At 33.6% G+C, this 144179-nt stretch overlaps 8 protein-coding genes and 3 long non-coding RNA genes across 26 annotated transcripts; 5 read left to right on the top strand and 6 right to left on the bottom strand.

Moving 5' to 3' along the window:
- The first annotated feature begins 29253 nt into the window (after positions 1-29253).
- LOC103501114 (uncharacterized) lies at positions 29254-34023 on the top strand. Its single transcript, XM_008464615.3, has 3 exons — positions 29254-29893; positions 30074-30180; positions 33068-34023. The coding sequence occupies exons 1-3, from the start codon at positions 29450-29452 to the stop codon at positions 33795-33797; spliced, it is 1281 nt and encodes a 426-aa protein (XP_008462837.1). The 5' UTR covers positions 29254-29449; the 3' UTR covers positions 33798-34023.
- Positions 34024-36071: 2048 nt separating this feature from the next.
- On the bottom strand, positions 36072-40601 carry LOC103501113 (probable 2-oxoglutarate-dependent dioxygenase At3g50210). Its single transcript, XM_008464612.3, has 12 exons — positions 40300-40601; positions 40000-40115; positions 38379-38497; positions 38212-38275; positions 38019-38086; positions 37379-37437; positions 37118-37283; positions 36970-36989; positions 36819-36865; positions 36619-36699; positions 36455-36544; positions 36072-36352 (listed from the first exon to the last, which is right to left on the bottom strand). The coding sequence occupies exons 1-12, from the start codon at positions 40331-40333 to the stop codon at positions 36227-36229; spliced, it is 990 nt and encodes a 329-aa protein (XP_008462834.1). The 5' UTR covers positions 40334-40601; the 3' UTR covers positions 36072-36226.
- Positions 40602-42711: 2110 nt separating this feature from the next.
- LOC103501112 (SUMO-conjugating enzyme SCE1) lies at positions 42712-47872 on the top strand. Of its 2 annotated transcripts, XM_008464611.3 has the most exons (5): positions 42712-43236; positions 43323-43406; positions 45775-45927; positions 46013-46126; positions 47473-47872. In XM_008464611.3, the coding sequence occupies exons 1-5, from the start codon at positions 43168-43170 to the stop codon at positions 47533-47535; spliced, it is 483 nt and encodes a 160-aa protein (XP_008462833.1). In that variant the 5' UTR covers positions 42712-43167; the 3' UTR covers positions 47536-47872. The 2 variants fall into 2 exon arrangements, with proteins under 2 accessions (XP_008462833.1, XP_050935387.1); XM_051079430.1 differs by having other exon boundaries at positions 42877-43236; positions 46013-47872.
- Positions 47873-52041: 4169 nt separating this feature from the next.
- On the top strand, positions 52042-67349 carry LOC103501136 (ABC transporter B family member 14-like). Of its 6 annotated transcripts, XR_007815570.1 has the most exons (11): positions 52053-52420; positions 52509-52684; positions 52847-53047; positions 53891-54150; positions 54804-55123; positions 55207-55430; positions 56153-56496; positions 56578-57008; positions 64138-64248; positions 66819-67151; positions 67233-67349. XR_007815570.1 is itself a non-coding variant. In XM_051079426.1 (10 exons), the coding sequence occupies exons 2-10, from the start codon at positions 52387-52389 to the stop codon at positions 59108-59110; spliced, it is 3456 nt and encodes a 1151-aa protein (XP_050935383.1). In that variant the 5' UTR covers positions 52042-52250; positions 52366-52386; the 3' UTR covers positions 59111-59249. The 6 variants fall into 6 exon arrangements, 5 of the variants coding, with proteins under 5 accessions (XP_050935383.1, XP_016902932.2, XP_050935385.1 ...); XM_051079426.1 differs by lacking the exons at positions 64138-64248; positions 66819-67151; positions 67233-67349 and adding an exon at positions 57645-59249 and having other exon boundaries at positions 52042-52250; positions 52366-52420; XM_051079428.1 differs by lacking the exons at positions 66819-67151; positions 67233-67349 and adding an exon at positions 66577-66752 and having other exon boundaries at positions 52051-52420.
- Positions 67350-75921: 8572 nt separating this feature from the next.
- Positions 75922-85585, top strand: LOC103501134 (ABC transporter B family member 19-like). The gene is made up of 10 exons (XM_051079423.1): positions 75922-76179; positions 80492-80546; positions 80639-80814; positions 80943-81143; positions 81694-81953; positions 82142-82455; positions 82534-82757; positions 82996-83339; positions 83422-83849; positions 83967-85585. Exons 1-10 carry the CDS (start codon positions 75934-75936, stop codon positions 85430-85432), a joined length of 3714 nt encoding a protein of 1237 aa, XP_050935380.1. The 5' UTR covers positions 75922-75933; the 3' UTR covers positions 85433-85585.
- Positions 81437-84212, bottom strand: LOC127144023 (uncharacterized). 2 transcript variants are annotated; one of them, XR_007815568.1, is made up of 3 exons: positions 84028-84212; positions 82041-82807; positions 81437-81965 (listed from the first exon to the last, which is right to left on the bottom strand). It is a non-coding gene; the product is annotated as an uncharacterized LOC127144023 (long non-coding RNA). The 2 variants fall into 2 exon arrangements; XR_007815569.1 differs by having other exon boundaries at positions 81437-81941.
- Positions 85503-89351, bottom strand: LOC103501111 (uncharacterized). 8 transcript variants are annotated; one of them, XM_008464605.3, is made up of 8 exons: positions 89279-89351; positions 89009-89070; positions 88518-88624; positions 88234-88345; positions 87224-88113; positions 86638-86749; positions 85822-85917; positions 85503-85718 (listed from the first exon to the last, which is right to left on the bottom strand). In XM_008464605.3, the coding sequence occupies exons 3-8, from the start codon at positions 88574-88576 to the stop codon at positions 85635-85637; spliced, it is 1353 nt and encodes a 450-aa protein (XP_008462827.1). In that variant the 5' UTR covers positions 88577-88624; positions 89009-89070; positions 89279-89351; the 3' UTR covers positions 85503-85634. The 8 variants fall into 8 exon arrangements, with proteins under 8 accessions (XP_008462827.1, XP_008462828.1, XP_008462826.1 ...); XM_008464606.3 differs by having other exon boundaries at positions 88518-88619; positions 89279-89342; XM_008464604.3 differs by lacking the exon at positions 89279-89351 and having other exon boundaries at positions 89009-89175.
- Positions 89352-104166: 14815 nt separating this feature from the next.
- On the top strand, positions 104167-113318 carry LOC103501110 (uncharacterized). Of its 2 annotated transcripts, none has more exons than XM_008464600.3 (10): positions 104167-104470; positions 104912-104974; positions 109169-109387; positions 109478-110375; positions 111453-111517; positions 111604-111665; positions 111796-111899; positions 112209-112281; positions 112363-112543; positions 113079-113318. In XM_008464600.3, the coding sequence occupies exons 3-10, from the start codon at positions 109183-109185 to the stop codon at positions 113162-113164; spliced, it is 1674 nt and encodes a 557-aa protein (XP_008462822.1). In that variant the 5' UTR covers positions 104167-104470; positions 104912-104974; positions 109169-109182; the 3' UTR covers positions 113165-113318. The 2 variants fall into 2 exon arrangements, with proteins under 2 accessions (XP_008462822.1, XP_050935379.1); XM_051079422.1 differs by having other exon boundaries at positions 104195-104470; positions 109162-109387.
- A 3980-nt stretch (positions 113319-117298) lies between these two features.
- LOC107991932 (uncharacterized) lies at positions 117299-121606 on the bottom strand. The gene is made up of 2 exons (XR_007815567.1): positions 121132-121606; positions 117299-117464 (listed from the first exon to the last, which is right to left on the bottom strand). It is a non-coding gene; the product is annotated as an uncharacterized LOC107991932 (long non-coding RNA).
- A 9544-nt stretch (positions 121607-131150) lies between these two features.
- On the bottom strand, positions 131151-135544 carry LOC127144021 (uncharacterized). The gene is made up of 5 exons (XM_051079421.1): positions 135468-135544; positions 135261-135359; positions 134441-134541; positions 134144-134202; positions 131151-131368 (listed from the first exon to the last, which is right to left on the bottom strand). Exons 1-5 carry the CDS (start codon positions 135507-135509, stop codon positions 131364-131366), a joined length of 306 nt encoding a protein of 101 aa, XP_050935378.1. The 5' UTR covers positions 135510-135544; the 3' UTR covers positions 131151-131363.
- On the bottom strand, positions 131450-133766 carry LOC127144022 (uncharacterized). Its single transcript, XR_007815566.1, has 4 exons — positions 133524-133766; positions 133333-133417; positions 133147-133246; positions 131450-132900 (listed from the first exon to the last, which is right to left on the bottom strand). It is a non-coding gene; the product is annotated as an uncharacterized LOC127144022 (long non-coding RNA).
- Positions 135545-144179: the final 8635 nt, after the last annotated feature.

Here is a 144179-nt window from a genome sequence, read left to right as displayed (position 1 = left end):
TCTCAAGTACACAGTTAACCAGTCATACCAAGCTCTCGAAGCTTGCTTTAGTCCATATAAGGCTTTATTGAACTTATACATATGCTTCGGGTGCTCGGAATCTACAAAACCTTTTGGTTGAGCAACATAAACCTCCTCATTCAAGTACCCATTTAAGAAGGTACTCTTTACATCCATCTGATACAATTTAAATTTCTGTATGCATGATATGCCCAGTAAAAGTCGAATGGCTTCAAGTCAAGCAACGGGAGCAAACGTTTCATCAAAGTTAACACCTTCAACTTGAGTATACCCTTGAGCTACTAATCTGGCTTCATTTTTCGTCACACATCCAGTTTCATCAGTCTTATTTTTAAATATCCATTTGGTGCCAATAACGTTTACACCTTCTGGCTTTGAGACTAACGTCCAGACATTGTTTCGTCTAAATTTCAGTAGCTCCTCTTGCATAGCATTTAACCAATACTCATCCTTGAGAGCAGAGTCAACAGTCGAAGGTTCAATGGTGGAAATATAGCACAAGTCAGCAAGCATCTTTAAATAGTCAATCTATCTTTCCTTCTGGTCTGCATCCCAGCTGATGGATCACCTATGATAGAGCTTGCTGGATGATTTTTCTTTACATGAGCTGACGAAATTAGTTCATATTTTTTATTGATAATTTCTTCTGATGATTTTTTCAAGCTTTTGCCTGGACCGTCGGGTGAATTATCAGCTTTGGACTCTTCCACAGTACTCGTAGTTCTAACTTAAGACATGTTTGGAGTCTCATCTTCCTCATCATTCATTTGTTTGATATCATAATCGAGATCATTTATAACTACATTGTTTGTTTCCATAACACTGCTGGATCTGTTATTGTAGACTCTATAGGCTCGACTGTTTTGAGAATACCCGAGAAAGATTCCTTGTTCCGATCTTGCATCCCATTTTAGATGGTATTCTCGGTCTGCTAAGATATAACATGTACTTTCAAACACATGGAAGTATTTGACATTTGGTTTTCTCTCTTTCCAAAGTTCATAAAGAGTACCAGTCGTTCCAGTTCTAATAGTTACTCAGTTATGAATGTGACATGCAGTACTTACGGCTTCTGCCCAAAAACATAAAGGTAAATTTTTGGCATGTATCATAACACGAGCCATTTCTTGTAATATCCTATTTTTTCTTTCTACTACACCATTTTGTTGAGGAGTTATTGGTGCAGAAAACTCATGGTGTATTCCTTCTAACAGACAAAAACTGTTAAAGCCTTCATTATCGAATTCTTTGCCATGATCACTTCGGATTCTTGTTATCTTCTTCCCTTTTTTACGTTGTAGCTTCAAACACAGATTTTTGCATATTTCAACCGTATCTATTTTTTCTTTGAGAAAACAAACCCAAGTGTATCTTGAGTAATCATCAACAACAACCAGCACATACCTCTTACCTCCAAGACTTTTTGTTTGCATTAGACCCATGAGATCCACATGTAACAGTTCCAAGACTCTATTGGTATAACATTCTTTCAAACTTTTATGAGTAGACCTTGTCTGCTTGCCAATTTGACAGTCTCCACAGAAAAAGTTTCCATTTACGTCTAAATCAGGAATTCCCACAACTGCTTTATTTTTAATAACTTTTTCCAATTCTCTCATGCTGATATGCTCCATCTTTTTGTGCCATAGCCATGTTTGATCGGATCTTATCAACTGATAAGTGTCAAACATATTTGAATTCCAATGGTAACAATTATCAGCTTGTCGTTTACCACTTATGCAAATTTGATTTTCTTTATTCATGACAACACAACCAATATCATTTGATTTTCTTTATTCATGACAACACAACCAATATCATCAAAACTAACTTTGTAACCTTGATCATACAGTTGACTTATACTGGTCAAGTTTGCTTTTAGACCATCCACATACCTAACATCGTTCAGTCGTGGTAGATCATCCTTGTCTATGTTTTCTTTTAGCAATAATTTTTCCTTTTGCACCACCTCCAAAGGTAATATGTCCGGTGACACAGTCGTTTAAGTTCGTAAAGTAGGATCTGTTTCCAGTCATGTGTCTGGAGCACCCACTATCAAAATACCACGCATCATCTGCGATCTGAACGGGTGTAAAGGCAATCTTACATCTTTCAGCAGATTTAATTCTCCAAACCAGGCGAGGTTGGCCACGGCTTCTATTCCAGTGTTTCTGTTGACATAACTGATCTCGCCTTAATATATAACAAATTGACCTGATATGACCTTTTCGACCACAATAGTAACAAATTCTCCCAAGAAATTTAACTGGAGTCATGATGCTAGTCTCTGTATGAATCGTGTCATATTCAACTCTCACTGAGGCAGGGACAAACTTGATTTCTGATGTAGCTTTAGAACTACTTGTAGAGGCCACAAATCCCAACCCATATCTATGAGAGCCATTATATCCAGCTTTTAGTATTGAATCTAGATTCTCCGTTCCTGAATTTAGCATTTTAACGAATTTTAAAATCTGATCATTCTCATTTTGAACCTCTCTCAATTTTGACTTTAGAGAAGATATTACAGACATCAATCGTTCATTTTCTTTTAAAAGATCTTGGATCCTTTCCTTTTGTATTGCCCTAGCTTCACAATCTTCTTTCCATAGAGTTTCAAGCTTCTCAATTGACAATTCATCATTTTTACTTTCTATCGAACATTCACTATCATCATCAGTGTTCTCATCAGTAATTCGTATTGTGAAAGCATTTATGTTGCGATCATCATCTCTACTATCAACAGATTCTTCATCTGACAGTGAGACACGAAAGTTTTTCTTCTGTTTTCTCAGGAATGTGGGACATTCTGCCTGATAATGACTAACTCCTTCACATTCCTTTTTCTTAAGATAACCATCAATTTGTTTATCAGAATTTTCATTGTTTCTCCTGGTAGGATCATTATCATTTCTTCTTCGATACTGATTAGAAGTTTGAACATTCACACCTGTGACATTCGAATTTTTTAAATTCCGAAGGACGTTTGTGAATTGTTTGGTTAATAAAGCTATTGACTCATCCATGTTTGCTTCAATATCACAGTCAACCTCCTCACTTACATTTACGGATTTAAAAGCAATTCCCTTGCCTTTCTTACTTTCTCTATCAGTAGTGGTCATCTCAAACGTAAGCAACGAGCCAAACAATTCATCAAGTTTCAGCGTTGTAATATCATGATCTTCCTCAATCGCAGTAACTTTCATATCAAATTTTTTGGGCAAGGATCGAAGTACTTTCCGAACTATCTTAGAATCAGGTATCTCTTCACCGAGCAGCAAGGATTCATTTACGATTTCAAGAACTCTCTTATTATAATCAGACACTGATTCATCCTCGGTCATTCTCAATGCCTTCAACTTAGATGTTATCAACTGTAGTCTTGAGATCTTTACTTTGGAGGTACCTTCATATGATACCTCCAAGGTTTTTCAAGCTTCTTTAGCTGTGCTGCAGGAATTTATTAACTTGAAAACGTTCAGGTCAACACCATTAAATATCGCGTTAAGAGCTCGAGCATTCCTAACAGAAGCTTGCTCTTCTTCATCGGTCTAATCAACTTCAGGCTTTAGAACTAAGACACCATTCACGGTAATCATAGGAGGATCATAACCGGCCACAAGAGCTTTCCAAGCTTTTCCATCTAACGTCTTAATGAAGAAGATCATCCGAGGTTTCCAATATGAGTAGTTTTTACCATCTAAAACAGGAGGGCGAGATGCAGATGGTCCTTCTTTGATTATCTCCATGATCTTTCTACCCGCTCTGATAACAAATGAAAAACAGTAAAAGATGATCAAGGACCCTTCAGTTACGACTGCAGCTAATAATATAAGTAATAACTAGTGAGACAGCAGAAGAGAATAACACATAAGACTTTGGTAACCCAGTTCGGCCAATATTGCCTACGTCTGGGGAGCTGTGCCCAGCTCAGATGAGTAATTTTATTAATAGTCACCATAAACATCAATATAGCTTATGTATACAACTCAATACTAAAACTATATGACTTGTGAATTAACATCAGACTCCAAGCTCCCCTGGAACAAAGAAGACTCCCGTCGACAGCGTCTGATGATCATACTCCCCCTGAATGTATGCGTGACTCAATCATTAATCAGACTAACCATAGTCTCATTCTGTATGTTACTCATCCGCAAACCTCAACGTTAGATAATCATGTTGCTTCCGAAGTCATAAGGTCAACCTACCTTTTGTAGAGGGCGCTTCAATGATAAATCAGAAGTTACTTCTTCGTATCAGCAACGAAAACTTTTCTCTCTATTTTCTGCGTTTGTCCGCCGATCTTCAAGACCCCAATATATACATATATCTTCAGCTATGTATATGCCTTGTATCTTTTATGAGATCCCTCTCGAATAGAAACTTATTATAATATTGGAGATAATTAGAGAGATTCCATAAATATAGGAGAATCAAATATTCATTAATTATCTTCTCTCAAATATATCTTCTCTTTTAATTTAAAAGATATTCTTTTAAACAAACTACACTTCAACAGAGTTGCTTAAATGAAAGCAAAGGAAGAACGAAAAATATTGAATATTTTATAATGAACTATGAATTGAGAGAAAAAGTTGAGTTGGATGGAGAATGAAGAATGAAGAAGTCAGGAGAGAAGGAAAGGAGAGATGAATAAGAGAATAAAAAAGCTTGCCTTAGTTATTTGAGTAACTTTACAATGTGATGATGTAAGTAAAAGGTCAAACAACTTGGACTCTAGACTGAAACCAAATTTCATCTTAATGCTAAATTTAGGTCATCGATTAAAAAACTAATTAGATTGCATGCACTTCTCGACCACCATATACACCTGCAAAAGAAGTAGCAACTTTTCTTTGGAATGGGGATGATCAAGAATACTTGGATAGTCAAGTTTGTTTGTTAGATGTATTAGTCTAACAATATCATTTTGTTTTAAGATAATATATATATATATATATATATATATATTAAATTAGTAACTTAACATAATTAGATTAAGCAACATTTTAGTGTCTTTAATAATTTGATATTTTATTGATTTTTCAAAAGAAAATTTTAGGGTTATGAGTTTTATTTATATTATTTTAAACATTTTTTTAAATTTTAAAACAATTTAAATTACTACAAGAATTTTGGTTTCTATTGACAGTTTTTTTTGTCAATGCAAAAAAAATGGTCAAAGATATGATGTGCCGACGTAGTTTTCATTGCGTGGGCACATTTTAGTTTTTTTCGACAAAAATATATACGTGGGCAAAAGTTGCGTATTGCATGGGCATATGATACATTTTTGCCGACGAAAATATACACGTGGCCAAAAAGTTGTGTGTTTTAAAGAAAATTTTTAAATTGGATTTCTACCCACGTTTATTTTAGTTTATGGCCACGAATCGTGTGTGGACAGATATTTGAAATATTTGCGGACGTAATTTTCATGGCGAAAACCTCACATTTTTTTATTGATGCAAGATTTAGATATATGGCAATGCAAATAACGTGGCATAAGTTCTATAAAAAAACTTCCCTAACTTATTTAGTTTTCCCCCCTTTTTACTTTTTCCCTTCCTTTCTCGCACACAACTTTTTCCTCCCTCCCTTTCTCAACGTGGTCGCTCGTCTCTTCCGTCTTCCATCCGCGTCGAACAACCAACACCCAAGCTTTTGATCCTGATTTACAACCTCAGCGTCTCTGTCATTCTCCCAGCCAGTCCGATTCAAGCACTGATGTTTCCCTCATTCGCATGCATTGCCAATTGATTCGACGCCGACGAACATCTCCAATGTTGGTGACTCCATTTATCCCTCAACTGATTGATTTTGCTAACTCAAACATCAATTTCACTACGAAGGACACCTATTTCACTTTTAGGTGTCAAACCCTAACTCCTTTGAAGGTATGAATCTTACTCATTCTATATAAACATGTCTTCATCTTCATCATTTATACTTTATAATCTTCAATTTTTCTGATGTGTTTTGAATATTTGATTTGTGTTCGATCATTTCTATTGTTGATTTGAAGCAAAGATATTCAATGTTATCCATTAATGTGTTTTTTATTTTTAGTTCTATTTTGAGTAGTTTGGTCAAGTCGAGTTCAATATTAGGTTATGGGCAATTCATAGGTTCTGTAGTTCCCATTGCAATGGATAAAGTTGTGAAAAAGATTGTTTCTGGTAGTTTGCAACTTAATGTCTATGTAGCTACGCAAACAACAAAGGAGCTGGTTTTGAAGGTCTTCTCGATAAGCTAACTTGATTGACATGTTCTTTTTAAAATGATCCCACCTCATTATGCAATTTCACATTTCTACTGAGCTTATGCACCATTTTGGATTATGTCTAGTTTTTATTTAAAACTGAGGAAGTTCTTTGGACGAATGAATAATTTTTATATTGTTACTTCCATCTGGTTCGTTTCATTGGTTTTGGCTATTTAACTGCCTGGCTTATGAAGTTATTATTGATTGGATGAGAAAGCACTAGCTGTCTTTCAAGATATCTGTTAAAACTGATGACTTTACTCTTCGTTCCTAATTTTGTATTTTTTAAAGTACCTTTTTAGAGTATGTGTATCTTTTTATCAAATCTTTCAGAGTATGTGTATCTTTTAATTAAATCTTTCACGTAGTATTTATTTAAAGCGAGACCAAGTTTTTTTCAGATGCAAAACGTGTCTGGGTCTTCCATTGTTATGTTGTGTGAAATGTGAAGTTCCCCAAATCTAAGAGATGGTGTTAAAAAAAAAACAAATTTTAAGATTGTGTATAAAGAATCTTAAAAAAAAAATCGTTTAGATTGGAGTAACCAAATATAAACGATCATGTAAAAAAAAAAAAAACGATCTTGTACCAAAATAATTTTTAAAAAAATCATATAGTCAAATCTAAACGATCATGTACCAAAAATCTTGAAAAAATAAACGATCCTGTAAACAAATCTAAACGATCGTGTTCCAAAAGAATATTGAAAAAATTCGTTTACCCAAATCTAAATGATTGTGTACCAAATTTTGAAAAAAAATCGTATCAAAATCTAAACGATCGAATCTAAACGATCGTGTAACTAAATTTAAACTATCGTGTAACCAAATTAAACGATCGTGTAACCAAATTAAATGATATAGTTGAAAAATAAATCGTTTAGATTTGGCTATTCAAATCTAAAAGATCGTGTACCAAATATATTACGCGTGTTGTTGAAGGGGCATTTATGGTATTTTCCATTGTAGGCCTGTGGGTTTTTCTTGTTTTCGAAATTGTTCTATACAGTGTAAATATTTTGCCGCTTTGTTATATTTTTGAAAAGGACCATTTATTATTTGTATTAAAATTAACTTACAAATTTGTACTATTAATTATTTGATTGATTTCTTTTCATTTAATGTAGTTGTAATCATCTATTATTGATTCTATGTAAATATGGTATATATTGAATACAATTATTGTAATAATTTCAATCATCTTTCTCTCCCCCCCCATTTCTTATCCTTTTGGTGAATTAACGTATGTTAATAGTTCCAATCATCTCTCTCTTTGCCCATTTTTTATTCTCTCGGTAAAATTTTTCCTGTGAGTGCATATTTCTCTCCAATCATCCAACTAATTTCTCTCCGTCTATTCTTTCTTATTTCGTTTAACTTCTTCAAATTTTCCAGTGATTGCATATTTGTTTCATCATATTCATGTTTTTCCGGTGAAGTAAATTATAGTGTGCCGGTGAAGTAAATTTGTTTCATGTTATTCATATTTGTTTCTATGTATTTCAATTTTGTTTCTTACATTTTAGTAATCAATATATTTTAAATTTTAGAGAAATGTATTTTGAATTGAAATTCTTTTTACAATATATGAAGTTGGTTTTAGTTTACATTTTTGTTCATTATATACCAAGGACATATTGTGTATAATACGTTACGGTATATATATATATATACCAATATTGGACTTTATTTTAGTCTATGAACCGATGTTGTTTCAAGAGTTACACAATAGTTCATAAAAAATCTGTTTTCTAAATCCACCATATATATTGTTCATAATTTTTGTTGAATTGCAACTGAATATATTATATTCATTCGATAGTATTATTCTTATATTTAGAGTTTTATTTCTAAACTAACACATTATATTTTTCATATTGTTCGTTGAAGTCAATTTGAAACTAGACATTCAATAGACGTTAGCATATGAAAATCTCGATATGTAGAGCATGTGAAACAAATATATTACAATCATTAACAACTAATTTTATTGCATGTTATATTATTGGATCGGATTAATTAGGTCTTCAAGATATACCAGGTTTTATATACAACATTGTTACAGTTGTTTATTATATAATATGAGGTATATATATGGGAATAATTAAATATACATACGTATATATGAGAAAGTATGTTATATATATCATACTATTATTTAACTTACTAAAAATCTATAATTGTTATAATTATATTTGATATAAAGATAGTATATATTTGAAATTAATAACTAAACCACATAAGGGCATAAAAATAACAAAATACAATATATCATCTTATATACCAAATAATTTATGAGATGTATATTTTCATTTTTCAATATGTTTATCACACAAAAAACTCGAGCTATATAAAAACATAGGAATGAAAAAAAGAAACAAATATGTAAAAAACCATATAACAATGACAATAAAAAAAAACAAATAGAATTTATATGAGAAGAAAAAATAAACCAAATATTTAAAATTAAAAAAATAAATATGTAATATCTTACATTAAATAATTGAAACTCACACAATTAAATATATATATATATATATATATATATATATATATATATATATATTGTTGGAATTTATGTCCTAGAACTCGTAGTTTGTAGTTTAAATTATATTCTATTAAATAAAGTGGTTATTGAGGATTTATTAGTAAAACTAGAATACTATAATCTTGAATTCAATAAACTAAGGTCCCGAGGCTATATAGTGTAGACATGAACTTTATATAGAGACATAAACGTAGATCAAGTTCGAGTATATAACCAAAGAGTCTATAGTGTATGGATAAGGTTGGGCGCCTTATTTTAGGAACATTATGGATGTGACCCGCTTTGTAGTTAGTATAAACGATGTGATCTTCAATCTTTCTTGTAGAGACATAGAAGTAAGAGCATCCTATGTAAACAGTTTACATAAAGACAAACTATGAAATAGTCACTTTTAAGTTATAACACCGTTGACTATATAAAACTGATTATTTTGATTATTGATGACTTAGGTAACTTAATCTTAATCCTGAGCTAACTATGCACTTTTGTTCAAATGAAATTTTCCTTAGATCTTCATAGGTGAGGGTAGCTCATCAGCGCTGACCCAATAAGCCTCCCGTTTCAGGGATAAGACCAGGTGGATAGTTAGGGACATAAGGTGTAAGACGAAATTTGCTCCTACCCGCTTTAAAGTTAATACATATGTTTTTCCCTTAAAGGCTGAATCCAAGTCTTGAATAAGGGGTCCCACCCTCTCATTGGCCTAGAGATATTCGGTTTGTAGGTTGGACCTTAAACTAATTGTTCAATAGTGGATCGGTGAGACTAAGGATTAAAACGTAATCTCAGAGGTAAAACGATATTTTGATTCAGCTAACGTTATAAAACACCTGTGAAGGATTAACTTACTGATCATAGTTATATCAGATGGACAGAAATATATCTATAGTGATGGGAGTGCAACTATAGAATTTTAGTGGAATGACTCGTTAGTTAACAAATGTCGATTAGCTCGGTCTAAAAGGGTTTAGATAGTTAATCTCGAATCATTGGAGCCTATGATCTATAGGTCCATTAGGTTCCCCTGCTAACTCATATGGAATTAACTTAGAACAATATGCTAAAATAATTCGAATAATTCAAATTATTCAAATTAAGTAAAGAGAGAGAAATCAACAAATATATGTGATATAATTGTTAGTTATTAATTTGAGATAGAGTTTTATGTTTAAATATTAAAAATATGACTACATATTCATATTCGGAAGCTCGGAATTGATGAAAACGTCAAAGTTGAAAAAAGTCAAAACATTGACTTTTGACTTTGAAATGCCAAACTTTGACCAATTTTATATTCAAATGTGATTTGAATTTAAAAAAAATGAATGTGGATTCATGCTCGAGAGGTCAGAATTGGCCAAGATAGAAAAAATGGTAAAAAGTAAAAATGTTGACTTTTGACTTGAAAATGTTAAAGTTTGACTTTGATTTAAATGAACAAATAACCATATTGCCTTTGGACTAAGTGGGAAAATTCAACATTTTGTTGGATAATCTCACTGACACTTAGTGGGATAAGTGGCTACATGAGATGTAGACACCTAGTCCACTAAGTTCCACTAGTAGTTAGTGGAAGATTAGGTTTTAAGATTTAATAAACTAATTACATGCAATTTTGCATGTAATTAGCTTATTTAAAGGTTATTTTCCAAAATTTTGAAGACTTTTTGGCCAAATTTGTTTGTTTGTTTTTTACAAAATTTTACCAAATTATTCTCTCTATCTCAATCCTAATTTTCTACCTCCAAATTCCATCTATCTCTCCCTTTATTCCTTCAGTTAACAGGTTCTTTCATTTGTTTTAGTAATATTAATCCTAATGATGGTTAGTGTTGTCATTTGGACCTTACTATTATGTAAATTTGAAGTTCAATGTGTCTTAATTTGATCCAAAATAAATAATTTGATCTAACGGTCATAATAAAAACGTGTGACATCATTAGAATTGACAAATTTATGTCTTCAATTTCAATTTGGGACATCTGTCAACTTTTAATTATCTCAAATTCAATTATTTGTATTTTTTCGTCATTAATTTGGTAAATGACGGGCAATTTATGATAGGTAAAAAATTTCTCAATCAACAATGAATGTAAAGCACGAGGAAAAGGATTGTGCTCCAACTGACTTTCTTATAAACACAAGGCTCATCTTCATTTTTTATAAACCCAAACTCTTTGACTGTTTCATCAAAACGAAGATTCCGGCTCCATTCTCAATCCATAAATAGATCTTTGAACTTTGCACACTTTATTAGCATTCTTTGGATCGACAAAACCCTCAGGTTGTGTCAGGTACCCATCCTCCATGAGATTTCTGTTAAGAAATATTGTTTTAACACCTATTTGTCATATCCAATAATCACATTATGCAGCAATGGCAAAAAGAATTCTAATAGACTTAAGTCTTGCGACTGGTGAAAAAGTCTCATTATAGTCCATACCATGAGATTTTCGGAAACCTTTTGCAACCAAGCATGCTTTGTAAGAGTGCACATTTCCATCCATGTCGATTTTCTTCTTGAAAACCCATTTGCATCTGATGGTTTTTATACCTTCGAACGCATCAATCAAGGACCATATTTGACTATCATACCTGGATTGCATTTCAGACTTGTCATGCCCCGTTCCAAAGTTTCTTCTCGCAACTAAGTGGAGGCGTGCCGCCTAAACCTTCAAAACTTACCACACCGCATAGTAAACGTCGAACACCTAGTGAGCAGAACGACTTCTCTTTTATAAGCTCAACACAAGGCTTATACACCAAGCTTTATTAGCACATCAACAAAATACGACTTAAATTTCAGTAATCTTAGCCTTATTGTTGAGCCTTTAAATCTTATCTTATCAAAACCTTTTTGCTATTTACTGATAGGCACAAGATAATACAACGGAATGAATACAAAATTTTCTTTATTGACTGAACACTTTTACAAAGTTTCAACATAGCTTAAATTTTTACTTACAACAAAACTTAAAACATAATCTTACGGCCTCCTTTATTTAGCACAAGTTTTCAAACTTTACGTCTTGTTTACTTGCCTCATCGTGTAACAATGCACCTTACTTCCTTTTCGCCATCAATGTGTAGCTTTTTGCACCACGGTAGGAGAAGCTTGGTTCAACTCTCTTGGCACTACTACTCAGCCTCTGATCTAATCATTGCCCATTTTTCTTCTTCGCCTCTTCAGTTGCTTCCCAAAGATACCCGTTTCCTCGTCCACCACCTAATGTTGTTTCTTGAGACGGGGTACTTAGAGGTGTGAAACCTTCCTTCCCGTAGCTCGAATCTTCAACTATTTTGCTCTCTGGCTCATCATGTTAGGCTTCGTTAACTTAGGTATTCCTCTCACCTTCCTCCAAGTCGAGTCATTTGCAATAAGGAGCAATCCGCCCATCAGTTGACTCCTCAGGCGTAATAGCAATTTCCATGGCCAACGTGCCATGTAAGGCTACCGAATAATTTTGCTTTCCCTCCTTAACTATGCTATAACGCCTAAAATATATCTTTCATTTGACTTCAACGTCTGACAATCCAGGAAGGAAAAACTTTAAATCGTAAGTCAAACAGACTTAGTGAATGATGGGTTGAGAAATACCTTTATGAGAAAAAACAATAATATTCATATAACAAATATTAACAAGATTACATTGTGGACAAATAATTTTCATTACATCAAACCACAATAATAATCATTATAAAGACAGATAATTTCCACAGGTTCAACCATCACACGTTCGTATCAACCACAACAATCGTCACCATACACATAATTAACTTCCACATGTTCAAGCCATCACTCATTCGTACCAACCACAACAATCGTCACCATAAGCATAATCAATTTTTGCGCATTCAAGCCATCATTAGAACCTGGAATTCTCCCCTCACCTAGACCTGGGATTCATATTTAACCAGCGTCATGCAAGTTATCTGGGATTTTCACTAGTGTCTTGTTGTAACTTACCTAAACTTGGGATTCTCTCCTCACCTAGACCTGGAATTTGCACTCAACCAATGTCGTGCGAGTTACCTGGGATTTTCACTAGCGCCTCGTTGTAATTTACTTAGATCTGGGATTCTCCCCTCGCCTAAACCTGGTATTTCGCACTTAACCTGCATCGCGCGAGTTACCTAGGATCCCTACTAGTGTCTAGTGATAGATCTTATCTTCCCTTGGTAATTACCCATTACAAACAGTACATAGAAAGGTTAGCACACTTACTTACTTTCCTTGCATAGTATTTCAGCAGTCACCAAAATTACACAATAAGAATCAACGTTACAATATTATCGTCAATAAAATACACTTCTCACATATCATGTTTATAACCACGTCACTAACTAATTATGGAAGACATTTGCAAACATTTCTTCCATTGTCGAAAGATTCACAAATACTAACTATTTATGGAAGATATTCTGCTCACAATAGCTACTCAAAGACAACAAAGGTTACAGAGATACTCAATTGGATTAGGAAGAATCGCCCACATACATTTATTCATAACTCATATACAAACAAAGAAAGGATTTAAACATAAATGGCAAATTTTAGAAATTGCGTTGGAATCTTGTTTGTCACTCACAAATATACTTAGCCTCCACTCCTTCCCTTCTTTGCTTTTGGATTCCTCTTCTCGCCTAGCGATTCCCTCGATCAGCTACTTAGCATTCAGGATCTCCTTCCTTCACCTCAATCCAAAAATCTACCTCTTCCGGACAAAAAAATCTCTTTTCTTTTTCTGCCTTTGGTCCTTTTTATAGTGATCTTCCATATCCAAGGGTCGTTTCAAAACTTTACACATGTCTCCTTAACGACTTGTCGCTCCATGCCACCAACCCAAACTTGACATGCAGGCTATCCATCGATGATTGGACTTTCCCTCAAGACACACACTTTATCTCTTTGGAAAGCCAAACTCTTTAATCATCTGACCTTTCTATCTTCTCTAGAAGCAACAGACATTTACTTCCTCTCAACGAGTGATCAAGTCATCTTGACAAGACACTTCCTCTCCTCCTTCGTTAGGCATAGGCATTTCTTCTCGCATTACTATTCTAATCGCCTAACTTTTGGCATCCAACGCATGTTTCTTCCTCGTCAGCTTATTCTTATAGCATTGCTTGCCTTCTCACGATGGGACTTAGACTTAAGCACTTCTTTCTACATCGCCTTCTTCCCTTTTGTACGTTCCTCACAAAATGTCCTATACTCCTATCTGAAATGTCTTCCCAACAAGAATTCTCTCCACCTAAGACTTCCTTTCTTCAAGTTAGAGCCTCACACATTATCCTTTCGTAAAATATATTATACGATTAAGAATTTCTTCGCTTAGTATCCTTATCGCAGGGTTTTTATCATGTTGGCTTTAAGCCACTTTTCAGAATCTGAACTCGCTATGGCCCCTTGATATGGCGTGAGTTCATCATCATGAATAACCATCACATCATTATTAGCTGTCACGAGAAATCCATATCTTTGAGCTTCATAACGAGATCTAGTAGATCTTCGAATCTCTTATGTTTCCTATTCTGGTTTCGATTCATTCATGATAATCGGTTGTAAGGTTGGTTGAACTTCTTCAAGAATCTCACTTAATTCAGCATTTATTTACGAGTCTTGAATTTCTTTAAGTTCAACTTTACTTCTACTAGCTTTCTTAGAAATAAATTCTCTTTCTGAGAAAGTGTCATTTTGAGCAATAAACACTTTGTTTTCAAAAGGGAGATAAGATTAATATCCTTGATTCTCCTTAGAATATCCCACATATACATATTTGTTAGATTTTGGTGCTAGCTTATTAGAAATCTAACATATCACATAAGCTTCATAACCTCGAATTTTCAGAAAATACAATTTGGGACACCTCATAGTTCATAAGTCGTATGGTGTCTTTTGAATTGACTTTGTCGAAGTCTGGTTCAGTATGAACGTTGCAGTCTCTAATGCATAAGGCCAAAAGGAAATTGGAAGGTCCACATGAATCATCATAGATCAAACCATATCTAATAAAGTTTGATGCCTCTTTTCAGATGCATTCCACTGCAGCGTACTTAGTGGAGTTAATTGTAAGACAATCTTACATTCTCTAAGATAGTTAGTAAACTTTTTACTTAAATACTCACCCCTCGATCAGATCGAAGTGTTTTAATATTCTTGCCAGGTTGATTTTGTACTTCATTTTTGAAAGTTTTGAACAATTCAAAAGTTTTAAATTTATGTTTCATTAAGTAAACATCACCATATCTAATGAAATTATCAGTAACTGTCACAAAGTACTGCTAACCTTCCATATCAAGTGAACTCATCGGTCCACATACATCACTATGTATAAGACTTAACAACTTAGTGACCCTTTCACTCTTTCAAGAAAAATGACTCTTTGTCATTTTTCCTACAAACAAGATTCACATGATTCAATTGATTCAAAATCAAAAGAGTCTAAAAGTCCATTCTTATGGAGCCTAGAAGTGTGTTTCTCATTTATATGCCCTAAATGACAATGTCAAAAATAGGTAGGATTCAAATCATTTGATTTAAATTTCTTAGTATTAATGTTATAGATAGACCTATAATCAAATGATTCAATGTTCAGAATATAAAGATCATTCATTAAACAACCATTGTCATAAAAAAATGTTTCCTCTGAATATAGAAAGGTTGTTATTCTCACTAACAAACCTAAAACAATCCAAACCCAAACATGAAATAGAAATAATATTTTCTGCTTATAGCAGGTACAAGATAACAATTATTTAATTCTAAAACAAGTCCAAAAGGTAAAGTTAAATCATAAGTCTCAATAGCTAATGTATATTCCCGACTCGTAGATCCACTTCACCTTTAACCAACGTCTTGCTGCTTCTAAGTCCCTGTAAATTTCCACAAATGTGAGCACCACATCTAGTTTCTAACATCCAAGATGTAGGGCCAGAAGTAGATAGATTGACTTCTATAACAAAAATACCTAAAGTCAAAGAGACACTTCCCTTATTCTTTTTCAGTTCTTCTAGATAAATAGGCCAGTTCCTTGTAGTGATAACATTATCCTTCCTTGGGTGGCTTAGGCTCTTTAGGTTTGGGTATCAGCCTTGGTGCAGTAGAAGCATCAACTCTTGATGCCTTGACAACAACTTTCCCCTTACCATTTCCTTGATCTCGTTCCCTTTTCTTGGGATTCTTCCCTTTTTGCACCATTAAAACCTCATAACTGGACTTGATGTTCAATTCAGCGATCTTCAGCATCTCATGCAGCTCAGTCAAACTCCTCTCCATCCCATGCATATTGTGATTCATTACAAATTGATCAAAAGTATTAGGTATGAATTGGAGAACCAAATCAATTGCAAGCTTGTGACTGATCTCAAGTCCTAACCTTTAGAGTTACTCAAGATAACTCTTCATCTTGAGAACATGCGGGCTAACTGGACTACCCTTAGCTAGTTTGCAGTTGACAAAAGCTTTGATGGTGTTGAACCTCTCTTATCTTGCCTGCTCTTGAAACATTGCCTTCAGTTGACCAATGATCGCAAAGGCATCCATTTCCTCGAATTGCTTCTGAAACTCTAAGTTCATGGATGCAAGCATGAGGCATGTGACATCAATGTAGTCATTGTAATGCTTACTATAAGCATCCTTCTGAGCATTAGTTGCTCCTGCCTCAGGTTCCTCATTAGAGAGAGCCTCATCTAAGACATACAACTTCCTTTTTTTTTTTTTTTTTGAGAACAATCCTCAAATAATGATGCCAGTGTAGAAAGTTAGTCCCGGTAGGTTTATCCTTCTCAAGGATAGATCTCATCGACAGACTAGGTACCGCAGGATTAGTATTAACCACAATATTCTACATGAAAGAATATGCATAACAGATATTAATAATTTTATAAACACACTTCCATTAAAAATCATACCCTCAAATGAGCATCCATAATAATGAATTTAATTTAGTGGACTAAGATTCATATTTCACAAAATTTCAAGTTAGCTTTGGCAAGACACTCAAAATCAAGTTATTTAGGTAGACAACAAATTTGTCAATTACATGATATGTAACTAGCTCTTAGAACGTTTATGAGACAAGATATCACATATCAATGCATGTTAAAAACAATCACATGTTATACCATTAAGCCCAAAACCATTTTGATAACCTAATTAAGTCTAACCATGTTTAAGCATATAAGTATCGGCATTACATCATTTTATCTAACTCAGATAACCAAATACACTTCCACTTTGGTGAAACCTATATCAAGTGATCCAAGTTTTGACAAGTGCTAACACATGCATATGACTTAAATTATAAATAGAGTTATATATTATGTTTTAATGTGAAAAATAAGTATATGAAAATTATCCTATAGTTACATATGATAACACAAATAAAACATAACATATAAAATGCATTTCATCAAACGCAATTTATAGATAATATCTTATATTGAAGCAAATCAAATATGTTATTCATGACATATTTCAAATTTTCATCTAAACATGTCAACAAAAAAAAAGGTATAATCATTCAATCGGACACGTGCAATTTATATATCTCATGTAAAATCCGAATTCAAATATCTCATTCAATAAACACAAAAAGAATTAACATCATATATTAACCACTCAATTCGGTTTCATACATAACAGACTAATCAAATCTAAAATAGACTTTAGCATTGATTCAAGAAATTCACAAATCCTAATTTTTTCAAACAAAACTGATTATGGCAGATTGAGAAAACAAAAGAATAAACAACTAAAGGAATATAAAATTCTCAGTTCAATATCACATGTCAATCCCTAATTGTAATAAACATAATCAAATTTAATTGTTTATTCAAAGCAACTTGGCTCTAATACCACTGTTGGAAAACAAACTAGAGTTAAATGCAGCGGAGCTAGCATAAAAAAATTTCTTTAACCTTTAGAAAGTAAACATACTGTGCATAAACAATTAAATCATGAATAAATATACCTTTGTGCCAACGTGAGTAACTCTCCAAGTTCAAATTACCTCTGTACTGATAAGGATGATCTTTCAAAATCGTATCACCAAAACGCTTCAAAATCACTAGCATTCTCTAACAGTATCTATACACGAACTGGGAATTCGACTCCTAAAATTTGGGTCTGTTAGAACCTCACAAAGTAGGACTTTTGACTCTCAAAATTCTCTCTCTATGACAAACAAATTTTTGCCTTTTTGCTGTCTGTAGAAAATAAGACATCTATGGTCTTATTTATAGGCTTCTGAGGCTTTCCTAATAACTTAGGATTTCCTAAGAAGTTTCCAATTCTCCAATTGGACTTATTAATTACCCATCCCAAAGACAAATTCGACCTAGTTCTTTTATGTGTGACCCGTTGGGTCAATTTCATATGGCAATGGATCCATAATTTATTTTATGGCCCAAAAGTCATAATTTTTCTCTAGCAAGACATGATGGCTACCCATATTAAATTAAGTCGATGATCCAACATAACCTAATATAATTATTGCTTTAATCCTTTTATCACGTGATATCTATAACTGAATATAGGACATGAATAAATTTACCTTATCTAATTCAATTGCTTTCTTGATCAATAAGCATACTAAAATAATAAATGAAATTAATACCCTTATTAATTTAGCATGACCATGTATTTCCATAATCACGCTTAATTGAGGGTCCTAGAGATATCTCTCCATAACAAAAGGGATAAATTTCATCTTGATTAATCATTGTCCACTACACAATTCATAGCGTATCCGAGTACAACCTTTATAATTATCCGATTAAAGATAACATTTGATTACATCAAAATAGATTAATTCTTACGTTTGGCACTATGATAGTCTTATATCTAAGGATCAAAACAATCAATTATTTGAGATTATTTATGACACATATCCATGTAATAATCTTAAAAGAGGTCAGTCCAATTCTTATTCTGTAATAAGAAAATATGATTATAACTTATGTCTCTACATATATAATCATCCTATGATTATCAATTATAACTCATACTAATCTCAATTTATTATTGTTCCCACAATAATAATCGATTAGGGACATTTAGAATATAATAACATATTCATGGAGATTATTATACGATAACATGAAATTTAATAATAACATATTTTGTATGGCTGCATTTGTGGTCTGAACTAGCTCAGAGCTTTACATTCTCTGTTCACCAACCTTACCCCAACAAACAGGAGATCTACAACACCTACCATAAAGAGCTTCAAATGGTGTCATGTCAATGGTAGCCTAATAGCTGTTATTATAGGCGAACTCCATCAATTGCAAATGAGAGTCTCAACTCCCTGAAAACTCCAGCACACAAGCTCGCAGCATATCCTCTAAGTTTTGGTTCAAGCGCTCTGTTTAACCATCGATCTGAGGGTGAAATGTTATGCTGAGATCAAACCTCGTGCCTAGGGCAATCTGAAGTCCTTTCCAAAACTTTGAATTAAAATGATAGATACAGGCACTACAAGAAATCGAACTTTTCTCGACGTCAAAAAAGGCGTCGGCATAAAAGATGTCGGGAATAAAGGGTTCTCCCGACGCATAAAGTAAGACGTCGGGAGAAAAAGCTATTCTCGATGCATAAAGTAAGACGTCAGGAATAAGAGGTTTTTCCGATGCACAATTCATGCGTCGGGCACAAGACGTTTGGAAATAAGGGGTATTCCCGACGCCATAAGTAGTGCATCAAGAAAAGCCTCATGTGGGAAATAAGGGGGATTCCCAAGGCCTAGGTTTTCCCAACGCCGTAAGTGTGCGTCGGGAAAGGTCTAGGTTTTCTTGACGCCGTAAGTAGTGCGTCGGGAGATCCCCTGAATATTTATTTCGTTTCTGTTTTACATAGAACTGAAAACGAAAGGGAAAGGGTTCAGAGAAGAGAGAAATATTTGTCGTCGTTCGTAGCTCGCCGTCGTCCGTTCCATCGCCGTTGCCGTTCGTCGCCGCGCCCGCAACTTCAGCTTCAACCTTCCTCCGTCCGTAGCTTACTGCCAACCTTCTCTTTACTGTCTTTCAAGTTCTTCTCTCTCCATTCTCACTTTTTCAGGATCCCGTTTGTCACCCTGTAGCTAAGTCAGTCAATGACTTTCAAAACAAATATATCTTAAATGAATATTTTTTTTTATTGAAACAACTTTCATTTAATGAATATGTGTGCGTCTGTGCATCATAGAGTTGGCCTAACATTGGACAAACAAGAAAAATCTCAAGTTTAACGAACCTTTTCAAGTGAAAGGCTTTCCCGACGCAATACATGGCGTCGAGAAAGCATACGAGGCTTTCCCGACGCCGTGGATTACATCGGGAAAGACGGCATCAGGAGAGGCTTTCCCGACGCGTGACCAACACAGCGTCGGGAAAGCCTATCCCGACTCACTTCCCCCGACATTTATCCCAACACCAAGGACTACGTCGGAAGATCCTTTCCCGACGTATTTTTCACTTCCCCCGACGTTTTTCAGCGTTGGGAAAATCCCAATTTCTTGTAGTGAGGCTCTTTATGTTATTATCTCAGTTATATATAACTGTCCCCACTTACGAGAGAAGTCTTCCACGAACCTTCTATAATAACCTGCTAAACGTAGAAAGCTACAAACTTCACTGACAGTAGAAGGTCGAGGTCAACTGGTAACAGCTTCAATTTTTGCTGGGTCTACAGAAACTTCCTCACTAGATACTACATGGCCAAGAAAAGACACCTTCTTTAGCCATAACTCACACTTAGAAAACTTAGCATATGGCTTATTGGCTCGAAGAGTCTCCAACACCTCATGTAAATGCTCCTTATGCTCAACCTCTGTCTTGAAGTAAACCAAGATATCGTCAATAAAAACTATAATAAAAGTGTCTAAGAAATCCTTAAACACCCTATTCATCTGGTTCATAAATATAGCAGGAGCATTCATCGAGCCAAAAGACATTACAATGAACTCGTAATGCCTATATCTGGAATGAAAAGCAGTCTTAAGAATATCATTGTCTCTAATCCTCAACTGGTGATAGCCTGAACATAACTCAATCTTAGAGAATACAATGGCTCCTTGTAACAGATCAAACAAGTCATCAATTCTAGGTAATGGATATCTATTCTTAACTGTCACCTTATTCAACTTTCTGTAATCAATGCAAAGGCGCATCGATTGATCCTTCTTCTTCACAAACAGTATTGGTGCTCCTCAAGATGACACACTAGGTCAAATAAAACCCTTGTCCAGCAATTCCTGCAACTGGACCTTCAACTCTTTCAGCTCAACTAGGCCATTCTATAAGAAGCTCTAGATATGGGAGCAGTGTCTAGCTCTAACTCAATATCAAAATCGATCTCACTGGAAGGTGAGTCCTGAAAGTTCATCAGGGAAAATGTTAGGGTATTCTCTCACCACCGGTTCAGATGACAAGGAAACTTCAGACTCTCTGTTGTCTACTATGCTAGCCAAGATACTCCAAGTACCCTGGTTGAGTAGCTTACTGGCTTTCATAGTTGAGTTAACTTTGGGTAGGACCACAATCCCCGCCCCCTTAAACTTAAAACTAGCCACTGACTGAGGGTTAAAAACTATCTACTTGCGAGAACAATCTATACTTGCATGGTTAGCAGATAGTCAATCCATGCCTAAAATTACATCAAAATCTCGCATGTCTAAAACTAGCAAAGTTACATCTAACACATGGTTTGCTATCTCTATTTGACATACTCTTACCTTTTCTCTGGATAACATAACTTCTCTAGAGGGAGTAGAAATAGATAATATACTACTCAATGGTTCTACCTCTAAACACGTATGTTGAACAAATAATGAGGATATAAAAAAATGAGAAGACCTAGAGTCAAACAACACAAATGTGAAGTGCCCCAAGATTGGGAGCGTACCTGTCACCATAGTACCAGCTTGCTCGGCCTCTTGACAAGTAGTGACAAAATCTCTTCCCTGCTGGGAAGAGGAAGTCTGGTTCGAGGTAGTCCCAAACATTTTCTGAGGACAAAAGTCAGCTATATGCCCTGGTTGCTTGCACTTATAGCAAACTCCACTTCCTACTAAGCAACGTCATCCATGAGATCTCCCACAGCTACGACAAGCAGATAGTTCTCTCAAGGTCTTTCCTGCTACAACAATCTCCTGATGATGCCACTGAAAAACACCACCAGATCTCAGATTCCTCTACGGTACTATAGTAGGCTGCAACTCAGCCTTCCTCTTCTGACATGGGTTTAACCCTTTCCCTACAGCCTTAGAAGAATCAGCTCTCTCATGAAGACTCATATCCACCACCAGACCCAGTGCATCAGCATGGGTGGTTGGCTTGAAGGCTTGAACTAAACCTTGGAGGTCTAATCTAAAACCGCTGACAAACTTGTCGGTCCTAGCGGCCTCATTCGCTACTACCTCAAGAGTAAAGTGGGACAACATATCAAACTCTACATCGTACTACTCCACAGTCATATTGTCTTGCTCCAGGTTTAGAAACTCTTGCTGCTTAGCATACCTCAAGCTGGCAAAGAAGAATTTTGCATAGAAACTCTCCTTGAACTGCTCTCAGGTTATTTGGTTGACGTAACAGTAGTTTCGACCAGTAAGGAAGTTCGAAAAAATACTTCTCTTCGTCCAATTAAGAGCTCTCTTTCTTTTCTTATCCTGTATTGAAGGATGTTTACTCATAACTGGAAACTCCAACTGATCTAGTTGTTCTAATATTTCATGCTCATTCATCACCACTAGAGGAGCCCTACGCTCTACCTTTCCGTCGTGTAGCCTACTTTTACGCCACACATGATTCTCTGGAAGATAGCGTCTATGTCCCATGAAAGATATTCTACCTCGTATCCCGAAGGACGATCTATCACCCATGCATATAGGACATACCTGATACCCCTTTGTACTCCACTCTGATAGATCACCATATGCCGAAAAGTCATTAATTGTTCACAACAATGCTACATATAACTGAAAAAACTGACATGTAAGAGAGTCATACGTACGCACCCTAAAAGTCCATAACTCTTTCAATTCCTCGATCAATGGTTGGAGATACACATCAATTTTTCTACTAGGAGACCTAGGACCGGGTATGAGCAGTGACATGAAGAAATTTATCTCTTTCATGCATTTTCATGGTGGAAAATTGTAAGGAAATAACAGAACAGACCAAATACTGTACGAGGTACTCATTTGACCAAATGGGTTAAATCCATCTGAAGCCAAGCCCAAACACACGTTCTGTGGATCAGAAGCAAAATCAGGATATTCAGAATCAAAGTGCTTCCACCCTTCTACATCAGCTGGATGTCTCAATACATCATCTGTTTTAACACGTTTATCCATATGACATCTCATGTCACCAAACTCTTCCTGTGATACAAACAAGCATTGTAATCTCGGTACCAAAGGAAAGTGGCACAATACCTTATGCGAATTTTTTTTCCTCTATTATGATTAACCTTGTACCTAGCCTCACCACATGTAGGACAATGTTGCAAATCAGAAAACTTTTTCCAATACAATACACAGTCATACTTGCACGCGTGAATAGTCTCATATCCCAAGCCCAAGTTACGAAGTTTTCGTTTTGCTTCATAAATGAATTAGGGATAGTAGTATTACACATTGGAAACGATGCTCTTAAGAGTTCTAACAACATGTTGAACGACTTGTTACTCCAACCATTTAGAACCTTCACATGCATCAACTTAACCAAAAAATTCAATGATGAAAATTCAGAATAACCAGGGTACAACTCATTACATGCTTTATTCAATAAGTTCTTAAATATGTTTGATCTATCTTCATCTATATCTACCCCAACATTCATTGGTATTTCATCTTCCAAACGACGTTCCTCTATTTCTTCTTCATGTTCAATCGGGACTTGTAAATCATTTAGCATACCAAACATATCATCTTCTTCATTAAATTGCCTACTACTAGTTCCTTCATCAAAAGGATTATTACTACTAGTTCCTTCCTCAAAGTTTTCTATACCTCTAAAACTTAATGACTCTCCATGATACACCCCTGTGTAGTAGGGGGATATTCCAATAGTCAGTAGATGTTGTTTCACACCCTCTAATGAGCCCTAATTTAAATTCAAACATCTCTTGCATGGATACCTTAATCGTCCGTAGGCATCAACATGAAACTTGGCAAATTCTAAAACTTGGATCACTCCCTATCTATACTCAAGGTAGAACTTATTTCTAATTTTCATCCAACCCTTGTCCATCATTTAAGTCCCTAAAACATAAGTAGGTTTGATTAGAAACATATATCTCTCCCTCTCTCACATCCATAACTTACTCCCCTGAATTTTCACTATTTTTCAGTAATATACAATCTCTCAAAATTTTCACTAAAACTAACTTCAAACTACAAAGGCTACTATAACTGCAAGGATAGCCAACACAACGTAATTATCAATAACAAAATATTGTATCTTCGCATCCTACCCACCTCTTCCAACAACGCTACCTTAACAAGCTATCCTACTACCACCCCTTGAAACCATCCCAAACATAGACAATTCAAAACAAAAAAAAACTACCATAGCTACAGGATAACCATCATAAATAGAAACAAATTCAAAACAAAAAAGTCTACCATAAGTATTGGATAGCCATCCCAAATCAACAACAAAGTTATTCAACACAAACAGGCTACCATAATTGCAAGATAGTCAAAACAAATATTAACACATATTAAAGAGAGAGCTTTAATGTCAGTTTCAAACCGACATTAAAGGTATAGTTAATTTTTTTTTTAATTTTTTAAAAACTTAAAGTATCTTCTCTCTTACTTTACTCTTTTCTTTCTCACGATGCCCACATGATTTCTTCCCTCTCCATATCAATTTCTTCCATCTCTTCTCAATCTCACTTTCAACCCTCTCTTCTCTGGCGAATAGTCACCGCGCGCACAGTTGTCGTCGTCCCTCGTGCCCAGCCACCGTTGCGTCTGTCACTGTTGTGCTCGTTCGTCGTTCGTTTGCCGTCCTCGTTCCTTATGTTTGCGCGTTTGTGTCCAACCTTCATTACCACCGTGCCCAGCCCTTTCGTCGACCATTAGCCGCTAAATAGCTTTTCCTACTCTTTCACGACTTTATCGGCATTCTTTCTTCTTGTTCTTGCTGTGAAATCTCATTTTCTATACTTTAGTTCTTTTTCCATACGAAATTGGAGAGCATAGTTTCATTCGAGGTTAGGGATTTTCTTTTGTGTTAAAGCATTTATGTGTGGTTTTATCCTTTTAGGTTTAATATATACATATGTTCCATTAACTCTGGAAATTGAAAATTTGATATTCAGATGTTCTTCAACTTGGCGTCGAATTGTTTACGATCAAGGAAGCTTTATAAATCTTCTAGCGAAGCTTAGAAAATGGTTAGTAACTTTCTTACGTTCAGATTTCAACACTTTTCTTTTGTATGCTAGTTTAGTTTAGTTGCTACGTTCGTATGTAAACTCTAGTTGACTTATTTCTTATACTTTCATTAGGCTTTTCGACTTGGTATGGTGCTTCTTGTTTTGAATTCTTCTTAGATATTGTCATTTATCTTGTTTGTTAATTTTCATATTCTTTTCTTGGGTTTGTAGGCTACTTTGGCTGATTCCTTTCTAGCATATCTTGATGAACTCTCTAATGTAAACAAGTTTCAGGTTTCTAAAGGAGGCTGAAGTATACAAGTAGGCTGCCCTTTGCTAGCAGCAGACAAGACAAGGAACAGAAACTCTGTATGATATTTATTTCTGGTAATTGTTCTCTTGATACAAATCAAGGAACCATTTTGTTTGTTTAACCCGTTCTACACTCTTTCTTTTTTAATTTGGTTTTGTTGGCTATTTTTCTCCATTTGTTGGCACACTTGTTATTGAGTTAATTTTTTTAGAATCATCTGTTGCAGGTTATAACCTTGGATATGGGCCTTCTTGTAACTGGCACAAAATATCGTGGGGAGTTTGAAGAAAGATTAAAGAAACTGATGGAGGAAATAAAAAAAAGTGATGAAATAATTCTATTTATTGATGAGGTGCATACATTAATTGGAGCAGGGGCTGCAGAAGGAGCTATTGATGCAGCAAACATATTAAAACCTGCCCTTGCAAGGGGTGAACTGCAGGTATTCTCGAGACAAAATAATTCACATAAAAAAGTCCAAAACAACTAAGAGGTTATGATTGTGGGAAGCTATTGCATAAAGAACTTCCACTCTAGGTTACAGAAAGAAAAAAATAATGTATGGCAACCTAACAATTTTCTGTGATAAGAAACCGAACACTCCCAACAAAATAAGGCCAAAACAATTTAGAGTCCTGGGCAGTGTAAAAACTGAAATTCTTGTAAGTAAATGGATAGTAGTTGAAGACATTATCTTTCTTCCTATGGATTTGTGTAGATTTAATGCTTAATTTCTCTGGTTATTGAATTAGTTAGTTTGTAAGAGGAATAGGTCGATATTCTGAATTCTCCAACAGTTTCTTTAACTGAGGTTAGTTCTTGATGTCAAATGATTTCGTGATATGTTTTCTATTGAAAGCTTTGATCTGAAAAGTAAGTTACAATATATATGTGTGTGTGATATGTTAGAATAAGTCACAACAGTATATGCTGCTGCTGATGATTAGTTCTTAAAAAAAATTCTAAGAATTGAAGCAAGTGATATGAAATCATTTTTTAGTTTCAAATTTATTTTGGTTGGAAGTGTGGGTTTCTTTGCTCTGTTTAGTCGAAGATCGTAATTAAGAGTTATGCCTTCTTGTGTGTTCTCCCATCTACTATGTTTTCTCAACAATAATATCCTGGTATATGATAGTTTCTTAAAAAACATAGCGCACCATGGATTTACTACGTTTCGTTTAGTTTTTCTTACTGTTTTATTTCTTATCCAAATTTGAAAGTTGCTGCAGAATAACAACATTTCCGGTCCAATTCCCATTAAACTTGGAACTGTCCCATTTCTTCAAACATTAGATCTCTCAAACAACTGGTTCTCTTGTCCGATACCAACATCTTTTGCTCAGCTAAACGGTCTACACTATCTATAAGTGTTAGAAAATTTTCGCCGGTCATTTTTTCTGTTTGGGTTTCTGCAATATAGAGGATGTAAAAAACACCTCAAAAATTTCACTTTTTCCAGAGATTTCATCATTTTACATGTATGACTCTAATGAAGTTTCGATTTCTAAAGTTGGATTTTTTTATATTATTTAATGCTCTTTATTCTCAATTTTTCTTAGAGGTCATGTACTTGATGCATAAGTTGCTGCTTGTCTGTTTGCTCCTTTTCTGTTATTTATAAAAGTAACTTGCTTTTTCTTACTTTGTCTTGTAATGAGTAGCAAACTGAACAAATATCTTGACGTTGTCTTTCTAAAGCTGATTGCAACCAAGACAATAAGGTTCATCTCATGATCCCTAATTTCTTGCTGGAAATTAGAAATGTATTTGCAGAATAGTTCATATAAGAAGTAAGAACACTTAAATTGTCTTTATCTGGCAGCCATTGGCAAAGGAACTTGGGATAAAAGTGGTGCCAACTTTCAAAATTCTAAAGGATAAGAAGGTCGTTAAAGAAGTAACTGGAGCAAAGTTCGATGATTTGGTTCATGCCATTGATAATGTAAGATCCAGCTGAAAACTCTCCTCTCTTCTCTTCTTTGTAAATTTAAATAATATGATGCAAGGAAGAGTGTTCAGGGCAGTTATTTAAATAATATGATGCAAGGAATCGACCATGGGAAATGATTCTGTATATAAAAATGTTTGGGAGATAGACATTTGAATGTGTACAACGACAGTTTCGACATATTCCAAAAATTATTTTGATATATACTTTTCTTTATGAGTGGGTTTGAATGTTTTTGTAATTGGGTTTGGGTATGTTTATGGTTTTCTTCTAGTGATAGAACTGCTTACTACTATGCTTGACATGTTTGTTTGTAATAATGGAGATGATAGAAATCAGAAGTTATCAAACTAAATGGTTTATTTTTATGTTGCTTGTAGAATAATTGAAGTCATCAAATTGAAAGCTAAGCGATTGTGTAGATAGCCAGGCGATCGTTGAAGGTTGAAGACTGAGAAGGCGTTTAGAATTTCTTATTTAAGTCTTGTATTAGGATCTTGTTTCATGTACTATTGTAGAATGTATATATAAACACAATATTACGTTTTCATTTTGTGTATACAAATTTAAAAGATAAATATTATAGTTTCTAAAATAATATTAATTTTATTAATTTGTTGGAGCGAGAAAAAAATATTTATCTATATGGATTCAATGTTGGTTTATAAAAAATGGACAATAATACAACAATTAAATAAATATAAAATTCTAAAAATGGACAAAAACAAGCCTTTAATGTCGGTTTTAAACTGACATTATTGATCTCTTTAATGTCGGTTTTAAAATGACATCATAGCCCAGTCGACATTAAAGGGCTTCAATAACACTATCAAAAATGTCGGTTTAAAACCGACATTAAAGCCCAACCGACATTAAAGGGCTTCAATAACACTATCAAAGATGTCGGTTGAAAACTGACATTAAAGGCCTTTAATGTCGTTTTTAAACCGACATTAAAGCCCAACCGACATTAAAGACCTTTAATAACGCTCGCAAAGATGTCGGTTGTCAAGTGACATTAAAGCCCTTTAATGTCGATTTTAAACCGACATTAAAGGTTAGATTTCTTGTAGTGTCTTTCATGTCTTTCTTCTTTTCCTCTTCTTTTTTTACGTCGTTTAAAATCTAAACGATCGTGTATAAAAAATAGCAAAATCTAAAAGATCGTGTATAAAGAATCTTCTTTTTCTCTTTTTTTTACGTCATTTAAATTTGAGTAACCAAATCTAAACGATCGTGTATAAAAAATCTTGAAAAAAATCATTTAGATTGGAGTAGTCAAATGTAAACGATTGTGTAAAAAAAGTAAACGATCGTATACCAAAAGAATTAAAAAAAAATCGTTTAGCCAAATCTAAACGATCGTGTACCAAATTTTTAGCCAAATTTAAACGATCTGTAACCAAATTTAAACGTAACCAAATTAAACGATCGTGTAACAAAATTAAACCATAGAATTGAAAAAATAAATTGTAGTCAAATCTAAACGATCGTGTACTAAACAATAGCTAAATCTAAACGATCGTGTACCAAATATATTATGGGTGTGTTGTTAACAGCATGGTTGACAGAGCATTTTTTACATTTTTCATGGTAGGCTTGTGGGCTTCTTGAAATGGTAGTATATTGCCGCTCAGTTATATTTTCTAAAAGACCTCTTATAATAATTATGTATTTTAAATTAAAATTCAAGTTATATGGATATAATAAAAAACATACAAACGTTATTTTAAGTGTTAATCATAGAATTCAAAAACAAATTTTCATAAGCAGAATTGGGATAGTCTCATCTGATAACATAAAACAAAATTGATGGTTTAAAACCGACTTTCGCTAAGAACCAAAATCTTTGGAGGGAAAGATATGTACGTGAAAAACCTAATCCATAAACCCCGAAAGAATTACATTCCGTTTGCAGCCTAAAAATTCCTCGACGGAACCTGCGGCGGCGATGGGCTGCGTATCCATCGTCATCGTTAGGTTATGAGATCTCTTTCCAATTCTCATCTTTATCTCAAAACTATATTCTCTCTCCGTAATTCTTTCATGGCTTCCTCTTTCACACAAACACTTAAACCAGATTTACCTCCTCAAGACCTAGACGACCTTCTCTGCTCCCATCCACAGAAACAGCGACAAGACGAATCCTCGTCTCTTACCGGTTCCAATTCCAATGACTCAAAACTTCTCTTGGGGTCGCCGACTGGATATTTGAGTGGCGAGTCGCGCATTGAACGAGCCTGGGCTCACTGGACGAAGCTCGGTCGGCCGAAGCTGATTGTAGCTCCCATGGTTGATAATTCGGAGCTGCCATTTCGTTTACTCTGCAGGAAATATGGTGCTGACGCGGCGTATACACCTATGCTCCATTCACGAATCTTTACCGAGAACGAGAAGTATCGGAACATGGAATTCACCACTTGTCAGGTATGTGACATTTTGAAGTCATTTTGTTGTGTTAACAACTTAAATTTTCTGTTTCATTTGGTATTGATGTATGTTTCCGGCTGCTATTTGTGGATCGGTAACTAATTGTAGGTTATAGTCTTGTCTGTACTATTCTTTAAGTTTATTTTTCATTGTTTTTAATTTTTGAATGATTTGTAGGAGGATCGTCCATTATTTGTTCAATTTTGTGCCAATGATCCCGATGTTCTGTTGGAGGCTGCTAGAAGAGTGGAACCATATTGTGATTACGTCGATCTAAACCTTGGGTAATCTTTGTTGCTCTAATTTGTACTCGGTTGATTAATTCGTATGGATGTTTGCGTTCTTTATGGTCGTATGTTCCAAATGCTGACTTCTTATGCTTCTCGTTGGTGGTGGAGTAAGGCTTTGTTCTCCAAAAGACTTTATGTTTGTTAAGATTGTGGATTATTCACCAAGTACATTTTGTGAATAAGAAGTAAGAAAACAAAACTACAAAAGAAGGGAGCCCTCAAAGGAGGATTTACAAGACTTCTCCAATTAGAGAGGAGGGAAGGAAAGCTATAGTAATGAAAAAGAGGGGAGCATTTACGCCAAGTCACACAAACTAACTATTGTCCCAAAAATATCCTTAAAATTCTTCTATTACGCTACTGCCAAGTGATCCAGTAAAGAGGACTCACAAAATGTTCCCACACAAAGCTTCTTTTCCTTTCTGAAGGGATGACCCCTTGAACTTTAACTGTTTAAGCAATGAAGATCTTTGGATCCTCTGGTAGAGCCATATGCTAAAAAAACACGTTCGTAATAGCCAGGAGAATCAAATACTTCATTCCCTAAGGATGATACTATGTCTTGGACCATTTTAAACTATATTATAACTTGACATGTGTGCATGTAAATGTGTTCGAGGGAACTTGACACTGAGGAGTTACCTTCCATTGTGAAAATCCTTGAGGATGTCACTTTATCCCAGACAAAGGTATTTGGAAAATGGAGAAAAAGGAGTCTTTTCAATCAGCTCCTTCTTAAAGATCTCCATTCTAATCTAAAATCTTCTCACTAGAGCAAGACGATAAATTTTACATCAAGCAATAATGATAAAGTGTTGAAACCATTAAGAAAATATATTGCTAAAAGACAATCAATGAATAATCAATTCGTAATAGAAAAATAGTTAAGTCAACATCAATCCAAAAGCTCAATTGATCCCTAGAACTAAAATGTTTAGTTACTTATGATCTCACAATATGTAAGAAGCATTGAGTTCACAAAATCCAGAATTCTAAAAGATCAAGGGAAAAATTAAGAATGTTGGCTAGTGATTCGATCCTGTCGCCATAATAAAACCACATTTTGTGCTCTCAGTCCTTGCACTTAAGCTCCCAAGAACCTTCCATCATGATCGCACACCTCCATCTCTTTGGAAATCAAAGTTATCCACTCTCTCAGCCTCCAAAAATCCCAGTTGAATGATCTACTTAAATCCTAAATGAAGTGGGAGTTATATAGCTGATTTGATGATAGCATTGTGATGCTACACAGCATTGCCCCTATCACCTTGCCAGCTGGTGGGGTCATGGCCTGATTGAACTTAATAGCACTGTGTCAAGCCTAGCATCGCACAGTGCTGCAATGCTTGTTGGAGGCTTTTTTCTTTATGTTTTCCTCTCTAAGGTTGAAATCGAGCCTAGCATTGCACTCCCTAAGGCTTTTTTTTCTTCATATTTTCACCTGAATTAATCCATTCCAGTTCAATTTGTCAGTTCCTACAAATTCAACAAATAAAAGTATCACAAACACTATTAATAACAAAAGTAACCAAATTATAAGCCTCAGAAAGCATTTTTTTAGTGCTTTTCAGTTCCGTCAAACATTGTCCATATATACATGTCAATAGTGGCATGTGGGTCTATCCTTGTGATAGAACTCTACCTTTGGTATAGAATTTTACACTTTATTCAAGTATGAATATGATCTCTTATACAGTGATGAATTGATAAACTCTCAATTCATGAAACATTCTCCTTGTTCTTCTTCTCTCGAAGAGTAACAAGCTAAACTTCTCTCGAAAGATACTAACTACTTGTTCCGCCTAAACCAACCACTATTTATAATCCCCACTAACCGACTTTAAAACTTTCTATTTACACATGTGTTGCACATGGGATTTCTCCTTTTTCCTCCTAATGTAATGAAATCTAATAGGGGGTCTAACACCTTGCTCAGAGAGAGATCAAATTTAAGAGGAAATCTTCTATGAAGAGGTTCATCCCCAGCCCAAACATCCTAAAAGATAAATCCAAAGCATCCCCAACAATATAGTTCATTCTGTCACGGATCTGACTGGTTTCAAATTCAGGCTATTTTGGGTGTAAGAACACCCTTTTAGCAATTATAGTCTCTCCTTTTATTTCAAATTGGAGGTGTTTTCTAACACACCTATAAGTGTGAAGTCTTTTAACTTCATTTATTTCAAGTGTTTCTCTTCTAAAAAAACACATTGAAGACCCTTAAATGATTAGAGTGGCTTTTACATATAACTTCTAACTGTTCTCCTTTTGAGTTGCGTCTAAACACGAGGTAAACGGAAAGAAAGAAAAATATTTTTGTCAGTTTGGGTTGATAACGGTTCAGGTTTTCAAAGAAGAAAAACTGAAAATATTCGGCCGGTGCTGAGTTTGGTCAAATCTATACCCGAATCCAATCAAATATTGAATAGTTTGCAAAGTAACGGAAGTGGTGCACCCTGTTAAAAGTTTGCTTTCATATCCTAGAGGGCTTGAGTTTGATCCTCCGACCTTGAGATTGGATCTTTTTAAAGATATTGCCTGTTTTCCTTCTGTTCAGCCAATTTATTTCAGCCCACATTCCATTTGCAGCTCACAGGCTCTAAGCCCAACCCATGCGCCATGTGCCATTAACCAAATGGTGTACTGCTTCAAAACACTAAACCAACAGTTTGTAGGTTTGGTTTTTATGTGTGACAATTCAGTTGGATTTTTAAAGTTCTTCCTAGATTTAGCAATTTACTTTTTGATACTCCAAACTAACAAAAACAATCTAGGATAATCTAAGTTCCAAATGTGTTGCATACCAAATATGCTGATTGTGTTCATATTTTTCACTCAAGGTTCCTGAACATCTATTGAGTAGTCGAGTAATTTCGTGCAGGTGTCCTCAGCGTATCGCAAGGCGAGGAAATTATGGAGCTTTTTTAATGGATAACTTACCTCTTGTAAAAGCAATAGTAGAGAAACTGGCTTCCAATCTTCAAGTTCCTGTATCATGCAAAATCCGAATCTTCCCAAATCTACAGGATACAATTAATTATGCAAGAATGTTAGAGGATGCTGGATGCTCTCTTTTAGCTGTTCATGGCCGCACAAGAGATGAAAAAGATGGTAAAAAATTCCGAGCTAACTGGAGTGCCATTAGTGCAGTTAAAAACGCTGTACGAATTCCAGTTCTTGCCAATGGGAATATAAGGCACATGGAAGATGTTAACAACTGTTTACAAGAGACGGGAGTCGAGGGTGTGCTCTCAGCAGAAACCCTTCTGGAGAATCCTGCACTTTTTGCTGGGTTTCGAACTGCTGAATGGATAGAGGGTCAGGAAGAAAATACCCGGGATGGTAACCTGGATCAAGCGGATCTGCTTGTAGACTACTTGAAGCTTTGTGAAAAATACCCTGTCCCATGGAGAATGATCCGTTCGCACGTACACAAGTTATTGGGAGATTGGTTCAAGATTCATCCACACATTAGAGAAGACTTCAATGCACAATCTAAGCTCACCTTTGAATTTCTTTACAATATGGTGGAGCGGCTGAGAGAATTGCAGGTAAAAATGCCTCTTTATATCAAAGATTCTCATGTACCTGCAATTTCATCCAATGCTTGATTGCTTCCACACATTATTCATCGATAGCCTTTTTGGTCTTAACTTAAAGATTCTTCGAGGAAATTAGATTGATACTGTTGTTGTACCACTAATATTCACATTAAATTGTCTTTCTTCAATCAGCTTAGGCACACAGTGAAGAAAGAAAAGATTTTGTATTTATTCTTGCGAATTGTAGCCTTATTTGATTTCAATAGGGACGAGAGATGAGACAAACATTACCTTTTGCCTTTGCCCACATTACCTATTCTACCATCTTGTTTAACATTCTTCTAGAAACGTTTTTCATTGAGTTCAAATGTTTTTAGTGATTTTTGTTAAACTCTTGAAAATGTAATTCTTCAACGTGGCTCGTTTTAGTTCAACTAATGTTTGTGGTGGAGATTAAACTATTGACACCTTTGAAATGGTAATTGATACTTTATTTTCGTAGCTATGCTTGAATTGATATGTCTATTGCATAATTGCTCACAATGAAATGCGCACTTATATTTCACATCGACCATTGCATGATTAAGCACTACAGGGTCAAACAATCTTCTTCTTAATTGAATAAGAAAAGTAAAGATTGTACGCTACTCTACCTGATTCTTACCTGTTTGGAGTTTCTTTTGCACTCTTTGGGGTGAACACAATAGTCGACTTCTTCGAGACTGTTCTTTGGATAGATTTTTGGATTTTGTTCCTACGCATGTGTTGAATTCGTGTAATTTATGAGCTTTTTTTTTTTTGTTTTTATATCTTATCTTTTTTTTTCTTTTTCATTCTCATGAGGGAAATTTCTTGTAATCATATATTATCTCATTTCATTTCTATTTTCAGAATAAAGAAAAAAAAAAAAAGAAAATCACGATTGTTGCATGTAATCAAAATTGTAGTCAAGTTAGCTCTAAACAGATTATGGTTGAACTTTGGAAGAGTAAGTATGTGCACATACTTGATCAAACTTTTCACTAATGTTCAATCATGTTCTTCCTAAATAGTTTTTAAGGTGAGTTCAAGCATTAAAAAATTAAAGGTGGTAAGTTATTCTATGGCGTTTTCACTTGGAATATTTTAGGACTGGAATGGGTAAAACCTATTGATGTTGTTTACTTCAAACCTAAAACCTTCAACTTCCAAAATTTTGTAATTTAATTACAAAATATCCTTCAATTTTCAAATATTCTCAAAATTGTAACTCAAATTCTCAGATATGTTTCTCCTTTTGTGTATTTAATTTGAAGTACTAACTTACATCGATTACCAATTTGCAAAATGTCTCTTTTTGTGTATTTAATTTCAAATATTTTCTTTTAAAAAAACAGGTATTTATTTACAAACTCGTCTTTACAATTCTTTATTGGGTTTCATTATTCTTCATTTGCTTTGCTATAATCCATATGCCTTTAAAAGGGTTGCTTTCGTAATTCATGAGTAAGAGTAGTAAAAGGGTCCTGAAAAAGAGTGAAAATAAAGAAATATTAGATTATAGATTGAAGCATTCGGGTTGAATTTCAACAAGGTGAAATAATGACTCATCTTTATACTAGTGGGAAAAGTGTCTTTTCAACTTTTTCTTTTAATTCAAAGAGTGTTGAAGCAACTTTTAAAATTTAGGCAATATTTTGAACTAAATATATTAACAATCATCTGTGTGTGCGTGTGTGTGTGTGTATTTTTTGACATTAAGGACATTTCAAATTAAAAGGTTTATGAAGGGTACTATTGAAGTTCATGAAAGTTCATATGAATTTTCTTGGGCAAATTATTACCGGATTCGCCAAATGCTAATGGTAAAGATATTTTTAAACTATTTTTTAAAAAGTTCAAAGGTGACAATCAAACACTTACTTCAGTAAATGTTTTAATACTAAAAGTGTTGTCTAATGTAATCTCCTCAATACTAATGGACCTTATCATTTTCTTTTAACACAATTTCTAACTATTCAGCGCCGAAGTACAACAGAACTGACTGAATTGATATATAGTTGTGTTTACATCTAAAACATCTGCCGGTGCAAATCTTCCTATCACATTCGACTTCATTGTTTCATCCAACTTTATTGCTTGCATCGCAAAAGTTACAAAAAAAGTTTTGAACAAAAGGAAAAGGAAAGAAAAAGACAATAATAATAAGCAAATACATCTTACATAACATACAAAATCAAAGGTTTTCTTCTTTTTTTAAAAAAGGATCAAAATTGGAAAACATGAGCTCGACTTACCTTCCAAGATAAGAAAAAGTTCAAATAGAATAAATAAATTGTGAACCTTCTCCCATGGGGCCATAAATGGTAAGGAATCAGAAACAAATTTTAATACGTAACTGTAAGTTGACAACAAAAATCAACTACAAGCTTCAGTATTGCACATCCCAACATAATAAACGAACAGAAATACAAATACAAATACAAAGACAGAGATCAAAGGATGGCAGTTTTGAACCCTCAAACAAAATTTGTGAGGACTTTGCTAACCAGATGTTCCCCATAAACAGCTCTCTTGAATTTTGATTCTCCTCCTGTTTTATTCTTGCAAATTTCCAACGGCTCTACAGCTGTGTCAAAATTTGTCTGTTTTTACAGAACAACAGCAAGTTCATACACATTAATGAAAAGCAGAAGGAGAAGGATTAATGTAGTGGACACAAGGAACAGAGAGAAAGAGGAAGAAACCTCATAGAAATATGCTACACAAACTCTATATTTCAAAGATTTGTTGATAACTCGATGTAAAGTCGACTCGTACAGCCCATTCGAGTAGATCTACAAATTCCAAAAGTTTTTCAATCAAAATAACCAATTAATTTGAATTGAGATATTCAAACTTGATCATGTACCTTGAGCATGTCACCAATGTTACAGACAAAACTTCCAGGAATTGGTGGAGCTGATATCCATTCTCCAGATAAGTTTCTCACCTTTCACCAACTTATCGATCAGTTTATGAAGCAAAAACTAAAGAAGGAGAAGATAGGGAGGAAAGAAAATAAGCAACAACAAAATCATTTTGATGATTGTTGATTGTTTCAATATTTACCTGAAGTGCAGTAACATCATCGTCCTGATTAACCAATGTCAACAAACCTATGAAGAACTGATATTTAGTACTATGTAATCAATTAAACAGATTTTTTAAACTCAGTCATGATTTAAAGGGCTTTTTTTTTCTCTCTAAGTATTCTTTTTACCATAGTCGGTGTGAGCCCCACTGGATGTTGCTCAATGATGAGAAGTTGAAAATGAAAGGACGGGAAAAGAACAAGAGCCAAAGAAACACAAAAGCATTAGATCCTGAAGATATATAGGTAGAAAGAAACTACTGAAGCGGCAAATTACCATCCAATGTCATTTTCAGGGACATCAGAGGCCTTCAAAGAGGAGATTCCAGGATAACCAATAAGACGCATAACCCAAAACGAATTTCCAGCTCTATCTCCCTCAAATTCATATGGGGATCCACCCAATGCTAAAGCGATTCCGCGCATAATATTTCTTGAAACATCTGATAACATATTAGATTTGACGAGTAAGAATCTGAATTTTCTTTTTTTTTTTCTTTTTTGGGTTGGGTTGGGGGAGCTAACAAATAAACTTTGCCTGTGCAGAGGTTGATATATTCTTCCATCAGTTGCTTGAAGTTGGGCGGATCAAGTGGCCTGTATCCATACAAAAAGGAACAAGCTCGTCAAGATTGAATCTATCTCAATACTACAAGTGTTTGCCTCACCATCTTCTTAAGTTGGTGTAAGCAAATTAACATTATTGGACTTGCATATTTATCAAATTACACCATTTTCCAATTTTTATACTATTCACGTTTACCAAGGAACTTAGTCTTCCCTTCTACCACTACTTACTTTTTTAATCTACTTTTCACAATTATCAAGGAACTCAATCTTACTGCATCTCAAATACAAATGTACTAACTCCAACATATGAGCCCAAGACTTGTTAACTTCACTCAATGGAAGTGGACTGAATGTCCCCCAAACATTCCCTAAAAAATGAAAGAAATATGTTGATAGTAAAATGGAATCATTAAAAGAGGCATTGAACTGGCAACCAACAACAAATTGATTAAATCTATGTTTTCTTAATCTGTTAGTGTCCGGGCCAACTTACACCCTCCTCGAGTATCATGAGACAACCTACTTGACCCTACAACATTAGGTGTAAATCCGCATAGGTGGCCACCCAGGATTGAATCTACATTTTGAAATCCGTAAATTATGCTTACCATTGGTTACTACCTTCCATAGTTTTGCCAAGAGTTCCATACATTCCTGGTTTAAATTCCCTATAGCACTGTATCCAATTGCAAACGTGATGGCACAAAAGTTCAACAATACAAAATACAGGAATAGATGGTTTCCACTATGACATGGAAAGTTAATATCAGCAACTCGTTCAATAGATGTAGACAAACTCACGTCTATAGCTTCATGCATATCTGGAACTCCTTTGGTTATGTTTTCCCCTACTCTTTGATATCCTCTGCATATAAAATTTTAAATGCGCATTGGCTTCTTGAAATTATCAACAGAAAATTTGGCTGTTTACACGTGTGAAAAATAACATCCTATTCTCTTCAACAAACCTGTATCCACTGTCTGGAGTCAACTTGATCTTAATTTTTTCTTCATAAGGAAGTTGGAAAAACATGCGCGTCACTTTCTTTACCTCACTAAGGAGGGATTCAGGAATACCATGGCCCTTCTGATAAATCACAAGACATTTTTTTGTCAAATTTCATGTCAACATATTTATGTCAAAAGTGAAAAGAAAAGGATGAACAATTTAAAGAAGGGTTATATCATCAATACCAAAAAGTACTAGAATTGGATAGAAAACTTCACGTTTACAATTTCTGGATGTTATTAATTATTCTCATTACAGCTAGCCAAAACCTATTACAATTTCTTTTCTTGAAAATTTTCAAATGGCACAAGTATTTTATTTGTAACTTTGAATGACTATCCTTAAAATAATAAAAATATGTTCCTACACTATTCGAAAATTTAGAAAAAGAATTTTGGAAGTATTAGAACTGGATAGAAAACTTCGTGTAATGAGAAATAAGGGTGTTATTAATTCTTCTCAGTACAGCTATCCTAGATCTTTTTACAGTTTCTTTTCTTGAAAATTTTCTAATGGCACAAGTATTTTACTCATAACTTTAGATGATTGTCCTTAAAATAATAAAAATATTTTCCTACACTATCAATCTCTTCTAAGTTAATAGTTTAATATGGTAGACCAAGTTAACTCAACTTCTAGAAGTGAAAATTTATTCGGGCTTAGAGGGGTAGACCATTCAAAATTGACTCACAAGTCATATCAGGTGATCTTAATGTAATTAAATTTTCCTATGGAAAATCAAATGGTGGTTGACTACCAATTTCATATAGCTGCCTAGAAATTTGATACAGGTTAATGGACCATTTACTTGGGTCTAATTTGAGATCCAACATTATTATTACTTCCAAAAATCAGGTGGCTCTCTACCTAAGCGCTACCCGAGCACTAGAGAAATGGTAGACTTACATTGGATCACTAATCAAACTGGTGCACAGGAAATGTTACTTGGGGATCTTGTCATTATGTGACTTCAACATTCATCTTTTATTTCGTTTTGTGAATAACAAACTTTAGGAGCATTAAAAGTTGGGTCAAGAGTGGAATTTAAAGACATGTTTGGGAGTACTGTTTTTAATTAATCAAAACCAATTTTGTATGAGAATTTCATTTAAAAGCTAAAATTAAATATTAAATTAATTTCAAGTGAATAAATGCATATCTCAAAGTGATTTTCAATCAGAAATAACTGATTAACAATTCCAAAATCACTTCCAAACATGCACTAGATGCCCAAGGAGTCGCAAGTGAAGACCTCATCAACAATGGGAAAGCTTTGCCAGGAGGGAGAGGTAGTCTTAATGGTGGTGGTTGGGAGGAAAGAGACATTAAAATCAAGCAGAAATTGGTTCTTAGGAGTGGGTAGATTAATTATTGGATGTAAAAACCAAGTGCTAAATCAAAGTAATTTCAACAACTTTACATTGTGTGGGCCAATAGATTCCTAATTTGACACATCAAGAAAAGTATTGTGTAGAATAAGTTCCTTAGAACATTAATTGCAAAGAAGAGACCAGTAGCTAATAGCAACATCAAATGATAATTCATCACTTTGAAAGAGAGGAAGAAGACTCTAGAAATACCGCATAAAAGAAGCCAGTCTCTCTACAAGCTTGGTCTAATTGCTTTACAACTTCAATTACATTTGCATCCTCTCCCATTTGGGGATCATCTTTCTTTTCCATAAGAGGGCCAACATCTGAACAAAAAAGGGTTTGAATTAATTAGAAAAAGAACTAAACTTTTTAAATTCCATGGAGGAATTGCAAGTCCCTTTTACTTTCTCGCCATTTTGAATCTTCTTTTACGAAACTAATTCAGAAATTGCAAAAGAACATGAAACTAGAATTGAAAAGGTGAGGAAGTAATTTGGGTGTGATTACCGATTACGGGAAAGGATGTGAAGTCGGTAGCCATGAGTGAGGATTGATGATTTAGTGTTGAATTGAAGAAATATGAAAGAGAAATAGGATGATTTTGCTTGAGGTTCGTAGATAGCTTTATGAACAGATGGACGGTAAAGACGGCAAGGCTGCTTCGTCCAGACAGGGGTCGGAGTTATACAGACATCCGTTGGTGCTCAACCTCCTCACCCGGAAGGGTTAGAACTCAAAATTTTTCTATACAAATTATTCGGAATTAATAGTACCAAAACATCAAATACCATAAATGATGTAAGCCAATGTTTAATCATTCACCTTTGGAATGGGTGTATTTGTAATGTGTGTGAATTTCTTTTGATCTTGTCTATTTAAACATTTTACAAATATGATTTAATTTCAATTGAAATTATTTACTTATCTTCTTACCGTTACTATTATTATATAATCATAATTAATAGTAACATGTCTATCGATAATTGTAGTTGTGACAGATTCATATATAATTTTTCTACTCTTATAGTAGTAGTACTATTAACGATAATGGTAATCCTATTTAAGAATTTTTTTTTTTTTAAAATATCCTTTAAAATGGGAAAAGCTATAATACGCAATTGGATTGATCGCTCCCAGCTCCCCAATTATTGTGTTTGTCGATTACGAATTTAGAGTTGTAGGTCCCACAATTGTTAAACAACAAACGAAATTAAATTGTTGAACAATAAGTGTAGGTCCTTCGAAAGAGCCTTTGCTGGTAGCGAAAAAGAAAACGTCGCCATATACGGGAATTATTGATGGAAGTGAACAAATAAAATTTTGTCAACACTAGAAATTAACCGTTAGCGAAAGGTATATTCACATAAGACAAAAAATGTATCGTGGGCATTTATTATGACAATAGTGTAAAAATGTTGTTAACATATCTGTGTATTGTCGATGATGTAGATCTACTACGCCAATAGTTATAGTTTCCATCGGTATATCTATGAAATGTCAACGCCTTAAAATAGTTGCATGGGCATAGACTTGTTTTTTTTAGAAAAATATGTTTTATATTTGTATTTTTTTCACTAACATCCTTTTGGTTTTGTATCTAAACACAACTCAAAATATATCAAATACTGAAATTCATTTCCTAAAAAAGTTACAATTGTTTCAAATATAAGTCACCTGAATGAAGTTCTTAAAACACAAAGAATTGTTCCTTACAAAATTAACATAAGCAAAATAGTAAGATCGTCCAAAATAACAAACATTACATAAACTTTAGACCAACTTCTAATTTGTTTGCCAGGAAGTGATCTCCATTGAAAGTTTGTCTTAAAAAACAAATAAAAAGAAAATAATAGAAACATATTCAATAAACTAGTACATTTTGCACCTTACATATATATACAAAAACTTTACCTACTTTAATTTCTTGAAAATCTAAATTTTGAATTAAGAACTTTTCTTACAACGCCAAAACAATAATAACTTATAAATCTTAGTGATGGAATAATAAGTTATAATTCATTGGTTGATTGTATCATTAACCATTTCTTTCTTTTGGTGTGAGAAACTTATCCAACTAAAAATATTCACAATAGTAGGGCGGGTTTGTCGTGGCTTTGTCTGAATTTCTACAACATGTGTAAATATTTTCAACTGTTTTATCCTCTAAGACAATTTTCCTAAAAACAATCATGTTGTTCACACGAGATTTCCAAGGAAATTTAATTCAAGGAGTTGAACTTGTATTTATGTTGATTTGATGCCTATGCTTAATTTTAAGATTTGAGAAAGCACGTTATATTTGTAAAGTTGGAGTATTGGAAGAAAAGTTTGTATTTTCAAAAGAACCTCAATATTCGAGATCGACGGTTGGCTTCAAAAGTTAGGAAGTCTTTGACTCATAGGAGAATCCTATCTAGACTTTATGCAATATAAAGAGAGTTCTGTTTTATGGACTTAGTTGGATAAATAATTAATTTGATTCAACGGTCATAATGAAAACATGTGACATCATTATAATTAACCAATTTATATCTTTAATACACATATCAACTTTTAAATAGTTCTAAATTCAATTATTTGTATTTATCATCATTAATTAAATAAATAATGTGACAATTTGTGATTGATCCAAAAATTTCATATTCAATCTATACTATATTAGTTAAGCTTAAAATTTTACTAAATGCTTAAAGTTTTGGATTATCGAGCTTCCTACCAAACAAAAGCCTCTATTGCACATTTAAAATATAGAATAGTAGGTTTATATAATATGAAAGATTGACTCTTAAGACCATACTCTATGACCTAATGAAATCGACATTTATGTAATTGATAATTAATAATTAATAAAAAAAGTGTGACAAAAAAGTGGACATAATAAAAGAAAGGAAATTGTGAAGCATTAGCATCCGAATTTCGAAGAAAACAAAGGGCGCCCTCAGATCAAAGAGGACATACTATAAAGTCTCCACGCTATTTCAAGAATTGGCGTGATTCTCAAGCGACATTTCCGTAATTCACCACAAAAATTAAAAACAAAAAAGAACTCACAGATTCTGATTTGACTTTTGAAACCCCAACCCCCATCATCTCCCAATTTAATTTTCCCTCGATATTTATCCAAATTCAGAAACATAATCTTGACAATTTTATGCTCCATTCTTCCAATCTCAGCCGTACGTTTCATTCAAACTCCAATTCTCCCCCACTGCGCCTTCCACTACCTTTTTCCTTTCTATTAAAGTGTCCTCACAAACTCACCTCCTCTCTCTGTTTCTGTCTGCGGTAGGATCGCCGACTCCGGATTTACATTTCAGGGGTCGAAGATTTGTTCTGGGGTTTCTTTAATTTCTTTATATATATACACACACAATCATGTCCGGGGGTATTGCACGCGGTCGTCTTGCGGAGGAGCGGAAGTCATGGCGAAAGAATCATCCCCATGTGGGTTTTCGTTCTTGTATTGTTTTCCCTTCTGTTTTGGGGAAAGACCCTTGTTTTTGTTTTGATTTTTTTTCTTTTTTGTTTAGGGTTTTGTTGCGAAACCGGAGACGATGCCTGATGGGACTGTGAATTTGATGATTTGGCATTGCATTATTCCTGGGAAAGTTGGGGTAGGTGTTTTTTCCCCCTTTTTTCCTTGCAATTTCGTGGATGTGTTTTGTATTGGGGTTTTGATTTACGGGTTGATTGTTGCTTTGGATGTATTGCAGTTGATGCCTAAATTGCGACATGGACTCTTCCCATGTTCTGAATCTTGCATGCCCTAATTCTTGTTTTTCTCTCTGGAGCTCTGTGTTGGGTTCTTGATGAAGGATGTTATTTCTATGGTTTATTGGGATGGTATTAGTTATTTAAGCTTTTAGACAACTCTTAGTTCAACTATATTTAGAATCTAGATTTGGGAAAATGAAACAAACTTTGTGACACTATCTTCTTTGCTTCTTGTCTTTCTGTGTCTGCGTACTCAAACTTCAATTCACGTTTCTTTGCTTGTTATGGCGTTCGGGGCATCTAGGACTTTTCTTTTCAACTTGGGATTACGAACTGGCCTGTCTTTTGTAGCTCTTATCAGCGCAATCAACTGGTATTATGGCTAAAAGACAACCTTCCTTCCCATAACAAACTATCTTGAATTCAGGCCTCTAAGTTCCTTTTGGCCAACTACTTGAACTTTCTGATCACCAAATGAAGCTTATTGAATACGGGAATTGAAGAAAGGTTTAAAGTAAATTGGGTATTATATTAAAGCCTTTTTTTAAGTAGTATACGGTGACCAGTGTCAAGTTGACACCTTCATGCAGATTCTTATGATAACTATTAAACAAAAAATTCACCCAAAAGCTTAAGCTGGTGGTTGAAGGAAAATTTAATTATATATGACTAACACTCCCCTCACTTGTTGGCTTGAAATATTTGAAAGGCCTAATAAGTGGAAATCAATTTTAATTGGGGAGAAAACGACAATGCAGGGACTTGAACATTGGACCATCTCCTCTGATACCAAGTTTGATAGTATGGGGTTCCATTACAAAACAAATTGTAACGAGAGGAGTAGCCCATTTATCCCATAAGGGGTGTGAGTCTCCTTGATTTTTCCAATGTGGTACTCTCGACATGCCCCTCAAGATGGTGTCTCTTCGGGTTCACATATCTTGGACCGAATATCCGTTTGGGCTTAATGGGCTCTGATACCATATTAAACCACTAATTCACCCAAAAACTTAAGTTGGTGGTTGAAGACAAATTTAATTAAATATCACTAACAATAACAAAACTGAAAATCCTTTCCCCATATTCCAGGTTATTTAATATATAATATAACAATCCCTTTGCTGTTGTACCATGTTAATATAAAAAAAAGTACCATGTTAATATAAAAAAAATGGAATAAGTGAAATTTTGAGTAATTATCTAGGCTGAGAAGTTATTTTGGTGATATAATTCTATCAGAAAATGGAAAGTGATAATTTCCAAATTGCACTACAACTAGGGGAAGGGGGTATGCATTTTATCCTTTGTCAGCTGAAATAGGCCTACAAGTGCACTGTTTTAAGCACAATTTTAGGCTGTAGTATGCTTTTCAACAGTCATTGGGAATTTTCATTGATAGCCTCACTTTGAAGGTTTAATTGTTAATACTTGTTGGGTTCTAGTATCAAGTATGTGAATGGCTTTGTTGAAATAACATCTATTGTCTATATGGATGGATCCTTCCCAACTTGATGTTTACTTGAATTTACTTTCCCCTTTTCTGTATACTTGACCAGACCTATACCTGATCTTTACTTGAAACTCAACGTTTCTGTTTTTCACTGAAACAAGATTCACTCGAGCATAAGTTGGTCTCAGACACTAAATGCATTTTCAGCATATGCATGCACAATACTTTAGTAGGAAAGTCTTTTGTTATTAATCTCTCCTCCTGGTCTACTCTGTTGATTTCCATCCAGTTAAAATTGGTTTTGACCTGTTCAGCCTTTTTATTATTTGTTAATGGTGCAGGAATATCACTAGAGAGAGAAAAATGCAAAAGGGTGATTAGAAGTCAATCCCTTAACCCTCCTGGATTTTTCATAGAAAATGTCTCATTTAACTGATAGAAGAACGTCCCAATTGATATTAGAAATGTTAAATGAAAATCATAACATTCGGTTAAATGGTATTAAACAAATAATTTCTTTTTTTTTTTTGTTTCTTTTTTAATATTGTTATTATTATCCTTTATTATTAGGTTTGCCTCTTCAAAAATCGAAATCTAAGTCCTGATGACTTACACATGACTACACTTCTACTTTCTTAAACTTTGTGCTGTTCTTTAAAATGTTCCCGTCCATATTCCTTCTTTCTATGATGTATATTGATCTGTGGACTTTGTTCTCCAACTTAAGTAGTACTGTGAAGTTTTGTGTGGCATTGAAAGTTGACAAAGCCATTCTTATCAAAAAAACAAAAGTTGACAACGCCATTAATTTTCTACAGACAGACTGGGAGGGTGGTTTCTTCCCCCTTACACTCAATTTCAGTGAGGACTACCCAAGTAAGCCACCAAAGTGTAGATTTCCTCAGGGCTTCTTCCATCCTAACGTGTACCCATCAGGAACAGTCTGTCTATCGATTCTCAATGAAGATAGTGTGAGTAGTAAATGAAAAACTTATGTCTTTATGTTCATTAAAACATCACCTGACCTATCCTTGAATTTCCTTTGTTCATGAGTAGGGGTGGAGACCAGCCATAACAGTTAAACAAATTCTTGTTGGAATCCAGGATTTGCTGGATCAACCAAACCCGGCTGATCCTGCTCAGACAGAGGGGTATCATCTCTTCATCCAGGTATGTCATATTTTGTTTTTAGACAGGGCAGTGAAAAGCTCAATCCTTGGTCATGAGGGTAGGCTAAGTGTATTCTGTAGTGATATATCTGTGCTTGCAGATGTAAAACTAGTGATCTCAAAGATTTTGGGAGTGGTAATGGCGACATTTGGTTCTCAATTTTGTGTGAAGGCATGAGAATCAGAAATCCTTGCATATAGCATGTTCAACTGTAGGCATCTGACCTGCGTACTAATGTGTGGGGTTTTAAGAGGCATATTTGTTGGTCAAGGGTGGGTGCAGTAAATCGAGAAGGGCTAGAAGAAATCAATTAATTATATAATTAACTGTTGTGTCTTTACCCTGATTGTTTTAGGGCTTGTTTGGTAACCCATTAGTTTTCTATTTTTTGTTTTTGAAAATTAATTTTTAAAAAACAGGTGTGTTTTTAAGTAATTCACTTTTATTTTCTTTAACAAGAAACTTGTTCTTAAAATTATGAATGAAGGAAAATTGAAAAAGAAAAAAAGAAACTTTCAAAAAAATACATTTTGTTTTCAAAAACAGAAAACAAAATCAGATATCGAACATATATGTTTTCTTTAGTAAACAAAAATTTTAAAACAGAATTTAGAAAACAAAAACAAAAAATTGAAATGGTTACCAAATAGGCCTTAGTTGTCATTCTTATTTCTATTCCACTATAATTGATGATTCTCCTTGAGTATTACAACCATTGCACATTAATTTTTTTTTTTTGTTTATTTCTAAAAATTAATTTTTCATATGCCTACATGGTCCTTTGATTTTGAACTTTGTGCAAATTCTTTTCAAGGGGGAATATTTTATGTATTCTTTGTATTAATTGTTTCTAGATTAGATACAACAAAAGAGGCATACAATATGCATTTCTAGACTGCATGTGATTCTTGAAAGAGAAATTTTGGGAATTGTTGCTTTCAAAATGGGAAAACCGAAGGAACCTGGATGGATGGCTTTCCCGTTTCCAACTTTCATATGTCCTCATGAGTCATGTGAGTTTCAGTGTCATGTCCCTGGGAAAAGTTGTATAATACTGGTTCTTACCTACAAACCACTTGATTTGGAGGGATTAGTTGAACCATACTCTGTTTGAAGAGATTTCTGACTGCTAGACTGCGTGGTTGGTAGCCGTTAATTTTGTTGAGACACAGAGGTGTATACTTGAACAAGATGTGTTCTATAGGTTGTATGACCATGCCTTTGAGCTGTAAGGCACTGACCGAAGAGTGTAATAACACAGAAGTTTTGTGAATGTGATGGAATTGGATAACTACCTGACTTCTCTGATTTTCTATTGTTAAATGGAAGAATTTATCCTTGTGCAGGATGCCGTTGAGTACAAGAAGAGGGTTCGCCAACAAGCCAAGCAGTATCCACCTTTGGTGTAAGCTGATTGGGTCCCATTATACTTCTTGATACTATGATGATATTAGCAGCCAGTTGCCACTGATTGAATCAACATTTAAAACTGACTCGTTTTATAGATCGTTGGTATGTGGTGCACATTTCAATTGTCATGATAATCTCTGAAACTTTAGTGTTTCCCAGATATGGACCAACTTATGTCGACATTTATATCGGTAGACATGTCAAGCCTGGTGCTGCATTGTGTTCATATTGTGAACTTGTGGTTTCTTGCTCTAAAAAGTGTATGAAAGAAAAGGTTTTTTCTTAACGTATGGATCAACTGCTACTTGCTTTTATAAAGAATGCCATTTTTATGTAGGTCTTCTCTCAGAAGATTGAATAACCTCATCATTGCTCTTGATAACAGGGATTACTTATTTAGATTTTCCTGTCAATGGCTGCAGTGGCAATCAGCGCTTTGAAGTAGAAACATAGAAAATTAAGATGACTTGGAAACATTTTCATGATGATTTTTCTTTTATGGTATTTTACTAGTTTTTAATGTCCAATCATCTGGCTTCGCTAAATTTATGCTGGTCATTAATACGCTTGTGTGCCAGTTGTTGAGTTTTGCTTGCATTGACACATATAAAGCAGTTGATGGACGATGCAAGTGGTTAGCATGAGAATACTTTTGGTCGGTCTTGTTGTCACCGTTCCCTAATGTTATTCTCCTTTTTATCTTTACACTAAGAAATCTTTTATCCTTCTTTTAACATTTACATTTGTCCCACACGCACTGAAATCATCATCTCAACCCTTCCAATGGTTAGTAGTAAGAGTGAGGGAAATGAGATCCGTTTGATGTGGGAGTTTTGGAGCTCAGTGGGATTTGAAAATTAGTCATTCACAAGCACCCTTTGCTTAAGCATAAGCTTGTGGGTTTTGTTGTTTCTGAAATTAAATAAAGGGAACAGATAGGAAAGAACTGATTATATTCAATTCAGATGCAATTTTGAATACAATATATAGGGTAAATTCGAAGATGTCTTTAATTACTAAAATTTATTTCTGTATTATATTTTATACTTTTATAGCTAATTTTGATGAAGATTTTGAATTTTTTTTACAGATACAGATAGTCAAGAAACCAAAAAATAACAATCGTAGATAGGATGAAAAATCAACTATTTAACTAAAACAAACTCATTGATATGTTAGGATATATGGGTAAATAAGACGGCTGGATTAAAATATTAAGGATTAGCAGATGTTTTTGCTTACATAAATAGTAAATAATTAATCGATATTTCTAACAACTTTTATGACAAAAACTTCTATTTGTAGTTTTAAATTGAAATCATATTTTACTCAACTGAGATTAAAGGTCATTGTTGGGTAGAAATGTCTTAACTATTCTTTTGGCTTGGATTAAGATCTTGAAATCAGGTTATAATATTGAAGCCTTGTCGTTATTGTTTGAGAAGCTTCTACACTAGTTTGAGAGTTTAAAACATTGGCAAGTAATGTCTTACTTATTTTAAGAGTTATCATTTGTTCAAGTTTGAAGATAGGCTAAACCTCCGTTCGATTTTGTTTTGTTTGATTTAATTATGTATGCTGCTTTTAATTAATTGAAATGATTTCAATATATGTCGTTTAAGTTAAAGTTCCATGATAGGTTAAATATGTCACGCATTTTTATTATTTTTAATATATGAAAATAATGCAATTATTACATTTCCTACTAACATCAGATCACCCCATAGTTATATATAATTTAATGGAATGAAATATCGAAAATAATTTTTTAATTTTTGTTAAATAGGCTTTAAAAAGCTTAGAGAGGTAATACTATAAGTGAATGGGTTTTCAATAGGATTAAAAACAGAGCTAATAGTTCGCTTAGGTTCATGTATCTTTACCCCCCCCCCCCCCCCCCCCCAAAAAAAAAATGTTCACTTATGTTAATCAGCTTAATAACTAATAATCAATAAATTTTAAAATAGAAATTAAATGTGGAACTTCGTGGAGTTGATATTACAAGCGTTGGTCTTTTCGTTTGGTAATTATATCTTGTTTTTTAAAATAAAGTTTATTTTGACATTTCAATCCTATTTAAAAAATATAAACAAATTTTTAAAAGTTATATTTTTTTTAGTTTTCAAAATTTGGTTTGATTTTTTTAAAAAAATTAGTAAAAAGTAGATAAAAAAAACCAAACAAAATGGTTATCAAACGGAATTTAGTAATTTAAGTTGAAAATCAAAGAAACCAACACAAATAGTATATATCTAAACTAAATAGACGTTGTAAATAGATAGATACTTAATTTGTTTTGATGAATCAGAGAAACCTGATGATGATTCGGTAGCAGAATTTAGTTCATGAACTATAAAGTCATAAAAACATGAAGGTAGAAAGTCAAGTGGTTACACAAAGCCTAACAAAACTATTCTCAAATATCTATGAAATTAAGTTTTTTTTTTTCCTTTCAAAATCTACACCACAATCTGTCTGCTTGTACTGATTATTAGAATTAAATTAACTTTAGAGAAACAGAAAAAATACAGACAAAAGGCAGAGTTAAAGAACAAAACATAAAAGATAAAAATATAAATAAAATAAAATAAGTTGCTTATATCATCAATTATTTAACTTATTTCTCACTTTCTTCAAGTTCTCAATACATGTTCTTGACTCAGTTTTGTGTACTTAGTGTTGTTTGTTAATGAATTTTTTTTCTTAAATAAATATTTCCACTAATTTAATATAACTGTGGAATTTTCACGACCCCTTAAAATATAATTTTAATCTATTTTAGGGTTTTTTTTCTAAAATTTTAATTTTAGTTACGAATGGGATTCTACAACGGTTAAAGTCACTATTAAAATGTTTTGACCATTCAAAATTAATTTTAATAATACAAAAAAATATATTTAATAATATTTTTTAAAAATACAACAAAAATGATTTTAATCATTCCAAAATCGGTCTCTTCCATCCTACGTATATTAATGTAATAAAACAACTTTATTTTTAAGATTTATTCAATTTTGAAAAAAACAATAATAATAAATTTAGAGAGTAACTGAGTCGGAAGTGATACATTATTTAAGTTAATGATTATTATTATTATTATTATTATTATTATATATATATATATATATGTTCATTATCATCACAAAAGAACATTAAGAAAAAATCAAGAAGAAAGGCCACTTAATTCGCACTGCACTTTTCACTTCTTAATTTTATATTTAATTTATTATGAAGAATGATTGTGATTGAGTTATGGAGTAGTATATATAAACTAACGTAAGAAGAGAGACTTAATATTATTAAGTGCAAATTACAAAAGAAGAGATGAGTTATGAAGAGAAAAAGCAATTAGAAGAAAATGGGTCAAGAAGCAATGATGCTTTGCCATTTCATAAGCTTCTTAGCTATGGTGACTCTTTGGATTGGGTTTTAATGGGTTTAGGGACTTTTGGTTCACTTCTTCATGGCATGGCTCAGCCTATTGGCTATCTTTTGCTTGGCAAAGCACTCAATGCATTTGGGAATAATATTAATGACCTTGATGCTATGGTTCATGCCCTCTATCAGGTATATATATACATATATATATACATGTATGTATTATTTCATTTGTTTTAATTTCTATTATTATTTTTCTAAACAAATTGTTAAAACCACCCTTAAATTATAGTGGTTGGTAGCTTCCAGCAATTATATACCTCCAAACTTTTAGGTGTAACTGAACGTTCAAACTCATACAAGTGATAGAACCAAACTTTCAAAACTTACATTATTGTAACAATTGTATGAGTTATTTGTGAGCTCATTTTAAAATAGTAATCACAACCATCCCATTACTTACGCTTAGTTTTTACAAATTTTCCTTAATTTATTAATATTGTTTTTATCCTTGATATATATATATAAACAAGTTTTAATAACCTTTTAGACTATTTCTAAATGTAGCAAAATATAATCGTCTATCTAGGATTGTGAAAGATAATTATAATAGACCGAAATAAACTACTACGTATTGCTATGTTTGTAATTTTAAAAAGATTTATTATTGAAAATAATTTTTCAAAACTTTAATTTATTTTATCAATGTGGATGTAGTTACAAAAGCGTCACCACTCTTAAGACAGTCTAAATTTTTAGTACACCATTTAATGAGATCGTCTTCTAAGACTAGTTTTTACGGCCTGATTAACATTACAAATTTTTAGAGATCGATATAGTTTAAAAATAATATTACTAAGAAAATTTTGTTCATGACATTTAACTCAAATATGTTTGATCTATAATTAGTTTGTGTTTGAGGTTGTTTTGCATGTGTTGTTGAAAAGCAGTTTTAGCATTTAGCTACATCTCAACATGAGGATTTGAAAGTTCCATAGCTAATTGAATGCGTTGGAAGAGTATTAATATTACCCACAAATAAATAAATAAAAAAGGTTACGTAAAAGATTTGGGGAAGATTAAACAATTGGCCTTGGTTTTCATTTTTTGGCTACCATTCTACCCAAAAAGTCCAAATAAAAACACTCTCCCGAACCTTTTCACTATTCACATCTTTTTTTCACTTTCTAACTCGAGAATACAAAAGGAATTCAATTATACATTTGTAAATACAGATGGAATCCTTGGATAAGTTTGGAGTCACCTTCGATTTTAACAATTTCATAACAGTTGATCAGTTTCATATATATAACTTCCAAATCCTTTGATCAACCAGGTCATTTAAACCAACACTCATGTTGTTGTCTGTGTCAGTTTGAGCCCAAAATCGATGTTGATGAACCAATGATCACCTATTGATCTCTAAGTGAAGATTATTTTGTTTTGGGCAGGTGGTTCCATATGTTTGGTACATGTCCATCGCCACTTTGCCAGCAGGAATACTTGGTAAAATCCCCATCTTCCTTATCAACGTTTGAATAAATATCTTCACACACACATATATATATATATCCTTACATTTTTCTCTATCTAGAAATTGGGTGTTGGATGTATGCAAGTGAGAGACAAACAGCTCGTTTACGATTTGCTTTTCTACAATCAGTCTTGTGCCAAGAAATTGGTGCTTTTGACACAGACCTTACCACTGCCAAAATAATCATCGGAATTAGTGGCCACATGAGCATTATACGAGATGCCATTGGAGAAAAGGTAACAAATTTGCTAAATCTCAAGTGTTAGAAGCACCGACAAATGATTAAACTTATCTTAACTCACCAACAGAAATTGAAATTCTATTTTCGATAACTATTGTAACCTAGCTGCTTAAACTTTTAGGTCTAGTGATGACTTTTTATGATTGTTTGGGTGTAGTTGGGACATTTTATATCGTGTGTGACGACTTTCATTTGTGGAGTTGTGATTGCCATTATAAGCTGTTGGGAAGTGTCATTGCTCACTTTGTTGGTTGCACCATTGATTCTAACAATTGGAGCCACTTATAATAAGAGGATGACTGCCATTTCCTCTCTCAAAATGGATTGCCAATCTCAAGCTACATCATTGGTTGAACAGGTAACAATACCAAAACAAATATGAAAAGAAAAACATTATTTCTATTAATTTTAGAAAAGCTTCACTCATCTCTAAATTTTGAATCATAACACATTATCTAAATCGTTAACACTTGTGATGACATTGTGACAAGCATCCTATTTCCGCATGCATTGTCATCCGTACCAAATTAAGACCATAATCCATTGGCCACTTATGGATCTCTAGAAATAATGGACTTTGAAAATTCTTTTTAATTAATAAACTTCGGGAAGTCATTGCTGAACTTCAAGTTTCCACTCTTTTGCACATACTTTATACTCATTCGTTTATCATAAATCAAGCATCTTCATATCTAAAGATTAAGTGGTCGTGCAATAAGCACGTGAAACCACCATTTAACTCATGATATTAATGACAATATTATTCTTACTCGTTTTCATCTACTTCTAATAGTGAAAACGGTCACCACAAACTAACACACCAAGCCATTTCAGCATTTTTTGTCTTCATTCACATGTTTTTTTAAGAAAATATCAAGCAACTCACCTAACTTCAAGCCACTTTAAAGTTTCTATGATCAAATCATAAGAAAAGGTGTATCTTGTCAGTGTGATTGTACCTATCAATTCCTTTAAAGCTTTTCTTAAACATACTTACATCTTTCACATTGTCATGACTCTTTTCATTCAAACATATTCTTAGTTCATAGACCCCTTGAACTCGAGCTTTCCATAATAGTTAGAAACTGTACGTAGAAACAACCAAAACTTATGGAAAACAAAGCAAAGAGATTGTTTGTAAGCAAATTTAATTTGTTTTTGACATATAGATTGATCTTGTTAACTGACATGTATAGAGCAGTCAATATCTCAAATAAGAACAGTATATGCATTTGTGGGAGAGAGAGGCAGCATAAAGGCATTTGAAGAGCAATGTGAGAAACAGGCTGTGATGTGCAAACAAGAGGCACTTGTGAAGGGAGTGGGCATAGGAATGTTTCAAACTGCAACCTTTTGTTGTTGGAGTCTCATTGTATGGATTGGAGCTGTTGTTGTAACTGCAGGAAGGGCCAGTGGAGGGGACGTCATAGCTGCTGTTGTGAGTGTTCTCTTTGGAACAATGTGAGTAACGCGTGAGGCCCGTTTTGATAATCATTTTACTTTTAGTTTTTTAATCTTTTGAAAATTATGCGTGTTCTTTAACCTTTTTTAGTCATGGTATTTTCTTGTTTTTGTATGTAGTATTTAGATTCTTAGCCAAATTTTGAAAAACAACAATAAGATTTTGAAAATTATTTTATAGTTTCCAAATTTTGGCTTGGATTTTAAAAAATATCAAAATAAAGAAACAAAGAGGTGGAGTAGTAGCTAATTTTCAAAACCAAAAACTCAAACCATTTGGTTTGAGAATTTATGCTTATAAACACTATTTTCACTTATAAATTTCTTTATTTGGTTGTTTATTTTTCAATGGTGGTGTAAAAATCAAACCAAGTTTTGAAAAGTAAAAGAAAAAAGTTATCTTTAAAAACTTGCTTTTGTTTTAAAATTTGATTAAGAATTGGATGTTTCTTTTCAATAAATATTCGAAGCGTAGTAAGTTAGGAGAAGGTAAATATAAATTTCAAAAATAGAAAACTAAAAACAAAATCTTTACTAAACACAACTTAGATGATTATCAAAGAGTTCTAAAAGGCTTGAGTATCAACTTAATGAAACTTTATATTATCAAAGATGGCATCAAATGAAAACCACCTTTTTTTGGTGGATTGCAGCACATTGACTTATGCTGCACCAGATATGCAAGCATTCAACCAAGCGAAGGTTGCAGGGAAGGAAGTTTTTCAAGTCATTCAAAGGATCCCAACTACAATTGACAGTTTAGAAGAGAAGAAGAGCACATTAAACCATATTGAAGGACACATTGACATAAGAGAAGTCCATTTTGCTTACCCATCTCGTCCTCAGAAACTCGTTTTTCAAGGCATCTCTTTGTCCATTCCAGCAGGCCAAACCGTCGCCTTAGTCGGTAACAGCGGGTGCGGAAAGAGTACAGTCATCTCCCTTATTACTAGATTCTATGACCCTCTTCAAGGTATGCCTCCACCACCCCCTTTTTGCCTCTTCACTCTCATTTAATTCAATGTTCATATCAATCTTAAGACCATTTTTCTTCAGGTGATATTTTTGTAGATCATCAGAACATCAAGGATCTGAATCTGAAATTCCTCAGGAATAACATTGGAATAGTTTCCCAAGAACCTGCACTTTTTGCTGGAACTATTAAGGATAATATCAAAATGGGAAATATTGATGCAGACGATAAACAGATGGAAAATGCAGCAGTTATGGCCAATGCACACTCTTTTATATCTGACCTTCCAAACCAGTACTCTACAGAGGTAAAACTATGAGTCAAAACAATTTTCCTTACATATCAGTACACTATTTTTTCTGCCAAAATATTAAGTTGCACCTCATCTTAATCATTCAAGATGATTGAAGATTCTACCTTTAGTTAGGAGAACGATATCACTTTTTTATGGGTGTTAGACGGTATAGAATTTCATCTCAAAATCATTTTGGCAAAGGGGCAGTACCCATCTACCTTCCTTGATTTTTCCAACAAGGGTCAGGTCCCTTGATTTTCCAATGTGGGGTTTCTCAGCATGCTCCGCCAAGGTGTTGCCTCTTTTGGGTTCACCATTGTTGGTCGGATCACAAGTTTTTTTATTGGACTAATCGAATATATGTTTGAGTTTTTTGGGCTTTGATACCATATTAGATAATATGTGATTCTATTTCAAAACTAATTGATAATGAGGGAGTATCACATCTATCTCATAACAAGTGTAAGGTCCCTTGACTTTTCCAATGTGGTATTCTCAACAAAAACATAAGACTTCAAAGAGACGTTTGGGCCAAAGAGTGAAGCTGTTTAGTAATGGAGCCTGTAGTCTAAGAGTTAATAAGTCATAAAATTGATGTTATTTGTTAAGTGACCTATGAAGTCTTTGGCTAAACAAGGAGTGAAGTTAACAAGTCCGTGCATTTAAAATATGCATGATCTTTCTAACATCTAGTTCAATAAAAGGAATAATTAGTATATGGGCAAAAATTTCAGGTTGGACAAGGGGGAACTCAACTGTCAGGAGGTCAAAAGCAAAGAATAGCTATAGCAAGAGCAATTCTCAAGAATCCAAGAATTCTCTTATTAGATGAGGCCACAAGTGCATTAGATTCAGAGGCTGAGAGGTTGGTTCAAGATGCCCTTGAAAAGGCTATAATTGGAAGGACAACCATTTTGATTGTCCACAGAATATCAACCATTGTTGGTGCTGATATGATTGCTATCATAGAAGATGGAAGAGTTTCAAAGACAGGAACACACCAAAGCTTGCTAGAAACAAGCACATTCTATAGAAACTTATTCAACCTCCATAATATCAAACCACTTCAAGACTCGAGGTTTGTTCTTCATACAAAATAAAAGCAAATTTTACTTTAAAAATATTACTAACTGATATCATTTGTTTATAAATGGACCAGCAACTCAAATTCTTTGTCAGAACCTGGAAGTACCCATCAAGAAGCTCAATCTAGTGATCATGATCAAGATGAAAAACCTGAGCTTGAGAATTCGGAAATAGATTCGCTGAGCCAAGAGGAAGAGAAAGTGAAAGCAAAAGAAATGTTTTTTAGAATCTGGTTTGGGTTGAGTAAAATAGAGATATTGAAGACTAGTTTTGGATTTTTAGCTGCAGCTTTGTCAGGCATTTCAAAGCCTATCTTTGGATTCTTTATCATAACAATTGGAGTAGCCTACTATCAAAAAAATGCGAAGCAAAAAGTTGGGTTATACTCCCTCATCTTTTCTCTATTGGGATTATTATCACTTTTTACTCACACATTGCAACACTATTTCTTTGGAGTGGTGGGTGAGAAAGCAATGAGAAACCTCAGAGAAGCTCTATATTCAGGTACTACTTAACAACACTTCTCTTTGGTTTATATAGAAAGTTTAAGATGATATTATAAAGTCGTCAATAGCTCCTAATATTGATTACCAAGGCTCTGTTTGATAAATGTTTTTTTTTTTAAATTGTGTTTGTTTCACACAATTTTTTAATCATTGTTTTCATATTTTGTATTTAAACATACGACTTCTTAATGAAGTTCTAAAAACGGAAGGAAGTTTTTTGAAACTACTTTTTTTTTAAACTTTGGTTTAGTTTTTGAAAACGCTCTATATTTTAGGAAAAAAATTAAAATCACGATATTTATAGGCTTAATTTTCAAAAACAAAAAATGAAAAACCAAGGTCTTGTTTACAAACACTACTTCTATAGTTCTACGTAATGGTTTCTTTGTTTTGTATCTATTTGTTAGGAGGGTTTCCAAAAGTGAAGCCCAAAAATTGAAAACTAAACAAACTTTAAAGACATGTTTTTGTTTTGGAATTTGACTAAAAATTCATTTGTTTAATTAGGAAATATGTAATTGGACACCATGGAAGTTGTAAACAAACAAGCATAATTTTCAAAAGTCAAATAGTTATTGAACATGCCAAAATGATTATTAAACGGGACCTAAACTAATTTGATGAACTATTTCAGTTGTACTCCGCAACGAAGTAGCTTGGTTTGACAAACCTGAAAACAATGTTGGTTTACTTACATCAAAGATTATGAACACCACTTCTGTCATAAAAACCGTAATAGCCGATCGAATGTCCGTCATTGTACAATGCATATCCTCCATTCTCATTGCCACAACAGTGAGTTTTATCATCAACTGGAGAATGGCTCTAGTTGCTTGGGCTGTCATGCCTTTCCATTTCATTGGTGGCCTAATACAAGCCAAGTATGCCAAAGGATTTTCAAGAGATTCTGCTGATGTTCATCATGAACTAATTTCATTAGCCTCAGAATCAGCAACTAACATAAGAACTATTGCTTCTTTCTGTCATGAAGAACAAATAATGAAAAGAGCAAGAATTTCACTAGAAGAACCAATGAGAAAAGGTAAGAGAGAAAGTATAAAGTACGGGATCATTTACGGTGTCTCGCTTTGCTTATGGAACATTTCAAATGCCATTGCTTTGTGGTACACAACAATTTTGGTTAGCAAGAGACAAGCATCTTTTGAAGATGGTATAAGATCATACCAAATTTTCTCCCTCACAGTACCCTCAATCACTGAATTATGGACATTAATTCCAACCGTCATCAAAGCCATCGACATATTAACTCCAGCATTCCACACACTTGATAGAAGAACACTGATTGAACCTGAAATACCAAAAGGTGAAACAACAGACAAAATTGAAGGGAGAATTGATTTTCAAACTGTAAACTTCAAATATCCTTCAAGGCCAGAAGTCGTTGTTCTTAAAAACTTCAGCTTACAAATCAAAGCAGGATCAGATGTTGCACTCACTGGACCAAGTGGGGCAGGAAAATCCTCTGTTTTGGCACTTTTGCTAAGATTCTATGACCCTGAAAAAGGTAATATCCTTATTGATGGAAAAGACATAAAAGAATACAACCTAAGAACATTGAGGAGACAAATAGGATTAGTCCAACAAGAGCCAGTTCTATTTAGCTCATCTATCAGATATAATATTTGCTACGGAAGTGATCAAGTGTCTGAAGCTGAAGTTTTGAAGGTGTCGAAAGAAGCTAACATACATCAATTTGTAAGTTCTTTGCCTGATGGATATGATACAATTGTTGGAGAAAAGGGTTGCCAACTATCAGGAGGACAAAAGCAAAGAATAGCCATTGCTAGAACACTTTTGAAGAAGCCAACAATTTTGCTATTGGATGAACCAACTAGTGCATTAGATATTGAATCTGAAAGAATTTTGGTTAGTGCTTTGGAGTCAATAAATGGGAACAATGGCTTTAGAACTACCCAGATAACAGTTGCTCATAGACTCTCTACTGTGACAAACTCAGATGTTATTGTAGTTATGGATAGAGGTGAGGTTGTGGAGATTGGTTCACATGCCACTTTATTGACAACTCCTGATGGAGTGTACTCAAAACTCTTTAGGATGCAGAGCCTTGTTGAAGTTTAATATCTTCGATCATTAAAAGTAGGATGTAGGAGTAATATCTTTGTATAAAAAGCAAGTATACATTGGATGTTTTGAAATTACAATGATGGATAATAGAACTAAAACTGAGAGTAGATGGACCAAAATGGAATTTTCGAAAGTAGTGTCTAAATCTTTATGATATATATTGATTTGCAAGATTGTAATGTTTAGGAATAATTGGTACATAGGATTTATTGTGTTTTGATTAGATCAATCGTAACAATGTAGTTTGTTGTGTAATATAAGAATAAAAAGATTTACATGCTTTTCATCGAAGTTGTGTGATCTTTTCGGTGGTGAACTGCAGTGAATTGAAATTCACTACATTCTAATGTTAAGTAGGTTTGGATTGACTTTTTAAGTATTTAAAAAGTATTTTTTTATTTTTAAATATTTAGAAAATCTTTCCAAATAAATTTTTTGTCTTATAATGTTGGTCAATGTAATGGTTTTCAGATTAATTATGTATGTATTCTATGTTTAAAATTACTTGATGTTGCATAAGATTTGTCCTATTAACTTGTAGTCTTTTGATTGTGATCATACACCACAAAAAATCAAAGCTCCGCCGACACAAAAACAGGCGTCGAGATAAAGGACATTGTAAGAAGATCTTTTATGCAACGCCGTGAAGAAGGCATAGGCATTGAGGAGCTCTGTCAAAGTTGGACAGATGGCGTCGACAGAGCATGAGGCTTCCACGACGCTGTGCGAGGAGACATCGTGAAAACGTTTAATTTAAATAATAATATATCCTTTTGGCGATGCCATGCATGTACACGTCGTCGTTGTCCCCACAACTACTGACGTTGCATTCAATGCATCGGTAGTGGTTCGGCAACGCCGACGTTGCTTTAACTGTCTCGGTTAAAAGTTCAACATTTAAAAATTCTGACAACCTTTCCACAACGTCAAAATGCATGGCATTGTGAGAGGTCGAACCTTTGCTGACATAGGGTAGGTAAAGTCGCGAGATATGTGACATTTTGACTTTTTTTGTTAGGAAATAATTATTATTGAAAATTTGATAATAATTATTGAAATTTTGATAATAATTATTGAAATTGTGATTATGATTGTTATTAAATGTATTGAAATTTTTATATTTATGAAATTGAAACTTTTTATTGATGTGTTGTGGCTATCCTGCAGTTATGGTAGAATGTAGTTTATTATTTGTGATCACGAGTTGTTTGTTAGAAGTAAGGTAACGTTTACTTAGCTAGAATTATGGTTGTCCTTAGTGCAAAATAATTACATGCATTTATGTTCTAGCTCTTTATCGATGGACAAAAGTTGTATGAACTTTAGGAATAAGTTACGGTTAAGAATAGAGAGAGAGTTTTCAAATTTTTAGACGATACAAAGTATCACGTCGATGAGTATGAACGGATAAGGTGTCCATACAAGAGAGGTATGAACTCAAATTAGGACTCATTAGTGGGTATGGAGAGACATTTATTAACTATTGGAATGTTCCCCTCCTACATACAATGAGTGTAGCCAGTGAACTTGTATAGAGATATAAAAAGATTTGATGATGGAACTAGTAATGACTCTTTCTGTGAAGGAATTAGCAGTGACCCCTTCTATAAAGGAACTAACAGTGACCCCTTCTACGAAGAAATTAGCAGTGATCCCTTCCATATTGAAGGAACTAGTAGTAATCCATTTTCTGAAGACAATGAAATGTTGGGAATGTTGCATGATTTACAAGCTTCGATTGAACATGAAGAAGAAATAGTGGAGGAAGGTTTGGAGAATGACATGTCGTTTAATAGTGGTGTAGAAGAGGAGATGACGAATATATTTCAAGAGTTATTAAACCAAGCTTGTTGTGAGCTATACCCAGACTATTCGAAATTTTCATCCTTAAACTTTTTAGTTACGTTGATGCATATCAAGGTTCTCAATGGTTGGAATAACAAGTCATTTGATATTTTATTACAACTGTTAAAACGTGCATTTGCAATGTGTAGTACTACTATTCCTAGTTCTTTCTATGAAGCGAAACGAAAACTGCGTGACTTGGGCTTGGGATACGAGACTATCATGCGTGTAAGTATGATTGTGTGTTGTATTGGAAGGAGTTTGTCGATTTGAAATATTGTCCAACTTGTAGTGAGTCTCGATACAAGGCTAGTCCTAATAGAGGGAAAAAATTTCGCACAAGGTATTGCATCACTTTTCATTGATACTGAAATTACATAGATTGTTTGTATCGTAAGAGTTCTCGTCTAAAATGAGACGACATAAGGATAAACGAGTCGAAACGGATGACGTGTTGAGACATCCAGCTGATGTAGAGGGATGGAAGCATTTTGGCTCTGAATTTCCTGAGTTCGCTTCGGATCCATAGAAACGTTCGTTTGGAATTAGCTTCTGATTGGTTCAATCCTTTTAGGCATATGAGTACCGTCTATAGCATATGGCCTGTAGTGTTAATTCCTTACAATTTACCACCTTGGAAATGCATGAAAGAGTCCAATTTTTTCATGTCATTGCTAATACCCTGACCTAAATCTCCCGGTAGGAAAATTGATGTTTAACTCCAACCATTGATTGAGAAACTGAAACAGTTATGGAGTCTTGGTCTTCCTACGTATGATTCTCTTACTAGTAAGTTTTTTCAGTTGTATGCAACTTTGTTGAGGACTATTAATGACTTTCCGGCGTATGATGACTTATCCGGATGGAGTACGAAAGGGTATCGAGCATGTCCCATCTGCAAGGGAGATAAATCTTCACTCGAGATAAGAGGAAAAATAGCTTTCATGGGACACCGACGTTATCTTCCAAATAATCATGTTTAGCATAGAAGTAAGTTACATGATGGAAGTATAGAGTGTAGGCCTCTTTTAGTTATTCTGAATGGGCATAATATCTTGGAACAATTAGATTCCTTAAAGGTTCTACTGATGAGTAAACATCCATCACTAAAAGATAAAAAAAATAAAGAGAGCTCTGAATTGGACGAAGAAAAGTATTTTCTTCAATCTACCTTACTGGCCAAGTCTACCAATACGTCATAAATTAGATGTAATGCACATATTGAAAAGAACGTTTGTGACAACTTGGTAGGTACATTATTGAATATTGAAGGAAAAACGAAGGATACTACAAATGCTCGGTTGGACCTTCAGAATTTGAAAATAAGAAAATATTTACAATTAATAGAAGTCGGTAACAGATTGGTGAAGTCTTATGCAAGTTACACGTTGACTAGCAACGAACGAGTTGCGTTTTGTAACTTCTTGAAGTCAGTTAGGTTTTCCAATGAGTTTGTTTCTAATATTTCATAATGTGTGAATGAGAAAGACGAGAAAATATCAGGTCTTAAGACCCACGATTGTCACATTTTGCTTCATCGACTTCTACTTATTGGTATTCGAGCACACTTACAAAAAAAATGTGTACACCGCTGTTACTGAGCTTTGTAGTTTTTTTTCACGACTTGTGCGTGAGGACAATAAGAGTAAGTGATTTGGATCGGTTGCAAGCAGATATCATTATCATACTTTTCAAATTGGAAAGAATATTTTCACTTATCCTTTTCAGCATAATGGTACATCTTGCTGTTAACTTACTATATGAAGCAAAGATCATTGGTCTGGTTAATTATAGTTGGATGTATCCCATTGAGAGAAGCCTACGCACGCTGAAGCAATACGTCCGAAATAAAGCACACAACCCGAGGGGTCTATTGCCGAAGCATATGTCATGAATGAATCAAGTACTTTCTGTTCGAGATATTTAAGTGGGATTGAAACTTGATTTTTCGGGATGAACAAAATAATGATAGCATTCTTAAGGACGAGATATTTGGTGAGTTTGAAGTGTTCATACAGAAGGTATGACCATTAGGCACGACAAGTTCAAGATCTCTATCACAAGAAGAGAAACGTTAGATCTATTGGTACATCTTGAACAATGTAGATGAAATTGCGGAGTACCGCAAGTACGTACTTTCAACTCTATATACTTCACTAGTACTTTATGTTTTCTTAAGTTATAGTAATCACAAACTCACAACAATGAACTTTACGAAACACTTGAGGTTGATACGTCGTCAGGCAAAAGACATCAACAAGAATTTCCTGATTGGTTCAGAGATTAGGTATGTATGTGGAGTACATAAATCTATTTTGGAATTTCCCTAGACTTATTTCAGACTTATATATTCATTAACAAAACAATTTCAGGTCATCAAAACGCGTGAGAGGGACAACCTTTCACATGATTTCTTTTTGCTTGTGATGGGACCTTCACTTGACGTTTGATCCAACACTTGATGCATTGTGGGTGGGGTACGATTTCACATGATAGATCGTAGTTTTCGACGCACAACACAAAATAGTGGAGTCCTGGTAATCAGTGAAAGTAGTGCGAGTGGAAGCGACGACAACAATTTTTACGTTGTATTAGATGAAGTTCTTTCTGTTCAATATCCGATGGGACTCTGTGTTTGGCTATTGAAGTGCAAATGATTTGACACGGACAAGAACAAAAATCATAGAACATACGTGGAATTGGGGTACAAATCTATCAACACATCCCATTTTTTGTTTTCTGAAGAACCAGTCATTCTCGTAATTCAAGCATATCAAGTCTTTTACATCGATGACTCAAAAAATGGTGCCAATTGGAAGATTGTTCAGGTGGTCCAAAATAAATGTATATAGGACGTACCCGAAGTGGATGATGTTGAGGATCAACAACTGAATGTACCCTAAATTGTTATTGGTCATCGTGTCGCTGATTACATTGAGGATGATGCCCTATGTAGGGTCGACTTGATCCTACAGTGGTGGAAAGATCAATTATGCGCCATATCGTTAACGACTTTATCAATGATGAAGATGACAATATCCATTCAAAGTGGATCAAGGGATGATGAAGAACAATAATTGATGAATCACGTATTCTCAATTTTTTCGTTTTTTTTTTATATTTTCAGTTTCAAGTACTTTGATATGTTTAATTAATTTTGATTTATATGTCCTCAGGTACTATGTCTAAACTCCCCGCTGATTTCGATGAAAGCGATGATCTTTTTTATTTTAACACCGAGGAGTTTAATATTGTTGAAGGCATGTCATCGATTGGCGATACATTAGGTTAGTCACCATTACATAAACAATTATTTGCATAAGTCTTTTTTGTTATGTTTTTTAAATTATTCTGTTTTCGTAGATGCCTATCAACCTATACTTTCACTCCTATGAGACATGAGCACTCTAGGAACCTGGAGTTGGATAGATATGTTGCACAAAATGTGGATCTCCATATCTATCGCTCAAGGCCAGGATAAGTCGATCTCGCCACACGCCGTTTGCTTTAGCAATATCATCGACGTGTTAACGTGGGATACTTTTCCAGTTCATTTTCTTAAGTGGGCTGATATGACACCGGAGTACATTGAGCTTGTCAAAGTGAAAATCAATACTTATCAAAGTATGTATAAGCAAGTTCGTTACAATGAAGCACAAATATGCTTAGAAATGAAATTTATTGCTAAGGTAGGCTACACTTACCTAGATTTACCTTGACAAAAGGAATTTACATTTTACTCTTACTTTTTATTGTAGTTTGGTGGGAAGTACGGGTGTTGAACCCAAGAGAATAGTGGCTAAGTAAGCTTCTTGAGATTAAGCTTCAAAGAAATAATGTTAGTAGCAAAAGAAAAACATTGAAGAGTGTGGAAAAATCAAGTAGAACCAAGACTGAGTGATTTAGGATGTAAACTCAATTCTAAAAAAAAAAAGGTAAAAATTGAACTCTTATGTGAAAAATGAGGGAATGGGCAAAAGGGCACTAATCAATTTTTATCACTGAATTAAGAGGATTATGAAATGATTTTTGCTCAATTAAAAGGGGTTCTTGATTAAGATTCTTGCAAGATCAACTTACTTGATCTTGTAAGAACTTTGGTCAAGATTTCAAGAAAAGAGACAATCACCTCAAGCATTTAGTATATGTTCTTGCATTAACAACTAAAGTCTAATCTTGCTCTTTAAAGAAGATCAAAGTATCTTTCACACTTTTTTTTTGAAACAATTTGTAATCAATGATTTAATTGGATTTAGTTGTGCACAATAAAATTGATACAATAATCAAATTAAAAAATTTCCAAAAACAAGGAAGATTCATCTAGCATTAATCAATTTCAAGGTTTGACATATTGCAATCAAGAATTAGATTAAGTTTTTGTATAGACAAAAGTAATCAAATTAATCTTGCAATATTAATTTTTTATACCCAAAGTATCTTGCATACAAGATGGTGAATCAACAACAATATCAAAAATTAAATTGACAAGAATGCTTGTAATTGAAAGAAGGAATTATTTTTTATACAAGAAAATTAGGGATTCAACAAAAACTACAAGAAATTCAAAGATTTGATCATATCTAATTAATAAGGAAAAATAAGAGAAGAATTCTCCAAGAATTGAAAAGCCCTAAGCTCACTTACCTCTTGGTGATTAGCTCTCCACCAAGAAAATAATTTTGGAAATTAATTGAGAGAACAAAAAAGGTAGAATGGAGAAATAACTTCTAGAGTTAGAGTTTTGAGAGAATTTTTTGATTTATTTGAGAGAAAATGGTGAATTGGTGATGAATTTGGGGGGAAATGGGTATATATAGAAAATATTTGGAAATAACTGCTCAAAAGACTCGAAAATGTGATCTCAAGGCCATCCGCTCGCTCCAATTGTCGAAAAAATCAGTTATTTTTCAGATTTTTGCTAAATATTTACGAAATTGCCACTGAAAAATTCTTCAAAAATTAATTTGTAGACGCTGAGGGTCAAACTCAGGTGGTGGTAGAGGCACGTGCGACTAAGAAATGACACGTGACGCGAGGAGAGAGGTGGGCGGACGAATGGACATCCGTGTACAAAGTTTTGAATAATTATGAATTTATTTTTGCGTCTAGTGAGTTTTGAACCTGTGACATCTAAAGTGTGCAAAAGGGATCAAAATGACGGCGTTTTGGCTTTGAAAAATATGAAAAATAAACGCTTCGCTTGGGGTTAAAACTCATGATGTTTAGGTTTACGTGTGCAAATGGCTAACACATGTCAAGACTTTTTAAATATTTACCAATTTGCCCCTAAACTTTGTTTTGCTCATTCTTCTTCATTCGAACTCTGTTTTAGGTGATTTTCATTGCATTGGGTTCGTAACGGAGCCTTCTTTCATATTCTGTACAGAAAATATCAAAATAATAAATATATATACACTATAGATTGAGAATAGTATAAAAATAAATGGGTCAATAATTGCCCCAACAACGGTTTACAGGTACGTTTTTAAATCACCCGTGGATATATGTCACTTGTACGTATATACATAGACTCAATCTTAATATGTGTGTACTTTTTTTTATAGCAATGGTTTGTTTTGGATTTCACTGATCCAACACTTACTCAATTTGTTAAGCATTAAATGCTCACTGTGTGGAAGGAGCTCATGGGACAAAACCATCGTCATTTCAAGAAGTTCAATAATCGTGAACAGGCTCATGCCAACCTACCCTCGAGATTGAGAAATCAAGTGCAAGATTGACACTTCCTCTAAGACCACTACCTTACTCGACAATTTCAAGTGATTTATAACTTGTAATGTTCTTAAATGATACTTCATTTGTTTTTTTGTGTAACATTTTGATTGTTTGCATGTAGGAGCAATCGTCAATGAACAAGGCTACTAGAGCGAAACAGTTCTACAATCATAGTAGCGGTTTCAAGTCATTTCTACAACGACAGCACGACACTCTGTTGGCAGTTCTTCGTCTACATCTGTCGAGCAAGAGCTGACGTACTTCAGGGAGGTTAACGAGCTAAAAACTCGTCTTGAGGTAGTAGAGGAAGAGAATAATTGAAAGCACAAAAAGAATAATCGGAAGCACGAAGAGAGTGCTCGCATGATAGAAGCACAGACTCAACAAATGGAAGAAATGAAAAAAATGATTGAAGAACTCTCCCGAGCTTCAAGAGGACCTTGATTTCATTGAAGTACGTAATTTTAAATTTTTACATTCTTTAATTTCTTATTATTGGTGATATATATTTAAACTTAATTTCGTGTCATTGTAGGTTAGAAGGCATGAGGAACTTTTTTGATCGACACTTAGATTATGTGTTTAGTTTTCTATTTTTAGTTTTAAGTTTTTAGTTTCAATTATTCATGTAATTTCAAAATTATAAACGTGTATTTTTGGTTCATTTGAATCAATTTTAATATAAATTTTATTTGGTATTTAATTAAATTAACGTTACTTATTTTAAAATTTGAATGAATTTAAATAGAATTCGATTCTGATAGCAAAAAAAAAAAAATTATAATAAGGTTTTTGTGACGCACCTTATGCATTGCGAATGGTGGTTCTACCGACGTCGCATCGATGGTTCGTGTATGCCGATGTTGGCAATACGTTATTTGTGATGCCATTACTAAATGTTGACAATTCCCCACTACCGACGAACTGTGCATTGACAATAACCCTTTGCCAACGTCGTTCCATCTGCGCGTCAGGAGTGCCTTTCACGACGCGTCACCCGCGACACCCTTGTCGATGTCCTTTTCACGTTGATGTAGCCTCTCCCGACGCAATCCTAACTTCTATCGACACATCTTTGCGTCGAAAGACCCTCTACTTCTTGTAGTGATACGTTTAAATTTTCATTTTCATTTGTTGTACCAAAAGGGAAAAAAGAACTATCACCATAGACTATACATGTCATATTTAACATAATTATTTTGATTATTTTAAATATAATTGTTATATTAGAAAATGTCGTATTAGATTGTTTCCTAATAAAACCAAAATGGTTTTTTTTCCATAAGATTAAGATATTTTCTAATAAGATAGTTTTTCCATGTATAAAAACTTAGAAAAATAACTTTTAGTCATTTAAGTTTGGATTAGATTGCATTTAGGTCCATAGTCCAAATGAATTCATCACATGTTGGTCGATTTTTCATGAGTTGTTTGGTACTAGGATTGGGTCAAACGTTTGCTTTATCTCTGTAATCACACCTTATCCCTTAAACACTACTGATCTTTTATTAAACAATTTATTTATGATCCAACCATAAACTAAATCTCTCTCTACACATGAGAGGGTGTGGGTCTCATTATTTTCAAATCTCGAGATCAACACGTGGGAAAACTACTCGGCTACTTATCTAATATGAGAATGACTAGATTTCATCTTGTGATCAAGGTTATGTTCTCAGTCTTACTTAGTCTCCAAAATTTTAGGCTTATTAAATAAGGTAAATAGATCAATCTCACTCATGTAAATCAAAGAACGAGTTTTCATAAGTAGTTGTTCATAACTCACTTCGAATTAAGATCAAGTTGCACGTGATCGGTGTGAGACCCATACCTAAGAAAGACGAAAATTTGACTAAGTGTTTAAGAAAAGGGTGTTTGGGTAAGGATTATGTGATAAGAGTTGGCATTGAGTTATTTCGCGAGGAGATGAGGTGATGCGACATAACTTTTGATGTCAAGAGTCATTATACGGTTAAGGTTCTTCGCGAGAAGGAGTAATGAAATTTCAAATTTTCTAAGTTTACCTAATGGGTTACGTGTACAAGTTAAAACTAAGCATGATTAAGTTAACATTAAGTTCACACGTGTATCACTAAGAGTAGGAGCTAGCGAATTATTAAGAATTTGAGCATGACTAATCTATTTTAGGATTAGTATAAATAGAGGTGAAGTCAGATTATTAATTGTTGTTGCTCTAAAAGATTGAAGAGAAAACTAAGTGTTGAAGTTCTGTGCGAGAAGAAGTGTAGGAGCAATTAAGTTTAAGGCAATTGAGTTACAATGAGTGTTTTTCTTAAAATGATTTGTTTATGTTTAAAGCTTTTCTTTCAGGTCCTTATTGATTTGAAATGATGTTTGATATACAAATATTTTCAAGGGTATTTCAAATCAAAAGCTTATGTTAAGTTTAAAGTATGGTTTATGTAATTCAAATGTTTGTGAAATGATGTTCAAACCATTATTAGTCTCTTTCTATTATAGAGCTAACTATTATGTGCACATAAAGAATAAAGACATCTATGTATAGAAAGCGTGCATAATTGAAATGAGGCAAAACAATGTATAAAAGATATGCATTGTGCTTCAGCCCGAGTAACAAGAAATGAATCAAGATCCAATTATTACTTTGATGAAACTTTGAATGTCCCACATATTATATTATAGAATCTAAAAAATAATTATTGTATATTTAAATTCATAGATCAAATTATTGCTTTGACGAAACTTTGAAACAAAACAAGTTTCATATAATAATAAAAAATTTCTCAAACACCTACCAAATGATCAATCAGTTTTTCCTTTAATAAATGTACATCACAATCTTTCATATAGTACAACAAGATAATGGTAACAAAGACAGAGCACAAAAACCAAACACAAAAGATAAAAGAAAAATAGGACGTTGCTCTTTTCTCCATTATTTAAATTTGATTTTCACTTGTCTTCAAGTTATGAGTACCATACTCTTGACTTGCTCTAAACTTAATAACCCATTCAAAGCTTCAGCAGTGGAATTTTCAAGATTTCTTTACAATATCATATTGTTTTTAGGAAGTAGTTTAGAATTAATTTGATTTTATTTTAGGCCATCTATTTATATCTTTAAACCGACTCATTTCTTATTATTATTTTTTTAATTTCTTGTGTCCTTCCAATGAGTTTTAGAGGTAGTCCATGTTCTTAGCTTTTTCAAAATAGATAAATGTAATATAATGCTCCCATTTGTTGTGTGTTCCTGCATAAATGTTAACCGTGTCCCTTGGCACAAATTACTCTCTCAACAAACTTAACTCAAATAGTCCTCAATTGAAGTTATCGATGGACTTCTAAATTTGAAGAGTTGTCTTTTGTTGAATGAAAAATTTTAGTAGGCAAAATTTATATTAATATTTTATTCTAAAATAGAATTTTCTAGCAATGTGAAAGTCCCTTTCAATACCCATACTTTCATCTATGGATTTAGGCCCTAAGGGACATCTAGTTTCAAAAGGAGAGAAAAGATAGATAAAAATAGGTTTGTTGATATCTCCACACACGCACTATATTTTTTCTAAAATTATTTTTAATTTTCAAAACCAAATGAAAAAATTATTAATCACTGGTTTGTTGATATCTCCACGTGTGCCGTAGTCGTTCGTTGGTCGTGGCGAGGCGAGGAATAATTATTTTTTTTAATTTTTCAAAACCGTTTCTTAAACCGTTTCAAATTTGAATGATAAAATTATTAATCAGAGGTTGCCTCTTTCCTTGCTCACTGTATATATGGGCCTCATTCTTCTCTCAAGAAAACATAACAGAGCCTCTCTCCTATCTCTCTCTGCCTTCTATCCCTCTCTCAACCAAAATTTCTTTGTTTTAGTATATTGAGCATAAGAGTGTTTAATTGAGTGTTGGTATTCCGATCAATTTTTGGTGCAGTTTTGATTGACAAAACACGATCGTTTTATCCTAGAGACGATGGGGCGATACAAATCTATTTGCATAAAAGAGCAGAGTCGTAAAACATCTTAAAGAAAGTGAAAACCGCGACTATGCCTTTTATTCTAATTATTTTAATTTTGATCATTAGGCGATTTGACCAGTAGGCGAGCTCGCTAGAAAAGTGTTTTGTTTAGGCAAGATACCAATACACTAGACGAAAAAGCACTCGTTCTATCTAGGCATTCTGTCTAAGAGATATTCCTTCACGGCGTTCCAACAATTTTAAGATGATTCTTTCTGCTACAGACCATTCTAGAGCAATTTAATGTCTTTCGATCTCAACCGTCCATTTTTCTTTGAAGGAGCACACTTTAAGCATTGGAAGCAAAAGATGTTATTCTTTCTTATATTGCAGAAAGTTGTTGCCACCTACACCACTGAAAAACCAAAGGTCTCAGAATCGAATCCAACGGAGGAGCAGATTTATAGTCTTATCGCATGGACAGAGAGACTTCATTTGTAAGAACTTAATCTTAAATGGAGTTATTGATGAGTTGTATGACTATTACAGCACTATGTCAATCGCAAAAGAGGTCTGGGACTCGTTACAAAAGAAATAATGATACTGAGGAAGCTAGATCCATAAAGTACGCGGTAAGCAGATACTTGCGGTATCAAGTGAACGACGACAGATCTATGGAGACTCAATCACACGAAATACGAAAAATTTCACATGAATAATAAGCAAAGGTATGCCACTCGATAAACAATTTCAAGTTGTTATTATTATTGAATAAGCTACCTTTAATGTGGAAGGATTTTAATAACACTATAAGGCACAAGACGAAAGAGTTCTCGTTGGAGAGTCTAATTATGTGACTAAGGATTGAAGAGGAGGTGAGAAAACATGACCTAAAGGAAGAGGTGAATGTCGTTCCTAGAAAGTAATCCACTATCCTTCTAAAGCCGTAAGGAAACAAAATGAAGAGAGATTCTAACAAACAAAAGAACTCTCAGAAACCCTAGTCCAGAAGTATGGTACAAATTATTTATTGTAACTGTAATAAACCTATGCATTTAGCTAAAAACTGTAGAAACGAGAATTATCCTGATGCGTAGGCGAACCTGGTAGAAGAAGATTTAATAACTATTATCACAGAAGTAAGTGTGATTGGGGGGTCTGAAGGTTGGTGGCTAGACAATGGTGCATCACGCCATATCTTTCATGACCTTAGTTTATTTAGAAAATATAATGAAACTAAGGATAAGAATATCCTTATGGAAGATCATCACATAAATAAGGTGGCTGTCATTGGAGAAGTAGAACTAAAATTCATATCTGGCAAGACGCTTGTCCTAAAAGAAGTTCTACAAACTCCTGAAATTCGGAAGAACATGGTCTCAAGATATCTCCTCAACAAAGCGAGCTTCACTCAAACAATAGGACAAAAAATGATGTATTTGTGGGAAAGAGTTATGTAACTGATGACATGCATAACTTAAATTTGGAAATGAATAAGAAAATGTCTTTTGCTTAATTACATGTCGTCTACTTTTAATATTTGGCATGCTAGACTTTGTCAGGTTAATAAAAGACTAATTAACAACATGAGTAGGTTAAGTCTTATTCCTAAATTATCTTTGCATGAATTTGAAAAATGAGCATGTTGTAGTCAAGCTAAGATAACTAAAACTTCGCATAAATTTGTAGCTAAGGTAATTGGACCTCTAGAATTAATTCATTTTGATTTATGTGAATTTGATGGTATGTTTAACTAAGAATAGTAAAAGGTATTTTATAAGCTTATAGATGACTGTTCCGACTTTACTTTTATTTATCTGCTTAAAAATAAAAATGATGTATTTGACATGTTTAAGGTGTTTGTAACTGAAATAGAGGACTAGTTTAATAAAAGAATTAAGAGACTTTGTAGTGATAGAGAAACTGAATATGATTCAGTTGTATTTAAACAGTTTTATAACTCAAAAGGAATAACACATGAAAAAACTGCACCTCATTCTCTTGAAATGAATGGAAAAGCTGAAAAAGGAAGAATAGAACTTTAACTGAGTTAGTAGTTGCTATCTTGCTTGATTCAGGAGCACCACCGTCTTAGTGGGGTGAAATAATAAAGACTGTTAATTATGTCCTTAATATGATTCCTAAATCAAACAATAAAACTTCACCATACGAAGTCCTTAAGAATAAAACACCAAACCTATTTTATCTCAAAACTTGGGGTTGTTTAGTCTATGCTAGAATACCTGATCTTAAAAGAAGAAAACTAGTTAATAAAGCCTATGAATGTGTCTTTATAGGATACACTAAAAATAGTAAAGCTAGGTTCTATGACTTAGAAAATAAGGTAGTCATAAAATCAAGCGATGTAGACTCGAAGATAGATTTCCCTTTTAATATAGAAATAGTGGGACTAAAATAGTCAAAATAGTGGGAGCTCAAGTTCAAGCAGTCTACCTTCAGTTAGAATCCAAACCTAAGATAAGGAATTAGATCTTGAACCTAGAAGAAGCAAGAGAGCGAGAATCATAAAAGACTTTGGAGAAGACTTTGAACTGTATAATGTAGAAGATCCGAAAGATCTAACAAAAGCGTTATCCTCAATAGATGTCAACTTATGGCAAGAAGCTATTAATAATGAAATGTACTCTTTTGAATCTAATACAACTTGATACCTAGTTGACCTACCCCTGGCTGCAAAGCAATAGGCTGTAAATGGGTTTTGAGGAAGAAACTCAAACCTGATGGATGAGTAGATAAGTATAAGACTAGACTAGTAGCAAAAGGTTTTAGATAGAGAAAAAACATAGATTTCTTCGACACTTTCTCCCTAGTTACTAGAATCACCTCAATTAGAGTGTTGATTTCTATAGATGCCCTAAACAATCTCTTAATACATCATATGGATATTAAAACTATCTTCCTAAATGGTGATTTAGAAGAAGAGATCAATATGGAACAACCTGAAGGTTTCATAGTTCATGATCAAGAATCTAAAGTTTGTAAATTAAATAAATCCCTGTATGACCTAAAACAAGCTCCTAAGCAATAGTATGAAAAGTTTGACAATCTAATCATGTCCAAAGGATTCAAAGTAAATGAGAGTGAAAAATATATCTACTATAAGACTGAAGATAGGTTATGCACTATCATATGTTTATATATATGTAGATAACATACTAATCTTTAGATCTAACTTGCACGTCATAAATGATGTAAAATCAATGCTGAATGCAAATTTTGACATGAAAGACTTAGGAGAAGCTAATGTAATCCTAGACATCAAAATTACTAGAACTGAAAATGGAATTTCTTTAGATTAATCTCATTGCATAGAGAAGATCCTAAAGAAGTACAACTACTTTGAAAGCAAATGAGCCTGTACACCCTTGACGAAAGTGGATTTTGTACAGTCTAATGACAATTTGGTTGATCCTTTGATGAAAGGACTAGCTAGAGAGAAGGTTTTTAAAATTCCAGAAAGAACGAGACTAAAGCCTATAGAAAACTGAATTACTTGTGAGGTAAACCCAACTTGAAAGACTGGAAATCCCAAGAAACAAGTTCAATGGGTAATAATTGATCACAAGTGATATGAAGAGAATCATGCTAAAATACTTAAGAGTTTCATTCTTATGGTTGAGTGATTAGCATGATGTCCTAAAGCATATGAAAAGACTGAACTTAGTTCTTAATGAATTCTATACTTGATATCAAGTAGGGTACCTTGCTAGAGAAGTACTCTTAATAGATCATTCACCTTTGTAGATGTGGAAGTGAGGGCCGCTTCCTATGGAATTCTAGGCAAATTCTCTAGAGTGTCCACTAAAACTGAGATATACGTGTAAAGCCCTAAAGCACAGATAATTTAGAACTTCACTTGAATAATGTTGTGTGTGCAATCTTCTTAGAGGTAGAGTCCAAAACCATGAGTTACTTTACAATATTCTAAAGCATTGTTATTAGGTGAAGGTTCAAGTCATCAGACACCTTCACTTAAGCACAACATTACATAGATGTAGATATTGCTCGATAAAAGTGTTTTTAAAAATTTTCAAGTGGGAGATTGTTCCATGAAAAATTTTAGTAAGGAAAATAAATATTAATATTTTATTCCAAAATAGCATTCCCTTAGCAATTAGCAATGTGGAAGTCCCTTTAAGTACCCATATTTTCATCTATGGTTTGGGTCCCAAGGGGCACCCAAGTTTTGGAAGGGGCGAGGAGATAGGCAAAAGTAGGTTTGCCGATATTTCCACACGCAAGCATCGCCACCGTTCGTTGGGCGGGCAAGGCAAGGAATAAAATAATAATATAATATACTTTCAAAATCGAGTCTTAGACTGTTTCAAATTGAATGAAAAAATTATTAATCAGCGGTTTCTTTTGTCATTAATTTTATGGTCATTGGAGCCTCTCTCCCGCTCACTAAATATATAGGCCTAATTCTTCTCTCAAGAAAACAGAATACAAAGCATTCCTCACAAATTCTCTCCCGTCTCTCCACGCCTGTTATCCCTCTCTCGACCAAAATTTCTTTGTTTCACTACATCGAGCATAAGAGTGTCTAGTTGAGTATTGGTATTCCGATCAATTTTTGGTGCAATTCTGATTGATGAAACACAACTGTTTTATGTTCGAGACGATACAAATCTGGTTGCATAGCTTTTTATTCTAACTTGTTTCTGTTTTGCAATAGGCATTTTGACAAAGCGACTTGACCATTAGACGAGCTAATTAGAGATGGTGTTCTGTTCATTCGAGATACCAATACACTAGGCGAGAAAGTACTTGTTCTTGGGCAATATTCCTTCAAGGTGTTCCAACACCCTTTCTATGCGTGGATCAATTAGATGCTATTAGTCATTTACTAAAAAGGTGGCAGAAGATTCTCTATATACTGCCTCCTTTATATAAACATAGATTAACCTTTTATAAATTTTGAAAAAAATATCTATACTGTGCCTAACATATATTATTATTTCGATAAAAATTAAGTCCAAAGTATATAGACCAAAGTATAATATTTAGCAACTAAACCCTTCAGAATTATATTCATCTACTTTTTTCCACATTTAAAACTAAGCACCTTATATAATCACAAAACAACATGTAGATAAAATCAAGAAGAAAGGCCACTTAAATTCAGTACACATTCTACTCGTCCTATAATATAATATTTCATTAGGAAACAGCATATCCCAAGAAGATTCTTTTGATTCACTTCAGCTATTATGGATCTGTACATATATAAATATAATGTTGGACTTTGGTTTTGCATGCAAATTAAAAAAAGATGATTCATGAAGAGAAAAGCCAAGAATATCATCTTGGCTCCTCCTCCATTGATGGCCCTTTCCCATTTCACAAGCTGCTTGTTTATGCTGATGCTTTTGATTGGGTTTTAATGGGTTTAGGGACTTTTGGTTCTGCCATTCATGGCATGGCTCAGCCCATTGGGTATCTTTTGCTTGGGAAAGCACTTGATGCATTTGGAAATAATATTGGTGATATTGATGCAATGGTTGATGCACTCTATGAGGTATATATTTATTAATTCTATTTGTGGCTACTTTATTATTATTATTATTATTATTATTATTATTATTATTATTGTTTTTACTTAATGATATTGTATTTTTCATAACATATAGTTTTGGAACTTATTATATAAGTGTTGTAATTTTAACTAAATTAACGAATGCAAATTTTTTTGCTTGAAATAATGACTTAGTTAATTGTTATGAAGTTGTCTTGAATGGATGAGTGAATTTGGTTTCTTCATGAAATGCTTTTTAGGTACAAATATAACAAAAACTTCACTCTCACATAGGGACCGACTTCCAGCTATCAAATGCCACAAGGGACCATTAATGAAAACTAGTAATATATTTTTGGTACCTAGGTGGCCAATAATTAATAGTAACTATACTAAATTTCAAAATTCAAAAGCTTTTTTCTTTTCTTTTCCTTTTTTAGATATAGAGAAATTAATCCGTATAATGTAATGCTAAACAATTGCAGATGTAGCAAAATTTAAATACTCATTGAAGTTTATTACTAATAAATTTTGCTATTGATTATAGAAGTTTATTAGTGATAGAGTCTACCAACCATAAATTTGGCTATCAATGTTAGAAATCCTTCGGTGATGAATACAAAGTTTTTTTTTTGGGAAAACTATCATTTTAGTCCTCAAGTTTTGATAAATATGTGGTTTTGGTCCCTCAATTTCAAAAATGAACCATTTTAATCCCCAAGCTTATAACAATAAACTTATTTGGTCCTCGAGTTTTAAAAATGTACCATTTTAGTTCCAAATTTTAAAAAATATATTTTTAAGGTTCTAAAGTATTTTATTTTTATTTTTTTTAAAAATAATTATATGATATTTAAAATTTTAAAAGATAGTTTTAGAGAGGATATGATTTTAAGAAGTTATTATTCTAATTTAAAATATTATATGATTATTTGAAATAAAAGTATAAAGTTATTTGAGGGACCTCTTAAACCTATTTAAAACAAATTTTAAAATAGTACAATTTGGAAGCTCAATGAACAAATAAGTCTATCCTTATAAACCAATAAACCTAAAGACTAAAAATGTTTGTTTTTAAAACTCAAGACCTAAAGACTAAAAATGTTTGTTTTTAAAACTCAAGAACCAAACGCACATACGATCGAAATCTAAAGATTAAAAATATATTTTTCTTTTTGTTTAATTCCAAATATAAGAACCAAGTATAATATATATATAACATAATGTAAAATAATTGACGGGTATAATAAAATTTAAATGTAGAATGATAAAAGTCAACATGGGTATAGTCTATCTTTATATATATATATAAGACATAAACTTTTGATTAAAATCTCAACCACACAAGCTTTTGAACTCAAAACAGTTTGAAAACAAAATTTAGTGGTTGTTTTATTATAATCAAGTACGTGTAACCAATATCTTATAATAGACTTCACCTAAATAATAATATAGGTTATCCATAGAGAAAGGTACACATGTTGTGATACACTAAGAGTTGAGTTATTCAAATTTATGTGGTCAAACAATCTAAATTCATGCTTCGTTCCTTTGCTAAAATCTTTTCTCTCTTTCCTGCTAGATCACTTCACAATCAAAATAAAAGTTTTAAAAAAGGGAAGAAATATCTTCTTTTTTTTTTCTTTATGTTTTCTACTTGAATAAGTCCATTGTTATTAAAATAACCTTTTTGAACCCTAAGCGAAAAATAAAAAATAAAAAAATCCCTTTATTAGTTGTTCCTTTGTCAAGATTAACAGAATTTTTTTTATTATCTGAGTGGTGATATGGAAATTAATTAAATAGTAATAAATAATAAAAATAAATGATCTTTTAAAAAAATATAATAAAACGTCGAAATAACAATTTCGAAAACGAAAAAATCCCACAAACCCATGATAAAAGATGCCAAAAATATCTCGTCAACAACACATAATATATTTGATACACGATTGTTTAGATTTTGTTATTATTTGATAGACAATTGTTTGGATTTAAGCATTTAGATTTAATCGTTTAGATTAGTTACACGATCGTTCACTGGATAGCCAAATCTAAACTATTTTTTTATTCAGTATTCTTTTACATGTTTAGATTTGATACACGTTTACATTTTATAGCTAAATCTAAACGATTTTTTAAATATTTTTTATATCTAAATATTTTTTTAAATATTTTTTTTATATGATATTTAGATTTGGCTATTAGATTTGGTTAAACGATTTTCTTAAAAAAAAAGTTTTTGTCATTTGAGCAAAATTGTTTATACAATATCACGTCAATTAAAGGGCAAAAACTAATCTAGATCTTTTCTTTTTTTTTTTTTTTTTTTTTTATCAATCCTCAAATTGCAATGTTTCACCGACAAGAGAAGAGAAGAAAAGGGCAATGGGTCTATTTTAATTTAGAAAAGAGAAATAAAGAAGTGAAGTATTAAACTAAATTTTAGGCCGAAGATATAGAATCAAAAGAAGTAAAAAACAGTTTTTTTTTTTTTTTTTTTTTTTTTTTGGTATATCGGGAGGCCTTTGAAATTTAGGTGGTAGCAAAGGTTCCAATGTGGCTTTGGCCACAATGGTGGACCATTGACTGGTTTAATAAAGTAGAAGTAAATGTTCATTAATGTCTTCTTACGTTAAGACTCGTATACAAACTCCCTAGGGAATTTTTTTTAATGTAATAGATACTTTGTATAGCATGAACACAAGGTATTCCTCGAGTTGCTTTTTTTATGTAATAGATACTTTGTATAACACGAAGTAGGAGTAATTGTTTTTCACTCTTCAATGAATTGATTCAAACTCCAATCAAGTTGGTTTCTAATACAATCCATATAAGTCTTGACAAACCAAGATGAGCTCATATTTCTATTATAAAACACCCTAAGACATGTGTGTTCATCAATTAACGACTTAATTTGGAATGTATTATTTGTATCCACAACGCTTACATGTAATCTCCATTTACACCCATAAGAACATATTACCGTGACCCTTTTCTGGTCAATCTTTTTTAGTTTAAAGTTGTAGAACTGCCCAAGTCCATAATCTTTTATAACATCTTTTAAGATTTTAGGGGGCTAATTTTCATACCAACACAAAATTGTATATGGTTCATATCAATCTCCATCCTTAAATTCTAGAGGTTCCTCTACCTCCAACCCATCAAAATTATATGGATTATTTAAAAGATCCTCCAACCCATAAACCGACTCAACTTCTCCTTCAATCTCAACTTGCATATGTAATACTAGAATAGGCAAAGTCGAGTTTGCACTTAACAAACCGTTAGTGTTGATAGACCTAATAAACCTTTTCTTCAAAACATGTGGTCTAAAAAAGTCCATTTTTAAAACTCAAGACGAAGCACATCTAACGATGAAAACTCGATGACTAAATAAGTATTTTTCCCAAAATAGGAAAAACTAACAAAAAGACTTTTTAAACCTATTTCTTAAAACTTATAGACCAAAAAGATTATTTTAAAAACACAGACTAAATGCAACTATGGCCGAAAACATAGGGACCAAAAAGGTATTTTAAAAAAGACTAAGAAAGTAGCAAATATAATTATTAAATCATCAATTCACCTAAAAGCTTAAGCTAGGGAGAAAACGACGAGTGACTTGAACACAAAACCTTCCTGAACCACTTGCTTTGATACCATATTAAATCATTAATTCACTCAAAAGCTTAATTATATACCACTAACAATAACAATCAAGTCAAAGATATTCAAAAAATATTACAATGAAAAGGATTATTAGATATGGGAGATTTAGATTTTATTCTCAAAATCTATCAATAATAGGTAGGAGCCTATAAACAATAGAGTCTATCACAGACAGATTTCATTACATTTACATTTCTCTATAAATATTGTTATACATTTAATTATTATCCTCAAGAGTGTTATTCAACCGAATTACTCGTTTTACCACGCAAGTAACCCAAAATTTATTCTCAATTGAATGTATATCATAGTTTTATAGAAAAGCGTTCATGACGACATTATTTTTCTCTTCTTTCTTTCATCTTTCCAACTCTTCTCGATAGACCTTTTTTCTATCATTTGTAAATCTTGTCCGAACACTCGCGTTTTCTAAAAAAGCATATATCTATTTAAAGTTTGTTTTTGAGCTCCAATCAAAGAGAATTTTATTTGTTCAAATGATACTTCAAGACCTTTTTTGAGTAAGTTGTTCAATCAAAACCCAGCCTTCTCTTGATTGGTACCAAAAGAAAAATTCAAATCTTGGTCATTTCTAATTGTGAGTACTAAATAAGGATTTATTTAGTTTTACAATTTTTGGCAGGTGATTCCATTTGTATGGTACATGGCCATAGCCACTTTCCCAGCAGGAATACTTGGTAAAATCTCCCTTCCTCAAACTTTTGAATAATATTACTTACATATGAAACTGTATAGTATATATGCTTATATTTCTCTTTTGTATTAATAGAAATTGGGTGTTGGATGTACACAAGTGAGAGACAAGCTGCTCGTCTAAGACTTGCATTCTTGCAATCAGTGCTTAGTCAAGAAATTGGTGCTTTTGACACAGATCTCACCACTGCCAAAATAATCACCGGAATCAGTGCCCACATGACCATTATACAAGATGCCATTGGAGAGAAGGTAAAGCCGGTTATCAAGATCCATCTACTTAAATTTTTGGATTTAATAACGATTAATATGATATTAGAGAATGCACAAGATGAAAAAGAAATAGTTTCTCTTTCTTCTCTAATATTGCATGGATGCAGTTGGGGCATTTTTTAGCAAGCGTGGCGACTTTCATAAGTGGGGTTGTGATTGCTATCATAAGCTGTTGGGAAGTGTCATTGCTCACTCTCTTGGTAGCTCCATTGGTTATGGCAATTGGGGCTGCTTATGCTAAGAGGATGACTCTCCTTTCCTCTATCAAAATTGGTTATCAATCTGAAGCTACTTCCTTGATCCAACAGGTAAACATCCCCACTCAATCAGTATATATGGAAAAATAGTAAAAACTTCAATAGTTCTATTTAGTTTTTTATCTTTAATAAGGGTATTTGACTCAACGAGTCAAAGCTAAGAGAGTAGAGTTGTGAACGCTACTGAGAGTAGAGTTGTGAACGCTACTTATTTGGCCCAAAGAGCTTGTGAGTCCTACTACCTTTATGCTGCTTCTCTCTCCCTTAACTTAGAATTTCACTCATTGTCCCAAAACACTAATCGATTGATTTTATAATATATGGTAACATATGAAAAGTGGCAATAAAAATAAAAAATCATGCAAATGCAATAAGCCCGTCTTTTCAGGCAATATATCAATTTCTATACGTGATATTATTAGTACTTCAGAACTATAAATAATCACAACTGCAAATTCAGAATATAAAGACATACCTATAGTTCAGAAACTACGTAGGCACAGCCAAAACTCATTGTAGTCAATCTGAAGAACCTGTTTGTAAACTAAGTTGCTTTTTGATATGTATAGAACAAAAATGTTAACTAATATGTATGGGACAGTCAATATCTCAAATCAGAGCAGTGTATGCATTTGTGGGAGAGAGAAGCAGCATAAAGGCATTTGCAGAACAATGCGAGAAAATGATTGTGATGAGCAAGCAAGAAGCATTGGTTAAGGGAGTGGGCATAGGAATGTTTCAAACCGTGACTTTCTGTTGTTGGAGTCTCATTGTATGGATTGGAGCCGTTGTTGTAACTGCAGGAAGAGCCAGTGGAGGGGACATCATAGCTGCTGTTATGAGCATTCTCTTTGGAGCAATGTAAGTAAAAAACTATATCAGCATATCAAAAATGTGTAATCCAAAATGAACCAAAGTTGTAGAATGTTAAAATGAGAACAATCTTACTTGAACATGATCTATAATATCGGTTGTACAATTGACACAATTGAGTCCTAAGAATGTTAAAATGAGAAATCTCTCCTTTTTTCTTTTTTGGTGAGTTGCAGCTCGCTGACTTACGCTGCACCAGACATGCAAATATTCAACCAGGCAAAGGCTGCAGGGAAGGAAGTTTTCCAAGTGATTCAAAGGAAGCCCTCGGCAATCAATGGTTCAAACGAGAAGACGTTGGAGGATATTGAAGGCCACATTAATATTCAAAAAGTCCATTTTGCTTACCCCTCTCGTCCTCATAAACTCGTCCTTGAAGACTTCACTTTGTCCATTCCTGCAGGGCAGTCTATTGCCTTAGTTGGTAGCAGCGGGTGTGGAAAGAGTACAGTCATCTCCCTTATCACTAGATTCTATGACCCTCTTCAGGGTATGCCACCATCAGCCCTTTGCCTTTTTCTCTCTTATTTTTCATAGTCATGTCAATCTTAAAACAATTTTTCTTCAGGAGATATTTTCATAGATCATCAGAACATCAAGGATCTGAATCTGAAATTTCTCAGGGAAAACATTGGAATAGTTTCCCAAGAACCTGCACTCTTTGCTGGAACCATCAAGGATAATATCAAAATGGGAAAACGAGATGCAAATGATCAACAAATAGAAAATGCAGCAGTAATGGCAAATGCACACTCTTTTATATCTAACCTTCCAAACCAGTACTTAACAGAGGTAAAGCTAGGAGAGCCAAAACAATTTTCCTTAACTGTCAATATCATTTCCTGCCAGAATTCAAAATTTCACCTGATTTTAATAATTCAAGGTGACTAGGGATTCTACCATAGAAGACTGAAACACGTATTTATCTTAAGTTTGTACAAGAAACAAAACAAAACTAAACAAAATCATTATCAACGTGTAAGTGATGTCTAATTTTAAAAAATAAAAAGTGCGGGGGTGGAAATTTCAGGTTGGACAAGGGGGAACCCAATTGTCAGGAGGTCAAAAGCAAAGAATAGCAATAGCAAGAGCCATTCTCAAGAATCCACGAATTCTCTTACTGGATGAAGCCACAAGTGCTTTAGATTCAGAATCTGAGAGGCTGGTTCAAGACGCTCTAAAAAAGGCTATAGTTGGGAGGACAGTCATCATGATTGCCCACAGAATGTCAACTATTATTGGTGCAGATGTGATTGCCATCATAGAAAATGGAAGAGTTTTAGAAACAGGAACACACCAAAGCTTGCTAGAAAAAAGTATATTCTATGGCAACTTATTCAGCATGCATGATATCAGACCAATTAAAGATTCAAGGTTTGTTCTTCATACTAAATAAACCACATTTTCTTCAAACAAAAACATGACCAATGGGTATGAATTTTTTGTTGATGGACAGCAATTCAAACTCATTGTCAGAACAAGGAAGTGCCCATCAAGAAGCTTCATCTTGCGACCTTGATAAGGACGAGAAACTTGAGCCCAAAAATTCTAAAATAGATTCTTTGAGAGCAGAAGAGAAAGAGGGATCAAAAGAAATATTCTTCAGAATTTGGTTTGGCTTGAGTAATATAGAGATAATGAAGACTATTTTTGGATCTTTTGCAGCAGCTGTGTCTGGCATCTCGAAACCCATCTTTGGATTTTTTATCATAACAATAGGGGTAGCCTACTACCACACAAATGCAAAGCACCGTGTTGGATTATACTCCCTCATCTTCTCTATGGTGGGATTATTATCATTTTTCATGCACACCATACAACACTATTTCTTCGGAATAGTGGGAGAAAAGTCAATGAAAAACCTCAGAGAAGCTCTCTATTCAGGTATAATTTAAGAACACTTTTCTTTGTTTATATAAAAATTTTAAGAGCATGATATGGAGCCAAAGTAGCTTCTAATGTTAACTAGACTAATTCAGTTCTTTCGATGGATTATTTCAGTTGTACTACGCAATGAAGTAGCATGGTTTGACAGACCTGAAAACAATGCTGGTTCACTTACATCACAAATAATGAACACCACCTCCATGATAAAAACCATAATAGCTGATCGAATGTCTGTCATTGTACAGTGCATCTCCTCCATTCTAATTGCCACCACCGTCAGCTTGATTGTGAATTGGAGAATGGCTCTCGTTGCTTGGGCTGTTATGCCTTTCCACTTCATTGGTGGCCTAATACAAGCCAAGTCTGCCAAAGGATTTTCAAGAGATTCTGCTGTTGCTCATCACGAACTAGTTTCACTAGTCTCCGAATCAGCAACCAACATAAGAACTATTGCTTCTTTTTGCCAAGAAGAAGAAATAATGAAGAGAGCGAGAATGTCATTAGAAGAACCAAAGAGAAAAAGTAAGAGAGAAAGTATCAAGTATGGAATTATTAATGGCATCGCACTTTGCTTATGGAACATTGCCCATGCAATTGCTTTGTGGTACACAACAATTTTGGTTCACAAAAGACAAGCATCCTTCGAAGATGGCATAAGATCATACCAAATTTTCTCCCTCACAGTACCCTCAATCACTGAACTGTGGACATTAATTCCAACTGTCATCTCAGCCATTGGCGTACTAACTCCAGCATTCCACACACTTGACCGGAAAACTCTTATTGAGCCAGAAATACCAAGAGATCCAAAAATAGAGAAAATTGAAGGAAGAATTGAGTTTCAAAGAGTAAAATTTAACTACCCAACAAGGCCAGAAGTCATTGTTCTTACCAACTTTACCTTAGAAATCAAAGCAGGATCAAGGGTGGCTCTTATTGGACCAAGTGGAGCAGGCAAGTCTTCCGTTTTGGCACTTCTGCTCAGATTCTATGATCCTGAAGAAGGTAATATCCTTATTGATGGGAAGGATATAAAAGAATACAATCTGAGAATACTGAGGACACACATAGGGTTTGTGCAACAAGAGCCTGTTCTATTTAGCTCCTCGATCAGATATAATATTTGCTATGGGATCGAGCACGTTTCTGAAACTGAACTTTTAAAGGTGGCAAGAGAAGCTAAAGTACATGAATTTGTCAGTAATTTGCCTGATGGATATGATACACTTGTTGGAGAAAAAGGTTGCCAACTGTCTGGAGGACAAAAGCAAAGAATAGCCATTGCTAGAACTCTTCTGAAGAAGCCAACAATTTTGCTCCTAGATGAACCAACAAGTGCATTAGATGTTGAATCCGAAAGAACTTTAGTTAGTGCTTTAGAGTCAATAAATGGGAATAATGGCTTCAGAACTACCCAGGTTACAGTTGCCCATCGGCTCTCTACAGTGACAAACTCAGATGTTATTGTAGTCATGGATAGAGGTGAGATTGTGGAGATAGGTTCACATAGCACCCTATTGACAGCTCCTGATGGAGTGTACTCAAAACTCTTCAGGATACAGAGTCTTGCTGATGTTTAATATTTTAAACCATTGCAGGTAGAATATAAGTCTAATATGCTTATATAGAATAGAAGACAACAATAACTAATTTGTTGAAGAACTTGATTTCTATTATCAGGTGAATGATTTGATTGTGGACTCTTACAAATGAAAGATTTTGTAGTTTAAATACACCTCAATGACTTGTGCCTTAGAGAACAAAAAGCTACAATATGTTCACTTAGAGCTCCAGAAAGATGCTATCGATTGTCTTGAGTAATTCCACGTCAACCCCAGCAGCAATTCCAGAATCAATATAACACAGCTGGAAAAAGATATATTGAGTAAACAGTATCTATTCAATAACCAGAAATTTATCTATTCAATAACCAGAAATTTTAACTTATAAGTTTATAGTAAAGAGAAACCTGGTATTGTGGCTTATTTAGCGTATGAATTCCTCTTTTCATTAGTTGCTGCCATCCAATATTCTCTCTAAGTGCCCTTTCAAGGCCTCTAGTATTCTGCATATTACGCATAAGATCACAAGAATGCAACATGTAAAAAAGAAAACAATTTGTACAATAATTAATCAACTTAAATTGCCAACTGCAAGAAGGAAGAGGAAGAAGAGTCTTTTCTTTAATAAATATATTTATGCATAAGAAACCAAAACTTCTATTTACAAAACCAGTGTAAAGAACTTCCAAGTATCCATATAAAACTATGAGAAACAATAATAACATCAAGACACACACGGCATGCACATGCTAAAACCATCTAGTCAATAAGTGTTGTGATATTTAAGCAAATTCCAAGATGAACAAACTGTAACAGATCCACTTCCAATATATCACATTAACACAAAATAGCACAAGCGTTTCCACCGTCATGAGATGGCTGGATCTTCCTTGCTGTAATGTAATAGCCACAGGATACACACAAAATACAAGAAAATCCCAAAAGTGCAAAGATCACTCACATATGTAAAACAAACCAACGGCTACTAAGGGTAGGGAAGGAACCACAGACAAATTGAGAAAAATGTATGCCAATTAAAATATAGCAATTCACAATTAAGAGTATTTTGAAAATAATGGAACTTTATGATGATTAACGAGTTGATAATATTGAAGCAACAAAAGAATATTCTTCTTTTTCTTCAGTTCAAAATTGGGCAACTGAAAAACATAACAGCTGCAAAGATAAGGCTGACAACTAAAATTGCAGGGGAAGAAAACTACATGAGCTGGGTCCAAAATCAGGAGATTATATTGCTGCATTCCATTACACTGCTGTTTAACTTGAATCCCCACAATAGTCCTAGAATGTCCATCATGCTGAAAGAACAATGGCCTGCTTGAAAAGACCTTATGAAGTTAATGATAATGATAATGATGGCACATTCTTTTTTGTATCAAAGATTAAAAACTTTGTCGATAAAAGCAACGGAACCATTTGAAAATTGAAACTGGTTATCATACCTTCCACATTATAACTTTTTTTTACACGAAAAGACATACAAAGTGCCATATTTCATTAATAGCCAAAGAATGCAAGGGACGGTACAGACAAATCCACCAAAAGAAATCAAAGAAGACTAGAAAGAAAAACTCTCCAATGGGTTAAAATAGAACAATTACAAAATTACTTGGAAACAAGACCCCCAACCAAAAGCATTGAGATGATGATGTCCTAAGAGTCCGCCCGAGATTTCTCTCGAGCAAAACAACGTATAATTATCCTGATGCCAAACACATAATACATCTACAAATGGATGTTAGAATAAACAGACAAAAAAGATAGATTAAATGTCAATTAAAGACGTACGTTTTTTCACTAATATTAACGTGTTGGTGACCGTTTGTGCATATCCTTCCATCAGAGAAGTAATTCCAGACCCAATCAACTAGAACTTGATGACCCTTTGCTTTTTTAGGGGACTTATTTTTCGTGACATTTTGAGGGATTCTAAAATAGACGGAATTTTCATGCCCACTAGAACCAGTTTGTGGATCACTATCATTTTTACGGACAAGATACTTATCCATGGGCCCAAAAACCTTAATTGTCTTTCTCTTATTTGCATCGATTAGGTTTACCATTTGTGCACCACTACTTGAACCAGGGACTGAGAGATAAAGTTCCTCACACTCTTTAGGACCAAAATCAATTATCCTTGCCTGAAGCCCAAAGGAACGCAAAAGAGCAGCACATTCAGTGGTTCCAATCCAATTTTTTTTGCCATAAATTTTGTAGTTAAAATGTTCTGCCCCATGTACATCAAATCCTCTTTCCCAAGCAATCTCAAGCCATCTCTGAAGTGATGGAATATCTGGAACAACTCCTGACCCACCAAATAAAATGTTTCTTGTTTCTGGTCTTTGCATTAGCAAATGAGAGCAGAGCATTTGAATGTTCCGCCATCCACAGCCCCACCCAAAATCCTCAAACTCAATACTCTGATAATGATCAACATACCCTGACAAAATACTAGTCGAGTCATGAGATTCTAATTCTAAGCAATTTCTTAATAAAGACATCAGGCCACCTTCCACCTTACAAAAGGCACCCCTATTCTGTGAACCAATCAAGCATGATATCTTTTCAGTAACAGTCAACTCCCCCATCACCAAAGTGCCGGTCTCACAACTTAACCTGTTGCTACTCAAAGATCCCTCAAACTTAATCTCTTGTGGCATGTCCCCATTATTATCATCCTACAAACAAAAGTCATATAAGAACCAAATTACTAATATTGAAGTCCGTACGATTTATATAAAGACGAATCGAACTAGAATAAAGGCCTTGGGATTGAAAAGATGGAACAACTTACTTACATTGTCATAAGAAGTAGAGGAAAAAGCCAATTGTTGGGCCAACTCAAAGTCCATCGCAAGTTGGCGTTGTTTATTGTCATTGTCTCCGTCCTCAAAGTGACCATTGGCATGCCTGCAACGGTAATAACATAAAGACCTTCCTCAGTCGTTCGGTAAACCCTATCTACAAAAGCTTTGGAGTCAAAAGGTGAGAAATTTTAATATGAGGATCTAAATATTTGGTTTACATAATCAAAGAATAAAGGAAGTGATTGGAATTGCAAGTGAAGCGGCAAGAATGGTACCGCTGAAGTTCGTCTGATGGAACAACTTGGTCGCAGAAGGGGCAACTCGATGAATTCATTGAATCTTAGGAATACAATCAGTGCCGTCTCCAGATGTCAACCCTAAACTGGGTGGGAACATTACCAAGATTAGTGTAATGTCCGACTAAATCTAATAATTAACTAAGATACTTTAGAAAAAATTTAGCAGCACAACGTCATCACAATACACAGTACAAACCCAAAATTATCGAAAAGACATTTAATCAACTGATCCAATCAAAATGGCTAATATTAAAAAATACTTTTATAACGAAGCTCGAATAAAATTGCCAAAGTCTCATTTAAGACGTGATTAACTAACTCGGATAAACATGAAGTTGGAACTTCAAAATAGACTCAATGAACAAGGTAGCTAGCTATCCAACCGAAAAGAAACAATAACCTAAACAAAAATCAAAAATTTAATTCAACAGGTCAGGTCAAGCAAACATAAATAATTAAAGAAATACCCAATAACTATTCTTTCTCAAGTCTCCTCTTCAGCATCACCAAGGTCGAACAACTGCACAATCTGGGGGTGGAAAAGTAGGAACACACAAACTGAGTAAGTGGCTCACACCTATAGAGCCATCAAACAATATACAAGGAAGAAGGGCGCCAATTATGGACCAATTGAAAATTTGTAGGAATAGGTTTGAAAAAAGTAGGTCGGTAAAAGTAAGGTGAAAAAGTCGATTTTGTCTTAATGAAATTTCCTTTTCTTACACCTAAATCATTACCTGTAAAAAAAAAAACCGTTCATAAAATTGTTTCTCCTTCTATCTTCTTCCTCTAACATCTTCAAAAAGCTTCTCTCTAACATCTTCAAACTATTTTTTGTTTTTTGTAATTTTATTTTCTTTATATATATATTTTTATTATGTCCTCCTTTCTTCGTGAAACTTTTGAATCTTAAATCTATAAGTTTAATATATTTTTTAATTGTTCCAAGTTGATTTATGGTTGTTTCAAACTTTTTAGGGAAGTTTTTTGTTTTTTTCGATCTCGCAAACATCTCGCATCATCTTTGAATTATATATATATACTTGTGCTTTATGTGATTTAGGGTGCTTTATACATGTGTTTAGGGAGATTTTAGCTGTTGCTTTTTGCATCTCGCAAACATCTCAAACTTTCAAACTTTAAATGTCCGATGTCAAATTAGTCATATACTTGTTAGGAAGCGACTATGCATGTTTTATTTAGTTTTTAGCTACTACTTTTAAATCTCACAAACATCTTGTAAACTCTAAACTTGTAATATACAATCTCAAATTAATTGCATACTTGTTTTATGTGACTTAGAGTGCTTCTACACATGTTTTAGAAAGTTTTACCTACCTATTTTGTATCTAGCATGTGCGTTGCAACTTTCAAACTTCATATGTGCAACCTCAAATAAGTCATATACTTGTTTTAGTTGATATGTCAACTTTTAACTTCAAATCAATTTTTGCAGGAACTAAAAAGTTTAAGGTGGTTTAAGGATGATACACATGTTCAAATTTTAGTTGTTGCGCTAGTGTATAGGATGAGGGAACGAAAAAAATATGAAGGAGGCATGTTAAAAGGCATTAGTGTTAGTAAAGAAATAACACATAAATATTTAATGGTTGAATTATACGATCTCGTAGAAGTTGACCCTACAGAGTTCAACATAAAGATAAGATGCATATATGAGATAAAAGTGGAAAATGAAGATCCTCCATTTGAGTTAAGCAATGACCATTATTTGAAGTTTTATATTTTTTGTGAAAATCCATTGAAGGTCTCCTTATATTTCTCATTTGAGCCTAGAAGCAATCAAAGTAAGAAAGAGTTAAAACATGTGTTACAATTTAGTATCTGGCAGCAACCAAGTTCATAACTTAAACCTTCATCCTCCAATTGCAATGGATACGTTAGACAAGAATGAAGTTCATGTTGGTGAAGTTCAGGTTGGTTTGTGTGAGAACATGATAGGGACCGCTCCGACTATATGGGATATTATGAGTCATATGATTCAAGAGATGATACTTTTACATGAGAATTAGTTAAGATGAACAATTAATCGTTTGACATCCCACGACAAGAAGATGCTCTTACAAAAGATTGCAAAGGAAAAGTTAAAGTTCACTATGGCTCCACTACCCAAAAGTTGAATGCAAAAAGAAAATGTTTGGTCTGAAGAAAGCTCTACAAGTAAGGAGTTGGATGTAGGACAAATATTTTTTTCCAAGAGAGAATTGTCAATGAGATTAATATTGGAATTTGTGTCCTAAAACTCGTACTTTGTTATTTGATTCAATAAAATTTATTATTGAGTGCTATAATCTTAAAACCAATAAATTAAGATCCCAAGGCTATTTTACTGAGTTTGTCAAATACACTTGAACTTTATGTATAGACATAAACATGGATTAAGTTCAAGTTAATAGCCCAAATAGTCTATAGTGTATGAATAAGGTTAGGCGCCTTATTCTGGATAAACACTATGGATACAGCCCGCTCCGTATTTAGTACAAATAATGTAATCCTCGTTCATGTAGAGACATGGGAGTTGGGGCATCCTATGTAAATGATTTGCATAATACTGAAACCACGAAATAGTCACTTTTTGTTATAACACCGTAAACTATAAACTGATTATTTCATTTATGATGACCTAGGTAACTTGATCTTAATCCTGTGCTAACTATGAACTTCTGTTCATTCGGTAGTATTCTTAGATCTGCATAGGTGAGGCAGCTCATCATCGCTGGTCCAATAAGCCTCCCATTTCAGGAATAAGACCAAGTGGATAGCTAGGGACATAGGGTGCAAAACGAAATTCACTCCTACCCATTTCTGGGATAGTAGATAGGTTGTTTCCTTAAGGACTGAATCCAAGTCTTGAACAAGGGGCTCCACCTTCTCATTAGCCCTAGAAGGATTCAAGTTTATAGGTTGGACCTTAAACCAATTGTTCAATAGTGGATCAGTAGGTCTTAAGGAACAAGATGTAATCTCGGGGGTAAAACAGTATTTTGACCCAACCAAGATTACGAACAACCTGTGAAGGATCAACTTACTCATCATGGTTATATCAGGTAGACAGAAATATATCTATAGTGAGGGGAGTGTAACTAAGTGTCTTTAGTGGAATGACTCTTTAGTTAACGAATGTTGATTAAGCTTGGTCTAAAAGAGTTTAGCCAGTTAATCTCGAATCGTTGGACCTCATGATCTATAGGTCCATTAGGTTCCCCTACTAGCTCATATGGATTCAACTAAGAACAAATATGTTGAAGTAATTCGAATTGTTCGAATAAAGATAAGAGAGAGAAATTGACAAATATATAAGATATAAGTCGGTAGAAATAACTTTAAGTTTTGTGTTTAAATATGATTTAAATAAATATGAATATAGATTCATATTTAAAAGCTTGAAAAGTTTAGAAACGGTCAAAGTTGTAAAAGTCAACATGTTGATTTTTAACTTTGAGCTTTGACCAGGATTTATATTCAAATATGATTTGAATTTTAGAGAAATGAATACGGATTCATACTCAAGAGGTTAGAATTAGTCGAGACAGGAAAATTAGTAAAAAGTTAAAAATTTAACTTTTAACTAAGAAAAGTTAAAGTTTGACTTTGACTTAATTGGTCAAATGACCAAAATGCCCCCTTTGACTAATTACTTTATTAATTAACAATTAATGGGAAATGTGGCAGATTATTGTGAATTTGAAGCCACTAATTTCTTTAAAGAGTTAATGAATTGATTAGGTGTTGATAATATATGAAATAATTTGCATGTAAATTTCATATAAAACTTCTCATTAGAGAATGAGAAGATGATGACGTTTTCTTTGACGGCAGTATCATTTCTCCAAATGACGAAGGTGCCCGATCACTCCTATTAGGGTGGTGGATCTGAAAACAAAAGCCCGATCGTCTCCCGATAGAAGTTGGATCGCTGACGGCAGTATCACCTCTCCAAAGGACGAAGGTGCCTAATCGCTCCTACTAGGGCGATGGATCTGACGACAAAAGCCCAATCGTCTCCCGATAGAAGTTGGATCGCTGATGACAATATCACCTCTTCAAACGACGAAGGTGCCCGATCGCTCCTACCAGGGTGGTGAATCTGACGGTAAAATCCCGATCGTCTCCCAATAGAAGTTGGATCGCTGACGGAAGTATCACCTCTCCAAACGACGAAGGTGCCCGATCGCTCCTACCAGGACGGTGGATCTGACAGCAAAAGCTCGATCGTCCTCCAGTAGAAGTTGGATCGCTGATGACGAAGTTACTTCTACAAATGATTTCAAAAAAAAAATCCTTACCTTTTGAAGACGCGTCTAGAAGTAAAGAGAGGCACGACAACTCTAGTTCCTAAAAAAAAGAGATAGAAAGTTTTAAATTTTTTTTAATTATTATTAAAAAAAAAGAAGAAAAATAAAAATAGAAAGGAAGAAGAGAAGTTTTTTTTTTCTCTCATACCTTTGTTCTACTTGATAAGAGTCCAATTCCTAATAGGATTTGGAAAGGTTTTAATTTTTTTTTTAATAATAAATAAAATTAAAATCCAATTATCTTATGATATTTTATTTTGGAATAAAATTTCGGATTCCACTTTTGAAATATTCAAACATATTTTAATATTTTAATTTTTAAAATAAAATTAAAATTCAATTATCTTATGTTATTTTTGGAATAAAATCTCGAGTTCTACATTTTTAAACATATTTGAATATTTCAAAGTTTAGATTTTAGCCCAGATTAAAATTAAAATTTAGATTTTACCTCTATTTGTTTTATCTCAAGTTTAAATTGGAGCCACAAATCCAACTTTATCCCAAGATTGAGATTTCGTATTTATCTTAAAATTAAATTTGGTCATTTTATTCCAATATTAAAATTGGTCATTCCAAATTCTTATCCATACTCATACAAATTAGGGTACGGTAGAAACCCCATTCTTATCTCAAACTAAAATATGGTTCCAAAATTTTATCTAAAAAAAATCAAATCATCATCAAACTCAAATTTTTATACTAGAATTTTATACTCAAATTAAAGTAAATTCTGGATAAAACCTTAAACTTTTCTTAAATTAAGGATTGACCATATCCCCACCCTTATTTCAAATTTAAATCAAACTCAATACTAAATCCATAGTTTGATTAATTGGATATGTCAAATTGAGCAAAAAAAAAAAAAACTCGTATTTGGACTTTAAATTTATCTTTTCGAGATTCACCCACCCATACACGTGCATAAATCTCGAAGGGGGCATTTGTTGAATAAGAAATTTTGGAACCAATCTTGGTACGTCATTTACTAAAATAATTGTATTTGGGATTAACTAAAAATTGGCATGTGTCCCAAATTAAATTCAAAGACAAATTGGACAATTCTAACGATGTCACATGTCTTTATTATGGCAATTGGATCAAATTAATTATTTTGGTTCAATTAAATATTGTTTACTTTGGTTAAAATTCAATTGAGTCCAAAAATAAGCTTAATTTAGCGCAAAATTAAGTAAGACTAAAATCCATGCGATTAAGCTCATGGGTATGGTCCATGGACCAGATCAGGCCCAAGTCTATAAAAGCCCATCATGGAACTTTATAAATAGATGAGTTCTCTTCATTTGTGGAGGTTGGAAATTTTTGACTCTAGGAGGTCCAGAGAGAATTCTCCAAGAGATAAGGCCTCCTTTGAGCTTCGCTTCTTCAAATCAAGCGCAAGCATTTGGCCGAGAGAGAATCAGAGGATCAAATTCTAGAGATTGAACCACATCGCATCAAATCAACATAAATACAACATCAACACAAGTTCAACTCCACGAATCAAATTTCTTTGAACATCTCGTGTGAACAATCACCGACTTTATTGTATTTTTCCTAAATATTTGTTAGATAACAAATGAAGGTTACTAGAAAATAAGTTAGGGTTTTATCTTAGTTAGGCTTTTTTCCTCTTATTAATAAATTATATTTCTTTTATGACATTATTGAAATTTGTCAATAAAATTGACATTTGGAGAAATAAAATTATTGGAATTTGAAAAGATATTTGATATTTGGGGAAATAAAATTAATGATGTTTGGAATAAAATATATTTTGTGACAATTTAGGAAAAAATGTGATATTTGGGGAAAGAAAATTATTGATATTTGAAATAAAAACTATTTTTAGAGGAATAAAATTATTGAAATTTGGAAAAATATTTCACAACTTACAAAACTTGAGTGGGGCTCAAGGAGAGGAGAGAAAATAATTTTCTTTCTATTTTGATATTTGGGAAAAGAAAATTAATGATATTTGAAATAAAATATATTTTGTGTAATTTAAGAACAAATTGTTAAAAGGTTGGAACATAGCCACTACACCAAAACAAGAGTTTAGCAAATATAATGCATTATTTAATATATATTATAATCTGACACTTCAAAAATAATATTAAAATACAAAAATCGATAATGTAAGGGGTACATGTCCCCGCTAGCCCTTTAATAAATCCGCCCCTGATCGTAGAGATGAAAAAGATGAAATATGGGAGACAATTTGACTTTGAATCAGTCGATTAGTTTTGTTTTGTTATTTTTGAGTTTTTGTAATTTTTTTATGCACATAGATTTATCTATACTATATATAATCTATATCTATACTATATATAAAAGGATGGAAGTGGAGAAACTTTTTAGCCTCATTTTACCCTTTTATCATAACTTTTTTTTAGTCTTGCTTTAGTGTCAATTTTGTCATTTACATAGATTTAATGTTTGTGGTCATTTTCACATTTAACAAGATAGAAGTTACACTTCCTCCACTTTTCATGTCCTTATTATAACTTTTCTGAAAATTTTAAAATTTCGTCTCGAATTAATTATGTCATTTAAATTTATCCAAATCCATTAACATTCCTCTCTCTCCCTTAATCTTCTATCTCCCAACTATTCATATTCCCTTCTTTCATATTAACTCTTTTGTATCTTTTTCGACCTTTCAAATCTTTGGATATAAATATCCCATTTTTTTCTTCATTCGTGATCACAAGTCACAACAAAATGCTAAGGGTGAAAAAGAAATCAAACCATGTTCTTCTATTCTCTTCTATTTTTTTTATTTATTTTGTTGTCTATTTTTTATATAGAAGTATGCTTATGTATATTTCTTCATTTATAGGTTTCTTTATAGTACACAACATAAGTTGTTAAAACTTGAACCACTAATTTCGTGGTTGACATGTACATATGTTTATGCTCTTTATATTTCAATCATGTAATATTGAGAATCTTTTTCTAATGTAACCATGAGAATCTTGCTCATAATTTTTCCTTCATTTAATTTTTTTTATTAAAGCTATTTTATTAATGAAATGGTTGAGTTACTTATACTTTGATTTTATTAAAATAATGTAAATATTGTTGGAATTTATTAAGTACACATAAAGGTAATAAAATGTATAAAGCAAAAAATATTAAAGTCTTTCCTTTAATTTTTTACCTACAAAATCATTTTAAAAAAATTATGATTTCAGATTTATAATTTCATAATCTCAGAAGAAATATGATTTTGGTAGCTGTTTTACCCTTTCATAATAGCATTTTTTATTCTTGCTTTAGCGACAATTTTGTCATTCACATAGATGTAATGTTTGTAGTCATTTTCACATTCAACAAGATAGAAGTTACACTTCGATAACTTTTTATCTCCTTATTAAAAAAAAGTTTTGATTCCATAAACGATATTAGTTAATGTTTTACGTTATTAGAGCCATAATTTTTCCATATTCCATAACTGATATTACATAATGTTATATGTTATTACACAATTAACAACCTTTCTATCTTCCACTTTATTTAGATACATAAAGATTAGATTGTTAAGTTTGCAACGTGTAAGCTCAAGATGTTAAGAAATGAAATTTGAATTGTGCCAACAAATCAAATTCAAAGATACATTCGGTCAATGGAAAATGAAAGAAACATAGGAGAAGAAGAAGAATCTGGAGGAGTTGAAGAGTACTTTTAAGAGAAAACTCATTGCAAGCTAAGTATCACAAAAGTAATGTAACTCACTCCAATCTCGAATCTAATTTTACAAAGATTTATAGGTTCAATTTAATAGAGCGTTGTTACTTTACAGTTTGTGAGTTTACATATTCAATTTACCTTTTGTTGCAAAGGGGTAAATAAAAAATGCAGCGAAAAATTAGCACAACAAAAGAAAAAAACAATACGAGAGATGAACAAGAAACCACAGTACTCTTAATTTTGTTGCAAGAGCAATAATTGTTATTATTGACCAACAAGATGTATTTTTTTCGGTGCACCAGTTGTGATAACTAAGTGTTGTCAATCAAAGACTATAGACAAGGAAAGCATGTGATGGTAGAAAATATGTGAACAAATCAATGTGAGATCTAGGGGCTTTGATGTTTAAAAATATAAACATGTATGTAATATTGCTTTTTTATGACCCATGAATATTATTTGTAACATAGATAGTCATGCAAATAATTATTTCTTTAGGATCTCAAGCTACAACTCACTATAAATGCAAATTAGAAAAATTTAGTTCCAAACCTTTGTGTATATTTATTTTTTTAATAAAAATACAAAATAATGTATGATTAAAATTTAAATTAATTGTGACATATAACAATCTTTTGAGTATTTATTAAATATGATCCCACATTAATCAAGTTGTTCAAGTTCTAATTAATGATTTACATAGGGACATTTTTTAGCCAAAAAAAAAAGAAAAATTTAATATAATTATGACATTTATTTTATTGAATCCTTTGTTTTTATAGTAATGTTGCATACTTATATGATTGAAATATTCAATTTCACATTTGCATTAAAAAATCTACACTTTCATTTCAAATTATAATTAAAATAAGAAATAAATTTTAAAACATACATTATGATATTTTTAAATTTACTTTTCATTTTTCACTCATTATGATGTGAATATAAAAATGATATAAATATGAAAATATTGAAATGACTTATCCAATCTATAGTATATATAAAAGCCTCAAAGTGGAGAAACTTTTTTCTCTCCATTGTACCATTGAGTTTAGTTCTATGTTCCAAATCACTCTTTGGTTTTATGGTAAATTCATTTTTAATTTTATTTTTTGTAATATATATAATTATAAAAGACACACTCTCTCCCACTATTTTTTGAATTAATTATACATAAATTTAGTGGAATTAAAAAAAGTTGAATACAAATAATTTTTTATTTACCCACTACTTTTTGAATTAATTATACTTTAACTTTAGTGAAATTAAAGTATGTAGGATGTGAAGAGTTGGAATGCAAAAAGTTTTTCATTTACATTTTAGAAATTAATTAAAAATTAAATATATTATTAATTCTAATTAATAATACAAATTTAAATACTTGAAAGTTGAAAAGTTTTTGTAACATTTTTTTTTACTATATAAAAGGCTTCCTTGATTTTTTTTTACCAATGTTGTTATTGAGAAATTTGGATTCATCTAATGGATTGTGTAATGGGACAAGATTGGTATGTCGATCATTTAGCAAAAATATTATACATGCTAAAATAACAATGAGTGATCATGTAGAAAAACAAGTTTTTCTTTCACGAATACCATTAAACCCATCAAATGACAATGGACATCCATTCAAGTTCAAGAGAAAACAATTCCCCATTCATTTATGCTTTGCAATGACAATTAACAAAGCATAATGACAAACAATTCCTAATGTTGGAATATATCTTCTTGAAAAATGTGTTTTCTCATAAACAACTTTATGTTACACTATTTAGAGGAATTTCAATGAAAACAAAAGTTTGGATCAAACTCGGAGGTGACAATAAGTTACCTTCAAATTGAACAAAACATATTGTTTATAAAGAAATCCTTTTTTGATATATGCAAGTCTTACATTTAAATTCTTATATTTTAATCTAATTATTATAACTTCTTCTCATGTACATATAATTCTATTACATTTTGAATTTCATACCTTTAAATTTAGAACAACCTAAACATATACATGCAATGTTTAGTATAATCTAAAGCTACACATTATACGTGTCATGCACGTGTATTTTACTAGTTTTTTAAATTTAAGTTAAAATTATAATTTTTCATGCGTGATTTACTCGTACATCACACGCGTTGTTTACTAGTTCTTAAAAATATTTTTATTTTAAAATCGAGTGATATAAAAAAAGAATTAAGAAAATATTTAATTTTCATATAAGAAACCCAAATGTTTAATAACATTAAGAATAAAATGTGCCTAAGGAAGTTGAAGGAAAATTATTGCTGTTGATAATATTTTTTTTGTTATATTTTTTTAAAAACTATTATTTCCTTAAGTTTATTTTTTTTAAGAAAAATATTTTGTAACAATATTTTAAAATATTTTTTTGTTAAATATATATTTTTATAATATTTAGGTAATCTTTCTAATATAATAAAAAAACGAACTCTTCGGAGGTTCAGTATTTCTCAACACCTCCTTCTTTTAAAGAAACTACTAAAGCATTGCTCGCCTAAACTTATGTCGGTGCCTAGGCTATGGAGACCATCAACGCAAAGGAACATTCGGAATCAATGGTCGATGTTGTCTTCACTCAAACAAAAATATAATTTTTCTTCTTTGTTGGACGAGCTCACTCTACCTCCCTTATCAATGCATATCTATCTCGAAAGGATATGGTACTTTGTTTTTTCTTTTTCCTCGTATCAATCAATTAAAAATCAGGGCCATAATCATTACCTTATCTAAGATATAATCAAACTTAAATAATCCCAAACTTTAGGCCCTAAATCCAAAACATAAATTTTAGCATACCCAACAAATGACTTGATGACTTGAAGAAACTAATAAAACACACACTCACACTTAAAGGTATTCCACAAAAATTGAAATTATCTGTGTTGTGATTTTTGTGTGTGTTGGGTATTAGAGTTGGTGACAAAACTTCTATATAATGGAAGTGAGTGTGTTTTGGGTCTATATTAAGTCTTTCTTTTATTTATAAAAAAATATGAGTATTATGGCTTTCAGGATTGGGAATAGAAGAAAATGAGGAGGAAGAGATAAAAGAGAAGGATGATTAGAAGGAGGGGGAAGGGGAGGGGGGATAATCGTGATGAAGAAGAAGATGATGAGGATGAAGAAGATGAGAAAGAGGAGGATGAAGAGGTAGAAAGAAAAAGAACATGAGAAGGCACAACAGACAGAAATAGGTGAAAGAGCCACCTGAATAGGTATGTCTGCAACAAGCTACTACATGTGTCTTGCCCCTTTGTAGCTGTAAATGGAGAGGTGTGCCCTATTTTCAACGATGTTATTGTAACAACAATGAAAATTTCCGTAATCTCTTTACTCATATGTAATTGGAGTTCCTGAACGAAGCTTGTGGTGACTGAACAATGCAGTGGATGTTGATGCACTGCTGTTGGGAGTGTTGTAGAGAATTTAAAAATAAAGCATAACATGATTTGTTGATTTCTTATATGAACTAACTTTGTTCAATAAACATTTGATATGTTGGTACAATTCTTGGACCCTTCTTAAAGTATTCTATTATTAACTTGTAAATGCATTCTTCTCTACCATCCATCATTTTAAGGATCTTTTCTACTTGTATCCTTGAGATATGAGATTCCTTATTTGATGTATTACTTTTTGTTGAATTACTTTTGTAAAAGACACTATTTTTTGTTCATCACATTGGTGAGGATTGGATTGATAAATCCTTAGGCTCGTTACAATTCTTTGACAATATTGGAGATCCCAACATTGTCTCATATTAAAATGTTCTAGGTGTAAATTAAAACTACTAACAAAGACATGTGAGGATTGGATTGATAAAGCCTCAGACTCATTGCAACTTTTTGACGATATTGGAAATCCCAACATTGTCTCATATTAAAAGGTTCTAGGTGTAAATTAAAACTACTAACAAAGACTTGAATTTTATCTGTTAGTTATGAAAATTATAATTAGTGCAATTGTGGAAATATACAATATATGTATAAAAGACTTGGAGGATAATTACACTTATTCTTACTACTATAAAATTGACCGCTGTTGGCGATAAAAAAGTCAAAAAACCTATGTTTAGGATTAATTGGAAAACTGAAGTGATTTTTAAAATAAATTAGGTAAAAGGGTAGATTTGAAAAAAATAATAGGGAAAGATGGTGATGAAGGAGATGAAGATGATGAAGAAGATGAAGAAGAAGAAGATGATGATGAAGAAGTAGCCCTAAATCCAAAACATAAATTTTAGCATATCCGACACATGACTTGAAGAAACTAATAAAACACAAACACTTGAAGAAACTGAAATTGTGTGTGCTGTGATTTTTTGTGTGTTGAGTATTAGAGTTGGTGAAAAAACTTCTATATAATGGAAGTGAGTGTGTTTTGGGTCTATATTGAGTCTTTGTTTTATTTAAAAAATATATGCACTAAGTATGACTTTCGGAATTGGGAATAGAAAAAAGTGAGGAGGAAACGATAATTGAGAATAAAAAAAATAAGAGGAAGAGATAAAAGAGAAGGATGATCATGATGGGAGGGGAGGATAATCGTGATGAAGAAGAAAAGGAGGAGGATGAAAAAGAAGAAGAGGAGGAAGAGGATGAAGAAGATGAGAAAGAGGAGGAGGCAGAAAGAAAAAGAACATGAGGAGGCACAATAGATAGAAACAGGTGGAAGAGCCACTTGAATAGGTATGTCTGCAACTATGAAGCTACTACATGCCCCTCGCCTCTTTGTGGCTGTAAACAAAGAGGTTTGCCCTATTTCCAACGATGTTATTGTAACTGGAATGCAAATTATCGTAATCTTTTTACTCATATGTAATTGGAGTTCCTAGACAAAGTTTGTGGTGACTGAACAATGCAGTGGATTTTGATGCACTGCTGTTGGAAGTGCTGTTGGTAGGATGAGGAGAATTTCAAAATAAAGCATAGCATGATTTGTTGCTTTCTTATATGAACTAACTTTGTTCCATAAACATTTGATATGTTGGTACAATTCTCGGACCATTTTTGAAGTATTCTATTATTAACTTGTAAAATTGTCTATGCTTTCTTCTTTACCATCCATCGTTTTAAGGATGTTTTCTACTTGTAACCTTGAGATCTGGGATTCCTTATTTGATGTAGTACTTTTTGTTGAATTACTTTTCCAAAAGATACTTTTCTGTTTATCACATTGGTGGGGATTGAAGTGATACAACCTTAGGCTCATTACAACTCTTTGATTGAAGATCCCAACATCGTGTCATATTAAAAGGTTCTAGGTGTAAATTAGAATTACGGACAAAGACTAGAAATCTTTTCTGCTATGAAAATTACAATTAGTGCAGATTGTGGGAAACATACTATGTATAAAAGACTCAATGATAATTACATTATATTTATTCTTACTACTACAAATTTGACCGTTGTTGACGATAAAAAATAATAAATAAATAAATAAATAAATAAACCTATGTTCAGGATTAATTGGAAAACTAAAGTGATTTTTTAAAATATATTAGGTAAAAGGGTAGATTTGAAAAAAAAATAAGAAAAGATGGTGATGAAGAAGATGAAGATGAAAATGAAGATGATGAAGAATATGAAGTATAAAAGAGAAGGATAATGATGACGAGGGAGAGGGGAGGAGGAAGATAATGATAATGAAAAGGAGGAGGATGTGGATGAGGAAGAAGATGGTGAAGAAGAAGAGGATGTAGAAGTAGATCATGATGAAGAATATGAAGTAGAAGATGTAGAAGATGATGATGAAAAATATGAAGAAGATATAAAAGAAGAAGAATATGAAGTAGAAGATGATGAAGAAGATGAAGAAAGAACATATGAAGCGGCAGAAGGGAAGTTGTATGTGTTGGTGAACACTTTTTTTTTTTTTTTTTTTTTGTTGTGTTAGGGTAGTGCAATGGGTTGAACAACTAGTATATAATAAAAGATGCATTTGTTTCAACTATTTTTTTTTCAATTTTTTGGTATCTCTACATGTGTTTATCAATATATTTCAAAGATTTTTGTGAATAATTTTTTTATTAAATAGTTTGTCACATGACAAATTATAATTTGACAATTTGATGAAATGAAAAAGATAGGTTCAAGTCGATTAAATATTTCAATTATTTTGATTCTGTGTTTATCTAAATGATAAATACAATAAAATTAACTTTTTACTTTTCACCTTAAAAAAAATTAATATATATAGTATGAATTTTACTTTAAATATGTTTTCTTATAAATTATGTTTTGGTTTAAATGTCTTCCTTTTATAATAAAATTTTATAAATAATTGAAAACCACTTTTTAAGAATTCTATGCACGTTTTAGCATACTAGTACTCTTAAAAGTACCATTCATAGCTAAATCTATTTTCTATTAAATTAAAAGAGACTACGTAGGGAGAATCTTTATCGGTCCCTTTTACTCCTACACTTTCATAAATTCCTATGTACCCTTTGTCGAGTGGTCTTTATTTTTCAAGTGAGATCTTAGGTGACTCAATGCATTTGATGTTGATGGGATGCAAATCTTTGGGACAGGATGTATCTGTTCGATGAAGGTGTGTTACATTAATACATTGATTCTTTTATGTGAGATGAATGTGTAAAAGAAAAAATAAAATAAATACATGCATTTATATTTAAAAAAACAGTTTAATTAACGAGATCCAAAATTTAGAGAAAATATTAAAAAAAAAAACAAAAGATTTAATTGAATGAAAATAATGATTAATACGATGAAACAACACATTATTTTAAATTTAAAAACATTATAATAAAAATTATTGCATTTTATGCCTTATAATAGTGGATATTAACATATATTAATTCAATAATATAATTACTAAAACACTTTTTCTCTCTTTAAACTAGAAGATTATTTTTTAAAAAGATGATATATGAAAGCATTAAAACAAAAGCTATTACATTATCTAACTTCTAATTTTATTTATTATATCTTTTTAAATTACTATAAAAAAAGATTGAACGTTGGACGAGTTTCTTGACTTCTCATTTTGTCCATGCATTTTGTGTAAATGAATACTTTGCTCCTTCAACCTTTAGGGCATGGAATTTCCATTGGTGTGTTTTAGAAATGTTAGAATAGATGCAACCTTACGTGGATGAGACACAACTCATTGGGTACAAATGATTATTAATTATATTCTTTAATCTTTGGGTCACGACTCCTTAAGTTTAAGTGTATGTTGATTGTTTTTATATAAGTGGTTACACATCGAATGAATGTATTCATTCATATATGGATCCATATAAAAGACAATTTATTGAGATAAGTACTTGTTGCTAGATGTTAGAATAGAAGATACATTTATGTCAACATAACACTACTTTGAAAATAGTTGGTATTAATTTTGGAATCTATACATCAATTACTAATTTTACCGTTTTTTTTTTTGTTAGAAAGAGATTTCATTATATCATATACATTTATAAAGTATAGTGATAGGGTGGCAAAAGTTATTTGAGTGTTTCATAAAATATGATTTTCAATTAATAAACCAAACGTTTAAAATATAAAATAATAAGGAGAAATGTCGACAAAAAAAGAAACTACTTATAAAATATTGTAAAAAAATTTAAAATAGAAAATAGAAAATTATTTTTTTTTTCGCAGCTGAAAATCATTACTTCTTTTTACAACGACACACTAATTTTTCTTCTTGCAACCAGCGGTTAGCCTGGAGGGTCATTGCTGCCGTCAAACTCTCCGTCAGCCGCTGCACGCCCGTCCGCCAAGCGTCCCAGCCTCGTGATTCCTTCAGCCGCACCGCTGCCGTCTGTTCTTTTCATTTCGCCGCCGTGCGTAGCAGTCTGCGTCGGCCATCATCTGCTCTCCGCCGTTCGGGTTTCGCCGTCGTCGCACGCCGGAGGGATCTGTTAGGTAGATCCTTTGGTAAGTTGTGTTTTCTCGTGGGTTCTCGAACTATTTTTGGCAACCCATTAAATATGAGTTTAAATCCTTGAGTTTTATGGTAATTTTGAAGGTGTATTTTGAGGTTTAAGGTTGAAGGCGTACAGTCCAGCGGGTTCGAATTGGTTTCCGTTGAGGAATTTTGCTAAGTTTCGTGGTTTTGTGTAGATTTTTTTGTTACCCGAACCATTGGTTAAAGTATTGAATTAATTTTTGACTTGAAAGGTTCGAAACTGTGGTTTTTGGAATTTAAAAGTCGTTGGCGAGTTAGCTTTTGGGCAATTTAACTTCGGAGTTTCGAAGTGGTTTTGCATTAAACCACTTAGCGGGTGAAAATTTTAGAGTTGTTGGATTTAAGTTTTTGGTTATTGAGTAATTGGTTGCAATCTATGTGCTTGAGGTTAATCATGGATTTATGTGTAGGTGTTTGTTGAGGCTTTTGCTGGAAACTTTGCTTAGCTTGATCATTGTTTTATTCAAATAGAGGTAAGTTATTCTTTCTTACTACTCGAACTGCCTTTGAGCCAGACAACTTAGACAACATGCTTAGTAATTTGTTTAGTTGATCCAGAGGAGCATGATACTATGATATGCAATGAGCTATCTGTGAATATGATGTTGTTAATTATGCATACGTGACTTTTGATGTGGGATGTATTTAGCATGTATGTGTATGATAAGTTAATGGTGACAGTTTGTCATCCTTACACTACTATGTTACTGGTCGAGACCGGCGGGTGCCCTTAAATCAGTTTATCCTCCTTACACTACTATGCCATTTCAACAAGCTTTGGCATTGATCCACAATCCGGTTGCTATTAAATCAGTTTACCCACAATGTTGAAGGTTTAAATATGCAAGTTTAGATGTTTTAAAATGTTCAGACCCTTTTCAGTAAGTTTTTTTTTTCCTTTCCAAAATAGATTGAAGTGTTTGGATGTTATTATGAACCATTAAAACTCATCTGTTATTATGTTTGGTCAGTTTTGAAGTGTTCGACTAAGGTTCAGTAAGCATTAAATACTACACCTTAAACTATTTTCAAACTTGATTAAAGTATGCTAGATTCCTAATTAACTTGTTGAAACTCTCTTTTTTAAGTATTTTACTAATTTTGGAGTAATTGATGGTCTTTAGATCATTTTTGGTATAACATATTGAACACTCATTTTCAATTAAGGTTTTCAAATTAAGTTCTAGCACTTAAATGTTGCCTTTACTCTTTTTCCATTTTAAATTTTGTTCACAAAGCTTTATGACCTGGTTGTGCTTCCTAAGCCTTTGTAGATAAGATCAATTGGTGTCCTATTTTTGAGTCTGAGCTACTGAGTGAGGGACCCTTTCTCCTTGAGTGAAATTAGTGGTGCTGTGTCTCTCGGTTTTGATGGCTTTTACTTAACTTTCTTCGACAATAATTGGGTGAAATTAGAAGTGCAGTGTCCTATTTTTTAGTCTGAGTCTACTGAGTGAGGGGACTCTTTCTCTTTGAGTGAAATTAGAAGTGCAGCATCTCTCGGTCTCGATGGATTTTCCTTAACTCTCTTTGAGGATAATTGGGACACTGCCATGGTATTATTGGTAGCACCTAGAATGAAATGTGTGCGGTTGTAACCTCTCGAGTTTAAGGTAATTTGGAAAACTTTTAAACTGTGAGAAACTGCACCCAAAGTTTTATGGGCCTTCCATCATTATTGGGAGAATTGGGGTTGCTTACCAGGTACAAAAGGCCTCCATTCGTAATGTTTTTTCATGTCTCTCAGCTGAAGAAGTTGGAGGGTCTATTCAAGTTCTTCAATCTGATCCACTTGAGTTTTCTGAGGATTTTATTGTAAGTTAGTCCTAAGAAGGTGATAGGCATACACTGGGATTCTGTATTGGCCTGGGAAGAATGGTTAATCAAATGGGCCAAGCAACCGGATAGTGATGTCACATGGGAGGTTGTTGATTTTATTAAGTAGCAATTTTGGATCTGCACCTTGAGGATAAGTTGAGTCTTGAAATCAGGGGTATTATGAGGCCCCCCGATCATCCATACTTATGAGAGAAAGGGCAAGAAGGATAATTCACAAGAGAAGAGGATGATGGTCCATGTAGTTTGTTATTTTGGGAGTTGGGGACTAGTGGAAAAGGGTTTATGTAGGGGTTTGTGTTTTAGTGAGGGGTGTGGATGTTTTGGCTGAAGCCTTGAGGAAGTGGAGAGGAAATTAACACTCTCAAATTCTCCGGGAGCTATTTTTCATTTTTATTGTTATAGATTGAGATCGATTCTTGTTACTCTTTCATTGAAATATATCATCATGTAGTATATTTCCCTGTTTTCGAGTATTATTGGGATTTTCTGACTGCAGGGAATAGATGATACCTAACAGAAACCTTTGTTTTTAGTACCCCTAAGAAAGATGAAGCCCTAAAGGTGAAAGATTTTAGGCCTATTAGTTTTATTACTTGTGTTTACAAGATTCTTGCTAAAGTACTTGCCAATAGATTGAGAAAAGTTTTTCCCTTCATCATTATGGATTCCTAAGGAGCTTTTATTGTAAATGAGGCAAATTTTGGACCAAGTTCTTATTGCCAATGAAGCCATAGAATTACAAGGATAGGAAGAAGGAAGATTACATTTTTAAGATTAATTTTGAATTAGCTCATGATTCAGTTGACTGGAACTTCTTTGATTAGCACTCTAGAAAAGAAGGGCTTTGGATGGAGATCATGGATTTGAAGTTGCATTAGGTTGGTGAAATTCTCCATTCTCTTAAAGTGGGTATTTGAAGGATAATGGATCATGGATTTTTGCTTCGAGAGATCTTAGGCAAGAGGACCTTTATCTTCTTTATTATTCCTTCTCATGGTGGACGCTTTAAGCCTAATGGTTTCCAATTGTGTTCAAGGGATGATCATGGAACGCTTTGAAGTGGGTAAGAATCAAGTGACTCTTCCCATCTCCATTTGGCGGATGATAGTATATCCTTTTGTTAGATCGAGTTTGGATAATGATTTGATTAAGGTGGGAGAGTGGGCTAATCTAGTGGATTGTGAGGTGGGAGTCTTTTTGACCTTGTATCTTGGGCTTCTTGGAGTACGGGGAGGATAAAGTGAAAGAGATTAGCTTTCTGGAAGAAAGGTATGTTTCAAAAGGTTTTGAGTGGGATTTCTATCTATTTCCTCTCTTTTTAGTTCCACCCAACGTCTTTGGTGTGTAAAAGCCTGAAGAAGCTTATGAGGGATTTTCTGTGGGAAGGTGTGGAGGAAGGCAAAAGAGCCGACCTGTTGAATTGGGAAGCCAGTTGTAAACTCATCTACATAGGGAGGTTGAGGCTGGGAGCTTTAGGGCTCATAATAGGGTGCTATTGGCAAAATGGTTATGGTGTATTCCCCTTGAGTCCTCTTCTTTTTGGATTGGTGGTCTCAGATTATCACAAGCAAGTATACGGTCCTCGTTCTTTTAGTTGGATCTCGGGTTGGATTAAAGGGACTTTTTAGAACTTGTGGGTAGAGATTTCTGCTTATTTTCCCTCTTTCTGTGTTGATTCAGTGTGTGGTAGGAAATGGGTCACATGCACGAATGGTAGTATTCATACAAGCATTGCAGAATGATTCGAGGAAAGAGGAGTCTCTGAAATGGAAGAAACGGAACACAAGGAAGGGCCAGAGCCCAAGCAATGATAATGGCATTAGTGATGTGTAATGCCCCTAGTTAGAGATATATGAGATTATTAATAGAGTATTAGTAGGATTAGTAGAAGGGGCATATTAGTAATTAGATAGTAAGTGGTGAAGGATTTTTAGTTATAAATAGAGGGCTTGGGTTGAGGGAAAGGGGTGAAGAATTTTGTAGTGGGATTTCTTTGTAAGGGAATTTGAGAGAATCTAGCCCTCTCGAAAGGTTAGGGGTTACATTGTTACTTGTTCTTATGAGATTATAGTATATTTCAATATAATTTCCATATTTAATTGTTCTTGAGTTGTTTGTGTGTTCTTGAATATCTCTTGTTAGGTTGATGATAGCAATCACTCTCAATGTTGTAGTAGCTCTGCTTTGATTTCCTCTTTCTTTGGCTTAACAAGATAGAGTTGGCTGATCGGTTTTTTGTTTCAAGAGTTGATGAATGCAATTCAAGGGGTTTTCAAAGGGGAGGTGTTGGGTGTGGTTGACACTAGAGAGAGGGAATTGCTAACCTTGAGAGTATTAACCACCTATTCAAAATTTGGTTGATAAGAATTCAACTCAGCATACGAGGATTTGGGAAAGGATGTTCTTCCCCCCTCCAGCATGAACCCAATTTATCTCATTTGATCTCCATGTAGATTTAATGGAACGCCTAGTAAAAAAGCCCATATTTGTTTATTGAATAAGAACCACAGCAGACCTTGTTGCTGCAAGAACTTTTTCAAACCAAGTCTTTTAGAATGATCACCAAAACTCGGGCATTCCAAGATAAAAATTTCATTAATTGAACCAGAAGACCTACCGACAGAAAACAAAACCAACTCTTTTGAGGATGTTATATCTGTTTAATCAGAGACTGTTTAAAATTTCATTAAGTTGTAAAGTTATGAAGGCCCCACTTCGTATCTACTATGTTATATCTTTTTGTATTTTCTTCTAATTATATGGCCTTCTGAATGTCTTCCTACTTTTGGTATCATGTACTCTTGGACTTGATTAATCATAGTGTGCAGGTTTTGGAGATCAAATGATGTCTGCAAAATCGAAGTCCCTTCAGGAATATCTTAAGCGCTATGAAAGTAACACTGAAGAGGAAAAGAAAAAGAAGAAGAAAAAGAAGAGAACAACAGCAACAAACAAACCCAATGCTCTAGGTGTTCTAGTCGTGGATGAAGATCCTGTTTGGCAGAAGCCAATAATTATTGAAGAGGATAATGCTGATAACTCGACAGGTAAAGTATCAGTGTGGTTTATGCATGCGTTTATTTTATCCATTGGAAATTTTGGCTATTGTTTTACATCCTTGTTCTCCTATAATGTAGATGAGGAGCCACAAGTTGATGAAGATGTTGAGGTCAAGAGAATGAGGAGGCTTGAAGAACTAAAAGCCAAGCGACCATATAATTCCATAAGTGAAGATGGAAGTGGTTGGGTTTCACTCTCTTCAAATCGTGCAAATTCTAGCATGATGAACTCTGATATGTCTCCACCTCGTAGGACAAGAGTGCGGAATGATACACCTTCTCCATCTAATGAGTTGAAGCCTCCAGAACCCGGTGAAGAAGGTGAAGATTTTTCACCTCCACGGAGGAGGCCGAGGAAACCTCCTAGCTCACTTGAACATGATGAAAAGCCTACAAATTCTACTTATCCAAGTTCTTCTCCACCTCAAAAGGATAAAGTTTACAGAGATGCACACTTGCAAGGAGCTAATTGGGGGCATATGGATTGTGCACAAGAAGATATTGATCTATCACCTCCACGACAACGAAGGAAGCGCTACCATACTCCCTCGCCTGAACCCGAGGCAACTCGTACAAGATCTGTTTCTCCTCAATCTGATATGTCACCTCCTCGTAGATCTGATAGGAAGGCATCTAAAGCAAGTTTAGGGGGCAACCACAAGGTTGATCTTTCTCCTCCTCGTCGCAGAGCTTCAGACTATGTAGGTGATGAACATATATCTCGTGGATCTGATCTTTCACCTCCAAGGAAACAAAGGAAGGATGTGAGAGGAGATCGGTCACTTTTAGATAAGCATTCACAGAATCATGTTACTGATGCTTCACAAGAATCACGAACAGATCTTTCTCCACATAGGAAAAAGCAAAAAGAACTACCAGTTTCAGTCTCCTTTAAACAGACGCGCAAGACTGGTTTGCTTACTCAACAAGAGTTTGGGGAAGAAATGTCTAAAACTAACAAAGAGGACTGGACGAGGTAAGGATGTTGTTATGGCAATAATTTTACATCATTTTTCATTAGAAGGTTCTGGGTTAAACACGTCTGTCGAATAAATTTTCTTCTGTAATTATCTTGTTTTGCTGCCATTTTGTTGAGAAAATTGGATGGCTGGCTGTGAATGATATAAGATGGTCTATGAGCTATGATCACAACATACAAATGCCCAAAAGTAAAAATTGTCTAGGGATGGAAGTGTTTAGGAATTTGGGTAATCTTTTTTGTGGTCTTTGTTCATATTTTCGTGTTTCCCTTCATGAAGTTTTATAAGTCAATGCCATATCTATTTGTTCTTCATGATGTAGATTTCAGACTATGGTTTGCTTTTGACCATAGCTTCAAACTCTCATTAAGTGGCTGTTGCAATGATCAGAGAAATATGTTCTCTAAAGCTATTAGCCATTGACCTCCCAGTATTTATTTTATGTTCATTTTGTGTAGAATCAACAAAACCTTCTATCTTTCCAGGTTCAACGCTGAAAACTTCTGCTGTTATGTAGTAGGGTAGTCAGGAAAAACATCATTTCCCTATTATAAAAACTTACAAGGCAGCTTGGGTAAAGTTTGAAGACTCCAAAACGTCACCAATAAGGGCCTTTTAACCCCCCTTTTTATAAAACAAATAAAGTCTGTTGGTTGAATACGACACAATTACATTTGGTTCTGTTTCAATGAGAATGCTTTTTCTGGTGTAGACCGAGAATGAATTTAATTCAATGAATGACAAATGAAAATAAAGCTCCCTTCAAGTATGCCCAAAGGGAAAGGGCTTTGTTGCACGTAAGTACCCTAACTAACCTAAACCGTCTTTAAATAGACCCAAGTGGAAAAGGTGTTTTCACACCTAAACTAAAATTAAAAGAAAGGAAAATTACAAAATCATATTTGATTAAAAACCTCTACCATCATTTTCCATGAATTTATACTATTTCATTCTTTTTAGAGAAGTATGGTGTGGTGAAATATTTTTATGCTTTGTGTTCTTAAGCTTTCCAAACAGTTCTTGATTTCTATATGCATTTACAAATGGTGGAGTAACCCTTTTTTTCCTTCTAGGTTTAAAGAGATGAATCCTTCAGCAAGTAGTAATGCGGACCCTGTGTATCGTGATAAGATTAAAGGTAAGGCAACCAACATCTGGTTCTTTATCTTCTAGAAAAATTGGCATTATGTTATACAATATACCTCACACTTCAAAACATTGCAGGAGATCGCATTTCAAAAGAGGAATTCTTAAAAGCACGTGGGAAAATCGAAGAAAAGCCCAAGGTACTTCCAAGAGTTACGATTTAAATTAAAATTCCGCTTTAGATTACTTACTTCTCAGGAGATATAATTCTTATCAATGCTTTTATCAAATCTCATTGTTGCTGCTTGTGATGCTGGTCTTCCGTCACAGGAGATAAAGTTGGAATGGGGCAAGGGCTTAGCTCAAAAACGAGAAGCAGAAGCTGAACTTATGGAGTTAGAACTCGAGAAAGATAGACCATTTGCACGGTCAAGGTAAAACTGAGCACTCGTAGATTTTAATTTTATTTGTACTTCTGGAATATCAAATAAAATTGGAAGGATACAGAGATTATTTTACTATTACCTGTGTGCCACTCCATTAGCTACACATTGAATGGTTTATGAAAGGATACTCTCCAATTTTATTTTTAGTATCTTCTTTATCCTCTTTCCTTTTATTTCCATTTTTAGGATCCATTACTTTCATAGATTTCCTAATGCGTAGATTGTGAAAATGGAATCCAAGTGCAATTTTTCTGTACCTTTATGGGACTACTTTAATGTTTGCCAAATTGCTTTCAGGAATGATGCAGAACTTGACTCAATGCTGAGGGATAGGTTGAGATGGGGTGATCCTATGGCACACTTGGTGAAGGTAAATTCACTCAAATTGTAAAATGAGCTGAGGTTGAAGAATTGATAGCTGGTTTGACCTTTTGCATTGCACACATTGCAGAAAAGGCAATCTGAGATGGCTCTTCCTGATTTAGGAGACAATGAGAAGATGAAGGAATCAGGGTTCATGATTCCTCAGGACATTCCACCTCACAGTTGGCTAAAAAGAGGATTGGATGCTGCACCTAATAGATATGGTATAAGACCCGGAAGACATTGGGATGGGGTTGATCGTAGCAACGGTTAGTTCCTTTCTGGTTCATTTCTATATATTTGCTTGGTGTTTGAAATAATCGAAATAGATTAAGTTATAGTTTTTGATCTTGAACTATATCAGTACTTAAAAACTTATGACAGTTTCCAATTTTTTAGCCAGCATCATGAAGTGGCATTTGCATGTATGTTACAATTTGGTCCCTTCATCTGTAGTTTAGATTTCTATTTTTCTATCTAAGTAATATATAAATAGGATAGCGTTCAGACAAACTATATATGTATTTACAATTAGATCCTTCAACAGTATATATTTCTTTAATGAAGTCAGTATGGATGATTTTGAAATAAAGTAAAAGTTTAGTGGTATATTTTGAACTCTTACATGTTTGAGGACTTCACTAAAAAAAATTTGAGTTTAGGGTGAAGAAGTCAGCCAGGCCTTTGTATATTCTTTTTAACTGCAATGTGCTTGAAAAACAGCCAAAACAGTTGTGCGCTCTCTGTTAATATCTTGCATCTATGTTCTTAGGTCTTAGATTGTTTAATTGATTTTCCTTGTAGGATTCGAGAAGCAAATGTTCAAGAGGATGAACGAGAAACGAGCTACAGAAAGGGAAGCATATCTTTGGTCTGTGTCTGATATGTAAGATGACTGGAAGTTGCTTTTCAAGATGGTGATTTCCTGCAATTATATACAGCTTTTTTTTTTTAAGAAGATGATTTCTCATAATTTTGTATGTTCATCCATAATAGCTATTGAGGAATTCGTTTTTCCTATATTACATTTGATATGGTATTCAACACGGTGTCATGGCAATTGTAGTTAAATTGTAGCTTGATAACTGATGCAAAGAAAATTTCATACGATGTAAGTGAGAATTCTAACTTTGTGCAGAAAACCATGTGCTAGTGGCGAACCCTTTAAAATTTACTAACGCTTTCTAGAGATTGCTAAAAAAGTGATGTGAAATAGGGGATTATCTGACGCGTTCAAAATGCAAAAATACAAAACTATATGCTGAAAAAGAATGGTTCGAATTTGGGTGTTCAAAGGATCCTAACATGATATTGTAGAAACACAACCCTCATTTGTAACCTAAATCGGTAAGGAAAATTTAAAGGGAATAGAAAACCTCATTTAAATTCAGAACACGACTTTTTAGAAATGAAAGAAAAAACAAAAGAGAAAAGAAAACTAAGCTATAAAAAGAAAATAACATAATGTTGAAAAGAAATTAAGTAAAATTTGTCTAGTTGTTTTGATGAAATACAAATTTTTTAGGTTGGTTGCTCGACATAATTGTTTATTAAGACATGTATGAATTTTTCTTTAGATTCTTCCTACTTGAATTGAACACAGCCGGAGATTAGGTTTTGCAAGAATACCAGATAGATTGAGTTTGTCATCTTTGATATATGAAAATAAAGGGAAAAAGATGGTATCAAGAGACTAATGTGATTTTAAGAAGTTCAAATAAATAAAAGGTGTAGTAGTCTTAAAGAATAAAGAAAAGTATATTTAAAATAATAAAGGAAATGTCCAACGATAAAGACTTAGCCATAAACTCTACCACCTCAAGTCCTTACTAAGGTATGAAGTACTCTTGGAGAATATAATGATTTTATTCTTTAATTAGGCTAAACATACATACATATATGCATACATGCATGCATACATGCATACATCCACTTCAATATGTTTAGTCCAAATACTTGGTTGCATGCAATGTAAAGAGTAACTTGATTGTTACACCATAGTTTAGCTAGCACAGTAACATAATTTCACATATAGATTGAGCCATAGCTCTCTATTCTGATTCAGTACTCGAACATGAATCTATATTCCGTTTCTTACTTTTCAATGACACTAAGTTTCCTCCAACAAAAACACAATATTGAGAAGTTGATCTCTTATCTTCTCAAGATTCAACCCAATCAGTATTTTAAAAACATTCAACCCTTGTATGATCATGACTTTTATATAAGATTCCACATCCATGTGCAGCTTTTTGGATTTGTTTTACTGTGGCCCAATGATCCACAGTCTGAGGGAAGACATCAGTTGACTCACTATACTCACAAAATAAGTAATGTCAGGTCGTGCCACTGTTAAATAGTTCAACTTTCCAACCAATCTTCTATATCTCTTAAGATCTTCAAACAATTCTCCTTAATTAGTAAGTTACAAATTTTGTATCATTAGAGTACTACATGGTTTGACTCTTAGTTTACCTATCTCAGACAATAAGTCAAGCACATATTTTCTTTGGGACATGTAAATACTTCTCTTGCTTCTCATTACTTTAATACCCAAAAAATACTTCAATTGACTCAGATCTTTGATATGAAATTGACCCTAGAGGAAAGTCTTGAGAGAAGATATATATGACACATCATTTCCAATGATAACAATATCATCAACATATACAACAAGCAAAGTAATACCATTGCCAAATCGTCGGTAGAATACAAAATGATCATACATTATTTTCTTCATACGAAACCATTCGAGTGCTTCATTGAACTTACCAAACCATGCACGAGAACTTTGATTCAATCCATACGAAGACTATCGAAGGCCACACACCTTATCACTACCCCTGAGCAACAAATTCAGGTGGTTGCTTCATATAAACTTCCTCTTGAAGTTCACCATGAGAAAAAGCATTCTTAATGTCAAGTTGATGTAAATGCCAATTGTGAGTAGTAACCATGGAAAGAAATAGTCGAATGAAGGTTAACTTGAAAACATGAGAAAATGTATCAAAATAATCAGTCCCATAAATTTAGGCATAATCTTTGGCAACGAGACAGAGCTTTCAATCGAGCCACTATTCTAATGGAATTGACCTTTATAACAACTCGAAAAATGTAACATAAGAAGATATGAGGTACTTGTTTAGAGTAGGACAATAACAACGATACCGCTTTTGAACACACAAATAGCCTAATATTATTCATTTCAAAGACTTAGGATCTAACTTAGTCCGATGACGACGAATATCTCGAGCAAAACATACACAACCAAAGATCTTAAGGGCTATAGAAAACAAAGATTTGGTAGGAAAGAGGACACAATGAGGAATCTCACTATTGAGGATAAAGAAAAACATTTGATTAATCAGGAAATAAGTAGTGGAAACAACATCAACCGAAAAGAGCTTCATAACATGCATTTGAAAGGATAGGGCTCAAGTTAGTTCAAGTAGGTACATGTTCTTTCTTTTAGCAGCTCTATTTTGGGATGGATTTTCTGCATAAGAGAATTGGTGAATGATTCCATGACCACGCAAGTAAGAGCCAAGTACATGAGAGAAATATTCACTAGTGTGCAAGGTTTTAAGAGAGACATTAAAGTAAGTTCAAATTTCAACATGAAAAGCACAAAAATGAGACAACTTTGAACGATTTTTCATTAAGTATAGCCAAGTCACATGAGAGTAATTGTTAATAAAAATAACAAAATAAAGAAAACATGTTTGAGACAACTGGACAAAGACCCAAAATGTTGAAATGAACCCAAAATGTTGAAATGAACTAACTCAAAAGGAGCACTTGTTTATTTATGGACTATGGAACTAGAACTAAGATGATGAAATTTAACAAATTGACATGAATTACAATTCAAAGATGACAAGAAACAAAATTCGAAACAACAGTTCTTCAATAAGAATAAAGATGGATAACCCAAACGACAATAAACTTCAAATGAGGATTTAACTCTAGAGCTAGCAACAACTTTCAATATTTGTTGGTAAAAAGTGTAAAAGGCCCACCGACTTTCATGTCCTTTACCAATAATCTTCTTCGTCATACGATCTTGAAACAAACATTAACAAAAAATAAACAAGATAAAACAATTAAGATCACAAGTAAGTTGACTAATAAAAACTGAATTAAAGAACAAGTGAGACAAATGCAATATAGAGGATAAAGAAAGGGATAGGCTAAGAAAAATGGTGCCGGATCCAAGAATAGAGAGAGGGTTGATCCATCTGCCAATATGACAGACGGGGATGAGACATAGGACAAAGACGTACTAAATAAGTTAGAGTTACCTGTCATATGAGTGTTGAGACCAGAGTCTATGACCCATTTGGTAGATAATGTAAGAAGACATTTCGTATTACTTGTCTCAAAGTGGTAATAGAATATGATGACGAAGATGCCTGCAAGGATTTATGGAATACTTGAAATTTAGCAAAGTTGTCAGCAGAGATGGTAACAGGTTGCTCACCTATATCATTGGTGGAAGCTATCTAAGCATGTCGAGATCGTTGGGTCTTATACTGTTCCGACTTACAACAATAGTTACAGACAATCCCTTGAGAATTAAATTTTTGAATATCATAACTAGACTTCTAAAAGTTGATAGTCATCCCTACAGTACCCAAGAGTCATTTTTATTTTTGCTGATTAGAGCATACTAGGTTGAGAAATAGGTAGACCAGATTGGAAACTTTCAATACGAAGAACATGACTGAAGGCTTCATCTAATGATAGAATCTTAAAATTAATCTGTGTTTTAGCCACTACAAATTCATGTAAAAGTCCATTAAAAAAATATCATAACAACCATCTTTTCTTGTTAAGTTTGTTGAACTTTGATATTAGATGTCACACCCTGTCCCAAAACCACTACATGCGACTTAGGGGAGACGTGTCGCCTAGACACTCAACGCGTATCTCTCTGCAAAATAGCATGCCGAACGCCTAGTAAGTAGAGAAACTTTAATTGACACTTAACGTACCCCAAACTTAACTTGATAAACACTAAAAAGTAACAAATACTTTTTCTTTATTAACTTAACTTCTTGCAATCTATTTACAACACAAGCTCTCTTTACAACAAACTTAACACATAAACTTAAAATACTCTAACAACTCTTTCTAACTGATTGGCTTAGCAGCAGTAAGCATAGCACTCAGGGATACACAATCATGTACCTGGAAATGTGAGAAATCATTTGAATGGTTAAGTAAAAAAGGACTTAGTGAGTGACAGTTTCATAAAATATGCTTTGAACATTAATTCCTTTAAAGCTTAATCATAAATATCAATTTAACAGTTGAACTCAAACTTTCTCTTTTCAGTTGTTATACCACAAGAATCACAAGGATGGTAACTATGTCTTTATCCTATGATGCGATACTTACGAGACGGACCTATAGGTATCAATAGTGCCCTAGCTCATTGTAGCTATAAATAATGAAATGGACCTACAACATTCATATAGGCACTCACTCACTATAGTGAAACAATCACTACAAGAAATAATGCTTACGATAGCTAACGAAAAAGGCTATAAAAGACCTTTCATAGCCTTTTTCGAAGGTCCTGACAACACATGTTATTAAAAGTCTGGGACCTTTTATAGCCTTTTCATAGAGCTATGACGAATGCTATAATAGTGTATAAATATATAGCTTAAATATGTTGCTATAGATTCATTTGATAACTTTCTTTAATAAAGCTATAATATATTTACATGGCTAAAATAGGATGCTATCGTTAACATTAGATTACATTTTTTCAAGGATATAATATATTATTTATAGCTATCGTTATATGTTATAACAATGCTATTTAATCTAACCTTTTTATAGCTTTTCTTTTTTGCTATACAAAAATTCCTATAGCTTTTACATTCTTCGTTTAGTAGTTGCATGTTAATTTCTAAATCGTTTAGATGCATATAGAGTAAAGTATGATCTTAATCTTCCGCTGTGCATGTCATCTCTGATGTTTTTGTTTCATCACCTCTACCACCACCGTCACCACTTTGTCAATATGAATGGAGTAGCCGAAGAGAAATCAAAAGCTCAAAGTTTCAGAGAACTGGCAGAGAAAAGAATATAGAATATAGAATAAGGAGAATTTATGAAAAATGTAATGATGAGATATACATATTTATCTACATATATATATATATATATATATATATATAATTATAGGGGTGAACATAAGCCTAGTTGGACTGTGTTGGAGAAAAATTATGGACCAATCCAAATATTAGCAAAAAATGAATTGGTTCAATATGTAAGGGTCAATCCAACCAAACCTAACTCAAAAAATGTTGGCGAGTTGGTTTTCTTTTTATCTTTCCATATATAATTTAGAGAAGTTTTCCTATTGTTTTTCAATATACAAGGTGAACAAATTTTCATTCAAGTGCAAGGTAACATACATATGTTATACATTCAAATTCCAAGTCTACAATATTCATTTAAAAGGAGATTTACTTTTAGGTTTTCAATTTTTTTTTATATAACATACATATGTCACCTTATATATATATATATATATATATATATATATATGTTATATACGTTAATCGGGTTGGGCCGGGTCAACTTAACCCCTTACTATCAACTTCTTTTTTCTCAAATTTTCTAATATAATCCAATCCAATACAAAATTTACCCCAACCCCAACCCAAACTTGACAATTTAGGTTGGGTAATCCGAGTTGGTCGAGTTGCAAGTTTTTTAGAACACCCCTATATAATTAATGGAAAAAAGATTCTATTTAACATGGAAAGAATATTTGTTTTATAGGTGGATGTGATGGCTGTTTGGAGAAAGAGGATTACAAAAAATATATTTTTTATTATATATATATTTACGATGGGAAAAGGAAAGCGATTAAGGGGGCATTTGGGGCGAGGAGTGACTTATAATACCCTAAACGCAGACTATTATAGTCTATTTTGATAGTCTACGTTTGAGTGTAGACTATTATAGTATATGTTTAGAGGGTGTAGACTATAATAGTTATACTATAATAGTCTATGTTATTATAACTTGTGTTTGGGGTGTAGATTATGATAATTTCTGTTTGGGGTGGAGACTATTTACGATATGAGTTTTTCACTACTCATTTTTTTTTTACATATATACTATACAATGAAATACACATTTTTTGTGAAAGTTCATAACAAAGTAATGCAATGGACAATACTATATTCATAAAAAAATTATGATACCATTATATTAATTGAAAAAAATAATACCAAGTCCACATACAATGTTTGGATAGAACAATTGTTTGTGAAGAAAATGACTAACTATTACAATATAGTAAAATAAAAAACATTCAAACATAGGAAATGAAAAATGCAATACACAACAACCGTATTACCTCACAAAAGTAAGTTCTCAAAAGGAGTCTTGAAAAGATGAACAACAAAATTAAACTTAGATGAATCCAAGTTGGATAAAAAAAAAAAAAAATGGAAAAGACAAGTTGGGATGACATACCAATTCCATAACTGAAATGAACCCGTAGATTATAATAAAACAGTGAAGGACCAACATAAGAGGCAAAAAGTAAAGAAACTAGAGGAAAATGGGAGCCTCGGAGGATTGAAATTAGTTTAATAATTTGAACTTCAATTTCGTGTAGGTGAATTTTTTTAAACAAGCAATGCACTGAAAAGCAATAACAGACAACATTGACAAGAACAATTTTTTTTTTTTTTTAAGATCCAATGCAAAGAAAGCAGTAACAAACAACATGGATAGGAACAATTGTTTTCTAAACATGCATTTAAATGGAAACAATAACAAACAAATCAGAGGACATCAACAAACAGATCAGGGAAGACATTAACTCAAAATGGATAAACAATTCAACATGGACAACATGAATGGGTTGTAGAAGTTGAACTGAATATGAAATTCTAATGAATTAGCCATGTGAATGAAGAAGAATGGTAAGCATACCAAAGAAAGTATGATGCATGTTAAAAAACGAATAAGGATGAAATGGAATGAGAAATGGGATAACATATTTATAATAGAAGGATGTGAGTAATCAATAACAAACATAATCCAAATGCACGTTAATGAAGATTATGAACAGTAAAGAACCAAAAAATCCCAAAAAACCCAAATTAGAAGTAAAGATGGAATTGACAGTCAATCGAGGGAAATGATAGTCAAAAGTAGTACATCAAACCAACTACCATAAAAAAGAAAAGAATAGGTATGGACAGAATAGTTAACATTATGTTCAACCCCATATAATAGTGACACAATTAGAATGAATTCATGTAATATAAAAACTCATTAACAATTAAATACTAATGACCATTGTAATAGAAGGAATTTTTTTTTACAGAAGAGGGTACTAAAAATGTGAGCCTGAGAAGATTGAATATACACATTTTTCATGAACATATATGAGAGAAAGTATTAACACATACAATCAAATTCAATCGATAAAATTCGAAGAACAGATTAACAATAGAGGGTACTAAAATTTGAGCACAGAGAAGATTGAACATAAACATTTTCATGAACAAATATGAGAAAAAGTATTAACACAGAGAATCCAAATTCAATCGATAAAATCAGAAAAACAGATCACATAAGCAAACAAGAAAAATGAAAGAAATTGCCACAAGAGTATGAAAACGAAACACACAAAATTGAAAAGGCAACACATAAAAATGAACAAGGAAAATCAAAACAAGACCTCATCATCAAGTAATCCAATCTTGAAAAGGTCCTTAAAGGCTGATAGAAAGCGGGTTAGCGATAGCACTATCGGGGTCTAGTTAGCCACTCCAAAATAGAATAAAGACATGAAAAAGCACAGGACACGACTTACACAACACAACTTTTAAGGGTATGTGTGCAAACCCGAAACAACCGGCCACCCCTACCGTGCTCAGACTGATGATGCCCCTACCATTCTCCGGATGTAGTATCTCTGTTCAAGGGCATTTCGGTACACATGTAGGATAAACAAAGGGAAAGTTAGAGCGACAAGGGAAAGTCAGAGCGACAAGGAAGGTATCATTGCATGTTCACCGAGAATCCTCTTCAAACATGGTTTCAGAGGGGAAGGAGAAAGGTCTCGGAGGCAACATGTCGAAACGAAGTAGTCAACGAACCAAGGACGGAGATCTGAGATTTAGAGAGAAAAAAAGAGTTTTCACGACAGAGATTTGAGATTGGGAGAGGAAAACAAAATGATTTTTCATGACACAAATTTGAGATTCAGAGAGGAAAACGAAAAGGTTTTTCATGGCAGAGATCTGAGATTTAGAGAGGAAAAAAAAATGAAACAACGACTTTTTTAGATTTGGAGAGGAAAATGAAAAGAGAGATGAGAGAGGAGGAAGAAATTGAGAAGATTAGGTAGACAAGAAGGCAGGGATACGTGGAGAGATAGAGAGGATTATGTGGATTTTGGAGGAGTATTACGGAGATTGAGAGGGGGAGTGAGAAAGGGTTTGGGAGGGAGTGAGAAGGATTATGGAAACCCTTATCCTAGGGTTTGGATTAGGGTTTCCATAATTCGAACCCCAAACAAGGAGTGAGCTATTTTAGCCGAGTCGACTCCTTGGTAGTTTGGGGCGCAAACAACATTTAAAGGTTTTGAGGTATTTAATGTCTTGCTATAGGTGCATAAACTAACATTACAAGGAATTGAGGCTCTTCTGATGCAAACGTCGAGAAAGGATCGCCCGACACATTGAGCACCATCGGGAAAAGAGTCGAGAGAAATGCATCGGGAGATGATTACCCGAGGCAGACATGTAGCACGTTAGGAGTGCCTAACCCCCGATGCAGGAGAGGAGCAGGTCGAAAGTATGGGTCTCCCAACGTGCTATGTATGTCGTCAAAACTGTTTTTATCCTGATGCTGGTTCATTTATATCAGGAGATCTATAATCCTGACGCATACTAGGAGAAGCAAGTCCCAACGCCTTTGTGCATCGGGAGATTATGTTTTCTTTTTTTTTTTTTTTTTTATATATTTTTCCAATTATTATCTTCGTTTTTCTGGTAACTTGTGGTACTTTTTGGAGTTCTGATTCAGTTTAAATTGAATATAATTGTTGAACAAACAAACACAAAATTAATAATTCCATCGAAATGCTAAATTTTAGTTTACAAAACTAGAGCATATCCAATAAAAATAAGAGTCTTACAATAATGTTCATTCGAAACAATAAATAAAAAGAAAAAATACATCATCTTTCATCACCTTGATGACATCTTCGAACAAATCCATACCGACAATGACATGAAATTAAAGTACATTATTTAAACTTTAAAGAAATCATAACTTAGGAACTAACAATAATCAAACTACAACCCTTATGTGCCCAATCTCTAAACTTTCACTCTTTCTACAAATATAATCAACAATAAAGACTCAACTTACAAATAAACTCATTCCGGGGTGCCACTGAATGTAACAATTACATTTAAACCTTCAAAGTGTCGTTTAAGCCCCCCCTCAAACTCACTCCTTGATCAAATTACAAACCCTAAGTACCCAACCTCTCAAATTTCACTCTTTCTATAAATGTAACAATAATTTAGACTCAATATACACACTCGTTACATAGAAACTCACTTCAGCGTACCACCCAACATACCAGTTACATGGTAACCTTCAAAGTGATGGTTAAGACCCCCCTTAAACTCACTCCATGATCAAAGTACAATCCCTAAGTACCCAATCTCTCAACTTTCACTCTTTCTAGAAATGTTACCAATAATAGAGACTTAATTTACACATAAACTCACTTCTGGCATGCCACTGAACGTAACAATTACATTTAACCCTTCAAAGTGTCGTTTAAGCCCCACTCAAACTCACTCCATTATCAAACTACAACCCCTAAGTACCCAACCTCTCACAAACTCACTTTGGCGTGCCACGCAACATAACAACTACATAGAAACCTTCAAAGTAACGTTTAACCTCCCTCAAACTCACTCCATGATCTACCTTCAAAATTACTTTAAAGGCATTAATAAACTCAGTTGCTGATCAAAATTGTGTTCAAGAAGGTTTAATTCCTACAAAATATTTTGAAAAAACAACAGAGATTCTTATCGGAGCAAATGGGAAAAGATTAAATATCAAATTTAAACTTTCAAAAGTACATGTTTGTAATAAAGAACATTGTTTCAAAACTTCTTTTCTTTTAGTTAAAGATCTTCGCCAAGAATTAATTCTTGGAACACCTTTTATCACACAATTATATTCTTAAACAATAACAGAAAAAGGTTTAGTAACAAAGAAATTTGGAGAAGAATTAATTTTTGAATTTATCACTCCAATTTTACCTCATAAACTTTTAGAAATTAATGTTTTGAAAAGTGAGCAAATAAAAAGAAAACAAAAACAAATTAGTTTTCTAAAAGAAGAAATTGATTACAAAAGAATCGAAGAAAATTTGAAAGAATTTTCAATACAAAATAGAATAAAAGAAATTCAATTAAAAATTGAAAAAGAAATTTGTTCCAATTTACCAAATGCATTTTGGGAAAGAAAAAAAACATATAGTTAATTTTCCATATTCAAAAGAGTTTAAAAAATCGGATATCCCAACAAAGGCTAGACCGATTCAATGAATTCAGACTTACTAACACATTGCAAGAAAGAAATTCAAGACTTATTAGATAAAAATCTAATAAGACCTTCAAAAAGTCCATGGTCATGTGCCGCCTTTTATGTGAACAATGCCTCCGAAAAAGAGTGTGGAGTTCCAAGATTAGTAATCAACTACAAACCTTTAAACAAAGTTTTGGAATGGATTAGATATCCAATTCCTAATAAACAAGATTTACTCAAAAGAATTGCAAATGCAAAAATATTTTCAAATTTTATATGAAATTCGGATTTTGGCAAATTCAAATTTCTGAAAAAGATAAATATAAAACGACTTTTAATGTTCCGTTCGGACAATACGAATGGAATGTAATGCCTTTTGGGTTAAAAAATGCACCATCTGAATTTAAAAAAATTATGAATGACATTTTAAATAATTTTCAAGATTTTACAATTGTTTATATTGATGATGTTTTAGTTTTTCTCCAAGCATAGAAAAACATTTTAAGCATATCAATATTTTTATAGATATTATAAAAAGAAATGGTTTGATAGTCTTTCTACCAAAAGTAAAATTATTTGAAACAAAAATAAGATTTTTGGGCTTTGAAATCCATTTAGGAAAAATTAAGCACATTCAGAGATCAATTGAGTTTGCTTCAAATTTTCCTGATCAAATCTTAGATAGAACCCAACTTCAAAGGTTTTTGGGTTGTCTAAATTATGTATATGATTTTATTCAAAACATCAAGCCCATTTGCAAACCATTGTACCAAAGGCTAAAGAAAAATTCAAAACCATGGTCTGACAATCATACCCAAACTGTTCGAAAAATTAAGTTTTTAGTCAAATCAATCCCTTGCCTCAGTTTAATTAATTCAAAAGCAAATCTTATCGTTGAAACTGATGCCTTGATATTGGATATGAAGGAATCCTAAAATAGTGTCTAGATAAGACCGAATCAATAATCTGATTTCATTCAGGAATTTGGAATGACACACAAAAAATTACTCAATAGTAAAGAAGGAATTACTTGCAATAGTTATTTGTGTTCAAAAATTTCAAGGTGAATTAATTAATATAAAATTCATTATAAAAAATAATTCTAGAGCCTCAAAATTTGTATTAGAAAAAGATGTACAAAATCTTGTCTCTAAATAAATTTTTGCCAAATGGCAAGCCATACTGTCTTGCTTTGATTTTGAAGTTGCGCCTATAAAAGGAGAACAAAACCCTTTAGCTGATTATCTATCAAGGGAGTTTCTAACTCCAAAAATTTCTCTGCTTTCTAAAAACTCTCTCTCGAAAGAAAAATGAGTTCGAAAAAAGGAAGTGCTAGAGGAAGAACAAACTCTACCTCTTCAAAGGGCAATCACGCATCTTCTTCTTCTAATTCTGCACCTTCACCTACGGGTGCAGATCAATATGCAATGGAAGTAGGGTTTACCACAGTAACTCGATCCAGATCAAGATCGTCCAACATACGAATTGGGTCTCTCACGGAGTCAACAACTCCACCTAGGCCTTCAGTCAATCTTATCCATCCTTCTAGCGGAGTTGTTCAAATGAGGCCTCCTGCCTCTCCTTCATCAAATAGGGAGTCTTCTACTCCTTCTACAACTTATTCTCAGGCTGTCACTCCCGATAAACGATTTGTACCAAGACCCGAGATCAAATCTTATTTTCAAAAGCTTATCGTTGTTTATGATCCTATCATAGAACTCGAATATCAAAGTCTCACTTTAGAAGAGACAGTTTCAAAAATCTTTACAGAGGACTTTAATTTTCTTCCTGAAGACCTCAGAAAAACAAGAAAATTTTATGAGTTTATTTTAGTAGACACAAAGTCTGTAGAAATAACTCATGTTCCAGACAAAAATGGTCCTTCAAAAATTGCTTATTCAAAATTAAACTTTTTTAAAGCAATCAATCCAACTCATTGGAATCAAGAAATTTTTACAGAAAAATCCCTTTCGAAACCTTTTGTTCCTCAATCCTTCTCATACCAAGATTATATCAAAGCTTGGTATAGAGTATTTTGGTTTTCAAATAGAAACCACTCGTGGTTTATTTCTTTTTGTCAAAACGGCTACAAAATTAATTTTCCATTATGGTTTATTCAATGGTGGACTAATTTTCGTCTTACATACGATATTCTACCAACTCCAATTCAAGAATCATATTTCTATTTCTCAAGAACAATCCAAAAGAATTCTTTTCATAATTCAATGAGGTTTTGCCTCTACCTTCAAATTCCATGGATATTTTGTTGGAGCTACAACACAACATCATATTCTTAATACAAGATGTTGGTTAAAAGCCTAAAAATCAAGTGGTGGGAAAAATACAATTTTCAGCATGCCACCATCAAACACATAAAAGAATGGTTTGTAGAAAATAGATATCTACAGGACATTGATCAAAGAAAAAATGCCAAATTCTTAAATGACAAATCAAAACTCCTTGCAGCACTCGCACAAGCCACAACTGATGTAGATTTATAGAGATTATTATCAACAACAGTAAATGCTTCTTCTTCTTCTAAGTCACCATCTTCTTCCATACAAGAAGACGAAGAACAAGTAGATCCAGAATATGATCTAGATGATCCATTTCTCGACTCATAGCCTATGTGAGCTCCGAATCAAAAAACCAGTTTCAAAAGAAAAATAGGTTCAATATAGAGTCTTCTGAAAGAAGATTTCCATTTAAAATTACTATAATTACTTTATGTATATATTATATCTACATAAGCTTTAAAAAAAAGAAAAACGAACGAAAATGTAAATTCTCATCTTTAGTGTAATTAATGAGTAAACTTTTGTAAAAAAGTTCTAGTTTACTCTGTAAATATTGTTCTTTCATCCAGAAATCCAGGAAAAAATTGAAGACAACAAGCGCCAATAAAGACCAAGTCCACGAGCTAAAATGAAATTATGTATTTCATGGAGTGTTCGACTATGTTTGATGGTCTCAGCTGTAAGTCGCAATAAGGAAGCTTGGTGAGTCCGTTGGTCAGTCAGTAATCCACCGTAGAGAATACAATTAATGTATACATGATTTACTACTTGCAAGAAAGGACAACAAATATGGAAAAAGCTTCAATTTCTCCATGGATCAATGACCGAAAAATCTTAATTTAACATGTTTCTTCTTATTTATTATAAAGCTAATAATAATGATAATAATAAATGTATGAAAATAATAAATAGGTTAGTTGTTTATTATGAACAATAATGTAATTATTAGGTTGTATATTAGATGGAAGAAATTTCCACACATTAGTACGAAGGTGGATTCTTATCCATCATTTATTAATTTCCTACTCTTATAAATAAAATTTAGCTTTTAGGAGTTGAAGATCAACAAGAATCTTATCAGATAAGGGGTCCCGTTCTGTCTGGTTCGATTTTACATTTTAATTTTTTAAATTTCAATTGTGATTGAAATCCAGGGTCTGTAAATAGACTTCCAAGTTGTAATGCAAAGCACATCGCGAAATATTTCAGAGCTCTAAAACACTAAGCTCTTAATATTCCGACTGCTTTATTCTTGTAATTTATCGATCCTAATTCTCTTTGCAGATAGCATTGAGCAATTGGTATCAGAGCCATCAATTAAAGATCAATTTCCTGAAAATTAAAGTCAGAAATATCGGTTGAATTTGAAGAATATTCTTCTTCATTTATCTCATGGATTCCTCTTTGGGGACATTTGTCGGCATAATGTCCTTCTTTTCTACATTTATAGCAAAAAAATATTTTTATTTGATTTGCCTCCTTTTTTAGTTTCCTTTTGTTGTTTTTCAGCAGTTTTTTTTGTAACTTGAATATTTGTGATATCTCTTAGGGGTATAAGGTTTGCTATAATACGTGGGTTTCATATTATAGTTTTTTGGACGAATTGTTCTTGAAGATGAACCTGGTTCTTTGACATTCTCAAATCCATATTGAGAACAAAAAGTCTTCATTTCTTTCTTATGAAGATTTGAATGCTTTTGAACTTTGGTTTGAATTTTTATCTCGTTGCAGATATCTACACCACACTCTATAATTTTAGAGGTTAATTGAGCATAAGTAAGGTTCTCCCAAGGTATTTGCTCGGGGTATGCTTTGTTAAGAGAGTTGTAGACACGTTCTGCTATAAAGCTAGGAAGTCCATCAATGAACATTTCTTTCCAGTGTCTAGCATTGCAGTCTTTGAAGATATAAATTCTTAATAAGAACATATCTTTTGTAACGACCCAACTCCTTATACTGAGTCGAAGTCATTACTAAATGTAAAACACATGGTTTAAGTCACAAAGGTTAGTAAAAACGAATAAAATTTCAGAAATTTATTTATGAAAATCAAATCAAAGTAATATGCAAAAATAAAATTAAATACTAAAGTCCTACTCGGGCCCTATCTACTTTCAAAGAAATGAAATAGTAAATAGTGAAGAAAAATAAAACTCAGGCACTGAACGTCGAAAACAGGTGTAAGCGGAAGTAGAAATCCCTATGGCTCGCCACGGTCACTTCTGGTCGCTCGCCAGCTTGCCTTTGCCCCTACCTTGGCCTCTACCTGAAAAACATGACATGAAGAGAGTGAGTATAAAATACTCAGTAAGGGACCCACTACCAGTCCCACTAGGTGCCTGTTAGCTTCCTATTAGAGTCCTGTAAATGGTACCCAATCTCTGGCACGTTACCGAACACGTGCAACATGCGCTCCCGTAGAAACGAAAATCTGGTCTTCGGTGTCTCGGGGGAGCACCTAGGACATGCTGGTCTGTAGTGAACCGGGGGGTAACACTAAGACAATCGGGATGCGAGGACCCCGTCGAGTCACTCGAGTCATATTTATATCCATGCTAGACTGGCGCCTCGTCGGACCACACAGTCCTAAATAGGTGGTGATCCCGAAGGACACCCATGCAGGTACGACTCTAATAGGCTAAGCTAACAAGTACCCTAACCATAACATACATGCACGTGGCATCATCATGTAATCATAACAGACTAATCATCATCTCACTTTTCACCTCAATAACCAACGTACAGTCATAACAATTCACGTCATCACAATATCATGCCATCATGTAACCATATCATCAATCGCGTCATGTTCTCATTAATTACACGTGTAATACAGTCTAGTCCTTAACATGCACAACTGAAGGTGTATGTGGTCTCATAGTTTTAAACGTAGAGCTAGTAGTAGAAATCTATTACCTGGAGATTTACTCGACGAGTCCTAACCGCAAGACGAGTGTGCTTTCCAAGCAACGAGGTCCTAACTGTTTAATAACGCCAAAATTCATAATTAAGTCACCAACGACTAGAGGCCCAAAAACTCAGTTGAAATAACTTACCCTAGGTCGAGGTTGCAATGCTTGAGCCTCTATTGAAGAAATCCAACGCTCCAAGTCAAATCGTCCAACGTGGTCCTTAAAAGAGTTAATTTAATTTAGTCCAAATTAAATTATTTAGTCAAAAAATTGAGTCTTGCTGGGTAAGCCAAAACAAATAATCAATTTACCAAAAGTTAGGTGGAAAAGGAACCGGAGCAGACTGGCGGCTTAAGGGCAGGCAGATCGGCTCGGCTAGAGAAGTAGGAATCGGCTCGGCTTGAAGACTGGGATTGGCTCGGACACGACGCAGATAGGCGCGGCGCGGAGAGAAGCGGCTCGGCTTGGGCGCAGGTGCTGTGCGCGTGCGGACGCGGGTCGCGGGGTGGAGGCTCAGCCGGGTCGGGTTTACGCATGAATGGGGCGTGAGGCGATCAGGCTAACACCGCGGCTTCGATGGCTGGCTTTAGCAGTGCTCGGCGACGGCTCGCAGACGAGTTTCGGCTGGCGAGACGCTGCGGCTTCCGAAGCTCTCGACTCGACGCGGTGGCGCGAAACGGGCGATAGGGTTCAGCTTGCTTGTCGCAGCGGCTTCGCAACTCTCGACTCGACGCGGCTAGCTTCCGATAGATCTGGCTGGACACCGACGGCGAAGCGGCTGAGCTGACGGAAGAGGCTTGAGCGGATCGGGTACGCTACGGCGGCGGCAGCGGCGAAGCTGAACGCGGCGGCTAGGGTTTCTTCCTTTTCCTTTTTCTCCTTTTCTCTTTTCTTTTTTTTTATTTTCCAAAACAAGGGTCCCAAGGCTCCTTTATAAAAGAAAAAAACCCCTTTTTCTTTTCCTTTAATTAAGTCAAGCTAACAACTTTTTCTCTCTCCAAGTAAATCCTCCAATATTCTCAATTTGGTCCTCACATCTCTCCCTTAACCAACCAATCATTTAATTAACAACCAAAACTTCACCATTTTATTTACAATTAAAACAATTAAAAACCAACCAAAATAAAAACTCCAAACTTTAATTAATCACAAATCAAAAGACAAAGTTCCTCAAAATTTGCATTTTCCATAACCACACTTAACATTAATAATAAAAGAAATTAAATTTGTCGGGGCGTTACATCTTTATACCATCTAAAATTTTCCTTAGAGGAGCACTTTAGATTTTTTATTATTTTCCTTTGATTTTCTACATCAGTGTCACTTCCTAGGCCGAAGTGCAGGTTAATTGCATAGAGAAGAGTCTCTACAACATTCACTACTACAAAAACTGACTCTCTTGATGGTTTTAAACTGTCAAGAATGAGTATTCTTGACGTTTTCAAAACCGTCGTTGAATCCAGTGTCAAGAAAGGCAATTTTCTTGACGGTTGTAAAAAGTGTCAAGAATTGATATCGTTGACACTTTTTAACCGTCAAGTATTCAATTTTTCATGACAGTTGAGAGCCGTCAAGAGGATACGTTTTTATGACTGTTTTAAACCGTCAAGAATGAGATGATGAAGCCCGAAAACCGTCAAGAATACGATTATTCATGACATTTCAAAACCGTCAAGAGTGCATTTTTCATGACATTTTAAAACCGTCAAGTATTCAATTTTCATGACATTTACAAACCGTAAAGAGTTCATTTTTCATGACATTTAATAACCGTCAAGAGTACTCTTTGCCATGACATTTGGAAACCGTCAAGAGTGCTTTTAAATGACATTTTAGAACCGTCAAGAATTTTGTTATTTATGACATTTGCAAACCATCAAGAAATGTATTGTTAATGACATTTGAAAACCGTCAAACAACTTTTCATTTTTTTAATTGTAATTTATTTTATATTATTCTTCCTGTATTATGCTCCCATTGGTCCAAAAATTCAACTACATATAAACGACAAATATACATCAAATATAGTTTGAAAACTCAAACATAAATATGCACTAGAACAATTCCAAAACTTTAACATATATTAACATTTTACCATATATGTATCAACATTTCGAAAACTTTACATATTTGTTCGATATTGTCATATACAAAACATTACTTCTATCAACCGAACTCAATGACCTTGAATGAAACTTGGCTTCAAATAAACTTGCATTCTGCATCCTCTACTACCTCCAATTCATGAGCTAAAATAAGTACCACCAATAGCAGAGCTAATCTACAAGAAGTAGAAAACATCACAACAACAAATATAGGATTAATGATCAGCTATGTTGATGATAACAATGTAAAGGGGAGGTGGAAATAGGTTTAGATCAGATTGTCAATACCAAATATTTACAAACTCCTTGTAACTAATCGTTTCAAATTCACCTATACTCTGAGCCATCAGCAGAAACACTCATTTTGAACTTTTTGATTTCAATTCAAGAGGAGTTGTCACACCCCCTCCCGGACTACCTGCTACCTTAGACCGAAAGATGGCGTGAAGCCGATGAACAACGTTATTCTGTACCTGTATCTGTCGACTCTGCTTAAAACTTTCATGTGATGAACTTGCCAATCTAGTATATAAACTATTGTACATGCCACAAAACACATCGGATCCTAGGCTAGTCAAACACAGCTAGTCAAACACATACATGAAGTGTACCTCAAAATTTACCAATTTCACGAGTAAACCTAAAGACACCTTAATCAAAATATAACCAACAAAATTTACACAACTACAGCTCCTAAAGCTTATACAAACTGTGGAGTATCTATAACATACAAGGGTGTGAATACATCACAACACAACAGACTTTATGCCCAACTCAAAACACGTACTGGCAATCGATAATGAAGCTTCCGCAGACTAAGGCAGTCTATCAGGCACCGGGAAGTCGATCTCTACCTGGAAAATGGGTAAAACATTTTGGAAAGGGTGAGCTATGAAGCTCAGTGAGTGACTCAGTTTAAAACTATGAATTTAAAGATAAGAGCACGTGAAAACTTTACACATATAAATCTGTTTATACAAGTCGTAAATGTAAATGTGTAATAGTAAGAATAGCTTCCTTAAATACTCAGCATGTTCATCATTGAAATCTAGCAAGGCATATCAAGTATATCGAAGCATTTTAACTAACATGACGAATCTACGTTGTGTAGGGTACACCTAGTACAACAACGTTTACAAGCACTACGATGTAGTGGGGCCCGCCCAGCACTCCCATCGTCTTTGTCGTAGTGGGGCCCGCCCAGCACTCACGACAGCATCGTTGTTACGGAGTACACTCAACGTCAACAACGAAATCTAACCAGTGTGCACACGGTAATCTCTAGCCTCAGGCTCAAGATCTCAGTCATGTAGTTAATGAAAATTTCATAAATCATCATAAAATATTAAAACATGCCTGCTTATAAATTTTACACAAAGCTCGAACTTTACTCAGCTCTTTCGTGGAAAATTGTAGTTCTTAAAACAAAACTTCATACTAATTCATGCTTTGCTTAAAATATTGTGGTTTAAATACTTTCCAAACATTTAATATCTACGTGCTAGCATAAATTTCTTTAAGAAATATAGTCTCCAAATGTATACTTGAAAATAGTCATGAAATTCAAATACCTTTCATGGCTTCGTAAATAAACATTTATCGCATTCAATCATAATAACAGTTATGGAAAATATTTCAAAGTTGGTTTTGTCACTCACAGTCTTGGGCTAGATCCTTGGTCTATAAGCTCGGTTTAATTCTTCTCGGCCTGCCAACAACCCAACCGAGTATTAAAACCTTAAACATTCTAGTTTCCTAAAGATATACATAACATGTCGCACCAAAGATGACGCTCACGAAAACAAAGCTTAAGAAATAAAATCCTATTTCAACAATTCTCTAAAATTTCCAGATTTCTAACATAAACTTCAAAGAACTATAACTTTCTCAATACTTAACCAAAATGAGTGTTCTTTATATCAAACTCTTCATTTTGAGATCCTCTAAAACTTACCTGAAGACATATAAATCTGATTCCCCGTGAATAAACACATATAACCCTCAAAATAGAACCACTTCCAGAATCGCGCGCACACGACCTCTTTAACTTGTTCCTACAATTTAACCAATTTTTAGTCGTTTTGGGTTTACAATTTCTTCATGAAAGTTGTAGTAAATTGAATAAGCTTTCCAACCATACCAAATAGAAATTCTAACTCCACCGATACACTCTGAAATACAAGAAAAACCAGAGACCTCCTGATTTCGAGCGAAAACCAACTGCCCTGTTTTCTTCATCAAAAAGTACCAAATGAAAATCCGAATTTGTTCCAACGTTCTTCATAAAGTTTGTTTAAAAATGAGTTAACTTTCAGTAAATGTAAATCGCACCTCTTAATTCCTTTTGAAGAGTTCAAACCGAATTAAAAACCAGTGATGTGCAGAATGAACTAAAATTCAGCCATTGATACACTTTGCTTGAGTTCTCCTCCTCTTCTTCAACCTAAAAATTCTAGTAAAATTTCTCTTCTTCTTCCAAACTCTCTCTTAGAAGTTCCCTGCAAATTGAAGAAGGAAAAAGAAAAATAAAAATAAAGGGAACTTGGATGTCTTCAAACTTGGCGGTGAATGGAAGAGAAGAAGAAGAAGAAAAGAGAAAATGAAATTTTCTTCTCCTTTTCTTCTTTTTGTCCTTTCTTTTCTTTCTTTTTTTTAATTAATTTAATAAAACTATTTAATATATAAATATATATATTTATATTTACACTTAATTTCCATTTTTTTTCTTTTTTTTTTCCACATTTAAAGAAATTAAACCTAGAAAATATCGGGTTTACAGGAGTGATCAGTTTGATCCTCACTTATTCTATTCATTGTCATGAAAATATTCGATTTGAACCATCAAGTTTTAAAAAAACAACAGTAGAACATTTAAAAGAAAGACACCCCAAAGCCATCACAGAGTGAAAAGTACAAAAACAAAGAAAGATTAATCCATTGGCATTGCAAACCTGGTAAGATGAAGTAACCCAAATATCTGCTCCAGCCTCCAATATTTGATGTTCCAATCCTATAAACAGGAATCTGAGTTAGTTAAAAAAATAAAAGTAGAAGTCAAGGTGCAAAAAAATTTCAATTAGATCTCATAATCAAACTACAGACAAATTATTTATTCCATTTATGACCTCATAGCAGTTTGATACAAATCACAATCATGCCCCTTAAATCACTATCACCAAGCCTGTGATCATATATGTAACAGTGCTAAAGTTTTCCATAACTATGCAGTATCATAAAACTAAGCTTACCATCCAATAGTGTTGTTAACATTGAGTTCTCTCAAGCATCTCATTATTTCAAGCTGGTAATTAGCACAATTGAATTCAATCTCCTCATCCTCCTCTCGAGCCTAACAGATTCATGTTAATAAATTAAAAAGAAATTCAAGCTAGGAAAAAAAATAAGTACGAACATAAGTATGACCAGACGTGGAAATTTCTCAACGTAACCACTAAAAGAACAACGAACATTCAACAAACAACAAAAATGATTAAGTTAAAATGAATTAGCCTCTATGCTTCCAGATCCCTCTAATGACCATAAAATGTTTTCCACTCCTTCCCGCAAATGCACTGTATTGTTTCTATCTATCAAAGCCATCCAACTAATTAACTCAGTCAAAAAGAGCCTCTTCTAAGGCCTAGCTACATTCCAAACTTCACTATCATTATCTTAACAATCATAACTATAGGCCTCTTTTTTGCAATCTATCATTATGTCTATCTATCAAAACCATCCATTTAGCCTTGAGCTTAGCAACCAACATATTCCAAAAAGCTTTTCTTTGGTGATTCCAACCTAAAGAAAAACCAAGGTAACTAATCAGAAATGCTCCTATTTTACATTGAAACTCCTCTGCCCATTCTTCAACTCCCTCCTTACTCATATTGAAACCAATAAGCAAGATTTTAGTTACATTCAACATCAAACCAGAAGTGTTCGAAAAAAGATTTAAAATATCCCACCAATTTCTAAGACAAGACAAAGGGTTAAGTGAAGATGAATACAATCTCTTCTTACCTATTGCCTAAGATATTTTAGCCACAAAAACATGTGAATAATATGTACCTGCAAAACTTTGTTTTGAATGATGTCAGCAGTCTCTTTTCCTTGATACGATTCATTGACTTTTCTTAGGGCATCTTGGCAGATGTTGTACCATTCCATCTTCATATAAAAACCATAAAAGATTTGAAATCATTCAAAATTCTAAACTGTCAGTCAGTGGAGTTGATGGAATTTTATTTCAACGGTCTGATTAACAAGGATGCTTACAGTATCAGTGTCTTCAGCTATTGTCCATGCAAATTTGCTCATGGGATGCTTTTCATATAAAGGCCTTCTAATCTTCTCAAGAGCTGTCAATCATAAAATATCATAGAATTTTGCAAACTTTTATAACTAGTACAGAGAAGGAATTTTGAAAAAAAAAAATGCAAAAAGAATTGGTCATACCAAGATTAGTTTCTAGGGTACTTTCTGATTGAAGAATTTTGGATTGCAAGTGTGTGTTCTATTAGAAACCAATCAATCACCGTTAATCTCATCAATAAGAGAATTAATATTATCATAAAAAATTATTTAAAAATACCAGAAACTAGAATAAAGAACCAAGGGAAAAACACTCAAAAAATTGCATGATATAAGTAAATTCGCATTAACAAATACTGAGTACTAAGCTAAGGCACCATCTTATTCTTGTATAAGTTCCTATTTTCAGCTGTTGTGGTAGTCATTCGAATTTCCCTCTTCCCCACTCTGTAACTCTCCTTCCTCCTTCAGTTCCTCAATATACATAGTCTCAAATAAAAAAAAAGCCCCAAAAATCGGACTACAATAAACAAAAAAGAATAACCAAAGAACAACAATTATCTCGAATACATAAACAAAAAGCCAGCAATCTACACCCATTTCACCTTAAATAGACAAAATTTCAACCAACAAACGTGATTATACACAAACAATTAACACCCACATTATGAAAACCTAACATTCATTCCTAAACAAAAACCCCATTAATTAAAGAGTGTGAATAAAGAACAGAGAAGCAAACACGAAGTGAGAGAAAATTGATCTATGGACATACTTTTGAGTGCCTTTGCAATGGCATGGAGCAATTAAATCTTCTCCTGAAACCAAAATCATATCCATACTAGAAAAGGTAAACCAAATCTTTGAAAGAAGAAAAACAATATATGCGTGTGTACCGACAGTTTTAACCCACAAGTGAGCCTAAGGATAGCATTCTTATTTGTTAAATTAATACATGAGAAATGTTTCTTAACCGATGTTGATGAAATAGGATTACACATTGAACATAAAGGAATGTTAAAAACCTCCAGTGTCAAGGCATATGTAGCTGCTGCCGCCGCTGCCAAGAAGGAACAAAAACAGCAGAAAGAATTCTAATTCATGGCCATCAAAAGCTCATAAAAACAACAAGACTATGAGACTATGAAGAGAATCAAGAGGAAGAGCTTCATATAGTCATTTGTAGTTGCAGCTGCTGCCAAGAAGGAACAAAAACAGCATAAATGCTCCTATTTTATATTGAAACTCCTCTACCCATTCTTCAACTCCCTCCTTACTCATATTGAAACCAATAAGCAAGATTTTAGTCACATTTAACATCAAACCAGAAGTGTTCCAAAAAAGATTCAAAATATCCCACCAATTTCCAAGACAAGACAAAGGGTTAAGTGAAGATGAATACAATCTCTTCTTACCTGAATGAATGAAGATCATAAACTTTCAATTGTAAGAGCCTATGAATAGAATCACAAGAAAGTCTGCAGATCTTGTTAACAGTTATTATCAAATGACAAAAGAACATGTACCTATGGCCGATGACAAATCGAATTATAATCCCCTTCTCCTCCTCTAGTTTCTTTCTCTTTTCCCCTGTTTTTCAAGTTTTCAATTACTCTCATCAGCACATAATTTAAACAAGAAGAAATGACGGAACAATTACAGTTCATCTCAAAAGAATAACAATCACAAGCTACATACCTTGAGGCATCCACTCGCACGAACTGAATCTCATCTTTTTCTACTACTAAAAGCAGTATTGATCCCTACAACCATTAAGTATCTTCTTTTCCCAGATGATTGGTCATTCTTTAAATCATCCGATGAAGGCGAACCACTCTGTATAAACTCCTGAGCTGCTTTGGTAGCAGCCAATTCCATCTCGAAATTTAAAATTGTCTTATCTAATATTCTCAATTGAACAACATCAAAGTAAACTCGCAGTTTGAATTCTTCATGTAATACGTTCAAATCATGTTCAGTTAAGTAGTGTAACAATTTTAGCTTTTACTCACTGTAGAGCATTGTGAGTCTTAGAGACTTCCCTAAAAATATCTTTCGACACGCGCTTTACTTCCTTCTCATCCAACTAGAAAATATAAAAGTAGCAATGTAATTACTTTCTTGAACATGTATCCTTTTCGACAAGTAACGAAAACAGCTTTGAAGATGCTTATCGATTTCGGACCACAGCCTTATGAAACTAACTTTAACTTTTCGGCTTCAAATGGCGTTGTTCGAGTGATTCCATTAGGTTCTGGAACATTCCACATCCTACAAGCAATTTGAATATGATCTTCAGTTTATCTCTTCTTTTTAAGAAAAAAAAAACATTGGAACGATCTTCCCGATAGAGCTGATTCGTATTAATAGGGCTATAACTGCTGGTGATCAATTTTTCAGAATATACAACTTTAATCAACAAACAAAAATACACAAAACCAAGAACATTAATATTGTCGGCTGCATTTAATAAATGAAAAATGGGCAATGTTTCCCCAAATAAATATAAAACCCAAAAAGAGAACACCCAAATTGGAACCTAAAACCTAGGAATCCAAGAGAAACCATTTCAACCCATCGATCAAAGCTAATTGAACACACCCCCCATCAAATTTTTCTTATTGATACGAACCTGTTTGTGAAGAACATCCCCAAACAGAAGCTGCCAAGGCAAAGAAAATCTGCCCATTTCTACGAAATGACGCTTCTTGAAGATTGTCCAGGCTTAAAATAAGCAGACGGAGACTTGCAATCCAAAGGAAAAGTAAGTCAACAACTTGATTTGAAGGGCTTTATTTTAACCATTTCATTCCAGTTTTGCTTATCACCTTTGATTGTGAGCTCCTGTATTCATATTCATTACATAAAACAACCGTAATATAATAATTATAAGGGAATATTATCATGTCCTAAGAACTTACTTTAAGGACAGAGAAATCGCATTTAAGAAGCAAATTTCTGGCCTTTGCTAAAAATTCTTTCCTCTTCCCAGATGCAAAGTACAACTACATTGACAATACGAGTCAATCACATAATCATTTCTCAAAGACATAAAAATGAATGCCTATCTCTCAAAACAACCAAGTAGAAGCAACATAAGCATTTTTTATCCCAAGCATCCGATAACTAGGTAAACAATACAGAATCAAAAAGGATGGTCAAGCTTTAAATCGTCACAAAGAAACCATGTTTAGAGCACATTAAAGAGCAGCCAACATAAACAAAATATAGACTAGATCGATAACGGAAACACCTTTCTTCGATTCAGAAAAGAGATTAATTAAACACAAAAAGAAGGATTAGACTGACCTTGAGCGACTTGAGTCGTGAACCGATGATTCTATGCATGGTGGAGCTGAGTGCCAGTGAACCCTAGAAAAGGTTGAGGCTCGCCTTAGTTTCTTCCTCGAGTTCGATTTTCAAAGAAACCCCAATGGTGGCTCAACCTAGTGAACATCAATCGAGGGCAGTAGAAGGAAAGTGGGTCGGGTGCGGCGTAGAAGGCGGTGTCCAGCGGTGCGGTGTCGAGCAGTGCGGTGTCCAACGGTGCGACGTCTAGTGGTGTGGCGTACAGCACAGAGCGGCGGCGTACGACATGAGCGGAGGAGCGGCAAGCGTCTTGCAGTGAAGAGCACGGTGAGATTGGAGATGGAGGCGTGAGATATGTGAGATGGAGGCAGGGAAAATGAAATGGGTTAGAGGGAAAGTTTTATAAATTAAATTTATTTAGATAAATTGTTTTATTAAATATATTTTATTAAATTTATTTTGTGGTAGGAGGGGGAATTGTGTGGGAAAATAGGGAAAGGGAAATTGGGGGTTTAGGTTTTTTTTTTAAATGAAATTAGTTTTTTATTTAAAAAGTAAAAAGAAATTAGGTTTTTTTTTTTAAAAAAATTATATTTATATTTTTTTTCAAAAAATCCTCTTACTTGATGTTTTAAAAATGTCAAGAAATTTTAAAATTATTCCTCTCCGCATTTTATAAAATTTCTTGACGTTTTAAAACGTCAAGAATTTAATCGATATTACTTGACGTTTTTAAAACGTCAAGGATAACTACATATTATTTGACATTTTGAAAAACGTCAAGAATGTCAACTTTATAAAAATTCTTGACGTTTTAAAAACGTCAAGAATTTAGAAGATAATCCTTAACAGTTTATAACCGTCAAGAAAAGGTTCATATTTCTTGACAGTTTAAAACCGTCAAGAAAGCTAAAAATTGCCTACCCTCCGCCTTTTCTTAAAAATTCTTGACGATTTTTCTATTAAACCACCCCTTTCTTGACGTTTTTTCCAAAAACCGTCAAGAAAATAAAAATGCAACCGTCAAGAAAGCCTCTTTTTCTAGTAGTGATTCTTTATTTCTTCTTCTACCTCTTGAGTTGTTGAAGTTCCTTCTTCAACTTTAATTATCCTTCTAACCTTTGTCTTATGTCTTTTTATTGCTTCTTTTTGTTTAGTAGTTAGGGCATGATCCCACCACAATTTGAGACTTCCACTAAATCTATTAATTAGAAGCATGACGACTTCTCTATTTGAATGACCATTAGATTCGTAGGCTATGACACAGGTCAACATATTATTTAATATATCATAGATTTGAAATTCTGGAGTTCCATCAAGGTTCCAAACATATATAGATTCTCCATTGAACTCAGTATTTATTGAATATCTCTGTCTTTGCCCTAATCCTTCTCCTGAAAATGAAGGCTGAGGATAAAAATTAATTTGATCTCTCTTGTTGATATACTTTCCAAAATTTATTTTATTGATCTGTTTTTCTTCTTCATTGATGGAGAGACTTTCAAAATCTTCCATGAATTGGGCAACATCTTCTTCATTAATGACATTGATCGAACTTTCGCCCTTTAAGCTTTCCAGACGTTTGTTAATCTCATCTAGAAGTTTTTGTTTCTAGGTTTTTATTTTTACCTTTTCCAAAGGTTGGAAGAGACTAGGAATTTCTTCTGGAGAAGGAGGATTGGTGATTTCTTCTAATTTAAAAACTTGGCTTGCAATTGAAGAAAACATTCTGTTGGAATAGTTATTTTGAACTTGGATACTTTTTATTTCCTTGTTTGTAGGGGCTTTATGCTTTTCTGATTCTTTGATGATTTGAAAGGGTTTTGCAATGACATTCTCGTTATAAAAACTTTTGAACTCAACATCTTCCATTGGTGGAAAATCAACTTTGATTTCACTTGTTTGAGTTTTCTATGATTTTTTTCCTTTGATAGTACAAAGATGGTCAAATTCTTTTCTTTAGTTAAACCATCTAAAAAATGCAATATGCTCTTGAAGTATTTCAAGGGTTTTGAAATACTCTTCTCTAAACAACTTCCTTTTTGTTTCAGAGTAGTTTTTGAAAAAAGCAATTCTTTCAATATGGTTTTCTTTAGACATAAATTCCTTTTGAAGGGATTCTTTGTCTAGTTCAATCTTTGATTATGAAATAATTACATTTAATTGAGAACTAGTATCCATTTTTGTTTGAGTTGGAGCGTTTGGAGGATTTTCTTCATAAATAATATTTGTTATTGCTTGATTTATTTTGACAGATCTAGTTTTGAGATTAGGCATCGACTCACTTCTACTAGAAGTACTTGGTGTTGAACTCATGAAGTCTGTAGAATTCATGTTTTCTTTAATAACAGGGAACCTAGGTGATTCGTTTTCAAATTTGATTTCTACTTTCCCATCAGGATGCTCAATGATATGGGAGACTTCTTTTTCTTTCTTTTAAGGGACAAAAGCATTGTCTAAAAAGGAGTTTTGGAAAGGAGTTTTGGAACACTAACAGTTGATTTATTGAGATTTGTTTCTTTCAACATAGTTTTTCCTTTAGTTGAAGACAATAAAGCTTTTGAATGCATGGTAGTAGTCAAAACTTTATAAGTAACTTTGTAAACAAGGATTAATTTTTTCACTCCTTCAAAATTTAATCCTTAGCCAGTAATATCTAAGCTCAAGGTTTTAAGAATATGTGGGTCATTAAGAGACACCACAAAATTTGAAACACAATTAAAATATACAGGGCCATTGGCCAAATTTGATTCAATTATTCCTAATAAAGAATTTGAAAAATCTTTATGGCGTTTATCGCATAAAATTGCTAAGACCGATGTATCCAGTCCGGATCTAAACATTGAAATTAAAGCTACTTGGACGGCTTCTATATGAAGAAATGAAAATTTGTTTTGATGTTTATGAATATCATTTCTTGGAAAATAATTGTATGGAATCAATTTTTCCAGAAACTGGAATTCTTCTTTCAACAATTTTTACACAAAGATTTTCTTTGAAGTTGAAAGGATTTTTAAAATAAATTTTCTTTGAATCAAGTTTGGGAATTCCCCAATTGAAAAAATCATTTTCTATTTTTGCAATACGAATTGATCAAATAGTTGTCTACCAAACCAGCATCTTTGGTTTTATATGGTAGGTGAACGACAAGGTGTATCATTACATCGAAGAAGGCAAGTGAGAATATTCTCGCTAATTTACCAAATAGGATTATGATATCTAATTGCAATCGGTTCAAATCACTTATATGTAACGTTCTTGTGCACAAGTCACAAAAAAAAAAAAAAACCGCACAATTTAGTATCAGCAGTGAGCACATTTTTCAGTAGATATGCTCGCACCAATAGGGAGAAGTCGATGTAGCAAAATGTAACAGTCGTGTGTTTTAAGACATGATATTTTTTCCATCTTTGTTATTCACACATGATGAAATATTATAAACAAATCCATCAAGAAACTTAACTGATTTTAGAAACTTGCAAAACGAAATTCACTCACTATTAGCCAATGTGTGTATGTTGCATGTAGCTTTATAGATATGTTATCGACTTCTCTTAAGTGTAAATCCTTTCTTATTTTCAAATCTTGTATAGGTCCAACCGAGTATTTGTTATATCTTTTGTTTTTCGTTCAATATTCAACAATATACCAACCAAGTTGTCATAAATATTTTTTTAATATGCATTACATTCATTTTATGTGTAATAGTAGTTTGGACTAGTTAGGAAGTTTGAAAGAGATACTTTTCTTAGTCCAATTGAGAGCTCGCTTTCGTTTCTTATGTTTCAAGAAGGGATGTTTACTCATAATTGAAAAATTCAACAAATCTAATTGTTGTAATATATCATCTCCATTCATTGCAACTTGAGGAGGCCTACACTATACCTTTCCATCATGTAGTTTACTTTTATGTCAAATGTGGTTTTCTAAAAATAACGACGATGTCACATGGAAGATATTTTCGCTCTTATCCTAAATGACGAATTATCTTCCATGCATATGGGACATGCCTGATAGCCTTTTGTACTCAACTCGGATAAGTCACAATATGCAGGGAAGTCATTAATGGTCCACAACAAGACTGCATATAATTGGAAGAATTGACCGATAAGAGCGAACACCAATAGTCCATAACTCTTTCAATTCATCAATCAACGGTTGTAGGTAAACATCAATTTCTTTACTAAGAGATCTTGAACAGGGTATGAACAATGACTTGAAGAAGTTGGACTCTTTCATGCATTTTAAAGGTGACAAATTATAAGGGATTATCACCACAGGCCACATATTGTAGAAGGTACTCATAATATTCCCAAATGGATTATACTCATTTGAGGCTAATCCCAAACGAACATTCCATGAATCTGAAGCGAAATAAAAAATTCACAATAAAAATGCTTCTAGCCCACTGCATCAGTTGGATGTCTTAACATATCCTCTATTTTGATTAACTTATCTTTATGTCATCTTATGTCAGACGAGCCTTCTTGGAATTCAAACAATTGCTTTAATCTCGATATTAATGAAAAGTGGCTTAATACCTTATGCAATTTTTTTCCTTTGTTATCATTAACTTTGTTTAGAAACTATAATCTAAATAAACTAAACTTTTTAGCAAAACTTTTAATAATATACCCTTTATTATGTTTTGCAACGATATTTCAAAGATTCAGAATAACCTCTACCGAGGGGTAGCCGATTACTCATTCTCTGAATCAAGACAATCTTGACCAAATGCTAAGTCACAAATATCTTATATTTACTTAGCATTTAGTTACCGTTTATTTCGGTCAAGAATATACTAACTATTTTAGTAATTCTTGTTAGTGTAACCCTCCATTTTCGGTCCTTAGAGATGAGAATCATTATGCTCCCAAAAGTGGAAAGACAATATGAAAACTTATCTAAGAGACCCTATCCAAAATATGGAGTTCGTGGTGTTCCGAATCCTATAATACAACCATCCGAAGGGTACGTCGCTTCAAGGTAGACAAGCAGACACATTATAGGAATCTCACGGTGCGACCCAATGGAAGAGATCGTGGAATGTATTGTCATATATCCCTCACCCACTTACTATGAACTACTTCCCCCATTCACCTTGTTTATAGCTCATGCAAACACTCTCCGAATGGAGTTCGCTCCTATGCACGATCAAAAGCCCTGCATGAACCTCACGGTGTGAACTTTTGGAGACACTAGAGCTAAAAGTATGATACTTTTCTCCAGCAGTGTTCTAAAAAGTTTTTTGGGCAAATTATTCAAGATTTAATTTAGGCTAACTTAAACAAATCCTAAATCTAGGTAAAACATCCAAGTATAGCTTTTATACTTGATTTAACCTACAATGTCTAGGTGATAAACCAA

This window comes from Cucumis melo, chromosome 11, assembly GCF_025177605.1.
Source record: "Cucumis melo cultivar AY chromosome 11, USDA_Cmelo_AY_1.0, whole genome shotgun sequence".
NCBI classification, from domain to species: Eukaryota; Viridiplantae; Streptophyta; class Magnoliopsida; order Cucurbitales; family Cucurbitaceae; genus Cucumis; species Cucumis melo.
This window is presented reverse-complemented; position numbering and strand designations above follow the sequence as displayed.

Excerpts from the sequence above, each read along its gene's own strand:
- LOC103501114 (XM_008464615.3), top strand. The coding sequence starts at position 29,450 with ATGAGATCTCTTTCCAATTCTCATCTTTATCTCAAAACTATATTCTCT. Across the intron at positions 29,894-30,073 it reads TGGAATTCACCACTTGTCAG|GAGGATCGTCCATTATTTGT; the intron begins GTATGTGACATT and ends AATGATTTGTAG. Across the intron at positions 30,181-33,067 it reads TACGTCGATCTAAACCTTGG|GTGTCCTCAGCGTATCGCAA; the intron begins GTAATCTTTGTT and ends AATTTCGTGCAG.
- LOC103501113 (XM_008464612.3), bottom strand. The coding sequence starts at position 40,333 with ATGGCTACCGACTTCACATCCTTTCCCGTAATCG. Across the intron at positions 38,498-39,999 it reads AGACTGGCTTCTTTTATGCG|AAGGGCCATGGTATTCCTGA; the intron begins GTATTTCTAGAG and ends GTGATTTATCAG. Across the intron at positions 36,545-36,618 it reads ACATTGGTGACATGCTCAAG|ATCTACTCGAATGGGCTGTA; the intron begins GTACATGATCAA and ends TGGAATTTGTAG.
- LOC103501112 (XM_051079430.1), top strand. The coding sequence starts at position 43,168 with ATGTCCGGGGGTATTGCACGCGGTCGTCTTGCGGAGGAGCGGAAGTCA. Across the intron at positions 43,407-45,774 it reads TTATTCCTGGGAAAGTTGGG|ACAGACTGGGAGGGTGGTTT; the intron begins GTAGGTGTTTTT and ends AATTTTCTACAG. Across the intron at positions 45,928-46,012 it reads CGATTCTCAATGAAGATAGT|GGGTGGAGACCAGCCATAAC; the intron begins GTGAGTAGTAAA and ends GTTCATGAGTAG.
- LOC103501136 (XM_051079426.1), top strand. The coding sequence starts at position 52,387 with ATGTCCATCGCCACTTTGCCAGCAGGAATACTTG. Across the intron at positions 52,685-52,846 it reads GAGATGCCATTGGAGAAAAG|TTGGGACATTTTATATCGTG; the intron begins GTAACAAATTTG and ends GTTTGGGTGTAG. Across the intron at positions 55,431-56,152 it reads CAAACCAGTACTCTACAGAG|GTTGGACAAGGGGGAACTCA; the intron begins GTAAAACTATGA and ends CAAAAATTTCAG.
- LOC103501134 (XM_051079423.1), top strand. The coding sequence starts at position 75,934 with ATGATTCATGAAGAGAAAAGCCAAGAATATCATCTTGGCTCCTCCTCC. Across the intron at positions 80,815-80,942 it reads AAGATGCCATTGGAGAGAAG|TTGGGGCATTTTTTAGCAAG; the intron begins GTAAAGCCGGTT and ends GCATGGATGCAG. Across the intron at positions 81,954-82,141 it reads AGCATTCTCTTTGGAGCAAT|CTCGCTGACTTACGCTGCAC; the intron begins GTAAGTAAAAAA and ends GGTGAGTTGCAG.
- LOC103501111 (XM_008464605.3), bottom strand. The coding sequence starts at position 88,576 with ATGAATTCATCGAGTTGCCCCTTCTGCGACCAAGTTGTTCCATCAGAC. Across the intron at positions 86,750-87,223 it reads GTTAATATTAGTGAAAAAAC|GCCATTGTTCTTTCAGCATG; the intron begins GTACGTCTTTAA and ends CTTTTCAAGCAG. Across the intron at positions 85,918-86,637 it reads TGATTTTGGACCCAGCTCAT|AATACTAGAGGCCTTGAAAG; the intron begins GTAGTTTTCTTC and ends CGTAATATGCAG.
- LOC103501110 (XM_008464600.3), top strand. The coding sequence starts at position 109,183 with ATGATGTCTGCAAAATCGAAGTCCCTTCAGGAATATCTTAAGCGCTAT. Across the intron at positions 109,388-109,477 it reads TAATGCTGATAACTCGACAG|ATGAGGAGCCACAAGTTGAT; the intron begins GTAAAGTATCAG and ends CCTATAATGTAG. Across the intron at positions 112,544-113,078 it reads TGGGGTTGATCGTAGCAACG|GATTCGAGAAGCAAATGTTC; the intron begins GTTAGTTCCTTT and ends TTTTCCTTGTAG.
- LOC127144021 (XM_051079421.1), bottom strand. The coding sequence starts at position 135,509 with ATGAGCAAATTTGCATGGACAATAGCTGAAGACACTGATACT. Across the intron at positions 135,360-135,467 it reads TAGCTGAAGACACTGATACT|ATGGAATGGTACAACATCTG; the intron begins GTAAGCATCCTT and ends TTTTATATGAAG. Across the intron at positions 134,203-134,440 it reads GTTAACAACACTATTGGATG|GATTGGAACATCAAATATTG; the intron begins GTAAGCTTAGTT and ends TCCTGTTTATAG.